The sequence below is a fragment of the Xenopus laevis genome, chromosome 3S, assembly GCF_017654675.1.
Source record: "Xenopus laevis strain J_2021 chromosome 3S, Xenopus_laevis_v10.1, whole genome shotgun sequence".
Classification (NCBI taxonomy): Eukaryota; Metazoa; Chordata; class Amphibia; order Anura; family Pipidae; genus Xenopus; species Xenopus laevis.
The window spans coordinates 70352113-70496291 of record NC_054376.1 but is presented as its reverse complement, the minus strand read 5'-3'; the positions used below and the strand labels follow the sequence as shown (position 1 = coordinate 70496291).

Below are 144179 nucleotides of genomic sequence, written 5' to 3'. Positions count from 1 at the left end.
CGTTATAGGAGACAAAACAATCCTGTTGGATTTATTTAATGTTTAAATGACTTTTTAGTAGATTTCAAGGTTTGGCGATCCAGATTACAGAAAGATCCCTTATCCAGAAACCCCAGGTCCCAAGCATAATGCATAACAGGTCCCATAACTGTATGTGTATATATATATATATATTATATATATATATATATATATATATATATATATATATATATATATATATATATATATATATATATATACATATATATACATATACATATATATATATATATATATATATATATATATATACCTAAAGATGCAAACAATTCAAGATGGTAACCACAAAGTATTTAGCAGAGAAAGGAAGATCACTACTGCTTTTCTGTAGTAACTGTTGTAACGCAGAGGCTAAACATATTGACAAAATATTGTAAAGAACAATGCATGGTCCTTTAACTTAAACTATATAAATGTACAATATAAATATTATTCCCTCAGAATCGACTGATCTGAATACTCTTGATAACAAGAGAGAGAGAGATTTCCAGGGTCAGACTGGGCCGGCAGGACAACGGGAAAAAACATGGTGGGCCCTGGCCCTCATGGGTCCTCGCTGCCCAGAAAAGAAAGTTAATGACGCGGTGTGTCTTATGCGCATGCACATTGCATCTTTTGCGTACGCTAATTTGCACAGCACATTCACAGAGGCTGTGCAGAAAATAGAGTTAACACAACGGCATGTCTTCTACGTGGCGTGTATTTTGCTCACGTTTGTGGCGGCGGGCAGAAGGGGTTCAGGAGGGGGCCCTCCAGTCTGACCCTGGAGATTTCAATAGAATACATTTCAATAAAAGTTGAATATTTGTAAGCAGGAGACAATGGCAGTAGCAAGTACTTCTTAGGCATGGGCCCCCCTTCATTTACAATATAGAAAAAAACATTAACTGCCTCTGCAGTGGGGCCAGAGACATGACTTCACTTACATTTAAATACGGAGAAAATACATTGTGCTGGGCCTAACCAAAATATACAAAGACCCACCTTGTGCAAATTTTGTATGTTTTCCTATTAAAAGTTAAATGTTGATAAGCATATATGTCATAGACCCCACACCAATAGTTTCTGAGCCCAGTGTACCATTGTACACTTTATGTCAAATGAATAATTATACTGTTTTTGTTATATTAATGGTTTTGTTTGGGGTTTAGAAGCCATACTGTAAAATCCTTGGTAAAATAAAGAAAATATAATTTTCTGGGTTGAACTGTGCACAGGGATTTGCTATTGACTTTTATAGGCCACAGTTTAACACATTAACTATGAAAATCATGTATTTGTATGTGTAGTTATCTAAAAACCCCAACAACATCTACTCAATAAATACCAGACAGAAATAAAAATATCAGAAGTAAGCTGGCATCACAATTTTCTACTTTCTTTTGCAAACTCATCTGTAAAAATGCAGCACCTTTAATCCAAAAGAGATGCACACTGCTGCCAACAGATTTGTCCTGCTCACTGATATATGATTCCCATACTTTTGTTTCAGATGTCTGGCTGTTGAAGAATCAGAGAATACAAAATACTTGAAGACTGCAATGGAGTAAATACAAATGAGGAGTTTGCGGGCTGAAAAGGAACATGATTTTTTTTTGCTATAATTTAGTTAAATAAAACATTTAAAAAGTATATACTTCATTTTATTGTTCAAATAAATAGACTATTTGGAAGGAGCTGTTTATTGTTTTATACAGTAGCTCAAATAAAGAGAACATTTGAACATCCGTTCTCACTGATTCATGTAAATGAGAACTGTCATTTTGGTTCTTTGAATTCAAATTGTTAGGAATGTCTCTTCTACAAATAAAGATTATTATTTATTTTACTGTCCTGTATAATGATTATTGCATGTCATAGTAAAAGTGTCTGACAGTTTATATATACAATTCTAGTGTAAGGCAGGGGTTATTCTCTGTACCGATATTTAGGATCAGGAGACTGAATGGATTGTGCTCCCTGTGGAGGAAGTAAAATAGTACTAAGCTAGAACACAATTTACTTTACTCTTCACTCTGGGTTTCACCAGCATGAACTTTTGAAAACCGAGCAAAAGGGAAGGAGACTGTGTCAAGTTATCAATCAGAGTTCATATTATTAGTGGCGGTAGAACACGCCAATAGTGATGAGCTACAACTATTCTTCATAAAAAAATTAGTCCGTCTAGCTATCCTTTCTCTCAGGTGCCACAGACATTTTCCAAATCAGATTGACCAAAAACCCCCTCTTAATTTCCCATTATGTATACATTGTAGTGAATGTAGCTGACTATCCAGAGCAAGGCCATAATCAGAATTTGCGGGGCCCTATACAATAAAATGTTCTAGGCCCTCCCACAAGTAACCCGGCCCCCCACTGGTGGCCAAGCCCCTCCCCCACAAGTAAAAAAAAACATCTGTGGTCAAGGCCCCCTTAATAAGTAAAACATTTGGATGTATAACAATACATTGCATTAAACAACTCATATGTAAATAAACCATTTTCATGATAATATACTTTTTGTTGTATGTGCTATTGGGTAATCTTGAATAGAAAATTGTCATTTTAAGAAACGCTGCCTCCTGGGATTTTAATTCACAGGGCACACAGGGCCAAACAAATCATACATGTTAGGTGACATAAAACAATTAACAGACAATGTTCTGTATTTTGCTTCCACATGTCTTCCTTTACAGTGAGAGTTGTAGTATTCTGTTGCTTAAGTATTCATTTGGGGTATAGTTTTCCTTTAATGAGTTACTCAAATACAGTTTTATGGAGATCCTCTCACAATCCCTCAGACATTCTCACACAGGGTGTTTCCTGAAGCCTCCAGGACCCCTATCATGCAGAAGTGCACTGCAGAGTGCCATTAGCTGTTAAATGGGGCCTCCTCTCCCAATGCCTCTTCCTCTCTGTAGTGCCTACATACAGTTTCACGCATTATCCAGACTACTGGCCACAATGGTCCCACTAGTCTGCCACTAACTAGACCCTACATCATTTCTTCTGGAAACCTTGTACATAATAATTTCTGTGCTATAATACCACCTCTGGCAGATGAGGTATAAAATGACAAACAAATAACTATTGAATGGGTTGTAAATATTATTTTAAGAGAGATAATTATTTATTGAAACAAATGATAGGGGAAAATCAAATGCAAATTAAACTCTGTTGCAAAATGTAACTGTTTCTTTCTAACTAAAGCTTTCTGTTTGCTTTGATATTACTGTAATTTAAAGTTATTTTGTTTTCTGTAATGTTTTATTATTCTTTAATAAAATCGCTATTTAATCTCTTCTAGCACACTTCTAGAACGAGCTACTACGAGCTAGTAACTTCCACAACCTAACTATTTATCCCTAGCAAGTATTAGGTATCCACCTGGTCTGGCCCTGTATTGTCTGTCTCTCCCCTGGATGAATTTATGGTACTGTAAATAGGAATTGCACAACTACTGCACTTCATTATTTAGGCTCCTGTGGGGGAAAATGTAATACTGGTCAATAGGGATGGGCGAATTTTTTCGCCTTGTTTTGTCGCAAAAATGACGCCCATAGACTTGTATGGCGGCGTGCATCACAAAAAAAAAGACACGCGTCAAAAAAAAAAGGGCGTTGGCATCATTTTGCCGGTGACGAATTTTTGGCGAAACGATACAGGTCAAATTCGCCCATCCCTACCGGTCAACCTTATGGGTTGCTGTGCTCTGCCGGTTGCTCTGAATACTGCCAGAACTTTTTACATTTATAACATAAAATATATTTTACCTCCTCAACACAGGTGTCAGAAGACAGTAGTGGATCAGCAGGGGAAAATTCGCTCATACAACGCTAATTTACTAAAATGCGAAGTTGCGTCCAGGGCGCCAAATGCTGGTGAATGTTCGCTAGCATTACTTTGGCAATCAAATGGAAGATGCGCTAGCGTTCAATTATGCCTAGTGCAACTTCATTAGAGGTCTTCGCTCAGGCTAATTTGCATATGGCGGGAAATTATAAAGTTGAATGGATGTATATGTTGCAGCAAATACATTACATTACACAAGTCTAGGGACCTTAATAAAGAAAATAGAGTTGTTATAATGCCCAACACATATGAGCCCATCTTGAGAAAGATATACAGTATGCACTCCAATGCACTTCACCTGGTCTGAGCAGGTGAAGGCAAGTCTGGCGAAAGTGGTAACGTTCAGTAAAATCGGCATCTTATTGAATTTGCTGTGTAACGTCCATTTACCAGAGCGAAAATTTGCCTGGCGATAGAGTGGGAATGACCACTAGCGTCTGTCTCTTTCGTTAGCAAAGTTATGCCTGCGCCCATTAGTAAATTGGCAAAGTGCCTGAAAGTAGTAACGCTGGTGAATAGTCGCCAGTGTTAGTCACTTCGCCCTTTAGTAAATCTGCCGCTTAGCATTTAACTTAAATATCTATTAATTGTGAATGAGTGTAGAGGTAAAAATTAAGATTGGATATAACAATTATAATAACTCAAATAAATTTTAAAAAATTGGATTATTGGAGCGTAGTGATGTCCAGTAGATGTTCCTGTGTTTCTGGGCCTTTTGGATTGAATTCTACTGCGTATTTCGTTCCAATATGCTTGTTTGTTACTTCTACGACTTATTTAAATATGGGTTCAAAAGATAACTCTACAACTTGCAACACGATCTAGACAAACTGGCAATCTGGGCAGCTAAATGGCATATGAGATTCAATTTTAGTAAATGAAAAGTCATGCCCCTGGGATGTAAAAATATCCAAGCCACTTATACCCTTAATGGGACTGCACTAGGTAAATCCATTATTGAAAGGTACCTTGGAGTCCTTGTAGATGATAAACTTGGCTGTAGCAAGCAATGCCAGTCAGCAGCATCAAGGGCAAATAAGGTCTTGAGCTGTATTAAAAGGGACATTGATTCACGGCAGGAAGGGGTCATTCTTCCACTGTATAGAGCACTTGTAAGGCCCCATCTACAATATGCCGTACAGTTTTGGTCTCCATCACTCAAACAGGACATTATTGTATTAGAGAGGGTATAGAGAAGGGCAACTAAGCTGGTAAAAGGTATGGAAAATCTTAGCTATGAGGAAAGACTGGCCAAATTGGAGATGTTCACGCTGGAGAAGAGGTGCTTAAGGGGAGATATGATAACTATGTATAAATATACAGTATAAGGGGTTCATATAATAATCTCTCTAATGCTTTATTTAGCAGTAGGTCTTTCCAGCTGACACAAGGTCACCTATTAGAAGAAAAGAGGTTCCGCCTAAATATTCGGAAGGGATTTTTTACAGTGAGAGCTGTGAAGATGTGGAATTCTCTCCCTGAATCAGTTGTACAGGCTGATACATTAGATAGCTTTAAGAAGGGGTTGGATTGCTTTTTAGCAAGTGAGGAAATACAGGGTTATGGAAGATAGCTCATAGTACAAGTTGATCCAGGGCATAGTACGATTGCCATTTTGGAGTCGGGAAGGAATTTTTTCCCCCTCTGAGGCAAATTGGAGAGGCTTCAGATGGGTTTTTTTTACTTCCTCTGGATCAACTAGCAGTTAGGCAGATTAAAAAAAAAACAAAAAGGTTGAACTTGATGGACGTGTGTCTTTTTTCAACCTTACTTACTATGTTACATGGAGTGACCTGTAAAATATTTCACTGAATTATTAGATATAAATAGAACAAACAGTGCAAAGGAAAAAATGCTATGTAGAACGACCATATTAAAAGTACATCCACTAATGCCTGGAAATAAGCATAAGTCTCTTTTTGTTTTACAACTGTTTATATTTGAATTAAAACCCTGCCATAAAAACGTTGTCCTTAAAATTTTATGACACTCTTGAATTAAGTAAGTAACTCTAAAACAACAGCTAGGAAAATTTCGCTTGCAATCTATCTAAATATAGAAGTTTACCTGCTATTGCACTCGGCTACAGAACACTTAAACGTTTCATATATTTATTGGCTTTCTCAAGGAAATATCCTGACGTTACTGGATCACAGTCAGAGTCATTAGCTGCTAGCAGGTGGCCTGCATTGGCTACATATTTTTTAACATGACCCCATTTCTGAGGTTGAGTACATTAACTAGTGAAAATGCATGTGTGCATTCAAAATCGTATGTGCATCATAAATTAAAGTGATCACCGGGGAGCAGTAAAGAAATCCTCTAGTCTAGTATATGAGCTCAGGCTACTTTATCAACTGTACATGCACAAAAGTATTACCTAGCCATTTAGGTATGTTACATTTTAACCTGTGGCATTTAAGTAATACAGATGATTAACAGTGTAGAAGTTATGACTTGCCCCAGCATCTGTGGGTGCCCCATGGGTTCAGTTAGAAATAAATCTTAGGAGCAAAGGGGTCATATGTAAGGCATGGATATTTGGCAAGTATGGCTACCTAGATACAGTCCTTTTCATAGTGATCCCTCCCTAATCTTACCTTGTTTTTTCTCTCTGTAATCTACTTTATCACTTTTTATCCTTGTTTTTTCAAATGACATATTGAATGTACCTAAGCCTGATGGCAGAGTATATATATAGGACTGCAATAAATAATGTAAAAGAGCTCAGAACTTGAAATAAAAATTATTAAAGATAAAAAAAACACTTGGGGTACCAGTTTGTTAGGCATCCCCAGCTGAAACTAATGTTGACCTGGCGCTCCACTACTTTAAAATATACACTGGTACAACAAGGTTATTTTATTAAATACTGTGCAGCCAACATCATTTGCCTGTTGTAGTCATCTCCTGTGCGGCTTGTTGTGGGCACATGTATAGTGCAGAAACTCAATGAATGATCTACTGGTGCTACTTTTGCAATGGAATGTATCTACTGTTGATGTGGACTAATTCCCTTAACTAAACCATTTATGCTCTCATGCCTTTCGAGGTGGCTTTGTATATTTCCCAGTGTTGCTGTTGTCTCTCATCTTCTGAATGTTGTAAGCTGATTCATGGAGACATCCTCCAATTATTATAAAGCAACATACTGTAATGCAAAATGGGCATATGCACTGCATAGAATAGATACTACATTTCTTATTGCATAGAACCAAATGTGACGCATGGATTCAATCCTGGTTTGGAACATCCCCTACTAGTATATTGCCCTCTATTTTATAAAGGAAGTTCCAGTGCCTGTAACTTGGATGAGGACAGCCCTTAATAATGTCAGGAAACAGGGACCCCAGGTATGAGGTATGTGGTTAGTGGTAGATGAGCTCCACAGTAGGAGTAATAGTTGGAGGTATCTCCCCCACTGGATGCTGCCTGTTTGTGTAGGGATTGTGTAGGGTTTCCAGTTAGAGGATTTCCCTGGAGGTTCCATCCCAAATGATCCAGGTTTGACATTTGTCTCCAAGAGAGTGTCAGTGTGTGAAATGCCCTGCACTTTACCTGAAGTTCAACATTGGTACTGCACAAGTACTGCTTTCAGTGTTTGACATATAAATATTTTGGTTTTGGTTCAAGAATCTCTGATGATCAAAATCCTGTTTGCACTGCTTAGTGGTGCAGTTTAGAAACACTGCTTACTTTCTCCACACACTAATGGAATGGCCCAGCTAAGAAATAGGGTCAAATGTAACCAATCCTTTCCATTAATGATGTGAAGATCTAATGTTAGGCTAAAATAGCTTACAGAAGCATCTGGCTATTTCTTGAGAATTGCCTCCTAATATGTATCTGCTCAGGCATTTGTTATGCCAAAGTATAATAATCTAAATTTTAAAGTGTAGTTAATTGTGTTTTCTTTCTCATATTAACATCTACCCACTGAAATTATATATCCTCCATCTATAAATCCCAATGCTTCTGAGTTCAGATGCAAAGGAGGATTAGTCATTATCAAACAGGAACTATGCCATTTAAATACATACTGTATGCACATGTATGCATCATAGACATAGTATTTTCATTATTTCAAATGTTTCCTGTCTGAGTCTGAAGACTTCCCAGGGCAAATGGCTGACAATAAATTATCAGAGAAAATGGGAGGAACTAATGTCAGTTTCCTTTTCTTTAATGAAATGAACACCTGCATCCTGCATGAAAGTTTGACAGATTTGTCAGAAGATGATAATCCAGTCAAAAACAGCCATCATATCAGCATAACTGGAAGCACTGAGTACATAAATGACAAATCGTTCTGTTTGTAGTTTCCTTGTCTTCATACTGTTAAAATAACAAGAAAGCTCTGAAGTCTAGATACTGTCAAAAATAAACATGGAAAAGAGTTTGCTCCTGCTTTTGCTATTCTTTCTTCTAAGCCATTTTTTTATATAAATTGTACTACAAAGAACTATACCAATTTATGCGTGCCAGTTCATGGATGTAGAGGTTTGTATTGATTGCATAATGTATTGATTGAATAATAATAAAATCAGGAGCTGACACAAAATCTATACCTAATATACAGTATCTGTTTCCAAAAAAGGGACCGGGAAATATAAAAAACTCTAACTGATTGCACCTGCTCTAGTAAGATACCAATTATATGCTTACTTTTAAACTGGTGACTACTATAGGGCAAATTTCTTATCCGAACCCATCCATGTTCAGGGCTTCCAACTGCAGAAAAACAAGTAATAGCCTGGATTCTCTTGGGCTTTCCACAATCAATTGCTGCAGAATCACATTTAAAAACATTTTTTTTCTTCAGGAGCTATTTTTTGGACAAAAATAAACAGCTTGACAGGTTTTAAGTGGAGAACTTTTTATTTTTGTCATTAACCCACTAAAGGAAAAAACACACTTTTTGGAATATTATTCTCCAAGATTTGAGTTCAAGAAATCACTAATTTTTAATAACTGAAAAGTAAACAGGTACTGTGCATTTTTTAATGGTGGACTAATGACAAAGAAAAACTGAATAATTTTGTCCCTTTTAGGCACCTATATAATTGCAAAGAGACTATATTATTTATTGGGGTGGTTTACGTTTATTAATTCTCATATAAACATATGGGTGCATGTGGTACTAAGATTTATAATACATTTATGTTTATATAAAAGAAATATGAAATATGACAGTTATCATATTGCCTTGTCTGCATAAGGAAAATGTATTCACTTTAAATGAACTTAAATTACAATGTAAAGTAGAATAGTACTAGAATAGTATAGCAGTATATTAGCTGTTTCTAAGACATACCTTTTACATCTTTTTGACCAGATCCGTCTAAAGAGCCTTGTTATCATTTAGCTGGTAACTATGAGACTGTGTCAGTGGAGTCACTGCCAGAAGAAAATCAGAGTATGATTTATTTAGGGCCCACACATAGAGAGTCATTGGGTGATTGACATTAAGCCAGCTGCTTAACAAGAATAACCGTTCAATGCCGAAAAATTTGTGAAACGGCAAAAAATTAGCGAAACACAAAGAAAGATAATGTGCATCAAAATAATTTTGACACGCAAAATTCGGAAAAATTTTGCAATTCCAAATGCATTAAAGTCAATGAGCATCCAATTCATTTTAACGCGCGACAATTTTTACACGCGGCCAAATTTTTTTGAACACGGCGAATTTTTTCGCTGGTGAATTCTCACCATAGTTTTGCGAAAACATTCACCTTCGGCAAATCCACGCCCATTGCTAATTGCAATTAGTCTTCATACCTAATATCAGCAGGAGCTATAACAGACAATGTGATTCATTTATAAACACTGGGTAAATTTGCACCTAGGCAGTAACCCATAGCAATCGATCAGTGATTAGTTTTTTCAGGCAGCTGCATGGTGAACACTGAAATAAATCATCTGATTGGTTGCTCTGGGTTACTGTGCAGGAGCAAATTTGCAAATTTTATAAATGAGCCCCAATGTGCCTTAAAATAAAACTGCCTTTCCCTGTAAGGGACATCATTTTTCATATGACATGCTTCTTTGAGGGCATTGACGAAGTGTGCTTGCAGGAGCGTAACTACAGAGGAAGCAGACCCTGCGGCTGCAGGGGGGCCCAGGAGGTATAGGGGCCCCATGAGGCCGTAATTCATATACAATTTCAATGAATATTAGTAAAACAGCTCAATCTCTAGACATTTTGCAGGCAGGTAAAATAGTTTGCTGTGGGGCCCAGAAATATCTAGTTATGCCACTGTGTGCTTGGGGTTCATTTGAAGGACTGCAATGATAATCTTAAGAAGGCTATATGACAGATAAAATCATACAAAATGGCATTTTAAATGGTTATCTGCGTGCATATGTGGGCCCACCAATCTCAGACAATATCAGTGTACTGCTAAGGATATATGTCAATTTGGGAATTGGGCAGGTTTGATAATGACATCTGCCAATGGGCCATGTTCATCTGCCGATTCCAATGTTACAAAGGTTCCTGATCTTTGCATGTAGCTTCATAACAATAGAAATCCATTTGGACTGTGGGCCAAGATTACAAGATCAGACTGTATGTGGCTGCCTTAATTGACTGTCTCTCAATTGGAATGGCAGGGGGTCGGTAATGCTTCTTTCATTGCCTTGCTGCTAGTGTATTTTATCCCACATGTGTTTTTACTTTTTTTCAGCCAGTTTTATTGTATTTATGCTTATTGGTGGCATATGCTCAATACAGACAGTTAAGTAACTTTTTTACATGGGGAGTGCTTAGTTTTCAAAATGAGAACTTAAAATAAAGTTGGGGGCCTATTTACTAACAATCAAATTTCATTTTTTTTCCCAATAGTAATGGTAAAATTTGTGAATTTACTATTTTCTAAAAAGCTCTACAAATTCAAGATTTAAGTGTTATAAAAACCATGAAAACCTCGAAGGCAAAACTTTGCCAAGTAAAAGTTGCTGAGGTCCTATAGAAGTCAATTGGAGCTGTGCTGATCCTATTGGACTACTTTAAAACAATACAGACTTTCAGAGGTTTTTGGGATTTTTTTGAGGTTTTCAAGATATTTGTATTTTTAGCATATTGTTCAGCTCTTTTTTTTTCCATCCGTACATTTTTTTATTTGGATATTTTAATAAATTCAATGACAATCATGGTTTTGGAGTTTGGGGGTTTAGTTATGGTTTCAAGAACATCTAAAACCACTAAAATTCAACCTTCAATAAATAAGCCAATAGGTTTTATTAATTGGGATGGGTTGGATCTTTTATTTCCTAATTGTGTGTGGTGGTGCAGTTACTTGTGTGGTATTTCTACTTTTTCTTTAGCTCCCCAGAAACAGCGGACCCTGAAGTCCATTTGTGTCTAAAGCCTATAGATAATATTGTGTGATGTGAATGAAATTTTGGGTGCTATGATTCTTGTTTAGAATGTGCCCTACCTCGAATAATTAATTTAAATGATATAGTAAAATCAGTTAAAAATAAATTACTTTGCATTAGGATTTTTACACATTTCATCTTAAGGTAAGGAGAAGTATATCTGATTTGGTACTTAGCTCTATAGGTGCCACACTCATTTACATTAAAAAGACTGATCCTGAAGTTTAACATTTGCCTAGAATAGTCTGGGAGAGCAAACTGGACTTCTTCGGTCACTGATGGTGCAATAATTAAAGGTGTACTCTGCAATATACCCGTTTTTCTGTAATTAACAAACAAAATAGGTTTGTCGGACAAGTGCCTATGCGAAGGGTTAAATTTTGCAGTATGCATAGCTGCCGGTAGAATTTATTGTTGCATTAATCCATAATGTGTTTATACCAGGTCAGGCCACTGAAAAAAAACTGTGCCTTATAGAAATCAGATTGAAAAGTACAAATCATGAATCCCAAATGGAGACCTAAGTACACATCAAACAACCAGCCATATGGACTGCATTATGGAATGGGAATGATCTTAGTTATGTAATAACATTTGGGAAGTAGAGCTGAATGACTTTGTTGTTGATGTTTTTATAGAAAAATTACATAAAAGAAAAAAAGATCCATGAGATTAAATTGTGTTGACCCTTTCACCTCAGGCAGCCATTACAGTGAAGAGAATGACTTTAGGGATTATAATCTTAATTATGGCATATGGACTGTAATGATACACATGGCTTGAACAATAAGAATCTTATCAGTTTTCTAAAATCAAAATATCTTAAACTGATGAATGCCAACCACCAATAGAATACCATTGAACATGTAGTTCAGCAAATTGCCAGTTATTGCAAAAATAGAAATCAAATGATTCCTTCAAAGGTTCATGAAAACATATGAAGCCAGCAGGAGTTCTTTGCTAATGAAATTGCAGTGTAGTTAAGTTTAGAAAACTCAGCAAAATTATTTTACTTGAGCTTCTTCTCTTCTGTATTTCTTTTTTTGCCACATCAGAGTAAAATAAACACTTTCATTAGTTGATTGATTCCGACATATTATATGACTTCAACTGTGCTACCAATAACTAGAAGTATCATTATGAATTTGGGAACATTGCCTTTGCACTTATTACATCTATTTTGAGGGCTTAAATATTATAAAAGAATCAAATAGAATCTGTGGCTGAGCATACAGTTGCTGATAGATATGTAGATGGTTGTTTGAGACTGCTCATTTTCTATCTTATTCCAAAGACAGATTCACTGACTTTGGATCTGGTGTAATGTTGGATCCTGAAGTAATAAAAATGTACATATTTACAATGTACAGGTCCTCATATCACTCACAATACAAACCTCAACACAGAACATATCAATACAAATCTCAACACACTCTATAGAAACAAACTTACCAAAAGCTCAGTAAACTTGAGTACCCATTTCAACAGAAAAATGTATTCAAATACAGGCATCATTGTAGCATCTTGTGATGTTAGGCATCCCAAAACCCAGAATTAACCCCAAGGTCCCAGTCACGGCTCCCTGTTCTGTCTTTAGCAACCGCCTTTCCCTTCGGGAGGAGTCCTCCACTACTCGGATGTTGCCAGGTCTAAAAGTGAGAGGACCAAGGAGAGAGTTCTGAGCGAGCAAGGGAACCATATGTGCAGCAGGAATGGACAATGGGAGCGTGGACAAGGACAGGCCAAGTCAATACCAAATGAGAATGCGCAGTACATAATCAAGAGGCAGGAGCCTAGTCGAGGTCACAGGCTAGGTCGGTACACAAGATAGCAGATTATAGATGGAATTTGAGAGAATGGTCAAGATACGGCATGAGTTGGGATGGACAGCAGACAAGGCTTGGTCAGGGTGCAGGGTCAAGAACTGGTCAGTACACTTAGAAAATTACAACCAGGAACTATAGTATATAAATAGACCTACGTTGGGCAATCAGTTACTGGACATGGGCTCTTTAAACATTCAAATTTCACTCCCTTGCACGGTGACATCACGGGTAGAAGCACACAAACCCAAAAGCACAAGAGGCATGCACCACTTTTAAACAGGACATGGAGGAGTGTGCATCAGCATGCAGGAAATTGATGAACATGGCGGATGTCCCCGACTTGGGTGCAACCCTGCTAGACCACCAGGTATTCTCGTCACACATCTCCTCACATGTTTCCTTCACTCTGAGGCAACTTTGAGCGACTATTGAAAACGCATCGCCGCGTGTGCATTAGCGCAGACGACTTTTCATTGCAACCTATGGGGAAAAACGCTGAGGCAGTTCGGGGAGTCGCTCAAAAGACGAGGCGATTAGTCGCCAGGCGACAAAATCTCCTCGTGTGGACTAGCCCTTAAGCACCTAATACAGAGGTTTTTATTAATCTGTTTAAGGATCATATTTCTTCTTAACTGTACATAAATGAAAAGCACAACATATGTGATGTTGAAATAATATTAGCACAGTGTGTGATTGTTGATGTATCAGAGGTACCAAGCATTTTTTTTACTTAAGATTAGGTTTCCTTCATAATTATTCAGTTACAAACATGACAGATTTATGATGCAGTGAGACAGATGGAGCTTATAGTAGTTTTATTGGAGAGCTGTAATAGCTTGTTTGTGTAATTAGTATGTATGTGTAGATTTTCAATAGGGGCCAGTCAAGACTAAAATTGCATTACACGAGTTTCGTATCATCAGACACCCCCTTCCCCCAAATGCAAATCTGTTTGATTGTTTTGAGCTTCTAGAACAAATGACAATGCTTAAATGAATGTATTAACTCACATACTGTACAAATATATTTATCATGTGCAGAGGTAAACATTAAATAAGGGCTCTTACTGAAAAGCATTTCTGCCTGTGTTCTCCTGCACTGGATCTTTCCTGTGTTTTCCATGTGGTGCCCAGTAACTTTTTGGAATGCTTGGCTGAATTGTATCTACACCATCTTCACACAGGGAACTTGTGGATCACAGGTTGTTGCAGATGAAATCAGAAACACTTTTTTTTTGTAATTTTTCTCTTTTACAGGAAAGGAAAAACAGTTATGAGTAGCCAAACGATGTATCAATAGTACATGCTTAATAAATTCGACAATAAAGCATAATATAAACAGTACTTCATTGGTTATTATCTTGTTTGTTTTTTTTGTTCACAATTTCCCCATCCAATACCATCAGAGCAGCATTACGATTCCAGATATGTAATAATAAACATTAACCCTGCCCATGATCCTGATTGAAATCAGAAACACTTTATTCACAGTCAGCTTCTTTGATGGTACTTGCCAAATAAATTCCCCAACTTTAAATACAAACAGAACCACATTTTACAGGCCATTGGGCCCCAACTTACTGCCTACTTCCTTGCCTCTTTCTTCATGCTGTGGACACTGAACACTCACATACTTTAGCACATAGGTTAGCCTTTGTTTTGAGGAACTAGACTCTTGTTTTGAGGAACTTAACCCAATCCTTTCTCCACTAGATCCCCATCTGGGTGAGGTATCGCTGGGGCACTGACCTCTCCATATTTCCTCATTAGAGTCAATATCTTTTAACTCTCACCATCTACAGTGAGCTCCATTCAGCTAACCTGGCATCTAATTGCTCACCTCAGTGCCTTGTTGTTGTGGTTAGCCTCAAGCTCCCTGTTGTCATTCACTTTGCCTTCTCAACGGCCAAAGATGAAGTGGCACACTCTTCTCTTCTTTAAAGAGCTTCTCCTGGCTTCCAACACCCAATAGCACCACCTGGTGACTGAACTAGAAATAACTATTTACATATAATTAATTCACATTCATTAAATGTGGCTGAATCCATTATTTAAAAGGGCACTATGGCAATTTAAATTTAGAATTGTCATTTGTCTTTTAGGGAATAATAATAAAAAGTGTTTGTACAATTACTTCTATGTTGTTACTTGCAGTGTTATCCTTTTCTGAGCTTTTTTTTTACCACAAATCTCCTTAGTGCATCCCATCACATTCCTGTTATGTTATAACCGATTTGCAAGATGGTAGAAAGGACAATGATCTAGCAGTCCAGGTATATAGTCAGGCTAACAGAACTGTAAATAGAGCTTTTCATTGAAACTCACTAGTAAATGTATATGTACACTGACCCTTTACATCACATGTTGAATACAATGTTGATCTTGCATAATTCAGTACAATTTGGATACTGCTGCAATGCTAATGATGCCCAATCACTGTGTATATAAGGCCAGGGAGGATCAATGGGTCAGTACGCCTACTCTTTTAAATTTTGTATTGAATAAATATTGATTTTTTATAATGAACTTAATATTTTTGGAGTATAATTTTTTGTAACTGCAATTTGGAAATTTTTTATTGTATTGTGTCTATTTTAATATTTCATAACACTCTAAATGCACTTAATTTACCTTCCAACCTCTCCCTTTAAATAGGTAGTCATTTATTATAAAAACAAAAAACTTTGGAAGATACGTATTTTATGTTATTGGTTTTTATCTTTTTCCCTCTGATGTTTTTTATATTGTACTAAAACAATTATAGCTTAAATACTGTACATTCTTTTGATAGCATAATTTAACCCAATCATTTAGTCTGCATGACTTATTCTTTGATCATTAGAGTATGTTTGCTCATGATTTTTTTTTTATGGGGAAATCAACCTTTGCAAATTTAGTAAATATTTGACACACAGGTAAGGAGTTAAAAGACAAGCAAAGTTTACTTTTGCATTTTGCTTAGAAAAGGCTGTTAATTCAAAAATCTTATATGAATTATGTAAACTTGTAAACAGATGTGTTGTGTGTTCTATTGGTTTCTTATGGGGATTGTGAAGTATTTCTCCTATTCATTAGTTCAAATGTCTTAATGCAAAGTTAAACAATATAACAAAGTGGATCTGGCACAGTGGATTTGCATAGTGAAGAAACATCACCTGGAAAGGAAACAGCACTAAAGCTTATGTACAGTAGAATATCAAAACATAATTAATTATGATAGATAGATGATAGATAGATAGATAGATAGATAGATAGATAGATAGATAGATAGATAGATAGATTTACCAAATTTACTTAAACTGGTGCATTTTTTTAGCAGTTATCTATTCCTTGATCTTAACTAGAAGGTGAAAGTAAAATAATGCATCTGTGGAACATTCCATCATAGCGCCAGGCTTCACTCTTCTTTAATCCTTTAAGCACCAGAGTTCTCTGTGCTCTAGTTTAAATATAGCTGCTTCCATTTTCTGTTATTAACAAGCTGTGATATGAAGGCCTACAGCACGTAATGTAAGTGTTTTAACAGAATGCTTAACTAGATGTCTGTCACCTCTAAGCTGAAAATGAATGCCACCAGTTTGCTGTATGCACTCTGATGAACACTGCATGTGCTTGACAATCTGCAAATATGAGCAGAGGAATGCAAGAGAAATGAAAGCCGTTTCCTATACAGTACTTCACAAGAAAGATATGAACTGCCCCTATATAGCAGCTGTATTCCAACATCTCAAAGGAATAAAATATTAACCATCAAGAGTAAAAACTATCTAGGGAGCATCTAGGATTAAGTTCATAGCAACTGCTGATGTTTGCACAACCCATAATTTCCCATTATTTCTGTAAGAAGGAGGTTAACAATGTTTCTTAATGTATGCTTACCAATAAATAATAAAAATATTACCATCAATGTCATCCCTGGCAAAATAACCAGATGGCAACACCACTATAGTACTTTTATCATAAAACTTTTCATACTGATGCGGAAAGCACAAGCAATCACAACAAAACGTACATCTCTGTGCATAGTATTTATCTGAAGCTCCTATGTCTGCTCCACCTATAGTTGAGATCCATCCATCCACATCAACCCTGGGCTTATTATTACAAGGGTTTAACAAATATTCTTTTAGCTCCACTGGCAATCACCACTGACATTGTCTTTTACCAATCAGTGACACTTGTTGTCTTTTCTAATCCATTCCAATGCAAAAAAGAACTTGTTAATTGTTGGAGATCAATGGTTCAATGCCACTAAACTCCCAGCATATCATACAACAGAGTTGTCTTCAACCATTAAAATCTTTAGAATTCACCATTTAGAATTTTGTTCTATTTGCTGTAAAAAGGCCAAAGCTAAGTATAGAGTGGTTGCTCTGGGTCACTGTTCTAGGCCAAATTTAGCAGGTAAAGAAGGACTGGTTTTTCCTAATTTATCTTAGTAAGAGTAAATTATATAGTGAATAAAGTACCCCCTTTTGTAAAATATAAGGATATTATAAGTTACCGAGAAGTTTCATGACCATATAAAAACACGAGGCCGAAGGCCAAGTGTTTTTATACAGGTCATGGAACTCAGAGGTAACTTCTAATATCCTCATATTTTACAACTGGGGGTACTTTATTTATTATAATACACAAATTTCAATGAGTCATGTGACTGAAATGACATCAGAACTCACCGTTTATAACTGATGACATCAGAACTCACCGTTTATAAGGATATAATTTACAGGATATTCATGGCTTTTGTGTATTATATTGTAATATTCACTTAGAAGTCTTCTATTTGCATTATTTTTATAAATAAATTCGCCCATCACTAGTATTGTATAGTAGATATCATGTTTTCAATGAATGTGTAGCTAAAAGATAGTTTAATCTACTCTTAAGATGGCCATAGATTTTTAAAAGATCTTTTTGTTATTGTGAGACCAAGATTATCTTGAAACTATCGTTTAAATGTACGATTTGTCCATCAACTAAAAAGACAATTTCAAGCGATATTGTCAAGTTGAAGCAAGGAAAATTGAGGGTAGCTGCCTGCTTGGCCCTGCAAACATAGATCGATTTCACTGTGACCAATGAAAATTTTTTAACCAGGCCGTCAGAAGTCGGACGAAAAATCGTAACATGAACGATCGTTCAATTCCCACTAACTTCACGATAATTTGACGAACTGGTTGGATTGCACTAAAATCAGTCATTCACCAAAGCAAAATCTTTGCGTCTATGGGGACCTTTAGGTTATTAACATACAATCTCCAGTGGACCTTTAAAAACCGTTATGCTGTAGTGTGACATAAGAAAAATGTACTGTATGTACAGAAAGATAAATATGAATCATACAACAGTAGAAAAGTTTTATGTATTAAATGTTGTATTTGCCATTATTTATCAAGGGTAGAAATTTATTAAAAAAATATAATTTTCTAATTCTAAGTTTTAAAAACTTGAATGTCAGGAAGGCTACAAACAACTCCAAATTGACAGGACATCTCCCATTGACTTAAACAGAACATGTTTTAGGTGGTGAATAGTCAAGTTCGAGTTCTTAAAGGGCCAGAGTATGATACATTTTGAAAAGCAAATTCAAATTTTAAAAAAAACTCGAATCGAATTTTAACAATTCCCTCGTTGAATTTGACAGTTTTAGCCATTTTCATTTCAACCCTTGATAAATCTGTGCCTAAATGTTTGTTTTTAGGATTGTCCCCCTTTAAGAATTATACTGTTTAGGGGTTTTACATACTTAACAATAAGATAAGAATGCCAGATTGGATTTGTTGCACTTTTTCTTTAAATAAATGACAAATAGTAATTGACAAGCAATTTATTTTGGCCTCCCCAAGCTCTTTAGAGTATTGGTTCATCCTGTTAGTATTGAGCTGGGTTAGAGTACAATGATTTACAATTTAAAATTGTATATTTTTTTACCTGTGTTCCTGTGAAAAAATATATTCTATCCTTTTACAATTATTAGTGACAAATTTCCTGTGCAAAACATGTGATGGCCACTAGAAGAATTTTTCGAGGAAGCCTAATATTTAGGAAAAAAAGAGTTGCACACAAAATAAACCCTAAGAAAAAATGTTAGTTTTTTGTATAAATTCTTAAATACTCAAAGTGTGTGAGAATCTCACTAGCAAATTAACCCCAATTGTATTTCTGATTTGTCAATAAAAATATCTATGGAACATATACATAAATTACTTGTGGTCTAAATAACATCAATCGAGCTTCAGTTTATAAACATAGACAAGAATCTTTTACCTCCTCTTAATACAACATAGATACCTAACTGCATGCAAATATAGCTTCTCTCATTGATGAATATATATTTTAAGACTTTACTGTCTTGACAATTATGTTACCATCGACAAATTTCACAGAAAGACCTTTAGTAATTTGCAGTAATTTTAAAGCAATCAATTATATTCAAAGCGTATGATAATACATATTAGGGAAAAGCTAATGACATCTCTTTACGGCATTATCAATATATAAAGAGATAAATCATCACAACAGTTTTTTCTAATAACTTGTACAACTACGCATTTTCAATTTATTTCAGTTTATTTCAGCACCTACACATTGTACATTTGACAAGGCATTGAAAAGTTCATTTTCTTAAAATAAATGAGACTTCTATGTCAATGTATTGTTATCCTTTATGCTAAATGCTTTCCACTTTTTTTTAAAAAACAAACATCCAATGCAAGAATATATTGTACTCAAATCTATATGCTAAATGTATCATTTATTATTTTATCACTACAGTATAAACAGTATTTGTTTTTTTTATTTTCGCTTATGCTGAGATTCCTAGTAGTAAACACCTATAATATTACTTAAATAATAAAAAAGTGAACAAAATTATTTAGCAATTGTAAAAAAAGGTAAGGATAATAAGACCGTAATATATGAAAAAGTGGCATCCTTTCATTTTGTTTGATGATTTGCAGAGATTTAGAGGACTAAATAAAATGGATTATATTCCCAACTTTTTGACAGGAGCTCATTCAATTGGCCTTATGTAGATAAGGTGCATAAACATTAACTGAACTTCCAGAAATAAAGTCCCAGAATCTTTCACTTCACAATGGAACAAGGTGGGAGAAAGGTTGCTTTACACCATGAGCCTAAATGGGATGGGAAATTGTTCCCTGCAAATAGAAACAGGCTATCTTAGTGCCCTATCAGTCTGTGGAATCAGATATGCTCAGAAAGGGGGATATATTTTCAGTTTAATGTTTTCGGTAAAAAAACAGGCTCCATCTTCTTTTCATAGGCAAATCAATATAAAGTTAACATTCTGCTCAAGGCAGATGGGCAGCCACTCAAAAATGTCCTCTTTAGTGTCACTATGGAAAGTCAGCACCACGTGTAACTTAAGCAGAACCTTTCTCAGATATTACTAGGGGAAGCAGTGATAGGTAGATTATTTTCACTACTGTGTGTTCCACCTGCTTAAAATTAAGGTCAGATTGTCCTATGTGCCAAAGACTCAAGGGAACATTAATTCTCCCCACTGTAACTTCTGTAATACTGTGCTTTTGGCTCTAGAAAATGAAAAAACTGGGATTGTTATCTGAAGCATCCTTGAATACATCTCTGAATGTATTTTTGTACAGCTACAAACTGAAACTTCAATTTTTTAAAATATAAACCTGTAGCAAACAAACTACTGAATTGTGTCATGTTCCAAGAATCTGAATAAATACAAATTCTTTTTTTTAATTAATGAAGTGTCATGCAGACAAATAGTAACAGTGGAAATATAATTGCAAAGATATACCCATGACATATTTTAGTTTAAATTGAAGATTAACTTGTCAAGAAAACAGTTTGTATGCAGCAGGAGATTAGAAAAAAAGACTTAGAGGAACTTATGTAACCTGCCAATTATTTTGTACATTTTGTATTTAGATCATTTTCACTAAAGTTTTCAGCCTACTTTATCTTTTGTGTTACTCTGAGATGCTTTTTCAGGTACATATTTAAGAATAATAAAGAAAAAGCAAGCATATTTGTTAAAGACATATATTTGTTAAAGGGTACATAGAAAGATCAGGCAGATAGTTTGATAATATATAGACTACTAGGGCACTAGCTTTGATTCAAGCCAGGGCAATCTCTAAGAACAAAGTCAGGCCTGGTGTATGACCCCCTTTAAATTAGAAGTTATAACCACTTAGCCTCCATAGCCTTAGGCCAAACCTAGACCTGGTGTGCAGTTTATGTTTCTCTGTTTGCATTTTTTAGGCAGGCGGAGAGATGCATGATGCGGGCAGAGAGAAGCATATCCATTCTTATCTGCAGCTATATGTGGCTGCAGCTTCGGCCTGAGTGTAGATACAGTACATGAAGGAGGTACATGGAGAGAAAATGCCTGCTTTTGTATTTTCCAGCCACTCTGCTCTATGAAAAGGACTTGTGCTGAACATACTTTTTTACTGTTTTTTTAATGATGAAATATTTATGTTTTTTGTTATTTATTCAGCTAAACAGGGCAAACAGGTAAATATGAAGCCACTCCATGATTGGTCCTTGTTAGATTACACTGCCATATACAACCCCTCCCTTCCCCCCCTTTGTCGTGACTGTTTATTAGAAAAAAAGTTCATTTTGCAGTGAGATTATACTGTATGGGCAATGATCTTTCCAAAAAATAAAAACAGATGTTTTATGATCAAAACAGAAAGTATATTTAGCACAATATTTATTCATTGAATTCATGCTGAACAAGGGGGGGAAGGGGGGGTATTAACCCTTTAACTAGGAGAAGTAACACAGAAGGACCTATTAGAACTTGTGGGTTTACTGTAAGTTGAGAGACATAAAAAGCACCAGACCTCATTATTTAAACAAGCTCTGGAATGGTTTACAAGTGGATCACAACCTGTGTATGATTTTATTTATGCATGATTTTGCTAGAGCAATCTTTCAGTGAAAGATTACTAATCCTCAGATGTATTGGCCACGACTTTCTTTCAGGGTTGGAAAAAACCTTAACATTTCATTTCAATGGATGGTTTTAAACTGAAGACAATGAAAGTATAGTAATGACCAGCAGTACATTAGCCTATCAATATGTTTTGGAAGGTAAAAAACCAACACCCAGATAAAACCCTGTATAAGCACAGGGACAACATATAAGGACTCATTTACTATGGGGGCAAAATTCAAAGTGTAAAACAAACACAAAGCAGAATATGTTGTGCCTACAATGCAACTGATGTTTCTCCCTTTCCCATCACATATTAATTTGTGTACCTCCAAAATCAGAAGAAACGATTTGTACCTAATATAAGAAGATAAACCAAGAAAAGTCCTTGAATCTTTTTAGAAGTTTATTCATTTAATTAAATTAATAATCATTGACCCAATATACATGACAAGAACTAACAAAACCAAATAGAGCAAAATATTTTTAGCACAAAATTAACTTGTAATTTTCGATTTAAAAAATGCTCTTAAAAAATGTTTAATGTTGTAAATTCTTCACAGAATTTCTGTGCTCTGCAGAAGGCACATATCAGTGGGTAGGACTAGTGGAGACAAGGGAAGTTGAAAGCATTCAGAAGGGAAAATCTCCTTGCATACACAAAGTTAGAATGTAAAATGAAATGCTTTGGTTTACTTACTGTTAGTGGGGTGTTTATTAACATGTTATTAATGGGATGTTTATATTAAGAAACACATTTTTGCCTTACACAGACATACAATAATGAAACAGCATTACCTTTATAATCCACAGCATCCTTGTCAGAGAGAAATGTGCCTTGCAATGCCAATTAATTTGAAAAGACTGTTCCCTAATCCTAGAAAGTGTTCTATGGGAAATCAAATCTATGAAAACACAGTTATGTGAATTCTACATAACACGATTAGTGTGCAAAATAAGACACCATATTGTGCATATAAAATGTTTCTTCTTTTTATTTAAGTGGTTACACTAACCATTAACTAATTCAATTTAGAGGCAAATTAAGCATCCCAGATGCTATCGAGATAAGCAATGGATGTGTAACTTTTTGTGTGGGGACAGCTGACTGACTAATTGGATTTGCTTTCCCTTTACAGAGACACATGCAGAATCTAATTTAATGGAAGGGTCTTGATTTTATATCTCACAATTTTCCTGTTTTATAATCTCCTAATAAAAGATAGTCAGATAACCTAATGCTTTTCTAAACATATAAACATCAAGAACTGATAAAAAAGGAAACCCCCATGCTGTTAAATGGGCATTATCAGAGCAAATGCTAATTGAACTTCATTCATTTACTTAAATGTTCAGGTCAATAAAACTAATTGAGCTAAAAGCATATCTTCAGTAACTTCACAATGATCAGGATCATATTTGATTAATATTAATACTTGACTTTCATTTATGAGCACTAATTCACTAAATGAGATGAGAACAATCAGCACAATACATATAACTAACAAGGGCAATTTACAATTGGTGGAATAATTCTAGTTACTTGCCTTTGACAGAAATACAAAATATTTGTAAAGGTTTAAAAGGATAAAATAATTTACCAAAATGGTTCTTATAGTATGTCTGAACCCAAACAGAAGCACTGACTAGAACATCATTTTTGTTTGCTGATAGTTGTAAATCTCGACCTGCATAATAATCATGAAATACCTGAAATTACACTAAAAGCTCTGGGGTGGGTTTGAAAAGAATTGTATAACTTGGCATCTATAGCTTGGCACTGACCCAACTGCAGTAAGTCAATCTAGTAAGACATACAGTATCAACTTTGGCAATGTTGCTAAATTATATTAATCTTCAAAGTTCCTGAGAATTTAAATGGAAACAATCAGCAGTTAAAAGTCTCATATTAGCAAGATCATGCTCTAAAATTGTTGAAATAAACAAAAAAACAGAAACACAATGGAAAGCATTGGGGAAATTGTTTACTGGGCAGGCCTATGAGTAAGTGCCCCAGCAGGCACAAAACACATTAATTCTTGTTTCTTATGTCCTAATACATTTTTAAATTTTTTAACTGATTGACTCATTATTGTTGGAGGTACTCACATCTCTCTTTTGAAACAGGTCTGTGATGAGCCAAAAAAGGAGACACATATGGTTGCAATTGGCTTACAATTGCAATTAATCAACAATTAAAGTCACCCAAATATAGCATTGTTGCAGTGCTTTAATTACTTTCCATATGTACTCAGCATGGGTTGCATTATGGTACAATGCCTAGCTTTGCTGTCTTGCAGTTCTGTTCAATTCCAGCTGTACCTCCTGGTGCTTTGGTTTCCTCCAAATAGAAACAGGTTAACTGGCTCCTGATGCAACTGACCATAGTATGTATAAATGTAATAGAGACCTTAAACTATAAGCTCCACTGGGACATGGACTGATGTGAATGATGTATAAACTCTGTAAAGTACTGTGGAATACGCCGGCACTATATAAATATGTCTTAAGTGAGAATCTCTTAACAAAGCATCATTGACTACTCAGGTGAACCTCATTCAACCACTATAAAAACATTGTCCATTTATCCAGTAACTACTAAGGATGCTCAGAGCAGGCAAATATAACAGGGCAGCTAGCTCTTCATTGGTGGCTGGATTTGCACCAAGAGTACCATACTATTGCAATGTTGTCACTTATCATAGAGATGAAGTACCTCTGTACTGGTATAGCAGCTTTAAATCTTATGGTAAATTTTACATCAGTTAGTCTTTAATACAACAAATTCAAAAAAGAGGCAATAAACAAAGGCTGTTGGAAAAATTAGGCTCAAGGCCCTGTTTTTCTATTCAACATTTATTCAAGACCACTTTACATTCAAAAAAGCTTATAACCAAATAGAGTAAAGTGGATAATTTTGGAATAACTAAAGATTCAAGCAAATCATGGTGTTTCTCATAATATGGTGTTTCTCCAGGACAAAAGGAATAGAGATAGGGGAGCTTTGACCAAGTTAGACCGGCTTAGGGATGAAGGGGTTAAATAATGTGCAAGGGTATGTGGAATGGTAATTGAGTGAGGGAAGGGAAGTGCTTAGCTGGAAATCCCGCCAGTCTGTTTGGAAGCGCTGTAATGACTAATGAAACACTAACAGCTCAGGGTGCAAAAATCTTCTGTCCTCCTCACTCCTCTTCTGGTACAGGATCTCCTGTGCAAAGGGAATCAGTTTACACAGTCCTTAGCAGGAGGCAAGGTATGGCGATGTTCAGGGTGCAGTAACATGTGGAAATGTATAGTTTTTCTGGGTGGGTGACCTGTTGACTTGGGGGGTTCTATAGGCAAGCATTCTGGTTCATGAGTTTTGTTGGCAATTGTAAATAGTTTGTGTTCATGATAACATTGTCAATAAAGCTGCACCCCTTTCAAACCCACCTCATAGCTTTTAATGTCATTTCAGGTATATTAAACAACTAAAAGATTCAAGTACAGGAAGGGCAACCAGGTCAAATCTTTCCTATGTTTAGGGAAATACCCTTCAATGTATATATATATGGTATATGTATATATTTATATACTGTATATATAATGTACATATATAGCCTATTAAAAAGTCACTTACTGAAACCAGAGACCCCCAAAAAAACTTCAAATTGGTCTTACTGTACCATTTTCAGCAGCAAGAGGGCTTCTGGGCAAATTTTAAAAAAAGACATTACATTTACTAGCAAGCAAATTAAGCTTCAGGGGCACACTCCTTAAAAGACAACCCTGTAATAGGTCAGAAACCTTGGGTCAAGATGCCAAGGACACAGGAGGTGGTAAAGGAAGGGCAAATATTCCTCATCCCAAATCTCTGGGTGAAGAAGTAATCTGGGGTCAAATTTAACTTTACCCCATATGTACACACATACACTCACACTAAAGATATTTTTTAGTGGACAGAGAAATCAAATATAATCAAGCCTTAAAATTATGCATGATTCTTTTCCCTTGGATCTTGAATCCAAGTTTCATTTAAAATGAATACATTAAAATTGGTTTGATGCCCCTCCCCCACATCATTTAATAAACAAAATCATTTGCATTTTTTGTGCTATGGTGTCTGTAGACAAGAAAGCAAAAGAACATTCAAGGGTACTTAAAGATTTATTTTTATAAATGGTGGAAGTAATTGAGCAGCTTCATTCTGCATCTCTGATTTATTGTTCAGTGTTGCAGATACATTTTTCACAGTTCAAAAGAAAAATGACAGAACATAAATTAATGCCTGTTATATTTTTCTAAATATTATATGCAACATTTCTAATCCGTTATCAGTTTAATAAAAACAGAGATGCATATGTTTAATATTTCATCTAGGAAATAAATTTTATAAAACTGGATAGTGGTATGTGGTATAAGTCTTTCAGCTGGAACCTTAGCAAAACAGCATTATATCATTCTGAGGATTGGAAAGTTAGATTTTATTTTGCTTTATTCAATGAACCAGAAAGAACAGAACAAATAGAACTGAGATGAGAACTTTCTTATACTTTGAGAAAACGGATGTAACGGATGTGTATGTTGTTAACCATCCTTGTTCCACGTTATTCTACAATATACATTAGTGATGGACAAAGTAATGGAAACACCTATGAGTTCAACATAGTAGTGTTCACTAACCTTGTGTTGTTTTTTTGTTTTAAAACTGACCACAACAGATGAATTGTATTCCAGCCTGGTGTCTATGCCAAAACCAAAGTTAATACGACTGCATCTCAGCATAGGGCAATATTATCCTGAGCATTTGTGTCATTGAATACAGATGGTAAACATAGTTAATTGTACCATGTAGAATGGATGTAGAATAGTAACAGAACATATGGTTGTACCATTATATTTCTGTCCAAACTGTATATTTTAAAAGGACATCTGTTACATTATGCGTTCATTAGCTCTAAAAATATACATGTTCATGATTTTGCTAGAGTTGCAGCCTTTTTCTGTGACTCCTAGCCTAGTCTAGCCTAACACTGTATACTGTATATAATCTATATTTCTAGATGTCATTGTGCATGCTTAGTCTTTTCAGCATAAGCTGCAAACTATCAAAAATATTTTGCTGGTTTCCTTTCCCATAGTTTTTTTCTGGGCATCAGATTAGATCACCATTAAAAGCCTTCAGATACATTCAATGTAAAAATATCCTTGGGGTCTCAAAAATAGACAGAATCAATTTTATAGAGGACATTCTGATGCAATTTGGAGTGAGTTCAAATCAATTTCACCATGTAAAGAAATATATTATCGTTGATTTGCATATTAAGATTTTTCGATTTCTTGAGCAAACTCATAGACTGTGACATATTGTAACATCAACTAAAAGAAATGAAACTTTTGAATGAATAGTTCATTTTCAGATAAAGGATAACAGGGAAAAGATTGTTGAACTCAAAATGAATTATTAATATATAAATTATTGAAAGCCCATGAATACTAAATGACAATGTTATCTCCATTCTTGAATGGCGCAGTTTAAAGCTACTAGCTACTAAGTTAGAGTAAAAAAACAGACAATTTAGAAATATAATTGTGTTCCTCTTCACTTAAATGCTGTCATCTGAAATGCATGTCATTATTTTTTTTAAAGCATTTAAAAAATATGTTAATTTGTTTGATTTTAATTCACTAGCACAAACACATGATTCGTTATCAATGCTCACGCTTCTGTCTATAACAGCCACTTTTAACGTCGGGAGGAGCCTGTTGCTACTTGGATGCTATCAGGCCAGTGAGAGAACCAAGGTGATGGGGTTTTGGGCAAGCATGGGAACCGTAATGTGTTACAGCAAGTACAGGGAAAGATAAATTGTAGTCGTGGGATAGGCCAGAGTCAAAACAGTCAGTCAGCTCCTAGCCTTAACAGGAAACTGTTGTTCCACATTTTCAATACAGCGGCTACTTTAATAGCGAAATCTTGGAAACAAAAGGAGACGCCTAATATACAGCACCTACTCCAACAACTGGAATTCAGGGAACATATGGAGAGAATGACTGCAGGAACACTAGAGTCCAAACTCAATTGTAGCCGAATTTGGGACCCTTCACACCCTCTATGACTCTCGTGATGTTACAGATGAAGCCACTTGGATTTGTGAGTTAAATGCGTCATGACTCAGGGTTAATTGAATAAACTGTGTTATCTAAAGTCATCTTAACTCATTTAATGCATTTAACCTTTTCATTAGCATACCAAAGCACCATTGTTCACAATGGTGAATGCTTTGATTAGGTGGGATGTTGTGACGCAGTTTTCTGTGTTAAATGAGATAAATGGGATATCTGTGTTTAGTTATTCTGTGTCAAACAGATAAACCAAAGTGGCTGCATCTGTATGTCCTCTGCCATTATTACTACTACTAGTGGTTACTGGAGATATGAGTAATGGGTTGCCTACCCTGAAACCTTACATATTATGCCATATATGCCATATACTACTTATTATTATTTTTTTTATTATTATTATTCCATGATGCCTTTATATTGTTTTATCTTATCTTCCTTTTTTTTCATTTTTCTATTTTGTACCAAACAGACTGAATACTGTTTATGTGTATATGTGCTTTAATTAAGTACACTTAAGTCAAATGTATATTTTGAACCAGTTTATTACATAATAAACATACAAGTTTCAAAAAAAAAAAAAACAGTCAGTCAGCGCAGTACAGATTTAGGAACCAGAAGGGTAGTCAAGGACACAGGCCAGGGTCAAAGCAATCGGTAAAGGCAGTACAAAGTCAGGATCCGGAAGAATAGTCAATAGCAGGCAAAGGTCATGAATCAGGCAGTGAAAGGCAAGGGTCAAGAATAGGAAAACCAGACAATAAGAGCACCCAAAAAGGATCTGACAATAGGCCTACATTTGGCAATGAGCAAAAGGACGAGGCACCTTTAACTATTCGAATTTTGCGCCAAGTGTGATGACTTCAGACATAGTTACATAGTTACATAGTTAAATTGGGTTGAAAAAAGACAAAGTCCATCAAGTTCAACCCCTCCAAATGAAAACCCAGCATCCATACACACACCCCTCCCTACTTTTAATTAAAATTCTATATACCCATACCTATACTAACTATAGAGTTTAGTATCACAATAGCCTTTGATATTATGTCTGTCCAAAAAATCATCCAAGCCATTCTTAAAGGCATTAACTGAATCAGCCATCACAACATCACCCGGCAATGCATTCCACAACCTTACTGTCCTGACTGTGAAGAACCCTCTACGTTGCTTCAAATGAAAGTTCTTTTCTTCTAGTCTAAAGGGGTGGCCTCTGGTACGGTGATCCACTTTATGGGTAAAAAGGTCCCCTGCCATTTGTCTATAATGTCCTCTAATGTACTTGTAAAGTGTAATCATGTCCCCTCGCAAGCGCCTTTTTTCCAGAGAAAACAACCCCAACCTTGACAGTCTACCCTCATAATTTAAGTCTTCCGTTCCTCTAACCAATTTAGTTGCACGTCTCTGCACTCTCTCCAGCTCATTTATATCCCTCTTAAGGACTGGAGTCCAAAACTGCACTGCGTACTCCAGATGAGGCCTTACCAGGGACCTATAAAGAGGCATAATTATGTTTTCATCCCTTGAGTTAATGCCCTTTTTTATGCAAGACAGAACTTTATTTGCTTTAGTAGTCACAGAATGACACTGCCCAGAATTAGACAACGTGTTATCTACAAAGACCCCTAGATCCTTTTAATTTAAGGAAACTCCCAAAACATTGCCATTTAGTGTATAACTTGCATTTATATTATTTTTGCCAAAGTGCAAAACCTTGCATTTATCAACATTGAACCTCATTTTCCAGTTTGCTGCCCAGTTTTCCAGTTTAGACAGATCACTTTGCAAAGTGGCAGCATCCTGCATGGAACCTATAGTTCTGCACAATTTAGTATCATCTGCAAAAATAGAAACAGTACTTTCAATGCCCACCTCCAGGTCATTAATAAACAAGTTGAAAAGCAAGGGACCTAGTACAGAGCCCTGCGGTACTCCACTAACAACACTGATCCAATTAGAAAATGTTCCATTTACCACCACTCTTTGTAGTCTATCTTTTAGCCAGTTCTCTATCCAGGTACAAATACTATGTTCCAGGCCAACATTCCTTAATTTAACCAGTAACCTTTTGTGTGGCACTGCATCAAATGCTTTAGCAAAGTCTAAGTAAATCATATCCACTGCCATCCCAGAATCGAGGTCTCTACTTACATTCTCGTAAAAGGAAATTAAGTTAGTCTGGCAAGATCTATTACGCTAAGAAAAAATAATTGAGCTCAATTTAGTAACTGTGTTCCACTACACTGCAAGCTTGTAACACACATGTGAACTCAAAATCAAACCAAAGAATCATGGTAAATGGCTGGACACCAATAGTATTAAGTGACCTTTCATTTGCCACAAAGCAAGCCAGTTCAGGAAGTGGTAACACTCCAAGTAACAACATATAATTTAAAACGTAACTTTTACTGTTATATTGTTAAAAAACACGCTCTCTGAAGTACACACCCACTAGCCAACCAATCCGTCGGCAGTGCTGGACAATCTCCATAAAATATAATTAAAAATAGATTAAGCGTAAGGTGGAACGGTGAGGTCTACACGAGACTTCACTGGTTGTTATAAACGCATATTTTTTTACACACTCCCATGTACAAGGAGGCCACAACCGCCCGCTCCCTCCCTTCCAAGCAGAGTGTACGCGTTTCGCCGATACACTCGGCTTCGTCAGGGGCATGCCCCTGACGAAGCCGAGTGTATCGGCGAAACGCGTAGGGCGGGCATAGGTGGACGGTGGAGTGCTTAGCTCCCACGCAGTCCCAACGTAGATAGGCAGGTTTTCTGGCACGGGGGAGTCTGCTTGGAAGGGAGGGAGCGGGCGGTTGTGGCCTCCTTGTACATGGGAGTGTGTAAATTAGCAATTAGCAGTCTCTCGGCACTATGCCAGATCTCAATGAATCCTGAAAAATTAAGTTAAGAGGTTTGGCAATCACAGAGCTAAGCTCGCTAATTACCCTGGGATGAATACCATCTGGCCCTGGACCTTTGTTAATCTTAACATGTTCAAGTCTCTTTTGAATTTCTTCATGTGTGAACCATGCATCATTAGTTGTATTACTAGAATTGGGAGTGTTAAGAAGGAAACCTTCACTTACTGGTTCTTCATTTGTGTAGACAGATGAAAAATACGAGTTCAGTATCTGCGCTTTTATTTTGTTTTCATCAACCAGCTGACCCCCCTCTGATAGTAAGGGTCCAACCCCTTCCTGCTTCATTTTTTTACTATTGACATATTTAAAAAATAATTTTGGATTTTTTTTACTGCTTGCTGCAATATCCTTTTCTATAGCAATTTTAGCTTGCCTTATAGCTTCTTTGCATGATTTATTAGCCTCCTTGTACCTTATAAATGTTTTGGCTGTACCAGCTAACTTGAAAGCCTTAAAAGCACGTCTTTTCTTACCCACCTCAACACCAACGCTTCTATTGAACCAAAAAGGTTTTGCTTTGCAACGACGTTCCTTGCTTACAAGTGGAATATACTGACAAGTATATTTATTAAGCAGCATTTTAAAGACTTCCCATTTTTGTTCTGTGTTTAACCCTGTGAAAAGCATTTCCCACTTAATATGTTGCATAGATGCCCTTATACTGTCAAAGTTTGCACGTCTGAAATGTAATGTTTTAGTTACTCCCTTATAGAATTGCTTCTGCAACAGAATCTCAAAGGAGACCATGTTATGATCACTATTCCCTAAATGCTCACCCACACAAATGTTAGAGATGAGTTCAGTATTGTTAGTTATTACAAGGTCCAAAAGAGAGTTATTCCTAGTAGGTTCTTGAACGAGCTGGAATAAAAAGTTGTCATTCAGCATATTTACAAACCTACTAGCTTTTTCTGTCTTAGCAACCCCATTACCCCAGTCAATGTCTGGATAATTGAAGTCACCCATAGCAACAACTTGACCCAGCTGTGAAGCCGCTTGTATCTGCAAGAGTAGCTTGGCTTCATACTCGACACTTATACGAGGTGGTTTATAGCATACACCAATGATAATTCTTTTTGATACCTTTTGCCCAGTCGAAATCTCTACCCAGAGTGATTCTACACCCTCACCAGAGCCAGCTATTTTTATTTCTTTAGCGCATGGCTTTAATTCAGGCTTTACATACAAACACACTCCTGACGTGCTGAATAAAAAGAAGTATGCATCAAACATGAAGAATGCATTTGCAACCTAAGAAGAAAGATATGGGCATTCCCACCACCACACTAGACAACCAGGTACCCTTACAATCATTTGCAAAGGAGCATACGTTACTAGTGATGAATAAAATGCAGACATTTTGCCAAATGCATTGCTGTTAAGGCATTTTTTAGCTCTGCAATAGCATATACATTGCCCTACCTTATTAGAGAAGACCATGACAGCAACCTAGACAAGAGATGGGCTGGGAAGGGCTCTGATCCAATTGGCAAATAGGATGAATTTGACAGATGAGTTTTGTTTTCAACCTCATTTACTGCAACATATGTTTCTATGTAAGTATAAGTATCAACCATATAATACTGTAGGCAAAAGATTACAGCTGACCAAATTTGGTATGGTAAAACCACAGTGTGAAAATTTGTTATGAATGTAGATTGCAAAGTTGCATAAAATTTCAGTTTCATACATTACATTATGCAAAATGGTCTGGAAATCCTCTTTAAATAAAGAACTAAGAGTGCAGCACAGAATATAATGCTATATACAGTTACTGACATATCAATAATCTGTAGTTACTGAATAGCTTCTTCTTGCTCAAATACATTTTGGCATCTTTCCTAGTTCAGTAAAAATATACCGGTACTCTTTCTCCAATAGCTCTTCTTTTAGACAACTACATTGGCTTCACAGCTGCTCTCCATGCACAAGTATTTAAAACCTCAATAAATTAACTGTGTTCCATATCATAAAAAAAACCTTTGTGGTCTTGCAGCTTTATTTTTTAGTATTGATATTACATATATTGAAATATACTAAACCTTCCTTGACAGTAATCTGGTTTAAGGGATTCGAGAAAAAAAATGATTCTTTTTCACTGAATAAACCATATATATATATACTGTATGGCACAGCAAAAGAACAAAACACAGTCAACCAAACTCCCTTTTGTTAAATAACAACACTAAACTAAAATGTAAAGATTTCCTGTAGACCCCATTCTATCCAGGACATTTCAAGGTCATCAGCATTGACTAGAAATCTTGGTGCAATATTGGTGCTCCAGCAGAGATATTAATATAAAAGATAAGACACATTTTCTGTGATATCTACATATTTATGTCTATTCCTGATCCTGACATAAGATGACAATTGAAAATGTATATGTTCCGGAAGTAAAAATATTATACCTTATGAGTTATCTTTATATATTATAGACTGTGTGTGTTGTTTTTATTTAAATTAATTCCTTTATTTAAATGAAGGTAAAGCTAATACTGTCCTATATTTGAACTGATTGGATCCAAGGACGTACATATGTTGGCCACATACATTTTATTGTGGGAAAGTAGAAATAAAAGTGTGTCTAATGCTGCCTCTGTGATTATTTTTGTATGGGACAGAACACTTTGACCTTCAACCCCTGAAGCAGATATGCAAGTCATCTGTACAATGATCCATGAGAAGAAGAGTTGTCTATGAAAACGTTACTAAAGAATGAGTTATAATATAATATATTTTATTCAGCTGTTTTGTTTGACTTTCTCTGTGAACATTCATTTTGTCATGTACTGTAATTTATCTGGAAATGTGGTTATTATTAAAGAGAGACAGTGTTCCAAGCTCACAGTTTATGCAATAGCTACACTCATCATGGTGCTTTCCTGTGTTTTCTTGCACAGAGTATGTTTTAATATTGTACCCTGTAAATAATTTAATATACAGAATTTTCTATGTGCTGAGAAGGGATACCTGTGGCCAAACAGTTTCTTTGAATTGGAGAAATGACCATCTGTCTATTGTTCTTTCCAGTTTCTGATGTTATCTGTTTATGTGTAATAGAATGTCTTGAAGTATTTATCCATGTGGCAATATAACCTCTTATAGAAAAAATAATATATATTTTCTCAAGACAAAGATATCATAGAGCAGTTTTAGCAGTTAAAAAAGAGACATGTTACTTCTGGAAAATGCTACACTATTTTATTTGAAAAGTAGCCTTGAAATAAAATGTCTTGCTCTGGATTGTAACATGCTGTACCAACATGAAGGCTCATAACTACTGCCAATGTATGATTTTGGAAGATTTCAAATATCAGAGTTTATAATACCACTATGAATGAAACCTCTAGTGGAAATGGAAGATTTAAATCAAAAGCAATGGGTAACAAAGTCTTGAGTGGTGATGTCATATAAGTTTGTATATCCTGCTTTAAGAAGTTTTAAAATTTTAAGTATCCCTTAAACACTGTTAGATACTCTCATTGGCATAAAAATAAACATAAATTATTTTAGATGAGCTGTATTGTGGTGCAGCATTATTAAGCACTTTAGGATGTGTCTATTCTCCACCTAAACTTCTGGGATCTCTTCGGGTCATGCATGTATTGAAAGTTACCCTCACCAGACCACCACAACTACTTCGGCACTTCCCTAAGTAACTGATAAGTCTGCTCTGTTTTATCGATGTACCCTTAGTGGGTTATTTATCAAAGTCCGAATTTATCTCAATATGTTCTGCTACAAACTCCGATAAAATCTGCTCTGTTTTTTTACGCTTATTTATTATTACATTTTCCCGAAAATTTGCCTTACGGGAAAAAATCTGATTTTCACAATTTTTTGGATTTTTTCATCCGATTTTCATGATATTTTTGGAATTTTCACCTGCAAACTTTGGGGAATTGCACAAAACACAGCGCACATCAAAAAATCATTGGGGCTTCTCCCATTGACTTATATGCAACCTTGGCAGGTCTGAGATGCAGGATTTTAAGATTTGAACTTTTCCATCCTCGGGGTGGAAGTCCGATTTTATTAAAAAAAATATTTTTTTTGTGATTTTTGCATTTGGAGTTTGATAAATAGCCCCCTTAGTGTTTCCTCAGGGAGACTTGCTTGTGTTGGATCTTTATTATATGTAATATAGTATATTCTATATTTACATTGTGATGTGTATTTGAGAATGTTGTGTCATTTACATATTAGATGGTTTCAGGACATAACAAAGGCAAACTTCAAAGACACCCTATTTAGCACAAAGTTGTTAAATCCCCTCCCCTTTGACAAAGGGCAGTTGAGAATTAAAAACTTCATGTCTCCATGCTGCTTTCCCACATTCCATTGTCTTGATTCTTGAATGGACTGCCTCAGGAATCCATGCCCAATTTATTTAGATTAATTTAATGGTTAGTGACCAATTAGAACCTAACACATGTACCTATGGTCGGTCTCTATGTTAAAACAATAGTTTAAGTTAGTCAGAGAGTTCCTTGAGTTTGGGCAGTGAGGACACAGATGCTGGACACAATGGAAGGATTTGTATCAGGGAGGCAGTGGATTTAGACAGGGTCGGACTGGAGTAATGGGGGCCCACTGGGACTGCCACATGAAGGCCCGTCCAGGCAGTCACTGGGGGCCCCCTCCTGGCTTACCTCTGCGCGCCTCCCTCTCGGGCCTCTCATTCTCCCTCTGCGTGCTCCTGCGCAAATGCTGTTGCGGTGTGCACCTGCACGAATGCCTGTGCAGTGCACGCCTGTGCGAACGCCATTGCACTGTGTGCCTGCGCTGCGTGGAAGCGCAGCAGAGACTTTTTTAAGGGGGAGCCCGATCGGGGAACATGGCTGGGCTGGCGGGGGCCCATGAGGGCCAGGGCCCACCGGGTTTTTTCCCGGTGTCCCGCCGGCCCAGTCCGACACTGGATTTAGATCCAACATATTCATATTTGTAGTTTTCTTTGTAAATATTCTTTATACATTCTATCTAGTGTAACTTGTTTTGTATGTGTATTATTTCTGTAGATATGTGTATAGCTTTTGTACATAAATATATACTTTGATTGAACCTTCTCTTTCATTAAAGAACCCTTATAATGAGGAAAACGTATGTACATGTGTATATGAGAATAAATATACATATTTACATAAATATATACTTAATCGACACTTTCAAACCACTATACTGTACCTGCAGCTGTAAAGTTAACAAAGTCAGTAACTCTATTTCTGTCAGAAAAAACATTTAAGGAACTGGGCTTATTGTGCTTGATTCCACATCAAATAAGTCTGATACTGTATATTATTATGGTTGCATTGCTGGCAAGAGCATAAATATACCAATTTCCATCAAGGAAAAAGTCTGATTTCCTAAAGGGGAAATCATTTTTCATTTTGCAAAAACATTGAAATATTGATTCAGAAAAAGCATTGTACTTTTGTTTCCTAGAAATTGCACCTCATCAAAACTGTATTCTAAGTGAGCATTTTTTCATATCATATTATATTTGAAGAAATTGTAACTGAAATTAGAAATATTGAAATATGATTTTTTTCTATTCTGTTAGATAATGAGCTTTCATCACATTTGATAAACCCAGTAGAAAAGATCTGGTGTATGCTATCATCAGACCCACCTTCTAAAATGGAAATCTACCAAGTTTTCATTTGCACAAATCACATACAGATTTATCAAACTGTGGCCCTGCTTTTGCAATTTATGCTTCATAATAAAAATAAATGTTATACAAGCAAATAGTTTAATAGTGTTGTCATTGTATAAAATGAACAAAACCTCAATTCTGTTTGACTATGTAATTAATTTTAAAATGTGCTGATGTAAGGAAAATATATCAAATGTAAAATATACTGCTATGAATAATATTATGATACCCTAGCCTTTATTCTAATCAAGAAATAGATTCTTTGGAGGAATCCTTTTCATAATACTTGCAAAGAACTTTCTATTAGCTAACTTTCTGTTAGCAAAGCAAACAAACATAGAATGTAATACCATTTTTCATCCAGTATGTGGGGGTGGGGAAAGTCCTTGACCTCCAATATATTTTGACAAATCAACAAGTATGACATCTATAACACCCACCCAAAATATAGGTTTTTCTACAATGCCCTTAACTATTGATAAATCCCCAGGGAAGTTGACCCATGAGATAAGACATTTGGGGGCAGATTTTCTATTTTTTTTATGGTCAAAACTGTCAAATTCGACTAGGGAGATATCCAAATTTGATTCAAGTTTTTTAAAAAAATGTAATTTGATTTTTGAGATTTATCATACTCTGGCCCTTTAAGAATTCAAATTCAACTATTCACCATTTAAAACCTGCCGAATTGCTGTTTAAGTCAATGGGAGAGGTCTGGGGATCAATTAGGGGATGTTTGCAGCCTTCCTGACATTCAAGTTTTTTTCGGAGAAAAAACTCAAATTGAGTTTGATCGAATTCAAGTTTTCATCCGAGTTGGAAAAAATTACACTTTATTACTAAATTTCGACTAGTTGAATTTCCCAGGGACTGATGCCTGGAATCCCTCAAAACAAATTCATATCGTTGAGAGACAAGAGTGCCTGAGGAGTATGGCAAGTGGTCTATGACCAGTTTTGCAGTTTGGACACCCACTAGTCTATTTAGTTGTGTAGGACAGCAACACAAGGCTGTGTCATGAATGGCACCCTAAATCCAGAACCCAAGCTAAGCTCCCTGGTCTCGGCTCTCACTTTTGCCTATAACGCCGCCTTTCACCTGGGGAGGAGCCCTTGGTTAATTGGATGCCGTCATGTCTTATTTGAGAAAGGAGCAAAGCTAACGGTTCTGGACGAGAAAAGGGGCACAATTGTCTCACCAGGATACTGGAAGGAAGAACACCACTCAGAAACACGCAGGCCGGGCCAGCACAAGCAGAGAGTAGTCAGACAGGCCAGAATCAGGATTGGAGAGCGTAGAATAGTCAGTGGACAGGCAAATGGTCAGGAAAGGAGAAATCAGAGTAGTCACAAGCAGGCAAGGCAAAACACAGAAGATCAATAGAATAGAATAGATCACGAAGAATATAACACCCAGGAACAAGCTAATTGAACCTAACAACGGGCAATTTTACAAATACGGATATCCCTTTAAATAGTTTGAATCTCGCGCCCTTGCACAATGACGTCATCACGCCGGCGTATAAAACCCGGATGTGCACCCCGCGCGCCCCATAGGGAAGCCGGCACAGGAGGAATAAAGCAGCATGCGGCGGGCGTCCCCGTGACACAGCGGGGGACCCTGCTGCCTGCTAGACCACCAGGGTTAGTCCTTACAGGCTGTTTATTCAAGCTTAGGGTATTTTGGTAGTTATTTAGGTGGAATACATTTTTTATTGTAATATCTATCTACATAACTTTCCATACCTGCCTAATGCAATAACCAACATGACTATTACAACTGAACCTACTGTACACATTTGTTGCAAGTATAGTAACTTGGTGGCTAGTGGCTAGAGAGTGAAGTAGTGATGTTACAGAGAGTTAAGACTGCTAAATGTTTCCTACACAATTTACCAGTTGGCAATTTATTGTTGAAAATTGTGTTTTTTTACATAAAATATAGTCAGTTGCTGATAAGGAGGAAAGTGGTGACAGATGCAACACTGAGGTGTCCTTTTTACATTCTGCAAAAGAATTAAGTTAATAACAAATGCCATACCTATGGTTGCCACCTGCCTGGTTTTAACCTAGACAGCCACGTTTTCAGAAGGAATTTCTATGTGTAAGCTGTCTGCCTGGATTTTCAAATTAGGCCATTGATATCACCACTAAAACACCACTGCCCCACTCTCAGTATTGCCCATCCCACCCCCTGCTCAAACCTTTCTGCCCCAAAAGGTGGCAACTTTAGAAATACCTGCTACAAACGTCCTTTGCAGGTGCTACACGTGCTTACTAATTAATACTGGCACAACACTCATGATACAACATTTTTCCCCAAGATTCTAGCATAAATGAATACAGAAACTGGAAGAGCAATGATAATGTTGTTTGATCAGCCCATTTGTAGAGTCCCCTAATGGGCTTTCCTGATCGATATCTGGCCGAAAGGCGGTCAGATGCCGATCAGGCAGGTTAGAAAATCCCGTCGGATCATGGACGCATTTTATTCGTTGATGTGGTCACCCATTTGGCCTCTGTTCTGATAGGGCCCACGATCGAATCAGCCTGATATCGCCCACTTCAACGTGGGCATATCGGGGAGAGATTTGCTTGTTTCGCGATATCGCCAAATGAGCAAATCTATGTCTATGGCCATCTTTACTTTTGTAGCATCTGATTTATAAGTATATTATGACTACACAGACATTGCTAGATTTTCCCTGACATAATATTCCATATTTAAGGGCAATCTCTCTATATTGGATTGATTTTGATCAGGGCCAGGTGGGACACATTTCTGATGTGGCTGTAGATGCCTGGTATTTATAATTATTTTTTAAAATCAACTTTTATTGTTTGTGCTTCCTTTTGTAAGTGTACATTGTTGGGGTTGTGATTATATCTATTTAATGGAACACTATATTGTGTACAGTGGAGTATTATTTCTTTTTTTGACACATTATTGTGAATACCTTGTTGCACCTTGTCCTAACTGGTTTATTGATTATGATTATCTCTACTAGGTGAATGGGGACACAGTGACTCCTGATAAAGCCCATTGTAGGTGATTTGCATGGAGTAATAGCTTTTGTAAGTTTTTTTGGCAAGCTCATCCTGCTTTTAAAAAGACGAGATAGTGAAAATCCAAGTCTTGCTTTGTAAGGGTTAGGTAAATGCAGAAATATTTTCATATGGAAAAATATGAAAACATATAAATATGAGAAAAACCACATAAAATGTTACAACCATGTTAAAACCTGTTTCTGTTGATAAACACTGTAAAATATTTACCACTCCAAAAAAATGTATACTTTATCTAGAAATAATAGTGTGGTCTTCCTCTGCCTGTGTCTGGATGTCCAAATGATGCTGACTTCTCTGGTTATGGAAATGTGCCTACTCTCCAACTAAGAGAACCCTAGTAACCTTTTGACAGTCTTGACGTTGAGACATGATGGTTTTAATGAGCATAAGCAAATAGATGATGTCATTTTGATTTTCTATGAAACAGAGTAGTCTGCTTTATCTTTGTATTACCATTATTATTAGCCTATTTACTGGTCTGGCAATGAAATCCCAAAATCCCACTCAGCTAGGCCTGCGAATTTATGGGCTACATAAATATATACACATTATTTATTTAGAGCCAAGCAGATGTTTTGCTGTCAAAAATATGAATTTCATGAAATCAACTCAAACTCAATACTGCACACACATATACAGTTTATATTTACAGTACATTAATTTCCATTTTTTTTACAAACTATTATCAAAGATGAAATTAAGAAATGTGAAATGATAAAATGAAAGTAAAGTGCTTTTACTAAATTAAGCACAGTAAAAAAAAATCATTGAAGAGTGTGCTGGACAATAAGCCACATAAATAGTTAAAATGAGACATGGAAAGAAAAAAGAAGAGAAAGCAGGCATTATTCGTCTCAAGACTAAGTATGCTGGACATCTGAGATCTTCTCCAGGGACTTCTGAAAGCATGGAGAAAACATCAGCCTTCCAATATGGGTCCTCTGCTAAACTTCAAAAGATATTTTAAGCAGTCGAGTATTTCCAGAAACGTAATGTATCTGTGCTTTATTTTTTGGTTATGAAATTCAACTGTGAACTGTCAGGTGACAGTCAACAGCAACTGCAGAGTGTTTCATTATGGCAATGCTGGTCTGTGACAAGCAGCTCCTTAAATCAGTAATACTGGTTAACTATAAAGAGATCTTTCTCATTACTATCACATGTATTTCATAATATGTCAATACTCCATGAAAAATGTACTTTATTTACTTGACTCAGTTTGCTGTAAGCTTAATTGCATTTGTTAAACTTTCTCTTTACATTTAGAACTAGCAAGAAATTACATATATACAATATGAACAAAATGCCTGGAGCAGACAGCAAGGAAGCCAAGAAATGTCCACCTCTGTACAAAGATCACAAGCAATCCTTCTGATTGTATGCATTTTATATAACTACCAGCATACAATGCATTTTCATATGTTATTATCGTTTCTTTTAATCATGGTTTATTAGTATAATGATTTCCATTAAAAACTGAATGCTGGCTCTCGTGAAGTCAGTATGTTTTGCTTCCAGGTTTGCTTCCAAATTTTTTTTTCAAACCATCTGCCTCATTTACCATTTTTCTTTAGCGCAAATTAGAGCAAACATGGGAGCAAAGAGCAAAAAACACCCAGATACAATGCTCCCTGTTGTACTTGGCATCTTGCACATGGCTATGAGCTTCACCTTGCTCCAGATGCAGTACTGCCTTCAGGGCTTGTGGCAGGTAGTTATTATTATTATCAACATATAGTTTTAGAGTGCCAACATACTTGCAGTGTTGTAAAATAAATGTGTTGATACAAAGAACATATAGAATTACATACATAGTGAAGCACCTGTACAAAAGAGCTTACATTCTAAAAGGGGAAGGTATTGATATAATAAGTGACTGGATATGAGGAGTGAAGGACAGGACAGAATCTAGGATAACCCCAATACACTGGTCCTTGAAATGCCTTCTAACTTGCATGTCATTTACATTTTGAGACAAGGGGGTGAATCAGGGCCTCAAGGTACATGAGAGCTGATTGCACTGTCAATCCACTAGGCAAAAGTGCTGCAAGCATAGTCCATAAAGGGATAGTCCATAAAGGGATAGTGTAAAACATTTTGACACCAGCACAAACAATTACCTTTATTTGTGTGGTCCCCAGTGGTGTTCCCCTCTCAGTGACATTTGGGGGATACATGTTAAATTTCTGCTTCTGCTTAGGAGTCTCTGCCTGTACCTGGTTTATTGGTTCTGACTTCTGAAGTGAGTAGGTTCTCTTCCAATTCCTTCAGTGAAAGTTCCAGGACTCTTAGGGGTCTATTTATTAAGGGTCGGATTTCGAATTGTTTTGAAAAGTTTTTTTTGGACAAATAGGTCAGTTTTCGATCAAATAGGTCTGTATTCGTCCAAATTCAAATTGTATGAATCTAAGAAATAGGACATTTTATCGAATTTGATTAGAAGTTTTTCCCTAAAACACCTTTGATTTTTCACCAATTCACTCCAAATAGATTCTAGGAGGTCCCCTGTAGGCTAAAACAGCAATTTGGCAGGTTTTAGATGGTGAATGGTCTAAGTTGAATATTTAAAGAGACAGTACATGATACATTTCGATATTCTCATTTTTTCAAATTCAAAAACGAATTTGGACAATTCCCTAGTCGAAGTACACAAAAAATAGCTCGAAATTTGAATTTTTTTAATTTGAAAATTCACCTCGACCTTTGATAAATCTGCCCCTTAAAGAAGTTTATTAAGACCAGTGATGTCATAGATTCCACTGCTTCACAAAAGAGTATGACTGAACCATATTTCCAGTCAGGGTTCACTAACATGCAGAACATTATAACCTGGGATTGATAAATGAGACCCTGGTTGTAAAGCCAAATGGCAAAATGAACAGTGACTAAAACTGTATGCTTTATCCCATGTTTAGCAAATGAGGTCACCTGTGTCTCACTGTTTTGTGTATTTGTAATTTATGAATATAAAAAATATGCATATAATGTGTGTCTATAAAGATTTTTATTCATCAGGGTCATGATATACAGTATCTAGTAGAATTAAGTCAACTATCTACTGTACATCTACAGCTTATCTACATTTAAAGGAAAAGGGGTGCTCCTTTAAGTACTGCAATGTGCTTATTTTGGACAAAGAAGACAGATGGTTTAAAAGAAGCTTGAAGGGACCACTTATGCCAAACTGGAAAAAAATTCTTGAACAGAGAAGGGTCTGCAACACCACTTGTCATCAACATACAAGACAGCTTTGACACCCATACCTTGAGGCTTTACAACAATTCACACTTCCAGTCATTTACGTTGAAAGATTAACGAATGAAAGTCATGGTACCATTGTGACTGGATCACACATTCACACATCTGTGAGTTTCAGCTAACACTTACCTGAATAAGCTCAACTGAACCATTGTGATTGGATGTCTGTGACTTTACGAACCTTAAGGATTTAAATGCCTGTGAATTTCACTACCACTCAGTTGGACTGAAGAAATGAGCATTTCAGATGAGTGATGAAATGGTTTTCAAAAAAAAAGTCCACTAGCTTTAGACTTAATTCTACTAGATACTGCATAGAATTTGCATATTCCTTAAAAACAAGCAAAGCTCCCCAACATCATGGTGTCCATGCCCCGTACATACAGCTTGTGACAGTAACTCATGCCAACATTTTGAGCAGGCACTCACAGATCAATAAATAGGAGTATAGAAAACATAAATGTATCACTTTACTAAGAATACTGATGAGCAAAACTACCCCGTTTTGCTTTTCTGAAAACGATGCGAATGGGCAGATTTTTTGCTGTGGTTTTTCTAGCATCCAAAAGCATTGGTATCAAAAGGCGTTTATTATCACACCAAATATATTGAATTCAAATAGTGGTTTTTTTTTCACTCCAAATGCATGAAGACAAAGGACAAGTTTGTTTCTTACTCTAGTGGGTGTTTTTCTTGCACCAAGTTCATATTTTCTCTCCAGGAGTACACATGGTGAGTTTGTAGCATAGATTCGCGAAATTTTTTACCACTCAAGCAAATGTTGATGCAAATCTGTACCATCTTAAAAAATGTGCTTATCTCTAATTATGAAAACAAGATTACAGGTGACCTCAAGGTATTCATGCACAGATGAACTTAATCGTAGGCTATCTGTATGTCCCATGCAAAAGACTCAGTCCTTTTTTTTAGGTTGAACAGCAGTACCTTTCTTCATTAGTAGATATCTTTGTCCCATTGCTTTCCTTGTATTTAAATTTAACACAGCTGTTTTATTTGTGGCATTCTAGGCATCTTATGCTTTGAACGACTGTATGTTACCTAAATCTTTAGCACTGCTCCTTGATTGATGCTGAAAGTTTAAACATTTCCTACATTACCTCCACTGGAGGCAAAAGCTGGGGTGAATTAATATACTGTAGCTCAATAAACTCTACCTAGCAATAACACAATATACTGTATTTTCCACTTGGCAATGGTTGGAAAATAATTATCCAAAAAGTAAAAGTGATTTATGGTGTGTTGTGCAGTAACCCAGAATGTTCTATGAGACAGAATATGTAGAGCTGTGTAGTGATGGGCAAACCTGCGAAAAATTCACCAAATGCATTAAAGTCAATGGGCTGTTTTTCATTAGACAATATTTCAAACCATGCAACAATTTTTCTCCATGCAATATTTATTTTTACTATTCATTAGCGTCTATGGGTATTTTTCTCTTGGTGAAACATGGCAAAATATTTCACTCATTCCTAAAGCTGTGTTCACTCAAGCTGAAAAGCCAGTACAGGAGTTGTAAAAGAGTTGGGCTAGGGGTAAGTACTGTGTCCAGAAAGGAGAAAATGAAGTAGTGAAATTGGGAAAGCTGGCAGGGAAAAGCAAAATGTCTGTGATTGAATTCATGAATCAAGTGGCAAGAGCAAGTCTCCTAAGTATTTAGACTTACAGTGAAACAGTCAGTTCTGCTGCTAGAAAAGTTCATTTTAATTTGTTTGTATGTTGTGTGTGAAATTAACTCCATAGACTCCAATGGGAGAAAAAAATGTTAAGCATCAAAAAAAATTTGACCCGCAAAACTTAAGTTTTTTTTTGCATTGGAAAACTCAATTCAAATTCAGTTAGAATTTGAGTTTTCAGGTAGGGACTATTCAATCGAATTTTACACGTAACAAATAAATAACATACCATTCTAATTGTGAATATAATCTAATTTCCATATAATAATTCATATCACTCTAAAATGTTACCTTTGATAAATAATCCCCTTGAAGTTATACTCTGTGTCATTGTTGCTTCCTTTAAAAAGGCATTGCCACTTGAATTCTCAATTGCTGAAATCAAGGATTAAAGGGAATTCATACTAGAATGAGAATCTGTCAGGCATGGCTGCAGGTGAGTGGCTTGCAGGTAGGAGCCTAGGTGCTTGGTAACATGATGTCTCCATATTTGGTGTAAGAAGAACCAGAAATACAAAATGAAAGAAGTACATTTAATAAGAAACTTAAACAGATGACAATGATGGAAATATAACCTGGAGATGTGTCCGTAACAAGCCAGAGGTTGGGGCAGGCTGCAAGCTGAGGCAAGTCCATGTAAACAGGTGAGAGGTCTTTGGCAGGTGGCCGGCAATAGGCAAGTCCATGTAAACATCTTTGGCAGGCGACAGGCAAAAAAAAGTCAGTGGAACAGGCCAGGGGTCAAAACCAGGAGATCAGAATAAAGGTTAGGTAGCAGGAATAAGGAATTAACAGGGCCGAGAGACAAGCAGGAACAAGAAGGCAAATCTGAAGCGGGGAACAAGGCAATAAGGAACTCTTACACAACGGGGGCTAGTTAATGATCCAGCAATAGCTGGGATGCAGGCACTGGCTTATATAGGGACATACTGGCAAGATTGTTAGCACCTGGCCTTAAAAAGATTATAAGTGGAGACTGAGAAAACAGAGAGAGGGTATGGTCACTTAGACAATTATCAGCATTAAGTACCAAAAGCCTCTGGTGGCTCAATGCGAAAGTGCACTGTCCAATTACCATTCAGGCCAGGGATTGAATCCCCAAGAGTCCTGACAGAATCATTGCTGACTGAAAAATAATTGGAGCAGAGTATTGGACATCTTTAGCTCTTATTTGTGGCTTATGAGGCATGCTTTCCCATAATATTAAAGATGAGCAAATAACATCAAGTTTCTATTTACATTAAGATCACAGTTTTGTTACTCAACAAGAAATTTGCAGTAGAAAATATTTTGACCAGAGATTTTATAAATGTTGAGTGAAATGGTGCAGACGATGCCAAAGGCTTATAAGAATGCAGGCATTTATCATGCTGCAAAATTTAATTTTTCCTTTCTTTCTGCACCATTTGCTTTTATACACTGGTGAGTGATGTGGGATTATACATTTTAAGGGAGTATGGGATGTAAAATGTATCCCTTTGAACAAATATTCTCAAGAAAGTTTGGCAGTAACACCAAATGGTCCTTGCCCCATCTTTCAGTGATGGCACTGAGTGGTTATATGGTCTTCTCTATAGTGTTTGAGAGTGATTTATAGATCCTAAACATGGGGGCAGGGACTGTTTGATGGAAAAGGTTTAATGTAACTATATATCATACTGTGTAATACAGATAATCTGAGCAGTGGTTAGAAGACATAACTAAAAGGATATATAATAAAAGTTGCAAAGTTGCACTAGCTCTAGTAACCGCTAGCACTATAACTATAATTTGTTTCTATGTGTTTCTAGACATCTGCACTTTTTTATGTAGACTTTTTCACACTGTGAATAGTTTTCCATTACTGACTTTTATTACATTCCCCCCATATATGTTGAACATTGATATTTTTAAAAATATTAAATATTCACAAAAGGATGTTTCTCTTCTCTATTAAGTGTGAAAGAAGTCTGAAAGTAACCAAGAGATCAACAGCTAAAAAATGTATCAGTAAGGTGACTGATTAAAAAATACATTGATCTGTCTGTCTGTTGGGGAGAAAAATGCAATATCTGCCATGTCTGAACATGGAACATTATACATATTGTGGCTCATTTATAAACAGTGGGGAAATCTGCACCTGGGCAGTAACCCATAGCAACCAATCAGTGATTAGCTTTTTTCAGCCAGCTGCAGGTTGAACACTGAAAGCAATCATCTGATTGGTTGCCATGTGTTACTGCCCAGGTGCAGATTTGCCCAGTGTTTATAAATAACCCCCATTATGTTTAGTTGCCCTAAAAAATTAAAATATATTGCTTTTATTATTCAATGTATGCACAAAGCTTTAAAAGTGTATTAATAGTGTAAAATAAAGAGCTGGATTAAGACCAAATGGGGTCCTAGACAGGGTCATTATTTCTGCCCTCCTTTCAGTGACAATGCAGTTGCTCAATTAAAAGTAAATAGCTTTTTCCCTTACTACCAGTGATGAGTGAATAGTTTCGTCAGGCATTGATTTGCAGCAAAATTGCAATTTTTGTTTGCGAAACTGCAGCAAAAATTTGCTGCAGAACAATTTGCTGCAACAAAAAAGTTGCCATAAGAGAAAATGCCCAGTTGACTTTAATGCATTTGGAGTGAGAAAAAACTTGAGAATAAATGCCCATTGATTGAAATGCATTTGGAGAAAAAGTTGTTGAGACAAACAAGTTGCCACAAGAAAAAACATTGTTTTGCCATCCATTGACAATGCGTTTCACAATTTTTTTGCCATTTCGTGAAATTTTTTAGCAGGTTCGCAAATTATACTGAAAAGCGAAACAGGACAGATTCACTCATCACTGCTTACTACTGTTTTAAGAGTACTGCAAAATCATACTAAAGCTGTATGCAACACACATTTTTCTTGTTGCATGACAAAATCTTCAGTCTCTGGTGAGACCCATAATGATTGGTCCATAGACATGTGCCTTGGATGCCTTGTTCATAATCCGGTCCTCTGTAAAATTAAAAAAATGTTTATCTGGTTTAAAAGTGGATGAACAGATTTCTTGCTGAAATTTTTAAACTGTTCAGTGTTCCTTTGAATATTCCGAATACCAAGCATAAGCTTTGGTGCCTTATCTGAGATGATTTTTACAGTGACATTAATGGTAAATTTGTGACTTTCCAGTGGTTAACAGTAGCTGGAAAACCACATAAAAAAGCAAAACAGAGAACTTTGTTTCAACCATTAGCTGGTTGAAACAAAGTTCTCTGTGAAAATACCCTTTTTCCCTGAGACTGCAACTAAAGCTATGTGGCTCCTGACATACTGTAGCTATTTAGATTAATGACAGTGATTCTGAGATTTCAGCAAAGAAGTTCCAGGAGCTGATCTGTCTGGTTGTCACCAGCCATATTTCCTACTGGGGTACAAATCAAAGGCATCACTTGTTCCTTATTGGAATAAGCAGCTGATGATAATATAACCGATGTGACCCTTGAGAAAAGTATATTTAAAAAAAAAAGGGAAAGTTCTTATGTTACAAAAGAAAAGCTATCTGTTTAATATTGATTGCATGTTTAATGATACGTTTGGTTTTGTTTGCTGTGATAAGCTTTAAAATGTTAAAAAGTCATTGTAAAGGATGTTTTTGTAAACAATTCTTGCTTCATTATTGTGCAGGATATTGAAGATGCTGAAGATAGATAAAAATATAGATTATTTTATTGTGCAATGCAAAAAACTTGTGCAAGATTGTAAAAATGCTCTATGCTCAGTTAAGTCTCAGTGTATTAAGAAACTACTGAACAATATAACAATATAAATATGACACTTCTTTACTTTAACTTATGCCTCTAGTGTTGATTGCTAGTGAAGAGAGACATTTTTTGCCAGGTTTCACAGTGAAAAAGATGCTCATAGACTCCAATGGGTGAAAAAAATGTTGTGCATAAAAAAACAGTTTAGCGCCCATTACTATTGGGTGCTGGATGCTTCAAGTAAATCTGTTGCATCTGTATAGAAGAAGTCATTGCTTTGGGTCTTTGGCACATGAGGTATTTTTAACTTAGAGAAGCAGCAAATAAGACGCTCTTTATACCATAAGGATTAGGCTATAGGTTACTGTGCTCACATTAATCACACTGATTGAATGAAATCAATTACTAAGATAAGAGATATATAAACACAACACGTTTGTAGAAACCAACAAGAAATAAAGAAAGGTTTTATTAAAAAAAATGAAGGAATGAGAAGTATCCTTTAGAAATCTGTTAAAATAGCTTTGCTCTAAATGTAAAACATTAATATCACAATATGTTTTGAACAGCATCAACACCTAACATTCCCTATGCATTCACGATGGCACATATACTGTACAAAGGAATAATATGTTATATGCTTCTATAAATATCTAACTAGTCTTAAAATTTGCTAAACTATAATTTGCTTTGTAAAAAATATAATCCCTGTAATATATCTAGCAATCAGTGGTTGGTGTCTTTGATTACATGCTGCAATGGGTTGTACAATCATAATTATATAATCCAAATAATATTAATTCCAGATACAATATGTGGAAGGTGCTACAAAGGGCTTGTTTACAAACATTGGTGCTGCACTGCACAAGTACACATGTCCATAGCAGCCAATCCATAATGTTTTGATCTATCAGTAAGAAAATGAAAGCAATAATCTGATTGGCTGCTAAGGGCAGCTGCACTGCAGCACTGGTGTAATTTAGCCCTGAAGCCTTTAGCCTATATTGCATCTAGAATACATACAGTATTAAAGGTTTATAAGTACAGATCCAAACCTTGGCTTTGTTTACACCAAATCTAAATCAGTACTAAAGATGCTTAACATGAGTTTTTATAGATGCATTTGTAGAGGCAAAAATAAGTAATATACTGATATTTCAACATTTGCAGTTAAAGCATTATATACGATTACAACAACAAAACAAAACCATTATTAAGTTGGTGGGAAAATTGCTACTCCATACAAAACGGAAGAGTTACTTTTAAACTTCTAAACATTAATTTATCATTTACAAAAAGCAAGAGAGAACAACATCTAAATAACATAGTTCAATAAATAAAATCCAGAATACCCCATTTTAACTTAACCCACATTTTGAGAGAAAAAATAAAAAACAAAAATAATACCACACAAAAAATACCACACAGAAATCCTGATCTAAAAGGGAGCATTGTTCTTAGTAACACCCCACCTGCTTAATATGACTGATATATAATACTAGGCAGAAATTCAGGCCAGAATATTAGTTATATTAGTCCAACTCCCTTTTTTATATAACAATATTAAATACAAATAAGGGTTGGTGGGGTGACAGGATCCTCCTACATCAATTACATTTTCTAAGGTTTTAAATGTTCATAGGAGTATAGCTGTTTAAAGTATTGAATTCCATTCTGTTTTATTAGTGCTGTAATGCAACACAGGATGTTAAGTATCTTCCCCTCCTGTGATTACAAAAATACCAGGATGTCTTGCATCAGTCCCATCATCCTAAAGTAGAGGAATATCATTGTAAGACATATACACAAAGGAGAAATGAATTCAGATGTCCTTACTAATAAAAAGATCAGTCTATGCTGATAAAATTCTAGCCCACATGATGTCTCCTGTTTCTGTTTTTTTTAATCTCCTGGACGTGTTTCCATTTAGCGCCACCTTTATTTCGTTGCCTCTTCTTCTCTTTGTGCCACATCTGCTCGCAGTACTCATCCAGACTAAAGCTTGGACTGCTCAGGAGCTGTAAATAATCTTTGTACCTCAGTCTTGGTTCTGTTATTAAATCGCGGCTCCTTCCCTCATCATCCTCCAACTTCTGTGTGTTTTCCATCTGTTCATTCTCTATTATTTTTACATTGAGCTTTGTGATAGTGTGTATAAACGTGTGCTCTTGAGCTTTGCAGTAGTACATTCCCGAGTCTTTTTTCTGTAAACTGCGAATCAGAAGCCCGTAGTCTGTTTTAATGATTCTTTCATCAGATGTTAGCTGAAAGCAATAAAAAACAATTGAACATGAATTCAAATAAATAATGAAAAGTTTATTGTTGTATAAAGTTCAATGCATTTCAGCTTCTGAATGTACCTAGCATTTTTGTTATTTTCATATGCCCTTAAGAGATTTTATTTGAAGGTCTTCCAAGAAAACTTACATTTGTATTTCATTAAACAGAATACAGTAGTGCCATTTGTTCGTATATAACTATATAATTTATTACATTTGGAACTGTCAATCACAGATGGACTCCTAGGGGCAAATTCACTAACCGGTGAAAATTCGCCAGCGCAGGCTTGCACACATCTCAACATTTTGCCAGGCGTAAATTCGCCTGGACAGCGCTAGTTCACAAAGATCCGAAGTTGCACACAGGCCCGGATTTGTGGAAAGGCCACCTAGGCCCGGGCCTAGGGCGGCAGGATTTTAGGGGGGCAGCATTCTGCCCAACCACACCCACATTGGTTCAAAAACACTGGAGATGTGCTGGAGATACGATAATTTTTTAAATTTCCCACGCACCAATCCCCGTTGCTCCTGTCCCCCTGGAGGGGACAGGGGCGACGAACAGTAGTGGGCCTCGGGGTGCCCACTATGTAAATCCGGCCCTGGTTGCACACAGGGTATCAAATGCTGGCGAAATTAAGCCAGCGAAATTACGCTCAGCAGTTCGAAGTTACGCTAGCGTTGGCTAATTAGCATTCACTTCACAAGGCCAGGGAACCTTAATAAAATGATATAAAGTTATTATAATGCCCTACACATGTGCCCACAGTATAGTTTAGGTGCCATATGTTAGGAAATTTAGGGGGGAAGGAGGTTACCCCCAAAAAAAGTTTTACAAACTTTTTCAGTCTATCACCCTTTAAATAGGAAAAAAACGCCAGCGTTTTTTGAGACTTAGAAAAATTTTCAACTTTTTTTTGAGGAACTCCTATCTACTCTATTGAGGTGGTGAAGGCAAGTCTGGCGATATAGGTAACGGTCAGTAAAATCAGTCAGTCAGTAATGCTCTTTCGCCAGACCAAAAATTCACCTGGCGTTAGAGTCTATCTCCTTGGCGAAATTATGCCAGCAAATTTACGTCAGCGAAAGGGCCGAAATGATGTCACACTGGCGAATTTTCACCAGCGTTAGCCACTTCACCCTTTGGTAAATTTCCCCCCTAGGTATTGTATAGAATATGTGCTAGGGATTTTTATATATAGACTTTACATTATGCTTTGAGAGTTCAAATCTGTTTTTGCTTTGATTATTATTGTAAAGAACTGTTGCAAAGAAGCTACTGAACAAATGTAGAAGACATATTTTACAATTAAAGCTTACATATTGGTACTTGTTTAAATGACAAAGTGTGAAAATTGACAAAATTCTAGAAGCCCAGAGTTCTATAAGCTGATGAGCCAAACACCCCATTTACAGTATCAGTAAAAAAAAACTTCCAGAATAGCTTTAATAGGAAAAAATAGAAAATTAGTAACAATATTAGAAATAGCAAATCGCAATACTGATCAAACAAGCACTCTGTTAATGTTTACATAACTTGTCCCCTTAAGATGGCTAAAAGGGAAATATTAAGTGACAATGTTAACTCTTTAGTAAGACTACATTTGTCAACAGCACACCATTTTTTACGGAAAAATTATGTTTCTTTAATATGATATTGACCCTTCAAAAAGGCTAATTCCATCTACGTAGAACTGTACTAAGAAAATAAAAAACAAAACCAGAGAAGAAAGGAGTTGAACTACATCACTTCAAGAGCTGGAAGTCATTAAACAGATGATAACAACTGTATAACCTTTTATTTTAGAGACCACCCTGGATAATATTTGCAAACCTGATGCTAAACATATTAAAAGAGATGAAATATGAATTTTGCACTGTCAAGTGAGGTTTAACACGATGATAAATCAGGTGGAAAATGAATCCCCGATTACACAGAAAGTTGCCCTGTATTTTTACAATGTCCTGAAGACATGGAACTGCTTTATAGATTGTCTCTTTGTGGTGCATTGTCTCTGACACCTATGAGATGTCAGGCCCTCTTGCAGGAGAACAGGAATCGATGTGGTGCATTCATCTTTGATTGAACTTCTGTTCACAGTCAAGATTTTCTTCACTGGCAGAATGCAGTTGGCACATGAATTTATCTCTGAATTTATCTCTGTATTGTTGGGAATACTGCTCATCTGATGGCATCCTAACATTCACTTTTGATCCTCATAGCATCAGATGATACATGGGCTACTGAACTGTGGAAAACATGTGGTTGCAATTTGTAGGTTTATAACCCAAAAGATGAAAAGCTAAGAGTTATTTTATATATTTGGTTGCAGTATGAACCCCTAAAGCTATTTGCTAAAGTCATTCATCATGCTGTAGCTTCATAAATAATGTATGGTCAAATAATTAGATCAACATTCTGTTTTCAGTTATCACTTGCTTTTAAGTAAATGTAAAAAAAAAATCTATACAAACAAGTTATGGACAGTGTTTATAGTAGTGGAGGAAAAATGCCATACTGTATATTAAAATGTTGATATGTATATGATATTTGTAAACAACACAACAGAAACATAGATTTGAAATATGGAATAGTAAATGTTAATAACCAGCACCGTCATTAACAATTTTTTATACATTAGGGGACACAGTTATCAAGGGTCGAATTTCGAATTCATGTGTTTTTTTAACTCATGAATATATGACACATGAATTAGATTTTACTCGAAATTCAAATATTTGACTGTTTATTAATTTCTATCGAATATGTCAAGCTCGGACGAATTTGACTGATTTGAAAACTTGTATCGAGTTTGGTTGAATTCAATTCAAGTTTTTTCTCCAAAAAAAAACTTGCGTATGAGGAAGGCTACAAACTACTCCAAATTGGTCACTGCACCTTTCCCAGTGACTTATACAGTAATTCAGCAATTTTTAGGTGGTGAATAGTCGAATTTAAGTTCTTAAAGGGCCAGAGAATGATACATCTCGAAATTCTAATTCAAATCTGAATTAAAACTCGCATCGAGTTTGGATAATGCACAATTCGAATTTGAGAGTTTGGACCATAAAATAAATTTGAAAATTCAAATTCAAATTTTCAATTTGACCCTTAATAAATCTGCCTCTAAGGATGCATTCACTAAATCATTGGCCTTTTATTATTTATTCTTATGACCTACCCCATGGAGACATTCACCACATCATTTCTGCTTTTCTTAAGAAAGTTTTGAGCTTACTTTACTTTTCCACAATTTTTTTGCTAAACTCATCCCCATGCTCAGCTGATTTTTAGCCATCTTTGTATTTTACTTCATGAATGGGTCTTTCCCATATACCTCTCCATATACACCAAGTTTGCCCGCTAAGGCTTTACCATGTATGTCCTCCCCCATAGCTATTTGACAGATAACTATTTTTTAACTACAATTCCCATCATCCTCTAACTTTTAAAAATGTGTTGATGGGATACTGTGTATATTAACACATTTGACACTTTAACCAAAAACTGTCTTTTATTATATTGGGTGTATTAAAGAACTGGTGACTTTAACCAAAAACTTACTTTTATTATAGCAGTTCTGTAAAGTGTAGGTCAGCCTGTGTTTACATTCACATATATATTTATTCATTTTAAGAGCATCAGGTATTCCTCTTAATCATAGGAATTTGGGTACTGCTAAACTATTTGGAATTCATGCTAAATAATATAGGTTGCTATCACTTGCACACATCTGTTAGCATTTAATCTCATGGGATAGTTTTGTGCAATTACTGTATGAATTTAAGATAAACCTAGACTACATGATATGTGTCATATGCCAGAAAATATATAAACACTTCATGTGAGATTGAACATTTGGATCATAAATCATGCTCAGTATACCTTTGAACTATGTCCCTTTTATAAATGAATAAAAAAACTTATTGTTAAAGACAACGTCTTTACATTAACATTTGATAAAATGTTTTCTTAAATATATACATAAACATTAATAATCTTAGTCATGAATGTAACAATTAATCTACACATTTTAAACATATAGTCAGAGAAGTGTGCAGAGGGAATGCAAGCCATCATTTCAGACAAGACCACTAGTTCTGAATATTTATTTTTTGTTCAAATATTGATAACATCTTGCTACAAAGACTCTAAAGCAAAGGCAACCAGGTGATTTAAGACATATTTTTCTGGGTCAAGTTGACCAATTGAAACTTACAAGGCATGTTGCAATCCAGGAACCATACCACCCATGTGGGTCTCAGTCTGGCCACCAGTATGTACTTCTACCATAACCCACCATACCCCTCCTCCAAACACTGCTATGTACTCCTTTCCCCCAGCTGCAGGCAGACAGAAAGAGCAACTCATTATACAGAGGACTTTCATTGGACTGGAAATTTGTTTGGACTCTTCGTATATTTGACTCTTCTTATATGGACAGGAAGTACATGGTGACTTTACTTTCAATTTCTTCAGGTGGAGAGAAAGAGGGAGAATCTATAATTCAGATTACACATAAATGGGGGGCTTTAATTACGTAATTGAATAATGGTGACTTAAAGATAGTATTTTAAAGTGTAATTACCAGATAATCCAGAATAAAATAAGTAATGTGGGACTCACTTTAGGATGAAGACACACAAAGCTACTAGTAGAAGTTAGTTGTCATGGCTACAAAGTAGACAATAGCATTTGGCTTTATTAAGACAATACATGCGTTTAAGCAGAGGCAACTCTCAGTATTGTAACCCTTAAGTAACCCTACTAAATACAAATACACAATTAAAACAGGGACTACCTGAGAGCAAACAGAACCTTATTATGCCTTATTTTGTAACACATGCACCTGGGCAGTAACACATGGCAACCAATCAGAATTTTGCTTTAATTATTCTACCTGCAGCTTGTTAAAAAGCTAATCACTGTCTGGTTGCTGTATGTTACAGTCCAGGTGCAAATTTACCCAGTGTTGATAAATCACCCATTAGGAGAAGGCTAACATTGTTATGCAGCAAGGGCTGTACATGTGTTATGTATAATTGTATGCCTAAGGATATAGTCTAAGCAATGCCACACATATAGGGACATATTGTCAGCAGAATGTGCTTATTGTGGATTAATGTTTTCTTTATTTGACTGCTGTACAGTGTGGAGCACAGAAACATTTGAGTGGAGTACAATCTTAACACACATAAATTTAGCAGCTCAAACTTAAAAATAAGATAGGAGCACGCTTGCTGTAATCCTCTATTAAAATGCGCATAACTATGGACATGGTCCCCCCAGCATTTATAAATAACTTGAGCCTGCAGGGGTATAGTAATAAAATATTTCTTGTGACAGGTCTCAGATTGTTGACCAGTTCAAGACTTGTCAAACCCTTTCTGATGTTGCTATGAGTTATCAAAAATGAAGGAAACATTGCCCATATAGTGTTACACCTCAAGATAATTGTTCTGCCAGGCTTAAATTTTTTGTTACATGTATAACCAACATCAAAAAAGAATTTGGTCTGTATAATGACGAAACAAAAATAATAGTATGGTTTTCTGGTTACAGCATATTTTCATTTAAAAAGGGTTTCAAAATATATGCAGTAAAATGCAATGGAAACCACAATTTGATGGGTCAGCAGTAGGTTTTGATAACTGAGTCTTTAAAATGAGGAAATCTTCATATCTTAAATAGTAAAGCTTTCTTTGGGGGAGGTAATATGCAAACTTCAAAGCATACATTTGATTGTAATGCAACATTAAGAAAAACAAATTCCAGAATGACTGATTGTCTTTCCAGGAACTGAAAGCCTTTTTGCATGACAATAAGAAACTCTGAGAATTATGCTGCATATTACATTTTTCGTTTGCAAATTGCATTGTTCAGATCTGCTGATTTTATATTCAGTCATTATTCTATATAACATATATATAAGTATGCTGGCAATCATTTCATAAACAAATAATAAAAACTCTCTCATTTCTCATTTTCACTATAACTATTACTATGATAATGAGAAATACAAATTTACGAATTTAATGATTTGCTTGCCAATAAGTAAACAGAGCATTGCAAACATGCTGGCAAGTTTTATTACCCAAGTTTAAGAATAATTTCAATTTCTGGCTCCCCGATGAAGTCTGTTGGTATGTGTATTAATGCATTCCAGCTTCAGTTTGTGCTACAGCAGCAAAGCAGTCGTAAAGACTTAACAAAATATTTTTAGGCTGAACACATGTAACACAAACCTAAGAATAAGCATAGATTTGTCATATATGATAACACTGTCCCCTTTATTAACTGACCATCAGTATTACACATAAAGCTTAACTGATTCAGCTGGCACACAAAGCCACACCCTTTTCCAACAGTCAGGCTATTACTTGCATTTTTGCATATAATCTATGGCTTCAACATATACACACTCTTTTATTGCACCATGGTGCAGAATATGTTTTATATAGAAATATTGACAAGTACAATTGGAATACAACTAATACAATTCAGAGACAAGGAATGCTGTGGTTTGTATTAAGATTATCATAGGCAAAGTACAAGTCCTCTACTAGGTGGTAGTGGGAGCAGGACAAATCACCATATTAACATATTGCCAGGGGGCCTCTGAACAATCGCTGAACACTAAAATAATGTTTACATTTTTAATAGAGACAGAACTGGCAAAAGTCCTATGATATGACGCACACAATCTTTATATACGGTAGATGGATATCGGACACTCCTATGGGAAAATGCTTACACCCAGTCTGACAAATGACCTAGTGACAAATCCAGTACAACAAATTATCCTGGCAGCCCTTCTGACTGTCATGTGGAAAACACTGTAAAAACTTTTGCCATCAAAGTGAAGAAAGTTGACATCCTGCAAATGGAAAAATGATCAATCTTTCCTATTACTGCGGCTTATCGTCCCTGCAGGAAGTCCTTTTGCATTTTATCCTTTTTTATTATAGGTAAAATAGTTCTTTGAAAATCTTTTAGAAAAAAATACCACATAATTGGGCACTGAGTTTATATATTCTCAGATTTCAATAGACAATAAAACAGTTTCTTCTTAATTTACATTGCATATTTAAAATTGAATTCTGAAAACATTAACTGTTGGAAAGTCCATGGTGGATCCAATACATCCACCCCCATATGTAAAAAAGGGTACTTAGTTTTCCCATGTGCAATAACCCTTGGTAACCATAAAGATTTGCTTTTAAACATGTGACCAGTAAATTAGTAAAAGCTGCCTGCTGAGTGCACCTGGGAAAAATTTGTGTCTAGGCCTAAAAAAAATGTATAGACTAAATAAATATTGTGCTCATATTTTAAAACTGATCTTTCTGGGTTCTCAACAGGGCCTCCCTGCAGCCTGCAACCCTATGGTCTGCACCACTTTTGTTGTACAGGTATAGGATCCCTTATCTGGAAACCCAATATCCAGAAAGCTTACGGAATGGCTGTCTCCCATAGACTCCATTTTATACAAATAATCCAAATTTTTAAAAATGATTTCCTTTTTCTCTGTAATAATAAAACAGTAGCTTGTACTTGATCCCAACTAAGATATAATTAATCCTGATTGGAAGCAAAACCAGCCTATTGGGTTTATTTAATGTTTAAATTAATTTCAAGCAGAGTTAAGGCATGAAGACCCATATTACGGAAATATCTGTTATCCGGAAAACCCCAGGTCCCGAGCATTCTGGATAACCGGTCCCATACCTGTACTACAAAGTTATAGCGTGAGTACTACAGAGTTTAGTGTTTAAGACATTTTTTTCAATCTTTTGATATTTGATTTAGTGAGGTGACTATATTTGTATATGAAACCTATGTGAAGTAGTGAAGATCGCAACCCTGATATTTATATAAATATACAATATTTTTTTAACATTTATTGTACATAATAATTTGTTCTGGTACAGCAAAGACATGGCAGTTGAAGTTCAATGTAGGTAAATGTAAATTACGCACCTAGGTATTGCTATAGGTTTTATACCCTTGTCCTTTCTAAAGAAAAAATACAACAGAAGCCGAGTGTTCTTTCCAGCTGAATTGATTAAGAAATTCACATGCTTACCTCTTCCTGTCGCTCTTCCCCTGTGTGCTGAATAAACCACCTGATTGATGCTTGTTGGGATTTAGGCATACATTCTAGAAAAGTAGAGTTGTTTTCAATGCCAAATATTACTTTTTCCTCTGCAGGTTCTTGATTTGTATCTACAAAACACAAGACACAATAAAACAAGTGATTGTATCATTGCTTGCTAGAGCTTAAAAATACTGGAATCAAAGTAATCATTAATGCCTATAACAGCAATGTCTAGCACTTTCATGTAGAATATTAGATGAATATGACAAGATTATGTAGGGACCTATAGGATCTATTAGGCTCCTATAGAGTTAATCCCCTACCTTTGCTTAAGTTCTCTTTTCCTTTGTTATTGGGCCTAGCCTTTCTAACTGGTAAAATGTAACAACCACACCTATTGGACAAAGAGTGTAATGACACTCCCCTGCCACACTGCTATATAGTGCTGTGTTGGGAGTGGCCTCTTCCTCTTTGGCTCCTGGTGTCTGTGCTGCTAGGTGTTTCCCATTGAGCCTGGGATCACCAAGGCCCCAGTAAAGCCATTTACCCCAAAGGGACCTGTACCTTTGGTGCTGAAGTCGGGAACCAGGCAATCCCGTGAATGAGGATTAGCTATCATTAGGGCAGATCTGTAATAGTCTCTCTAGGAGAGAGAGATAGCCAGATTAAGGTAGCATGAGCAGTTCTGTGCTCCAACAAGGAGAATAGCAGGGAGTAGCCTCCCAAAGGCTTTTAAGGTGCCTTTAGTGTAAGGAACTCAGTGATAGGGAATTCAGTTAGCAGAGCACTGCCTGACCCCTACTTGATCGATCCTGTTTCACTTTGGTCGCTGGTCTTTGGGAGTGAGATATTCTTCCTACTGTTTGACTTGAGGAGTGACATCTGTACATGCTGCATCATCATCAATGCTATCCTTTCTCCTCTGTGATGTGCTAACTCCTACTGCAACTCCTGCGTGAGTAAACCTGTGGTCAATTGCTTGCATATTGTTGTGCTAAATAAACCATCTCACTTGTTTCCACTATCTAAAGAACCTCCTGGCGTCCATTATTCTATCTTTTACACTAATTAGCCTGTGGGTTGTAGTTTTACACCATCTTAAAGGGGAAGCTTCCATTTAGCGAAAGCTCCGCCCTGAGTGTAGTTTCACAGTGTAACCCATGCTCATACACTAGCTGGACACCCTTAACCCCTAATTGGCGGGATAGGCCAAGAAAGCGTTACATTTTGGCGCCCAACGTGGGGCCCCGCCCCCAATCCAGGCTAAATTTGTGTTTTTACAATTTTTGTGAAATTGTGCACTGTATCTTTAAATTTTGCTGACAGGCTGCCGGACCCGTTAGGCAAAAGGCAGTCCTGCACGCACTTGCTATTTTTGGTGTGCGCATAGTAAGGCCGTGGGTTCGGGCTTGGTGGTTCTTCCCGTTCCCCTTATTCGCCTGCGCCACTAAAGTCCCGCCAGGCGCATATTCGCTGGCATTTTTGTTTTGCACTGTGAGTCTTCACTGGCGCCATTTTAGCCCTCGCGAGATTTTCAGGCGCCATCTTGTCCCGCGCAGATACTGTTTGGCGCGCTTGGGCAAGGAGGCGGTCTATGACAATACGTCACCGCCGCCATTTTGTAGAGTGTTTTCACGAGGAAGGACGTGTACTAGCACAGCTCCCGCCTTGGCCTGCCCTACAAACCTAGCGACTGCTACGGAGAGTATTGTAAGGTACTTATACTCCACTCTACCAGCGGATAGTTACTTAGCTATTTCCGCTCCTCACTGCGGATACCCAGACGGTTATACCAACTTGTCAAGGTCTTCAGTGCCGCACCTTTACCGGTCCACGGCTGTGGCCGGATCCTGTGGGAGTTCACACCGGCTTTGTCCATTACCCTGCGGCTGCGGGTACACCATTTGCCAACCATCTTTAGCCACGTGGCGAGCGGCTGATTTAAAGATGGCGGATCATGGATGGGACGGCTGGCCTGATCCGGAAGCCGGTTCTGCTTCCAATAACTTCACCCTGAAAGACCCACTACCTGAAACAAGCAATAAGAGGTATGTGTGGAACGGCACTTTTGGGGAAAAATACGTAACTGCCGAATGTAAGGTGATTGTGGCGTATTGTGGGCGCTGCGGCGCTGAAGGGGATAGAGCTTTCCGAAGAATTAGCTCTTCGTGCCATGTGTGTGGGTTTGGTTGCTGGATGGGGCCCCTAGCTGTTGTAGAGGAGTCCCCAGGGCCAATGATCATGTCCCCAGCACCTCCCGCACCAGAAGAGATTGTCCCCAGGGTGCCTGATGTCGCAGCTGTGACTGGCAATGAGCCTGCACCCCCTGCCTGTCCATCACCAATGCTACGCTGTTCTAGTCCCACGGCTGTGGGTGAAGAACAAGCCTCTGTTGCTATGGGGGGCATTTCCCTAGATCCCCCCGTTAAAGATGCAACACCAGCCACACGTGGTAGGGGCCGCGGCCGCACTTCCTCCACGCTTCCAAGGAGCACAGCTTCCACTAAGGGGAATGCTAATGTTTCCCAACCCAGTTCCTCTGCGGAGAGCAGCTTTCTCTCTATAGCATCTCCAGAGCCAGACTGGGCCGAAATGGATTTTGGACCTCTGCCAACTCCATCTTCGTCTTCTGATACTAAGTTCTTCTGTTATGAGCCACTGCCTCCTAAGAGCCCTGAAGTCGACAATTCCTTTTGGGTCTCCCCTGGGTGTGCTGACCCTAAGAAGCAGCGCACCGTCTCAAGGATCCAGAGGATCATCAATATCAAGGTGTATGACCAGTGGGGCTATTACATGCCGTATGCCCCCGAATGGGTGTATGATGAGATGGAAAAGCACCTTGATGAATGGATCTACGGGGAGCTCCTCAGGAAGGAGGGAATTGGTTCTGGAGGCCTCTTCCACAGTGACGCTACCAAGAGGGAGCGTGACCTGAACTTCCTCAGCAACGTGGTTCACGAGTGGTGGTACGGGCGTACCATCCTGAAGCACTATGTAAAAAGCTGCGGAAAGTTCCAGGAAGAGAAGCATTTTGGGCTTAGTGAGCTTATATCCAATGGGGGCTGCGTTGACAAGCCGCACCCCAACTACTACCTTTCCTATGAGGAAAAGCTTTCTCTCTGGTAGGGGTAGGGGCCGCGGCCGCACTTCCTCCACGCTTCCAAGGAGCACAGCTTCCACTAAGGGGAATGCTAATGTTTCCCAACCCAGTTCCTCTGCGGAGAGCAGCTTTCTCTCTATAGCATCTCCAGAGCCAGACTGGGCCGAAATGGATTTTGGACCTCTGCCAACTCCATCTTCGTCTTCTGATACTAAGTTCTTCTGTTATGAGCCACTGCCTCCTAAGAGCCCTGAAGTCGACAATTCCTTTTGGGTCTCCCCTGGGCGTGCTGACCCTAAGAAGCAGCGCACCGTCTCAAGGATCCAGAGGATCATCAATATCAAGGTGTATGACCAGTGGGGCTATTACATGCCGTATGCCCCCGAATGGGTGTATGATGAGATGGAAAAGCACCTTGATGAATGGATCTACGGGGAGCTCCTCAGGAAGGAGGGAATTGGTTCTGGAGGCCTCTTCCACAGTGACGCTACCAAGAGGGAGCGTGACCTGAACTTCCTCAGCAACGTGGTTCACGAGTGGTGGTACGGGCGTACCATCCTGAAGCACTATGTAAAAAGCTGCGGAAAGTTCCAGGAAGAGAAGCATTTTGGGCTTAGTGAGCTTATATCCAATGGGGGCCGCGTTGACAAGCCGCACCCCAACTACTACCTTTCCTATGAGGACACACGGGCCAGATCATGCCTTGGGAGAGGGATCGACAAGCCTTCCTTAATTTTTCTTTTCAGCCAAGCCTGTGCCTGGACCTCCTGATACACTATGGATGGTTCACGTATCGTAAGTTAAGTGCCTGAGTGTCCTTAGGGGTTCTCATGAAATTGTAATAAAGTTATGTAACTGATGTTATTTGCACTGAAACTTACCCAATACAGTATTGCACTTTTGCTCTTTACTGTTCTTTTCTCCACAGTACCCATTGTTACCAGGTATTCCTCCGGAGAGGATACCAGAAGAGTGATGTTCAATGGTATTGTTGGTTTGCACTTATATATTCACTTTGTTACTATTGTGTCTATATCATTTCACCATTGTCGGGACGAAATGGATTTTTCCCCCGGGTGTATGTAGGGACCTATAGGATCTATTAGGCTCCTATAGAGTTAATCCCCTACCTTTGCTTAAGTTCTCTTTTCCTTTGTTATTGGGCCTAGCCTTTCTAACTGGTAAAGTGTAACAACCACACCTATTGGACAAAGAGTGTAATGACACTCCCCTGCCACACTGCTATATAGTGCTGTGTAGGGAGTGGCCTCTTCCTCTTTGGCTCCTGGTGTCTGTGCTGCTAGGTGTTTCCCATTGAGCCTGGGATCACCAAGGCCCCAGTAAAGCCATTTACCCCAAAGGGACCTGTACCTTTGGTGCTGAAGTCGGGAACCAGGCAATCCCGTGAATGAGGATTAGCTATCATTAGGGCAGATCTGTAATAGTCTCTCTAGGAGAGAGAGATAGCCAGATTAAGGTAGCATGAGCAGTTCTGTGCTCCAACAAGGAGAATAGCAGGGAGTAGCCTCCCAAAGGCTTTTAAGGTGCCTTTAGTGTAAGGAACTCAGTGATAGGGAATTCAGTTAGCAGAGCACTGCCTGACCCCTACTTGATCGATCCTGTTTCACTTTGGTCGCTGGTCTTTGGGAGTGAGATATTCTTCCTACTGTTTGACTTGAGGAGTGACATCTGTACATGCTGCATCATCATCAATGCTATCCTTTCTCCTCTGTGATGTGCTAACTCCTACTGCAACTCCTGCGTGAGTAAACCTGTGGTCAATTGCTTGCATATTGTTGTGCTAAATAAACCATCTCACTTGTTTCCACTATCTAAAGAACCTCCTGGCGTCCATTATTCTATCTTTTACACTAATTAGCCTGTGGGTTGTAGTTTTACACCATCTTAAAGGGGAAGCTTCCATTTAGCGAAAGCTCCGCCCTGAGTGTAGTTTCACAGTGTAACCCATGCTCATACACTAGCTGGACACCCTTAACCCCTAATTGGCGGGATAGGCCAAGAAAGCGTTACAATTATATCAAATTGAAACACCGCAGTCTATGGACCTCATAGGCCTGCAGGACCAAAGGGCCACCAATTATCGAGACTTGCCCTTGACTATAATATTTCACCTGCCAGTGTATATTATAAATTGGAGCCTAAATATGATAAAGGACCATCGAAAAGTATATTTTTAATCATAATAAGTGAATTAAAGTTATTTTAATTTGTATCAGATCTAAACAAATGAAGAAAGCCACTGAGATGAGATGAAATGGTTTATAGTGTATTATCACATGACCTTTAGAAGTTATTAACATGAGGATTTCAGATTACATACACTTACTATCTTCAACATCCCAGCACTGAGTTAGAGGATCTCCATTTTTCACATCTTGTCTTCTTGCACGTCTGTGGAAAACAAAACACAATAAGTACCATTAAGCATAATAACATACCATTACCATAATGTACATACACATACTTAACATATAAAGTTAAGTCTCTAGTTTCCTTAGAAGGGTTAAAAAACCTTTTTAACTATAAAACAGCAAGCAAATATTTCATATTTAACGAACCTTTTGATATTTCTCTCCATAGCATTGTCCAAGAAAAAAATTTGCTGCGACAAATAAGTTGCGTGTATAAAAATTTATGCGTGTTAAAATAATTTTGACACCCATCCCATTTAGATAAAAGAGTCATGCATGTAAAAATTGGCGCGTGCATAAAAATTGGTGCCCTTCAAAATAATTTTGACACCCATGAATCTAACTGTTCAAGTTTCTGATAAATACAGAGAAATCAAATAGGCTAGTTTTACTAAATTTGTATGTTATGTTCAAGTACACCAAAGGGGTTATAGCAACCAATCAGCATGTAGTATGTACCTGTTTAAAAGCAGGCCTCTCATTGGTTGCTATTGGTTACTGCATCTGAGCAAACTTTTCCCTTTTTTACATATAGTGCTAGAGTGCTAAAAGTTACTACTCTATAATTTAAATATGATGTATAATGTAATATCTGAATAAATAGGAGAATTTGCCTTCTATCAACAAGAATAACACAAACAGGCACTAGCCTACTATACCAATGAAGAAAACACAATATATACATCCTGACGACGGCTCCAGGTGAGCCGAAACGCGTTGATACACCATGCACCAATAAATAATGTTCTGATACACGCTGGATGGCGTTCGATGTGAGTGCTTTCATGGACTGTGAATAATATATATATATATATATATATATATATATATATATATATATATATATATATATATATATATACTGTATAAATACATATATATATTATTATTTTTTTGTGAGTATCTTAGTCCCAGCCAATGACAACTATGCAAAGTAAGATTTGTTTCATGATGTAGGGGGGGGGTACAGAAAGGAAGGAAATGTAGTGGACAGGGATATAGAGGAAAGAAACGAAAGACTAAATGGAGAGAACATTTCCTGTGCCAGACCTCTGATTGAGATTTTTCAAACATCTCATATCAGCTTGGAAAGTAAGTCTAACAAAAACAAGGATATACTGGTTCTGGCAGCCCCACCAAATAAAAACATAATTTTAGTGATATCCATATGTCTTAACCCATAGCTTGCCAAACAATCTGTGCTAAAAAATGGAGAAAGATTTGAAATCTTCAAGGGGCAGACATGGCAATATGACAGCAGCAATGTTACCTTTTGGATGTTGGCATGTATCGAGAACAAGAGTTTCCATCCCAGGCACAGTAGGGGTCTCTTGCTAAGCAGCAGTCTGTACAAGCCTTTCCATAAGTGTCACACCTGTGCAGTGACAGTTGAACTAACCCATCTTTGGATGTAATGTATAATTGTTGCTGAAAAAAAAAAATTTGTAAATTAGGGCTGCTAGCAAGCACACACAGTACATATTTATAAATGATGAACAGTTGAAAATGCTTTATTATTTTTTCATACACTTGGAGTATTTCATACCCAACATTATGGGGCCTGATTTAACATTGATCCTGCTTTTCGGCTTGAGCAATCTTTAAGGAAATCCAGAATGAGTTTCCTAACTGATGCAGGATTTCAGCTGGAAATAGCTTGGTAATTTCCATAAGATCAACTGGGTTTACTTAAAGATTGTTCAAGCCGAAAAGGAATCTTTACTCAAGCCCTGAATGTGAAGTTGGATTTCAGATATAATTTTATTATGTTATAGATTGGGCTTTTCTTAACTGTGTTTCAAACTGCTGTTTATGATTTTCAAACTATTAGTATTTGTAACTAAGTAACCAAAAAACATTTATATTTTTATCTTTATTTCTATTGTTTCATTTTCTATTCAGACCATCTGCTATTCATCTCTCATTCTGAATTTGAAACTGCAGGTTGGCTGATAGGGAAGAGCAAGTCTCAACATCAAAGGGTAACTATCGCAAAAATGTAAATTTAATATGAGCTTCAGCATACTAAAATAAGAAACTTTCTAAATACAATCAGTTGAATATTCTGTACTGTTTCTGAAATAATCAAGTTCATCTTCACTATTCCTCTCTCAGCATCTGTTTCTCTTCATTTTCTCTTCATGCAGCAGTTGGGTGTCAGATAATCATTGACATTTAGATCTAATATATCTTATAGGGGGCTCATTTTGCCAGGAAGATGTATTAGAGCTCCCTCTATTAAAATCACCAGACATCATGTCTCTCTACATGCAGAATTTATGCAAAAGCCAGTTATTTTGTTAGATTTTGTTTGTACTGGAATCAGTTATATGAATGAGCTCTAATACATCTGCTAGGAAAGGAAGCCCCCTATAAGATATATTGGATCTAACTGTCAATGACTATCTGACACCCAACTGCTGCAAGAAGACAGAATGAAGAGAAACAGATGCTGAGAGAGGGATAGTGATTATTTCAGAAATTATGCTGAATATTAAATTTTTTTTCCAAATCTCTGTTTATTATTTTCAAGAAGGGGGAGGGATACAGAATGAAAAAAGGGAGGGAGGGAGAGGGGGACAAGTAGTTACAAATATTCATATCAAAATACAAAACCACAGGGTTCGAATATTTAATTTATTGTATTTACAAGTTTCTTATTCCAGTTTGATGAAGCTTATATTAAATTTTCATTTTCGTGATAGTTTCCCTTTGGTTTTCAAGAAGTTTCTTAAAGTTATAAATATGTTATGAGAATGACTCAGGGAAAAAAGATTATTTATATGAAAGATGTGCGAATAAGATTTGATATAATTTCACGGGTATAAAGAGTTTCTTTTCTAATTAACACATTTTCTACTTTTCCATCGCTTCTTACCTGTTTGAGTGATAGTTCTATGTTTGTGATAGCTTCAGGTTGCTGAAAATAAAAGACACATTCTGTTGCATTACAAACTTTTTTTTTTATAAATGTTAAATTAAATAACTGATTCAAGTAGAGTAGCAAGCTAACTTGCTTTGTGCCTCAGAATAAGCAGGGCCCCTTAGGGCTTAGGGTCTCACACTTTGGGCCTGGCTCCTCTATGGGGAAAAATTATAACCTGGGGTGCAGTTTGATGTTTTTTTGTAAAGGGAGTTGTGTCCAATCTTGTTTTATTTGCAATTTTACTTTTGCTAACTTTTTTTGCTTATGTTACTAGAACATGAAATGAAACCTTGAGTTTCTTCAGAAACATGCACACATGGTTTAAAACACAGGAAGAAAGAGTAGATTAGGGAAAATGGAGGAGATGAAGAGTATCATACGCTCTTCTGGTATATATGGTTGTTAACTATCAGCCTAGGTAGCTAACTTGGGTTACTTTATCATTATTACAACTTGGTAGGTAAGAAAGAGTCAGGAGTCAGGTACTGATGGCTTCATATAACTCTCTAGTGCACAGGAAGGAGTATCAGCACAACACAATGATCCCGTTCCACACGCGGGTTCCTGGTCACTCCCACTCGGCATCAGCAGTTCAACACAAACATTTACTTGTAGCCATGGATCAACCGCAGTAGTTGTAAAAATATCTCCTCTTTATTTTCATCCGGGCCCCTTAGCATCAATGCTCTGAGGAAGTGACCCTTTGAGGTTACGAAACGCGTCAGCAACGTGTTTTAATTTAAGCACTGCACTGTTTGCCATTATGTAATGGTTTATAACGGATGAAAATAAAGAGGAGCTATTTTTACAACTACTCTGGTTGATCCATGGCTACAAGTAAATGTATGTGTTGAACTGATGGCTTCATATCCCTGTGAATTCATACTCAGTTGACTTTACTATCTAGTTGCAGTAAATATATAGGGGCTTCTAGGCAACCAAGCTAGATGATAATAAAATGTACAAATGTAGATAAATTGAAACCCATTAACTTCTGAAATAACAGTGGATTAGTCAAGAATGAAGACCTGTGATGTGAGGTGTCAGGGGAAGAAGTCTGGAATGGAATATCTGTTTATATATATTTCAGATTTTATCCCTCATTGTTTTACAAACAAGTAGTGATGGGCGAATTTATTTGGCAGGCGCGAATTTGAGCGATTTGCCGTCTGCATCAAAAACAGACGCCGGCATTGAAAAAACGGACGCCGGCGTCAAAAATGAGACGCCGGCGCAGTTTCGCCCATCACTACAGACATGGGGTACTTGGGTGTAGTTTTTTTGCTAGGAGGGTTAATTTCTTACTTTGGTGCACCATGCACGATTAAGGCTAAAACAAATTGTACTGCATCAATGTAAATTAATGCTAGCTTGGTTACCATGAGGTACAAGGTCAGCTTTTTATTACAGGGAAAATTCAAATCAGTAAAAAAAAAAAATTAAGTTTTTACATAACTGAGTCTCTGATAAATGTCATGCATGCATTTCTGAGCTTTCTGGAAAATGAACTTTTCCCATACTTCTACTTTCTCTGGGATATGGTAAGGGAGAGCTTCAATGACATTAGCCCCATGAAGGCTACAAAACCAGAACTAAGAAATAGGATAGTGGTTAATCAGTATAAATAGAAATCCCCTGTTTGTTTGCCTTTACCTTGAATATCTGCATTTCCTCCAACAGAACTTCTTCCATGGTCCATATGTCCTTTGCCACACTAATAACTTTGAGAACTGTACCAACATCTGAAAATAAAACAGCACTTTCAACAATTTCAAAGTACATTTGGCTGCAACACCAAATTGCTGCATTTGTATTCCCCTCTGCGCATACAATTTGCTATGCACTTTATTATATAGAGTATATAGGAAACAAGGTAATACCAGAGCAAAAATATGTGTAAAGGCAATTTTAATAAACAGTATTTCCATGAGGTGTGAATAATACAATACTTAAAGAATTACAAGTCATCTGAAGCATTCAAATTGAATATGTAACTTAATATCTTGTAGAGTTTTTACAGTTTATTACTGAAAGTTATTTAAAACCTCCTATGAGCGCAAATTTTAGTGAAATGCCAGCCAACAGATGCACAAACCAATATAAAATATAAAATTAAATATTTATAGCACCAGTTTGATTTAAAAGGGATTTCAATGTATTTGCCATAAATATAATATATAGAAATCTTGCTGCTATAGTTGAAACCTATACTAAAGGATATATCTCCCCCTGCTGTTTAAGTACGTATTGATGATACGGACTACACTAAGCAAATATATAACTAGAGTCTTCCTCGAATCAAAATCACATGGCTGCAATCAAGGACAGAATTAAGTTATGTTTGTAAATAATTACTCTGAATTCAAGTAAAAAACATGATATATAACGGATACTGTTTAACACAGGGGTGCCCAAACTTTTTGCAACGAGGGCCAGATTTGGTGAGGTGAAAATGTGTGGGGGCCGACCATTCAGCCGGACATTCTTTGAACCATTAACATTAAATTACAGGAATCGAGTAATCGTAGCAGTAATATTTGGGCACATTAGTGAAATGATCTGCCACTTGGTCTATACTGCTGCCTGTGTGCTGAAGGTGTTAGCAATAGACACGTACTGAAGCCATACTTCTTTAGTTTACAGTACTGCCAAGTCAGTATGTCTATTGACACCTTCAGCCCTAAAGAAGTATGTGAAAACAGCGCGTCACTACGTGCCAGTACGCAGCAGCGATCCTAGAGGGGGCGGGCCCTGGTGCGTGACGCGCAGCCGGGCCCCGCCCCCTCCGTACGGCCGCATTTGGCCGCATTTTCAGTGGCGAATGGACTGCCGGGGGGCCCTGAGGGGGTGAGGGCCCTGGCCTGCTCGCACCCCCTGCTCCCCCGGTAGTTCCGCCACTGCCAGTACGTGTCTATTGCTAACACCTCCAGAACACAGGCAGCAGTATAGACCAAGTGCCAGATCATTTCACTAATGTGCCTTAATATTACGGCTACGTGATTCCTGATTGCACTGTGCTGGCGGGCCACATTATTATTAATTTCATGATGGAGCTTGAGGGCCAGTGTAAATTTGAAAACGGACCGCACTTTGGACATGCCTTGTTTAACATGCAAGTATGTTACTTTCCTACATCCTTAAAGTCATGTTCCACTGAAAGAAAGTAAAGTATGAGTGCACAGCTAACTGCATACACAGAGCAGTAAGTGCCCCTACAGACATGAAATGCGTTGGGCTACTTTTTATGCTTTAATAAAACTTTCCCTAACTACTGCTTATCTACTTATTTGAGAGGCCCACATTACTTTTTTCATGTGATTTGATATACCCTATTTCTGGGGTAATAGCCTATATGGGAGAAATCTCTTCTGGACTGTTCTTTTATTTTCAGTAATACTATTCCCTATTTTGGAGCAATATACACCACAAATCTGTTTTGCTGAGCCATACCTGTGCCAAGAAACATGACATCATATTGCCCATCCTCTGCTACAACGTGATCCACAGCAATTTGGGTCAGTTTATAGTCCACATTAAGTCTGGTGAACACAGGCTTGCCATGGAGAGGATATATAGCCTTGTACATGAGTGGGTGATTTTTTGAAAAACTTATAACATCATCTGGGAAATCTTTTGTTGATTTGATGGTGGGGTCATACGTTTTGCTTGGACACTGAAAAGTTAAAGAAAAAAATAATTACTTTCCAATTTGTATCCCCAATTATTTGCAGAAAATGAAAAATAGCGGCCCAAGTCATTTATCGCTTAGAGCTTCTATTTCACTTTTTAGTCTTTTTCTAGTCTGGGAACATACAGAGATAGAATAAATTCAGGGGGTTATCAATAGAAACAATTTAAGAAAATGTTGATGTGGGCCAAGACACAAGAGATGTCTGGAGTGGGGCACAGTATTAATATAAAGAATGTGCTGAAACACAGAGTTTCTTGAATGTTTTTTGGGGGGGGCAGAATTATATTGTATCTTAGCTGTAGATACACCAAAGAATAGAATAATGTAAAAATAAATATTTGTGCTATCCCTTTCCTTGCAAATTTGGTTTACGGATATAAATATAATGTTATTATTTCACATATGTAGTTTATATTCGAATATTGCAGCATTAAAATAACAATATCAATACAGACTGAACTTAAACAGAGCACAATAATAGGGCATGCTTTCAATTAATGTGGCTATGTTGCCATCTAGTGGTAAAAGACCAAGTTACAATCCAATATTGTATTTTATTTTTTTGAAAAGGCTTTGGTTTGTGAAAAATGCATTGCATTCATTTGCATCATTGATAAAAATAAAAAAAATATACAAATATTTAAGAATAATCTGGCCTCCTGTTGCAAATGGCCTGATGCATACTGGAAGCACACCGATTGAAGTAGAGAGATGTTAGAGTGCAGCTACCACTGCTGCTCGAAGGAGGCAGTAGCCTTTTATTGCATATGGGGCATAAGTGCTCAAAATTGTGTCCCACAATTTCCTACTCGTACCCACCCAATTGTTCATAAATTACCCTTACAATACACAAGTTTGTTTGAAAAACCTTTCAACTACTAATTAAGGTAAAGATTGATGCCTAGATAATGTAATATGATATACATAGAGGCATATTTGCACTACTTTACCAGCCGAAGTATCTTTGCCCCATGAATTTATGGCAGGTGTAGTGTGGTGTAAGATACCATGTCATTTTAGGTGTCTGTCTGGTATAAACAGGGTCAGACTGGGGGGCATGCTTTAACACAGTTTTTTAGCTAACAGGATTTACACACAATTCTAAATTCATATAGCACTCTACAGGATATTTCAAATTAAGGAAAGACCCTGAAATGGCTTATATAAATATACCACTTTTATACAAAAACAAGGCTCTCTGTCCTTTATAAGTCATGAAATGTATTATAACATTCGCTTTTTCTGATGAACAATATGAGTTTGACATTCTGAAGGCAGACAATGGGGCTAATTTATCAACACTGGGCACATTTGCCCATGGGCAGTTACCTATAGCAACCAATCAGTGATTAGCTTTTTTTAAGCCAGATGCAAGTAGAACAATTAATGCAGCAATTTGGTTTCCACGGGTTACTGCCCATGGGCAAATTTGCCCATTGTTGATAAATGACCCCCAATGAGTCCTAAACATCACTCCACCACTGTTATTACACCGACATAGTAAGAACAATTTGATTTCTCATTTGGCTGACAGCACACAAACGATTCAATTGTGAAAAATGTAGTAGCATGAGTCAAGTATTGGTGGGGTGGTAAATGCTAATTACCCCTTATGAAGTGACCCTTCAACCAGTAACATTATTGAGGACATTAATGAGGAAGATCCCCTCTGGTGTATCAATGTACATTAGAAGGAAGGAGGAGCAATTAAGCTTCTGGAGTTTGCCACCAGAGGCTTTAAAGGTCCCCAGGAAGCAACAGCCCCTGCTAAACTTGGCTAGAAAAAGATGCCTGGAGTTCCTATGCAAAGCCAATAATTCCACTGCCTGCCAAGATGTAAGATTTTGAGGAAGTGACCAACATCACTAGTGACAATGCCAAAACTGCGGAGCTGATTGATCTTCAGTAAGTCAGCTGTGGAGAACACAGTGAGAAGTTGACATGGGGAACTGTACTGTTAAATGTGACTGCTCTTTTAGTCAACCAGCTAGGCCTCAAGTGTCTCATGTGCAGTTGTTGTCCTGATGTGTTAGATGGCCTGTTTAAGCATAAGGTGGAGTCAATTTTTAATTTGACTCCAGCTTATGTGCAAAAATAAAACATTAATAACTCCAAAAAAAATTACATTCTTCAATGTCATTCCAAATGTTTAAAAGTGGGATCCTGTAACAACATTTTAACTCCAAAGTGTACATAAATGCCTTACCCATGGAAAGAGAGTAAGGCTTTTGTGAATATGATATTCTTTTTAAGACCTTTCCCTTGATTTGATTTACTAAATCAAGGTGAACTTTGCAGCATCTAACTAACAAGTACAAGAGCCCTTTAAGCCAACCAGGGCAAATCCTGATCCAAACACATCACAGCACAACACAGGATTAGAATCACAACCAACATTCTTAGTTTTAGGGGGTATAGACTAAGTGGCTGCTGGGATATTACTTTAATGATAACACATTTAAACACGTTTATATGAAACAAATCTGTGCTTCAAAATGAAAAACTGAATCTGATAAGACAGTCTGCAGTGAATACATTTGATTAATTACAACATCGCAAACACTCATGAAACAAGAGAAAGCGCATCTTAACTTCTGCCAAGCATTTTCATCCACAGTAAATATAAAATCCACAAATGTATTCAGCATTCCAAAGTGTTTATCATGGATGAACTTTATAGGATGTCTTCTCTGCCACAAACACATCACTGACCTTAGTTTACTCCTTCTAAATCATTTGTTCCTAAATAACTGTTGTTACGTTTTACTAATGCATATGCTTTTCACAAGGACTAAAGTAATAGTCGTCTCTGTAACAGCTAAAGGAAGACCAAAATAACATTGATTTCAAAGAAGTTTGTCTCTTGGACATTGAATTAGCTTTTTATTTGTTGTTTTATGGAACATCTGTGTGTATTTAAATGATTTGTACATGCAACGTATGGTTTCTTTAAGCAGCTGAATGGCTAATACTGTATACGGTTAGCCAGGAAGGCAATGGTTGTGACTGTGAATGCAGGTTACACATAATGCATGATTACAAAGACCAAATCTCAGCCAATGGGACATATTTAAGTGAAGGTCAAAGAGAGCTTACCACAGTCCATCAGGGTGAAATTATGCAGCTCTCTATTCACATGCATATTTATCAGAAGGTGGATTTTCAATTTCCCTTTCTCATAAACATGTCCCTTAAAATTCATAAATATGACCAGAAGAATTTCATCTCATGGCAAGCATTTCTTTCACTAAAGCTATGATAAATGTTTCCCAGTGTAAGATGGTGAAGGGGTCCACAGTAAGACACAAGACAAGAAAAAATTAATTTGGAATATATGCATTCTTATTTGAAAGACAGTTATCTGCTTTCCAGACATGTTTCCTTAAAGGGATCCTGTCATCAGAAAACATGTTTTTTCAAAACGTATTTACCTGTATTTAAATGTATTTACCTATACAATAATATAGCACAAACATAGCTGGAATTAAAGGGATACTGGCATGGGGGGAAAAAAAATCAAAATGAATCAGTTAATAGAGCTACTCCAGCAGAATTATGCACTGAAATCCATTTCTCAAAAGAGCAAACAGATTTTTTTATATTCAATTTTGAAATCTGACATTGGGCTAGACATTTTGTCAATTTCCCAGCTGCCCCTGGTCATGTGACTTGTGCCTGCACTTTAGGAGAGAAATGCTTTCTGGCAGGCTGCTGTTTTTCCTTCTCAATGTAACTGAATGTGTCTCAGTGGGACATGGGTTTTTACTATTGAGTGTTGTTCTTAGATCTACCAGGCAGCTGTTATCTTGTGTTAGGGAGCTGCTATCTGGTTACCTTCCCATTGTTCTGTTGTTAGGTTGCTGGGGGGGAAGGGAGGGGGGTGATATCACTCCAACTTGCAGTACAGCAGTAAAGAGTGATTGAAGTTTATCAGAGCACAAGTCACATGACTTGGGGCAACTGGGAAATTGACAATATGTCTAGCCCCATGTCAGATTTCAAAATTGAATATAAAAAAATCTGTTTGCTCTTTTGAGAAATGGATTTCAGTGCAGAATTCTGCTGGAGCAGCACTATTAACTGATTCATTTTGATTTTTTTTCCCCCCATGCCAGTATCCCTTTAATTCCAGCTATGTTTGTGCTATATTATTGTATAGGTAAATACATTGGTCAAAACCGTACTTTCCTACTATTTGTTTATGTCTAATATTGATTTGTATATCTAATACTGATTTGTATATTCCTCTTACAGTTTTACTCCTTTCCAAAAACACAATCATTATAAGATTGGTAGAGTAACTCTTTATTTAAGACTTTTAGTATATTTAGGGATATTGTAGCTATAATTTTTTTCAGAATTAGCAGGCAACCACTCCTTCCTTGATGAATTTTAATATCCATACTTGCACAAAATGAATACACTGATGGAATTTTAAAGAACATAATTATCATACAAACTTTAAGATTATTTTACAGTGATCTTATCAGAGAAAATTGCACAAATACAACTTTCAAAATCGTAGCGTATTGGTTATTGTTTGTGTGGGAAGCGCACTGCTTTTGGCATATGGTTTTATGAATTGGTATTGTTTCTATTTTGTTTCTTCCAGCCTGCAATTGCTTGTTGTTGAGTCACTAGATTAAGCAATCAAAACTCATTACATAAGGCATCAATATAATTATTCTTATGTTTTATTGCTTTTATTTCTCTTCAGACTCACTCCTATTTAGGGATGGGTGAATTTTTTCGCCTTGTTCCGCTGCAAAAAATGACGCCCATAGACTTGTATGGCGGCGTGCATCAAAAAAAAATCCTTTTAAGTTGCTCTGTTTCATGATGACATATTGCTCCTTTTATCTTCATCATGAACCAGCACATCCTATCGTGAGTGAAGCTGTCATATCTCTAAAAATATCTCTTAGGAACAGCTGTGTTCATACAAGGACTGTTTGGAAAATATATTATGTAATCACATTTATATATTTATATTTAATGATAAAATCTTTTGCACAAATGTAAATGCATGATCTTTAGTGGAAAATGTGCTTTATTTTTAAGCGAATGCAGAAAAAAAAGCAAGAAAACCAAAGACTCTTAACCTACCCCTGGTGCACTTTAACCCCATAAAGATTTGCACACTAAAAAAAGTTTGAGACAATGGCAAAAATATGTATTAAAACAGTGTCCAATTTACTTCCAAAAAATGAAAAAAAAAATTCAGCAGGTCCTTCAAGCCACCGATGCCACTTATTATATTACATTACAGGCAAATCTTGTAATAAAAAAAAAACTAGGTGATTGGGTGTACGACTATCCTTAACTTGCTGCTTGAATAGTCCCTAAATAAGGATGGTGTTTAGATTGAATAATTATTTAGTATTGAAAAATCTTGGTCACGAGAAAAATGCAGTATCTAAGGCTGGAACTACATGGTGCACATTAAGTTAAAAAAATCCTTTTTACTCAGTTATGAACACAAGCACACATGCAAAGCATACAGTCATGAACACTGAAATGCATTAATACACAAAGTATTTTGTAGGCATCTATAATAATGCTAAAATTCTAAGTAAAACTACATTGTGTGTAAACATTCAATGTTTCAGTACTTTTTTGCATCTGGACCATTACACTTGAATTCAATAATTAGCCCTTATGTCTAAATTTTGCAAAAAGTAATCCATAACCCCAGCTCCTCCTTTTCCACATTCATTTTTAATGAGTTTTCTTGAAGTAATTCCTCGGCTACATTGATAAAGGCAACATATTATCACCACAGCTGATTTATTTCCCAATCAGGTCCATCTGAAAGGGAATGGGATAAAACTACAGCTTGTCATTTCCTTGCACAGGTATAAAGCAGTGCAGACCATGAGGCACTTGGTGCTTTCTGCTGCAGGACATACCAACAACAAATGCAACAAAAAGATCCATTAAGACCAATCCTTTCCTATGATTTCTGATCTCCAAACCCATAACAAGTCACATTAGATTGCGTGTGCCATCTAATATTTCACCACCTAAGCTACTAAGTTTGGAACATTAAAATTTGAACACCCCCATCTGCTCAATTACTCACTGGCCTACTCAGTTATACTGCCCAACTGCAGCACCACCAGTATTTTCCTTTGGAAAAGAGGGCTACCCTAAAACAACATCTGCCATATAGTTCATCCCTAAGATGGTTTCATAATTGCTACTTTAATAAAAACTATTTTCTGATGTTTTCAGGTTACCATACATTTAATTTCTATACTGCAATTAGGTGACAGCTATCAACCATGACAGTTTGAAAAGTAATAATTTTCCTGAATTTTTTCAGTTCAATTGTGAGTTTGCAGACAGACATGTAAAACCAGACTTGGCACAGATGTATAAAAAGCTAAAAGGTCTAATACCATTATGTATATTATAGGTCTGTGCAGCTCACTCTGTTCCTCAGTATGCTTATTCTGTAAAAAAAAATCCTCATAAACTGGTCTGCTTTACATAATTTCCGCAAACAGGTTTAAGTGCATTTGCAAATAATTATACAATTCATATTTCTTTCATGGTTTCGGTCAGTGAGGTATATTTTTATGGTTAGGTTTACACTTCACTTGCCACACTATCCCAGAGCCATAATATAAACTATTAAACTACTGTAACTTTAGCAGCTAAATAAGTGAAATTTGATACCTGGAAAATGTCCCATGTAAGGCAACTGTGGAAAACTGAAATAAGTTTGAGCATTTCACAAGACTTTAGTATGATTTAAGGAAAAACAGACTGCATCTTTATTAGCTCCTGCTCACTTAATTTAAAAAAAATATGCTCAAGGGGTACTTTTTAGCACTGCTTTGTTTGTCTTAGTAAAATGTATAAGTTACTAGAATCATTCGAATACACTGAAATGTACAGTACCCCAATGCTGATAAAACTAAACTGCATCTGTCAGTTTATGACCTCACTCATTAAACCAACATCCCAATAATGAAATAAGTAATTGTATCTGTCAGTTTATCAGTTTTCCCCCTACTACAACCCACACCACAGTCCCAGCATATCAGAATTTAAAAGCTTAATATTGTAGTAAATACACACAGTTATCTTCTCTCTTTACAGGATCCATTTTTTCTATGAATGTCTGCTGTCATTCCAGGGCACTACTTGTGTCTATCCTATGACCAAGCAATAGCTTTTACTTTTAAAACCTGACATGCTATGAGCAGTAGATGGCAACCTCATCCACAGGATCAGGATCACAGACCGGATTCTGCTCAGGACCATACCAAACAAACTTTAGGCAACAAATGTTTAAAGTAAAATAATTTGCTTCATATTTTAGCTCTCTCATCTTCTAGCTTAATCGGCAGAGCTTACCATAGATACACAGGCAAAACCTCTCTGGCAAGCTCTTATTTAAGGACTATGATGGTATTTGGCATCTCTAAAATTGGCAACCTTCTTCAGTGAAAAGGAAACTGAAAGTGCCTGTGTTTGTGAATAACAATGACTGCATTCATTTTTAATTAATTGGGATACATTTAGATTTGCATGTACCTTACAATTTTATTATATCTGTGAAAGGAAGGTCATATTCAATACTGCTGAATTTAATATAAAGTAAATATATGTACATCATATGTATATAAGGTGTCACCTCAACCCACAACCTATCAAAATAAAGCTACCCAGCAAATGCCTTGATTTTGCAGACATTTAGAAACTAATTTAGGCTCTGCAAAGCTACTCAGTGTAGGATCCTGGAGGGCCAATTTGAATATTCAGGCTGGTTAATGTATTGCTAACTATATCCAAGCTGGACAGAGAGGAACAAGAAAGCACTGCATATCTTGACAGCGCTATATAAATAAATGATGATGATGATTGTCTCACATTTGTAGGAGTAGGAGGACCTTTTAAACATTTCTTGTTAAAATGTTATTGCCAAGGCAAGCTGTATATATGATCACTCCTGAAAGGTCTCTGTCCACTTTTTGGTACACAAGACCAATACTCTATATATGTTTGAAGTGTCTGAACATCGAGAGGCATGTGAACATATTTGTACTGGCATATTAAATGAGTCTTTGCTTCGTAAACTGGTCCTTGATCCTCGTCAAGGATCTGCCTGCCATTACTTGGATGAGCTATTTCTCTAAAACAATTCACTTTAGTTCCTTCAAGCTACTACCACAACTTACATGCATTTTGCTACTGCTTTGGACTGTGGAGTTTGTAAATATGGTTACCATGACAAACATTCAGGGGTTTTGGCTTTTTTTCAGGTTCAGGTCTGCTTCTTGCAATTTTTGAAGGAGTAATGTATTGCAAAAGAAACTGTTTCCTGATTTGCACACCAAACTTCATTAAGAGCATAGTCATGTCTGTATACAATAAACTGCAAAAAGATACATACTGTGCCAGGCCGAGGATAGGGGATTCTTCCATCGTACTGTACCCATCTGTGGTCTGGACTTTCCTTGTGGGCATATGGGCCATTAAATACACCTCTTATATCAGCCATACTATACACACAAACAGCAGATGCCTTAAATATAGAACTGCAATAAGAAACAAAATATTAATGTTCTTGAGGTATTGGACTATAAGTGTAAAAATAAACAAGCAGGTTCCTGGTCACTAAACAATTATAGAAGTTCTTAATGACAAAATATATAAACTCTAATATTATGAGGAGAGAAATCTTATAAATTAAGTCAGTTTAATAGCACGGTAGGAAGGTCACCAGGAACAGAGGGGGAAAATACTGATAGATTAAATCTTTTTATAGGGATGTTATTAAACTGCAACTCCCAAAATCCCAGCAACAGTTCAAGGCTGTAACAGCCGTGAATGCCAATTGAACCCTGTTGTTTATCTCTTTTTTAAATACTAAGCCTTTAGCTCATCTGTTATCTGCATCTCAAATGTAAGCCATTCTGGAACTTGAATGGCCATCCACATAATATATAGCATCTTTTTAATACAATATGTATGTTACAACTTCAGAAGCAAATGCACACAATTTACTAGTAATATCACATACTAGTAAAACATTTTAATCAAATGCATCTAAACCATTTCTTTGTGCAAGTATATTACTCTGAAATTATGAAATAAATGTATATTTTCCCGTAGTTCAACGCAATACCTTAGTGTAAATATGGCAGCCAATTTACTATTTACATTGTAAAAATCCATTTTATTGTGCATGGATTAACTTGCCCACCTTGCTTGCAGGCTTGTTAAATCTATCTTTCATTCTCCTATTGAATGGAATCAGACCAAGGACTGTTCTAACATTAGTGACAATGCACAGCAGGTTGTTTTCATATAGAAGCAGAAAGATTAGGAAAAAGAAACACCACCTAAGTGTTAGGCACACAGACATGTCATTGTCAAGCTCAGCTGCCTAGCAGATGTGCTTTACCCAAAACAAATGCTTGTTGTTATTATTGTATTGAACTATATTCAATTAAACAGAAAGGCTACCTTGTAGTAGTGAATATTCCATACACGACTGGATTTCTTTCGTCCTTTGTTGGAAGCAAGAAAATATCTTCTAAAAAAAAAAAGAGGGAAAAGGGTAATGTAAATGCACTGAAGCAATATATATTTCATTTATAAGATATAGCAGTTACTTTATTCTGGAAAAACAAGTGGTTTAGAGTATGTAGTAAACATAGATAAATGCAGTAAATTAATATAGCTATTACCTGTTACTTGTGTGAATTCCACACAAACATAACTTAAGCTTTTTGAAAAGTAAACATAATTTCAAGCAACTTTGCAGACTTTTCTGAGCTGGCTGACTACTGTTACTTTGTATCAGCAGCCATCTGTCCTTAGCCTGCATCCTCCAAACCCTACAATTCAATGCACACGTAATTTAAATAAGGAACAGAACATCACAGTGCAATGCATTGTGGGCTATGTAGTTCCTGGATATATTAGGGGTTTCTGTGTTATGTGGGCCTCTGTATTAAATTTTGGTTTGGAAGCCGGAGTTCCCCTTTAAGATATGAAGACCCAAATTACAGAAAGATCCATTATCCGGATAACCTCAGGTCAGCTCTCATAACTGTACTATGTAAGTAATAAATAGTCAGTTCAATACGTATTTCCTTTCAAGTTCTGAACTCCATCAATTCCATGCATTTTATCACATGTAACTTTCAGTAACAATTAATACATGTTTACAGGGAAACACTGAGGTCAACTGAAAGGATTTTTCCTCTAGCGTTAAGCAATGTTTTATCACCTACAGCTGAAAAAGCAGTCTAATGGAATCCAGTATGTTTTACATATTTTTCAAAAACATGTTTGCTACAGGAAAAAAAAAAAAAGATTAAAATCAGCTTACGTAGTTCATCAAAATATGTATCCCCTCCATCTTGTCCAGGAATTGAACAAACTAATCGAGCTTTCAGAAATGTTGTCCATTTATTTATCAGACTGCGCTGACCTCCAATGTCATTCTATAAAGAAAAAAATATTGAGGTTCGTCATATAGAAAAATAATTTGATACACATTTATTATTTAACATTGACATATATGTTGCCATTTTATAGTGTCCAATATGGTGCATTCATGATGGTAAATGCATTTAGAAATCAATAATAATGTATATTATAACAATCAGCGAGCATTAACTAACATTTTGAAATACAAGACAGTTTTCTGGTTAATTTAAAGGTTGATGGGAAAACAAAACTGTAGTTTTGCATAAAGTGGAATTTCAAGATGGCAGCAATAACAGCACTGAGCGGTGGCCTAAATGGGCTATTTTGTTTATCTTTTGCCCTTGCTCATATACACTGCAGAACACCTAAGATCAAGTTTTCACTGAACAACAAATAAAAGCATTGATGTTTTATTAAAATATGTCGTGTGAATACAGACATTGGCACTTTTATTCTGGGCAGAATGTTTACACAGACATGGTGACTGCTGAAAAGAGCATACAGTTGTTTTCGTAACCCATAAGACTTAACTGCACTCAAATAATTAGAATAAAAATAATATTAAGTCATTTTTACCAAGATTCATCCAAGATCATTAGTTAAATAGTTATTCAGAAGCAGAACCTTTCCTAACGATTTCAAGAAGACTGTATTTAAAGTTTCAGAAACTCCTGCAACTTATTTCTTAGACACACAAGTGCCATTGTTGATCTGTGGAAAATGTAGCTCCCTCGGTGTATGCATTTTTTCCCAAAGCAACATGGGCACAGTGAAACAGAAAACTTGGCAATCTCCTCAGCTTAGCTAAGCTATGCATACAATTTAAGCTTCACATTACACAGACATTACTTCAGACTCTAACTAACAAAACAAACTACTATACTAAAGACAACACGTTTCATTTTAAGACTTGGACCATAAAGTGCAACCCAGGGCAATATGCTTCTCTGTGGTATATACCTGGCAAGAAGTAAAAGGTTCTATTATATATATTTTAAATGATTAAAACTTGGCCATTGGAATATTTTGACTATTTAGCCAGTGGTAATAACCTATGGAGTCACCAAAATGTAAAAAAAATGAACTATACAATGGAGCAGAACCAGATGATTTCTTTCAAACCATCAGACCATTCTAAGGAAACCACTAAATGTGCAAGTGATAAAAGAATATGTGTTAATGGATATGGAGTTTGTCAGTCAAGTTAGGTTTCAACTTTTTATAACAAATATATATTTATTATTTTCAATGATAGTAAAACACTACCAGCTTTAGGAAATGGAACAAGATCACCATATATTTGAGAGTTCATTCTTCACCCAAGACCACAGTAGGGTGCCACTTAGTGATTATTCTAGGGATACTGGCAACCCCCGGCTGGATGTTGCAGTTTGTACTGGCTGGCTGAAAAATCTGGCAATATGTGCACAGTGCAGATTATTAGAGGGTCGAATTTCGAATTCATGTGAGTTTTTCAAAACTCCCATAAACTCCCATGAACTTGAAATTTGACCAATTGAAATTTATTATATAAAAAAAGTGATCCCTGGACGTCTCGCATTGACTTAAACAGCAACTTGACAGGTTTTAGGTGGTTTAGGTGGATAGGTATGATAAATCTCGAAAATCAAATTAGAAGTTTTTGAAAAACTTGAATGTAATATGACAGTTTTGACTATAAAAAAAACTTGAAAATTTGAATTTTCAATTAGAATTTTCAATTCAGCCCTGTCTGAACTGCCTGCCCTAAGGCACGAGTAAGTAAGGATATCACTAAGGGGTGCAAGGGCATGCCCCTTATTGTTCATTCTAAGAGCACGTGTGCCCCTTTACTGAGTGCTGGATAAATATCTAGTGCTCAGGACAAATGCAAAAAGCCAGTGTCAGTACAGCCCTGTTCTTACTACCTTCCCAAAGGCACAAGTTAGTAAGGACTGGGCCCCGATGCAGACAAAAAGTTTTGACTCAAATATTTCTGCCTGGTCCTACCAATATACAATATATATCCTGTATCCACACATGGCCCAATAGACTGCTGGCTTGTTTGTCTCCTGCCAATGCCTACCTGTATATTTTGCTAATGAAGCACAACATATGAATTCACCATTGCTCCTCGAGTAAGGTTGAACATGATTCAAATAAATTAAACATGGGCTGTTATATATACCAAAGAAAAAAAACAACTATGTGAGGAAACCCTTTTCTAAGACCCACTTTTTTCAACTTCCACATTATACTGAAGGATAAACACCATATATTCTAGAACTAAACCCTCAGCTTTACAGTCTAACAATAAACATAAATCTGAGAGGCTCGGTTTAAATAAGAATGTTTGGATTTTTGTGACATGCTGCTATAATTCCCAGAGCTCATGACTGCACAATTTTAAACAAAAAATAAAAGAGCGAGAGCGATAGGTTTCCAGCAGAGACTTAGACAGCTATTAAACAATACAGAAATATGTACAGTGACTTGCTTATCTGGCTTCAAAACACACTAAAAATATTCTTAACTGATCTGAAAAAAATCTGTTAACACTGCCATTTGGCTGCACACTGCATTTCTCTTATCGGTTATCACAAGTGTACAAAAGTATTAGCTTTCCCTGCTACACACAGAGAAGAACCCTCAGTAAAACAGTTTAGGTTTACTGAAAGTAACATATGCAGAATCATATACATAGATAAAATCTATATTTTTAGTTTGCCGCATACAGAAATGTGAGGTTTGTTTTGCCTAACTTCAGATTTAAAATAAAACTGATACAGGCAGATATACAACTAAAACTGAAGCAGATATAGCTACTTACCAGACTTTATATTCAGAAAAATTAGATTTAAGACTTTATGAAAAAATCTAAAAGAATTTGAATATGTTTATTTTCTCAGTGCAACTTCTTGGAATTGATGAACCCATTCTAAAAGCTAGCTCTGCCACGAGTACACACAGTGCTTCTAATCATCAGCACTTGTAAAGCATTACACAAGAGAAAGATTATCAATAAGTCCCAGCAGATGTGGAAGACATATTTTTTCTGAGAGATTCCTAAGTAGGGAGCCCCTGCACAAGTGGGAAAACTAACAGCAGCATGAAAACAGAGAAAATATCTCCAGTATTAATATCTGAAAAATGACCATGGGTTACACAAATGTACATTCCATGTGAGTCTACAAATTGTTTGTATTAACTATGAACTGTATAATCATTGAAATGCCTAATTTCTAGACATCAAATCCTTTTTTTATTTAAAGTAATAGTGAACATTTTCAAAAATATATGTTTGTTTTTAAATAGGGACTTAAGTATCAACATTTTCACAAAGGACTGTTGTGCATCTTTTTTTATGCAACAACCCAATGTCACTTTATATACAGTATAACTTACCTTCTGAGATCCACTGTTACATTTCCAGGTATTTTGGAGCAAAGTTCTTGTACTTGAAACTTTCCCAAAATTAAGAGTAACAGTGAATATGCACATTAAAAAATCTGCACCCCAGGTGGAACAACAAGATAACTAGGTTAAGTTCTTGATAAAAGAAAGGCCCTGTTACCAATACCTAGATGTAAGTTAATGATACACTCGGGCACTATCTGAAGTGGCAGAAGGCTACTGTGATATCTCTGACAGCCCATGCTATTAATTTAACCATTGTAGTGGACAATTTGAAATGGAGAAACTGACTGCAACAAACTGGACAAGTGAATCTCATCAATGCTCACTAAAACTCACCTGTCCACAACTCCTTAGTGTAGCAATAAAATCTTTGTGCAGAAGCAACTGAAATGTCAACAGCCTGGCAGCCAAAAAAGTTTTTATGGGGATCTTTTTATATACAGTACCTAATTAAAAGTAAGTGGGCCAGGGAATAAGGATTAAATGGGAAATAAGTGCATGAACTCAATTCAGGTCACACACATCATATAAAACACCCTGCAGTCTGCAAATAAATTTATATATTTTACTATTCCACACTGAGATAGCATTGGTAAAGTAGGGGTTCCAATTAACTCTGTGGTAGAGCTCTCACTCCACACCAATTCACATCACTATATGATGATACCATAGTTATAATGACTTGTTCTCCCTTTATTTTCTGTACATTTTATTATCATTATTTATAATGGTGGACAGTCAAGGCCAACAACCCTGTAAAATGTTACCATTTTTAACTGGCAAAGACATAACAATGCAGTAAATGCCAAACACAGAATTTGTCAGTTACTTTAACTAAAGAATATATAACTTTTTTAAGAAGATAGCGTTTTTCAAAACAGGAAGCAACAGATGTTTGATTCTGGACAAATTATTTAATTTAACATTTCCCTAGGCCTAAAACCTAAAAAAACAAACTACTCTTTGCAGCAACTGTCCCCCAAGGGCAAATATCAGAGAGACCTATAATCTACTTCATAAACACTGGTAGAGGAACATTCATAATATTGCTGCCTTCATAATAAACCTAAGATCATTTATTTGCAGTGCATTGAAATACAAGTTGATCTCTGGCATATGTCATTGTCACAAAGCCAAACTTTAAAGAGATAGGTTAAGAAATAATAAAAAGCAATTGATGGAACAATGAGCACTGGATAAAAGTTAATGCCAGGGAAGGAGTGAGAAATATGCATGACAGCATCCTTAGATAAAAGATAGTAAGGTGAAAAATTCCTAATGCTGCAATATGAGGAAGGGCATAGAAAGAGTTTTATTTTTATAACTCCTATAGTATATTTATAATATGTTAAATATATAGAGCTTTTTAAAATGGATTCTGCCTTTAGGTTTCATTCTCAGAAACACATTTTCTATCATGACTTTATTTAACAGTAAACATACATAAAACAAGAGATTCCATTTGTGAGTAGATGGGAATAACCTAGTTTCATCTGTCTCTCAGTTAATTTTGTAAAATTATTCCTGCCTGATTTACAATGCCCATTTAAGTATGTTTAATCTGTTTTTTGCAATGTTGATTGTAGCTGCTTGTAGCTGGTTAAAATGGGGGTTCTGCCATTTCTGGGGATGTTTTGTTTGAAAAAAGATTACTGTCAAATCTCATTGTCTTATCAACAGTACAGAAAAGTTATTGTATTTGGTGCCTTTTCTTAACTTAGTAGAAAAGTGGTAGTGTTATTTGGAACCTATTTTTCCATAATTTTTACTATAGCACTAAGGGATGTAGGCACCTTTTCATTAAATTACAGTAAACCACTAATGTTAACCAACTTACAGAGCTCTATAGTGTACCCTACTGAAAAAGGCTAATATTCTTTTCAAAGGGCCATACAATCCTTAAAAGGGATTCGTCATGATGGTCATTTATGGTATTGTTTTTATTAGTTTTTATTAGTCATTTATTATTCATTCTGCCATTTTAAATTTTATTCTTGAATTAATAATGATGTATTTTTTTTAGTTTTGATATTGGTGTGTAGGCAGCCATCTTAGGCCATTTTACCTGGTCATGTGCTTTCAGAAAGAGCCAGCACTTCACACTGGAAATGCTTTCAGATAGGCTGTTTCTCCTACTCAGTGTAAACTGAAGGAGTTTCAGCTTGGATTAGATGCACTTGTAATTTTACTATTGAGTGCTGTTCTCATATCTACCACTAAGTAAGGGCATGGGAGCATTTTTATCAATACAGGTGTCAGGGAATTGTTACCTGGTCTCCTCATTGTTCTGCTGATAGGCTGCTGGGGGCGGAGGGGGGTGATATCACTCCAACTTGCAGTGCAGCAGTAAACTGCGACTTAAGTTTATCAAAGCACAAGTCACATGACTGGGGAACCAGGGAAATGGACAACATGTCTAATCCCATCTCAGATTTCAAAATTAAACACAAAAATTATGTTTGCTCTTTTTAAAAATGGATTTCAATGCAGGATCTTGCCGGAGGAGCTCTTTTAATTAATTTAAAATTATTGTAAAAAAAAAACATACTTTTTCATGACATCCCTTTAAGTAACATGATATATCCAATAACATATATATATATATATATATATATATATATATATATATATATATATATATATATATATATATATATATATATATATATATATATATATATATATATATATCTATCTCACGGCAGCTCTAACTTTGGCTAAAGTTTTTACCTTGCAAACTCTTCCTACACGAGAAAATACAGATTTTTCTGAAAAGCTGCCTTCTGGATGTGCTTCACGAAAGAAAAAGTAGATCTTGTCATCATCTGGATTATACGTATCTGGTATTGCATATGTACCAAAAAACTTTGCTCCTGAAACGAAAAATATATACACCTTCAGTAAATGATGTTTTAACCATAGCTCATCTAACTGTAGGTATGGAAAATAATTTGCTATTTCACACTTCAGCCAGGAGAGCTACTTTTAGGGGAAGGGTTGGTCAAGTCTCTAAGTGCAAGAGACACCTTTTTTTTTTTTGCCCACAAATCACCTTGCCCGCTGGACAACAAAGAGTTCTATCTATCTCTGTGTGCAACTCTGGATTTGCATACTGGATTCCAAAGGAGTCCTGTGATCTCTTGGATATCTAGCTACAATTATCTTGCTAAAACCTCCAACCAGCATATAGTTTACGTTTGTTATAATTTGCATTTTTCATGTCATGCTTGATCTCTCTGGTTTGGAAAAGTGTCTTAGAGAACATACTCTTACAACATCAATGTTTCATTACGTATAGTAGAAATGGAAACAGGCTGGCACACAAGAATCTTGCATGCTTGAGAAAGGGGCGTGGCTTCCGAAACGTTGCACCGCACTTACGCATTAAATATTTGTGCATGGTTTAACAAGCAACAAGATTCTTGTGTGCCAGCGTGTTTCCATTTCTACAATTCACTGGAGGTTGCCGTTGCCTCTATCGCTGGGCACCAAGTTACCTGTTTCTCTGTTGGCACGGGCGTGCGAGTACTCTTCCTTTTTCATTAATTTAGTAACATATTTGGTGTGAGTCTGCATCTCATAGCCCATATTGGTCTCAGTGACACCCAGGCATAACTGGGGAAGCCCATGATGAAGCCCATATTGCAGTTCTTAACTCGTGTGACAATACCAACAAAATGGTATTTTGTAGCTACCGTTTAAGGTGGGTCTCAATGAGCCCTTTACTAATTGTGTTCTTACCATTAAGCCAATAATGATCATCTGTATCAGTTTTGATGAAATGATGGTCAGGTGTCGGTCCCATGGAACGTGTAAATGTTGTTTCTTTTCCCAAGAAATCTGATGCTGTACCAGCAAAGAGGTATTCATCTGAAAAAAGAGAAACCAATATTAATCACACAAGTTTTGAAAACTGTTCTTTTCTTGTTTTCTATACTCTTAAAGCTAAATATGCCTATCAATATTAGAAGGGATGTTTTGTCATCTGCACATAATGTGACCTTTCTTTATCCTTTTTATTTCTGACTCTTGTAGGGTAAGAAATGGTTGAAAAGAACCACCTGCGCAGTGCATGGAAAAAACACAATTTCCTAGATTTTAAGGATTCAGATTTAGTTTGACCAGGCACTTAGATTCAGGGTTAGCTTTTATTTCAGACTTTGATATATATGGCCCTATGATTTTGCTTGCTTTAACTTCTTATATCGTACTTTTACATTATTGATATTGCGTTGTTGTATTGCATATGGTGTACTGGAATTTTAATGTGCAGCAGAGTGCACAATTGTATGTACAGACATTCACTGGGTAAAATGGCTTGCATATCCGGGCAGTGCCTTATTTTTGCATGGCAGGTTATTGAAATTTAAGTCAGTCGAATTGGGTTTTGGCACAAAAATGAAGGAGGTGGCAATTTCATGCAATATTACAAGGAACAGTTAAAGGTATCATCATTTTATTAACACAAAAAAGGCAGTTCAACAAATGACAATACAATTTTCAGTATTCAAGGTCTAAATAATACCCACTTTACATTAGTTATCCCTTATCTTCCCTTATCAACATATATTATCTGAAACTTCCTTCCTTCAAACAATAATGACTCCATCCAAGAAGTATCAATTACTCAGTTACAAAAGTAAATGTCACCATGAAGAATTGGCAATGTTTGTGACAACTCAGAACTAAGCCCTTACGGCCAGAGATCTATCATTGGCTAACAGTTCTTGACATGGAGTTTTCAGTGCAACAATGTACAACACTGACACAATGATGCATCTGTGTCTCTTCTGAGAAGATCTTTTTAAAGGCACTATTATCTACAGTTTCTTTCATCTGCATTTTTTTTAAAGCCAGGCTTCAGTTATAGCATAAAAGCCAACATCATTCATGTCTATAAAATTACACTAAAAAGAAATATATGGAAAAATGGTCCCCCGCCCAGTTATCCTTCTACTGAATTATGTAATCAATGTATGCCTATGAATATATATATATATATATATATATATATATATATATATATATATATATATATATATATATATATATATTTATTTTTCATTTCAAAGTTGATTTGTCTATTTTACTAGGCTTCTGTATAATATCATTTAAAAACCAGGCACAGTAATAGAGCAATGGAATTGCAACTGTAATTTAAACAGGATAATTGAACACACTTACAGAAACATGCCTGAGGAAGAGAAGAAGCACAATTAAAGTATGTAAATGGTAGGCATTTTCCATTACTAGTCAGCACTGAGTGCAACGGACACGGAAGCAATAATAAATAAGCTGTGGTGAGTCTGGATAACAATTTTCTCCATCAATCATTGTAAATGAATAAAAGCACTTTTTTAAAAAAAAATGAAAAAAGAAAACTCTAACTAAATCATACCAATACGAATATGTTCTTTGCATTTTTGGCATAGTCTCTCTTAATAGTTTACTGCATATTGAGAATAAAGTGCTGCCCCAGCACTGCACGCATATATATATGTTTATCTATGAAATCTAAAACAGGGCTATCGATTCCTGTTTTGTGTCGACCTACACCTCCCAGTAAAAGATGGAAGCAGGTTGGAATTCCCTGGTGTACAGTGTGGTGCGGCACGAGGATCAGTAACAAAGATGTTCATTTATAATACAATGATACAGTTATTGTCCCATCTGACCTTGAGAACATATTGGGTTTGAATTATGGTTGAATATTATTTGACTGAAATTCAGACACCACTCATTTTCAAGAAACATAACAGATGACCAGCACTTCCTGAGTCTTTATCCTAGTTTAATGACAGGAGCCCTGCACTGTAACATCCTCCAAGGCACAGGAGGCAAGCAATTACATTTTTCACTAACAAAAATAATTTCAATCAAAATGATAAGGTGAAGATGGAAAAGTCAAATTTTCCAAGAATTTATACAATGAAGATCATTTACTCTGCTAAAAACATTTTTTTTATGATCAACTTTACTTGATCATTCTACATTTTGGAAAAAATGCAATGGTGCATCCCCCGCAAAAATGAGTCACAAATGTTTTGTTAACAATGAACACATAGTGGAAGTTCTGGTCTATTTCTTATTTTATTACATATTTTACCAGGCCTTCATCCATTTATCTTTAAATCTGGCTTTCAAATTACTAAGGCCAGAATCCATAATAATCGTATATGCAAATAAAACAATTTCAATGCAATTCTCCTTTATGCATGATTTTATAAAGATTTCTATTAAGAAGCAAGGAAGAAGTCTGCTGATCATGTAGGAAAGCACACCCATGAGTTCAACATAATGTGGTGGATCTCTGTTGTTTGTCCTGAGGCTTGATTCTGAACCAACTTTAGGTGGAGATATGGACAGAATGTTCCTAAGAGGCAATGATCAGTGGATTTCTAATCTAACACTATGATCTAACGGTCTTAACGTCAATAATGGCATCCTGTTTTCCTGAGGTCTTTTAGGATTGATTTTATCTGACCATGAATGTAAATCTGGATGCCACTAATCTGCTTTTAAACTTTAAATGCTTATGTATGCATGTATGTGTATATTTATTTATATATTATCAATGGGTATCAAAGTGCTGTACTTTATTTTCCTACCACTTACAATGATGCAATCCAGCGTACTTGGTGTGCGTGGATATAATCACAAGACCCTCATTAGAATTTAAAAGGGTGTTTGTCATTTTGCATTTAAAGGGAATAAGTATACATTAGTATACATTACACATCATTAATTTAACACAATGCTACACCATGTTCAATCATGTGTATTTATAAAGCTGTGTAATTAATGTGTAGCGTTAAAATTCAGCTTGTACAATAAATGTGTAAAAATCAGTAAAGTTGCACCACTTTTTTTTACCAACTGTTTATGCAAGGATTTTTTCACTTCCTAATCTTGTCAAACTAATTTAAATGGGTTACACTAACTGGGAGTAGTGTAAAATAATGGTGGAAATTTATGGAGTAAATCAAAATACACAGCTTTACAAATTACACCACTTTAAACATTGTAATGGATTCAGCCTGCTAATTTCAGAAATGGTGATGGACAGCATAAAATTAGGAATAAGGAGTTTTACACATTTTTTTGGCATAAAACATTTCTTATGCACCTTTATAAATATGTCCAGTTCAGCCATCAGGGTGGGACAGGGGGGAGAGTTGTAGGGGGCCCCGAGGGTAAGGGGGGCCCGGCCATGCCACACTTACTTGATTAGCTGGGCCCCCCATCTTTCTGAGAGCTGCTGACTTCGGGAAGGCATGGACGTTTAACGGGCCCTGGCCACCAATTTTCTCATAATGTGGGGGGGCCCCTGGCTACCAATAATTTTTTTCTCATGTGGGGTCCTAGCCACCAATATTTTTTAATGGGGGGCCCTGGCCACAAATGTTTTTTTATGGGGGGCCCTGACCACCAATATCTTTTTATTATTTATTAACATGTGGTGGGGGGCGGACCTGTGGGGATGGGGGTGGGGGGCTTGCAGTGGGTGCAGCCCAGGGGGCCCAGGAAATGTTGTCGTATGGGGCCCTGCGATTTCTGATGGCGGTCCTGAATATGTCCCTCTGTGTGCCAGTGATTATTTGTAATTATATGTATATGAAAAAGGGGTTAACTTATATGGTGGCTTGAAAGGACTGTGTTCATAAATTCAGTAATAAATGGTATCATGATTGTAGGCAAGATATATGCATTTACTAGCTGATTATGTGAAAGCATGTAAAATTGATTTTTACAGTATTATGGATTTCTTTTTATATATTACAGCAGAAACAAAAACAAACATTATGTAGACATTGATTAAGCATATGCTTCTAGTTAAAACATAGCTGTGTTTAGTCTATTTATCTGTCTAGTTCTATCGTGTTTGTTTTTTTTTTCCTGTACATAATAAGTTGAGCATTTCTACAGGAGCCACACATAAATTGCTGTATAAACAAATGGAAAATCATATTTTACTGAAATAACTGCACTATAAGACACCGCAAATCCTTATTTTACAATGAGGTTTTTCATGGAGTTTAATTGCATACACAGGTTTATTTGAAATGTACTCTTTCCATATTATAAAAAGCTTTGTGACATACATGTTACATGTAGGATGTTGGTTTATTAAAGAAATCCATGTATGAGACATAAATAACATTGATGGAAGTCTACTTGGAAGTTATGACTGCAAAAATCATTATTTTTGGAAATTTTGATAGGGCAGTTTTTTTTTAAATATTTTTTCCAGTTCCATATGTAATAACTTAAGCTGAATAAATGTCTTGGCATGCAAATAAAGATGAGTGAATTTGCCAAATTCTTTTGCCTGATTTTGGATGGCATTAATATTATCCATACCATATTATATATTAACTTCTGTGTCCTGTTTCAGATTTTGTGATTAGAGGACTTCCTTTGGCTTCAAAATGTTATTCAAATGTAGAGATATGTGATCATATTAAAATTTTCCAACACCTAAATTATGTTGTATTCATTATGCCAGATTATTATATTTCTATGCAATATAATTAGGACATAATCTCTGCTGATATTCCTCTTTTGTGATATGATTTTTGTGATATGACTAAGGATGATCAAATCTGTCCGTTTCACCAAAAAATTTGCGAAAATCTGAAAAAAATTGCGAAATAGCGAAAAATTTGCAAAACACATTGAAGTCAATGAACCTAAATTTTTTTACAATCGCCAATTTTTTACGCGCATGACAATTTTTTCTCACTCCAAATACAAGTCAATGGACGTTTTTTTCTTATGACGACTTTTTTGTCTCTGCAATAATTTTGTTGTGGTGAAATTTAAGTTTACAAAAAAATTTACAATTGCCAAAGTGCAAAATTTCTTCACAAATCCATGTCTGGCGAAAAATGCGCTCATCACTAGATATGACATATTAAATAATCATTTTGTACTGTTATTTGCACATCTGAAATTTAGACTACTACATAAGCAAATTAAAAAGGTGTGATATTTAAAATAACACAATATGGTATAACGTAAAGTATATGTAAGAAAAATACCTGTGCGGCGGGGTCGCCCGCCGCATGGTCCTTAGCGCCGGCGCCATGTTGTCTCCTAAGGCGCGAGTGGTGCGCCTGCACGCCTCTTAAAGGCGCACGTTTGGCGCGAATTTTGAAAGGTATTTAAGGGCCATTCAGTGTACAGCCCTTTGCCCGTGATAGAACTTGTTTCTAGTGGTTTCCTGAGCCTTGTGCATCTGATCTGAATCTTGTCTGTTTGATTACCCGTGTTTGACCCAGCCTGTTCCTGACTATTCTGCATTCTGTATCCTGACCCTTGCCTGCCTACGACAACTCTTCCTGCTTAACCCCTTGATTGACAACCCGGTTTGACCCTTGCCTGCCTGACGATTCTGATATCTGCCTGCCTCGACCCAGCCTGTCTGACAATTCTCTTGCCTACTCCATTTGTACCGTGACCTTCGGCCCAAAAGACTCTGCTACCAGCCGTGCCCCTTTGCCAGCCAGAATATCTCGCCTTGTACCTCTCTTTAAGTCCAGGTGGCACCCAAGTAAGCTGAGGGCTCCTCCCGAAGCCCAACGGTGGTCACACTACTGGTGAAGCCGAGACCAGGGTGCTTGGCACTTGTTCTGGTATTGGGTGCCGGTCGTGACAGTATATATTTGTCATTGTAAATGATATTATTTAAGCCCCCAATTTCCTTTAATCAACAATTTGGCATGATGGGCATCTTTTCTACTGCAATAAAGCAATACTTTCCTGTACTATCTTTCAGTATTCTGAATATTATATTAAGAATAGCAACATAGAACTGCAATTTAAGAGAAGATATGTACAAATGATAACTATTTTCTAAATAGTGTATTAATTCTTGCTTCAATATATAATACCTGCAAATATAAAACTTTTGAACTAGTTCTGTGTAACCCTTTCCCTTCTTAAAATTATATAACTGCAGAGAGAATTTTAACTTTCTTAAGGAATGGTTATCCAATAGTCTGTAACTTGAAAAAAAATTCCCATTCCATAGTATAGGTTATAGGTTTTCTGTCACGCGCAACAACATAATAAGCTAAGGCAAAATGTTATTACAAAGAGAAATTATACCCAGGAAAGTTGTAAAATGTAATACACTAAAATCCCATTAATCATTTTTCTGCTTCCCCACCTCCCACATAGAGCTCTACTGTATTTAATCCAACCACTTTTCAATAAGGCAGAGAAATCCTTATGCACATTCTGTATAGTTAAAGTGTGCTTATTCTAGCTGAATAGTTCTTCACAAATATTTCATCTGCAGATTTACACATTTGCAAAGTGTGACTGATCGAATTATTGATAGTAACACATTTTCTTTGAGCCTAGTATGCTGCATAGTTGTGGCATTGCTGTATGGGGTACTGCAGAGTTCATTTAAAGGGGCAGTATCCTCCTTGTTCAACTTGAGTTCAAAGACCAAGCATTGTGCTAAACATACTTTTTGTCGATTAGTTAATCACAAAACAAAAATATATGTTATGTCTTGAGCTAAAGATAATTAGATTACATATACAAACTCTGTCAGAAATGGTAAGGTATGCCTAGATATAAAAAAATCATTGATTAATGCATGCCGCTTGCTGGTATTAACTTAATCAGCCAAGATAATGTGAGATATTATAACAGAAATTAGGTCTCATAATAAACATAAGGTTGGAGAAATTAGCATCTGATGTGAAATAATGGCTAATATACATTGGCAAAAACAAGGAAGGCTCCACCAAGATTAACCTAGTGAGTAATGATGTTGAAAGTTGTATAATAACACTTGTTCTTGATTATATGAATGATATCAATTAGATATTGTGATCTACAGTGACTCAAATAATAAGGATTATAATGATATGATAATGATGTGTACTCTGCACCATAAAAAGTAGTTAAGGGAGAGCTCTCCTGCCTGCTTTGTATTCTGCACATTATATCACAATCAAATAAAGCTTTCTTTCTGATGAAATAACTTTACAAGAACTGTGACTGCAGTGATTTGAAGGTGGTGACCCCATTATAATCCAATACCTCCTCCCTTCACCCTCTATTGATACTGTTTTATTATTAGAAGCTTTGTTAAACTGATCAAGCTTATATCCCCAACTATATAACTACCTATTATGGGAGAGGCAAGTTAAGGAAGTTTAAACAGATATAATAAGTATACAGTGCGCATGAAATATGATTTATTTCCCTAGACAGTTATGACATAATGGGGCAGATTTATTAAGGTTCATAAATTTGAATTTTCAATATTTTTCAAGTGTCAAATTCGAATTTTTAAAGCACCAACTCGATTAAAATTGGAATGTGAGATATATCACACCTCGACCATAGAATCAGTTCAGTTCTAATTCAAATATTTGCCACCTAGAACAAATCAATGGCAGAGGTCCATTGACCCATGTTGAAGATGTTAATAGCCTTCATGACATTCAAGATTTTTTCACGAAAATTCAAATATAATTCGTATTAGATTTGAATAATATTCAAATTTCCAGGTCCTTCATATTCGATCACATTTAAGACGTTCATTTTTTTCATTGATAACCTCACATTTGAGTACATTCAAATTTATTAGAGTAAAATAAAATTTACATCAATTCGAAATTGGACCTTCGATAAACAACCCCAACATGTATAGATCTCATGTTCTTAGTAGTGATGGGCGAATTTGGGGAGTTTCACTACGCTGAAAAATTTGCGGATTTCCGGCAAAATCCAGTGCTGGCGTCGGTTTTTTTGCTTACAAAAATGCGCCGGCGAATTTGCGCCTGGCGAATAAATTCGCCCATCACTACTCCTTAGCTACTTACACATTTCTAAGATTAGAACTCAACTATAAGACACTCTGTATTGTGAAATAATGGAAAATACCCTTCGTGCAAAACTTGACTTTGAGAATTTCACTAGTGATGGGCAAATTTGGGCTGTTTCGCTTCGCCATGAATTTCATGAAAAGGCGCCGGCGTCTCGTTTTTGACGCCAGCAAATTTTCGCTGACGAATTTTCACGGTGAATCACGGGAATTCACCACGAATTTGCACCTGCCGAATAATGTGTTGGTATATTTCTGCAGCTTTTCTTGACTGAAAACCACACCTTGTGAATAAAAAATGTTTAACTAAAAGATTGATTTTGTCTAATCTCAGGATTTCTTACCTGTCATTATAGATGCAAATGGCGGTTGAGGATCAAAGGGACATTTCAGTCTCCCAGACTCCAAATTTTGTGTATCTAATTGGAATACAACTTCCTGCATGGAAATATACAAATAGTTATTTATGACATATTATTGTTTCCACCTGAAAGATTAATCTAAACTCTATTAGCACCATTTTTACTTGGTAGAGAGTGACTTTGATGTAGTACCTTATCTTACACTTTGTGTAAATCTGTGTTCAAAGGTGCAGAGAGGTGCTGAGATTAAAAAAAAAAAAAAAGTTTCCAAAAAGGAGCTATTTCTAAAAATGAACTACATTGATTAATGTGTTGATTTGACAGAATGTGTTTCTTTGCTTGGAACAGTCAAACTCTATTTTATATAAAGGGGCATTGCATCTCAGCATCATGGAATGGTACATTTACAAAGCATGTTCTGCTCTGGCAAATGTGCCATTTATCAGAAATGATTAAACTGCTTTATGGGACAGCAATGGACTATAACACTCTAACAAAGCAAAAACTCACTAAATAAATATGGGCACTGGAATAATTTTATCGGTGAGTTTTCTATTTTAAATGGAAGAAGAGTGGAAATAAATGTGTAAATAAATATGAAGCTATCTATATTTTTATGTGTTTTAGGAAAGATACTTGTAAAGTGCAACATTACAAGGTGCAGGACATGCCTGTCTTTACCACTTGCCTGATGTCCTCTCCTACTCCATAATTTACGCATCTAAATGACATGAAATTTAGGGATATGGGGAGAGGGTAGGTGCCTTCATTCGGAGTTTAATTCAGGTTATGTGTTGAATCATTACAAAATCAGAGATTGTAACATGCAATTGGTATTATACCATGTTTTGCAGCAGATATAATTACCTCTTTGGGAGTTCCAAGTTCAATATAGCCACACACAGGATGAAATGCTCCAGTGCCACACGTATATGCATGGGTTTTATTATAATGATGAAGGACTTTGATGAAATTTGCACATTCCAGCTACAATTGAGAAATGGGAAATGTTTTCAACATTGTTGTAAATGGTTACATTACAAGCCTGATCTGTACCTACTGTTCATTTCATGATGTCCATGTTGTAAGTGTTGGCATGTTAATTACTCTGTTTTCTTTAACTCTGTTCTAAAAACCCAGGGGTGCTTCGCCAATGAGGCGAGTTGAGGCTGTCGCCTCAGGCGGCAGCGCCCCACTAGGTACCAGGGGCAGCAAAAATGCTGCTCCTGGTACTTTAAGAGCGAATTTCTGGGGGAGGGGGGGCAGCAGCAACTGCTGCTGCCTCAGGCGGCAGAGGGGCCAGGATCGCCCCTGTAAAAACCCCTGCTGACAAATCCCTTCCAACAAAATATTTTCATGTTGGAAATAACTTTTTCCAGCTTGAATTCTGTTAAAGGTCAGAAACAGTTCATGCATTTGAAGCAATGAGGAGCATTATCACAGTCTTTAGAGACCAACACATATAAAAACACTGGTTACTGTATTAGTTACTGTTACTTTTAAGAGTCATGTGTATGTCTTACACATGATTTACATTATATGTAAGATTCTTAATTTATATTTAAGGTATTTTCTTAATCCAATGAAAGCATTAGTAAGATTTCTGTAAGAGTCTAAATGTATGTCTGCAGTGAGCAGTAGCATCACAGGAATAAGCATTTTGCTGGCAGAATGACTTTTCTGTAAAAAAAAACCTTAGCTATTTCAAGCCAAAGGCATGAAGCTAAAACAAAGAGTAACCTGTCCATGGCTTAAAGCGTGGTTGGGTGGATACATAATAACTGGTTAAGAAATGTATGCAGAAATTGATATTGCAGAAGTACATACATTGTTGTCTTTACCAGCTCTTTTGCAGAACTCAATTTTTTCCTTTGCTGCAGGCCAGTGAATCTGAAAATATGAAAAGAATTGTGATCTTTAAATGTATTCCCCATTATTATACAATGTCATTCATATCGAAAATATATAAATAAAAAATCCATAAATAAGTTCCTGTCGCATAACAATGGCCTACTGTCACAATGTATAGACAATTTAAAATTTGGATGGAATACATTTTGGCCTCAGCATTATTAATTGACATGCAAGCAGAAAACTTTCATTAAGAAATCAAAATACAACAATAACCATACGTTAAATTAAATAACACATAAGAACTCATTATAAACATACACATTTAAATGGCTAATCCTCATGTCTCTGGCAATGGTTGCACAAACAGTAGTCCCAGTATCTCCACCTTTAAGAAACCCTTTGATCTTACAAAGGAACTTTGAACAAACTGACAGAATGCTGAATCAACCTACTTCCCACATTTCCAAGGACTATTACAATTGCCAGGGTTAGCTCAGAGACTGCAGCGGGTGCTTCTTAAGATTTCTAGGAAATATCTGGCTCAAGCGGGTGAGGTGGTCGACTGTCCATTTTAGTTATAAAGGGTGCCAAGAATTTTGCTGGCACCATAGATATGCTGCTTTGAATTGGATCACAGATTAGTAAGTGATCAGTGTAGGCCTGGTTGTAATCAGAAACACATGCATTATGTTATTATTTTCACATGCATTTAATTTCAGCTTTGTTCAAAAACTAGTTACTCAGTGATATTCTTTTGCCATGCCACAGCTACTTTTTGGTAAAGAATATAATTATCTACCATGCAAGGCTGAAATAACCAGATCCTTGAATATCATTTATATAAATAAGCTGTTATGTGACGGTCGGGCAGGAAGACATTTAAACTGATTGAAGGCAATTGTTTAGACAGCAAACGTAAACCATGTTTAGGATGCAGTGATATTAATATTTCACCAGGGACCTAGACAGGTTTAACATAATGTATAGCTCTCAGGCTAGCATTTTGCAGTAGTGTTTGATTATAAACTAGAAGGGCACCTGTGAGTTGAGAATCATTATTCAATGTTTAGGAAATATCTTACTTTTTTTATTTGTTATGAAAGAGATCTGATTAACCTTATTGTTGATTATTAATGACATAATGGCACCATCATAACATTGTCTTTACATGCTATTTAAAAATTTTTAAAAGTATTTGTCCAGTGCTTTTACATAAACCATCTGATCCCCCCTTATACTTCTATGAGGAGGCTTCCATATTTATGCAGCAGTAGTCCATTAGCATTAGAAATCCTAACAGGTTGAGAAAAGACATCTTGAAAAACAAGGTTAAGGAAATTCAAGTAACAATTACTTACTAAAGCAGACCTATCAGGGAAGCAATGTGACCTATACTTGACTTTTAATCATATGCATTCATATTTTGAAGAGAAGTGTCAGTATCACTTTAAAAAATAATATTGTGGAAGTTATTTCTCCTGTTCAACATTGAACATGTTTATTGAATTTATTGAATTTGCTGATGTCATTCTATAGTGTTAATTGAACAATATGTTATTTGATTTTCTAGCAATATGTTATGAACATCTGTTTTTATGAACTTTTTGCACCAGTACAAGATTATCAATCCAAAGACACCATTATTAAAATGTAATTCATCTTTATGATACATTTTAGACTAGTTCAGGTTTATTTTTCTAAAATCTGCATGGAAAATGCTTATAATAGAAACAAAACAAAGGATGTTTAACTGGGTCACAAAAGTTCAGTCCAATTTGTAGTCTGCCAGACTCAGAAAGACCCAGCATTATATTTTAAAAGTTACAGAAAATTTACAGGAAGGACAAAATGTTCACTTATATTTAAGGATCACAATTCAGGTATCAAGATTTCCCTGCAGTAAGAAAATGCTTTGCTTTAATTGGGCCCTCTAAATTGCCACCAAAGCAAACAACTTTAATATAATGAAAGACAATGTAGTTTTAAACAACTTATATATATATATATATATATAAAACTTGAAATAGGTTTCAAGTTATTTGTAAATGTAATGCAAACAATGCTGTTCTGATGAGGGTGAAGAGACTGTTCTCTAGTAAGGATTTTTTCTCCTTTAACAACACAAGTGTTGCATTCTCATTCAAGTTAATGTTAGTGGCCACCAAAAAAGTAAGATGTGTTTTCTTTTAGGATAGTCACAAAAATGTCCTCTGTGCTTTTGGCCTTAAGGTGGTCATGGATGCACCAATAATATACAAACAAAACTTTGTTTCGTACGATATTCGGTGTGTCTATGTGGGGAGATGTGGCAACCAATATCAGCAGAAGACTTGGATATCGGTCAGCTCATTGACCGGGCTGGCCAGATAATTTTGAATGGGAATTGTTTTATTGATTCTAAGAAACGTATAATGCAGGTGCCGAAATCTTCATAGAATATTTTATCCTATCAGTTGTATCCATAATTATTTTGCTATGCATTGAAGGGCAGTATAACCGTATTGCAAAAACAAAATTTTACTCTTGTGTTTGTAAATTTCTTGGGGCATGCAAGGTACTTTCACAAAGTTGATTTAAACTCTTTCAGACCATAAAATCACATCCTTAAGGTTTTAGCATGGAAATATGTAATTGCAAGGAAAATGGCAGTGCGCCAACATAAATCACACTGCTCTAAATTATTTAATTAGAAAGGTGCTATATTTTGTTACTATAGAAAGACTATAGACAGTGACCTCTTTAAAGGCTGAGTTATGATTACCTAAACAGACATGTTATGCTATGTTATGGTATAATCTGACAAACTATACTTAAATTTAAGACTGAGAAACAATCCAGACACAACGTTAGCTCTTCTACTCTAAACATAGTTATAAGTGACTGTGTAAAAAGGGTTTAAAGAATTTTGTAAATGAAAAAATATATATATATATATATATACCAAAATATAGCACTTAACACTTATTTGTCACTAAAGAGCTTATTTATCAAAGTTTTAAGTTTTTGATTTCAGATTTTTTTTAAGATGAGCAAACTCAAAAAGATACCAAATGTGTGCTTATTTATGAAAAAAATGGGGTCAAATGCAGCATGAGAAAAAAAAACGCATCATTTTCAGTGGGTCTAAAAATCTAATTTGAGACAAAATTAATACCTGGGTGCCAGCATGGGAAATAAGCAGTGAAAAAGGATTGCGGCACTCACAGGGTTTTAGTGAAAAAACAAAAAAATGTTTTATTATTAAGCCTCAACGTTTCGATCCCCCACAGGGATCTTCGTCAGGAGCTCCTGAAGAAGATCCCTGTGGGGGATCGAAACGTTGAGGCTTAATAATAAAACATTTTTTTGTTTTTTCACTAAAACCCTGTGAGTGACGCAATCCTTTTTCACTATATATATATATATATATATATATATATATATATATATATATATATATATATATATATATATTATTTTTTTCTTTTACTAAAATATTCAATCTTTGGTCCTTGCACATTAGATAATTAGATTACCAGTTAAACAAAAATCCCAATGCATACTGGACTTCTGCTGACATTCTCAGACAGCAGCAGCTTGAATAATCAAAGTCAAACCTGTGATTGCTTACCATGGGTTACTAGCGAAAATTGTCCAGGCCTAAACGACTATGAAATTGAGTTTGTCAGTGTGTCACAGTACATTCATGTGACAATATTATAGTGCTACATGGGCTCTCCATGGCTGCACTACAACTATCAAGAGCCATCTGTTAGGGGTCTAAACCAAAATAGGAAATTCTGTAGACTGGGCCAACATAGTGGCATCCTCTCCTTCACTAGCTGAATCAAAAAAATGCTTCAAGAGCGGATACAAAAACAAAAATATCTGTCAGTGAATGCCCCGAAGGAAAGAAGCTATAACTCAGTTATCACTTTCTGAAAAATATGACATGTTTGTTAAACATACAGTTAAAAAATATGTATAATCCCTAAGCATTTTACAAGTCTTGTCATGCACATGCTGCGAAATAGCCAACATTTATAGAAAAAGTCTTTAACTGGCAAGAACTGTGCTGTTATCCAATAAATGTAATTCCTAATCTGGTGTTAGGTCAGGCAGTTTCCATAACAAACAAGGTGGCATTTAAAATAAACAAACCTTTCTTAGATTTTTGTTTAAATCTACCAAATCAAGCAGATAGATGTGATCTTTAGCTCCAAGAAGGAGCTTGCCCCTCTCTTCATCCAGCAGTAGGGTTTGAAATTCTCGGCCTTCTGTCACTGGATGCAGGAATGGAACACAGCTGTTGGAGTGAAGCAGGTCTGTGGGAAAACAGAGACAGGTTTTAGAATGGAAATGTTTATGTCTAAGTCACATGTTTCTTTTAGTTATATGTTAAGCCAGCAGCAAGGGTGTAGCAAAGATACATACAATTTATAGTTTCACTGTATCTTGTAGTTACATAGTTAGATTGGGTTGAAAAAAGACCAAAATCCATCAAGTTCAACCCCTCCAAAGGAAACACTCACAAACTCTCTCTCTCTCTCTCTATATATATATGAAGCAATGGTGCACTCCGTAGACTCAGATACTACCTGGGTGCCAGCACTGGTTATTTGCAATAGAAAGAAAGCTTGCGGAACTCACAGGGTTTATGTTGCAAAAAACAAAAAAGGTTTATTTAGCCTCAATGCTTCGATCCCCCACAGGGATCTTCGTCAGGAGCAGTATAAAGACAAACAAACAGACCCACCTATCACCCCACTGGTAATAAAGGCATAAAATGACGCAGTGATATACATAGTCACATGCCCGTGTGGCTTGTACTACGTGGGAAAAACCACTACCTCACTACATGACAGAATAGGCAACCACAGAACTGCCATAAGCAAAGCTTTAAAAGAACAGTAACGTTCTAAACTAATGAAAATATAATGCAGTGTAGCCCTGCACTGGTAAAACTAATGTGTTTGCTTAAGAAACACTACTATTGTTTATATAAATAAGCTGCTGTGTAGCAATGGGGGCAGCCATTCAAAGAAGAAAAGGCTCAGGTTATACAGCAGATAGCAAATAAGCTCTGTCTGTCTAATTGTGTTATCTGTTATCCATTAGTTAACCTGTGCCATATAGCCGTATTTCAATTTCCGCCATTGCTCCACAGCAGCTTGTTTATATGGAGTATTGTAGTGTTTCTGAAGCAAACAGATCAGTTTTACCAGTGCAGGGCCACAATACATTATATTTTCATTACTTTAAAACACTTACATTTTTTGGTAACCGGTGGCTAGACATTTTTTACAGTTGGACCATGGTTTGCCCACCTTTTGCTGCATGGCAATCAATTTCCAACCTCAGCTACCAAAGGGTGGGAACAGAGACCTAGCCCTGCTCAGAGTGAATCCAGATGGATATATCTCCTAGATACTGTAGCCCAGCCCCGGACTGGCAATCTGTGGGTTCTGGCAAATGCCAGAGGGGCTGCTGTATGGTTCCATAGAAAGTTACCATGGAGTGGGTTGGTTGGGGGCTGTTTGGGCCTCTGCGTACTTGGAATGGCAGGGCCTATTTTGACTCCCAGTCCAGGCCTGCTGTAGCCCCCAGGGGGTTGAACGAAACCATCCCTTTGGGCTGCTTTATATGAACTCTTATGTGGAAAGATGAGGACATATAAAATTTACTGTTCCACGGACCTAAAATTTGAGCCCTTACCTTATTCTCATGTGAACAATTGTCAATGTTGATTTTTTTTGTTGCATTTATTAGCTACTCCGTAGCACAGTTTGTTGGTACATGTGCAATTAACTAGTAAACGCAATTGTATCTCTTTGTGAGAGCACATTTTTAGCCACTTATAAGCCCTCTGTTATCGTTATCCTTATCTTTATGTTTGTGACCTTTTTCCTTATCTTTGCTATAACTTCTGCATGCACCGAATAGACCAGATGCCACCAGATTCCGTTGGTGTTTAAGCTCGATGAGCCCCAAATGCACAGTATTATGTGGGTTGTGATCGAAGTAGCTGTGTGATTAAGTCTCTTGCGATAGACGTTCTCCCGGTGGATTAGAAACCATGATTATGTGGGGCACACAATCTGTATTTCGATTTAACTCTGGCACCATGGCCAGACTATGAGTATACAGTATACTCAACAGGTAAGCTAAGGATCGCTGCAATAGCGACTAAGACTGTGGCTCCTTACGAAAATGGGCACACCATGGCCAAAGGGCTGGTTGTTTCCTACTAAAATAATACAATATGTGTGTTGCTATGGATCGATGCGATAGCGACCTAGATGTGGCTCCTGATATGGAAGGGCGCACTCTGCACGACAGCCTTATGGGGATCCGGTGTTCCTCTGGACACACCCACCAATGTGCTGTGATAGGTCGGGAAACCCGTCTATATTATCTCCTGTCAGTTACTGGAGGAGTAGGGGGAGTGGCTTTACTACTGGGACGGTGCTCTGCTGATCATTGCTCTAATGTTCTTTAACTCTTAAAAAAAAAATCTGTCCTTCTTTGTTTCTTCGGCATGCTAGTACCAGTGTCGTGATGGGTGGGTCTGTTTGTTTGTCTGTATACTGCTCTGAACGAAGATCCCTGTGGGGGATGGAAACTTTGGGGCTAAATAAACCTTTTTTGTTTTTTACAACATACACACTGTGAGTGCCGCAAGCTTTCTATCTATTATATATACTCATACACTAACTATAGATTTTAGTATCAAAATAATATTGTATGTTTTGCTTGTCCAAGAAATCATCCAAGCCCTCTTAAAGGCATTAGGGATGTAGCGAACCGCCGAGTATGTGTTCGCGAACGCCGTTCGCGAACACCGGCAAAAAATGCGAACAGTTCGCGAACTGTTCGCGAACTTCGAACATCCGAAAATCGTTCGATTCGAACGATCGAAGGATTTTAATCGTTCGATTGAACGATTTTCGTTCGAATCGAACGAAAATCGTTCGATTTTAGCGATCGAATGGTCGAATGGTCGAACGATTTTGACGCGAACGCCTATTGGCGAACGTCGCGCGACGTTCGCGAACTTGCGGCGGACGTGAACAGTCGAAGTTCGCGCGAACTAGTTCGCCGGCGAACAGTTCGCTACATCCCTAAAAGGCATTAACTGAATCAGCCATATCACCCGGCAGTGCATTCCACAATAGGGATGTCGCGGACTGTTCGCCGGCGAACTTGTTCGCGCGAACATCGGCTGTTCGCGTCCGCCGCAAGTTCGCGAACGTCGCGCGACGTTCGCCAATAGGCGTTCGCGTCAAAATCGTTCGACCATTCGATCGCTAAAATCGAAGGATTTTCGTTCGAATCGAAGGATTTTCGTTCGAATCGAACGATCGAAGCCATTGGATTGAATGAAATCATTCGATCGAATGGCTTCGATCGTTCGATTCGAACGAAAATCGTTCGATCGAACGATTAAAATCCTTCGATCGTTCGAATCGAACAATTTTCGGATGTTCGAAGTTCGCGAACTGTTCGCGAACTGTCCGCATTTTTTGCCGGTGTTCGCGAACGGCGTTCGCGAACACATTATCGGCGGTTCGCTACATCCCTATTCCACAACCTCACTGTCCTGACTGTGAAGAACCCCCTACGTTGCTTCAAATGAAAGTTCTTTTCTTCTAGTCTAAAGGGGTGGCCTCTGGTACGGTGATCCACTTTATGGCACCAGCAGTTCGCCTGATCGGGGAAAAAGGTCTGGGCCGGCAAGGGCCCATTAAAAGAGAAGGAAAGTCTTCTTCCACTTGGAGGTGCCAAATGTTAGGCACCCCCAAGTGATTGTATATACTGACCTGAAACCCCGGGCCAGTGCTCCTATCAGCAGAAAACTGCACCGGCCTGGGCTTCTTCCAACAAGCACCACGAAAACGCTGTGTTTTCATCCGACAGTCGGATAAATGTAGTTTTTACCTGCGATTTCTCCTTCACTTCCGCTTTCTTTAGAACATCCATCACGTTGCATGCGTTTTGTCGCATTGCTACGTGTTTGCTCCTATCACGTCGTGAAGTCCTACCCTAAAGTGTAGTATGAATAAGGAAAGACAGCTCAAAATTCATAAAAATAGTTATGAACTATTGAGTTCTGTCCCCACTAATTAGGTAACTGATCCAGGTGGTCCTGAAACCACCCATTTGCAAACACATTCTGAATTTTATAACAATGCAATGAGACAACTGGAAATGATAAACCTTTTACATGACTAAACAAAACAAGACAAAAATATAAACTGTATAAACTTTTGATGCTAAATAGGCTTTTTAATTGCAGGTCCCCTTGCAAACACAATATTCAGGCTGATTTGAGAAACATTTCATCTTTGGTTTTAATGCAAATCAATCTTTTTTGTAGGATATGAATCAAAGCTCAATTGCATTCCAAAACTACTGTATTTTATCTTTATATGCAGTATGCTGTATTTTAGTTCATAGTACTAGTGATGGGCAAATAAATTTGGCAGGCGTGAATTAGTGAAACCGCAAGAGAAAATTTGCCGGTAAAAAATACACCGCTGGAAAAAGTTGCCCATCACTACATAGTACCGAAAAGGCAACTGATATATGGCTCTTACAAAATACCCAGAATGAAAGGTCCCTTTTTTATCTGGAGGCTATGTGGTATGGGGACCACATAAATAAAAGCTATTGTAAACTAGTATTTCAACCTGGGCCAACAACTATGACTGGAATAAATGATCCCACTTCCATAATATTTGTATGGATGGGTGAAGAATCAAGGCTGCCTCTCATTGCTCAGCACACATTTTCTTAGTAGCACTTAACGGAAACTGCATCTTTAGGTACCTCAACAACCATCCTCACTTTTTTAGAGACCTGCTCAAATTGTTACATATAACCTTAACAATGATACTGTACTGATTAGGAACCACACCTGTATAAATACCCAATATATATTTTGCATAAGACTTACATTGCCATTTTTTTTATTATTACAGAAGAGAACCCATTCACACATTGTAATTTGCTAATCAGTAACTTTTATTACATAGCCCCTTAAGTGTAAAAGGAAAATAATGTTCTTGTAGTGTAACAAAAAAAAGATAAAAAAATGCATTAGTTAAATGTATATGTAGAATATATTTTCAGTAAGTTCTATTTACAACCCCATGTTAACGGTGTATATTGTCCATTAAACTTTGAAAAAACAAACTAACTATACAACATATTTTAAAAAAATTGTAGGCTTGCATAAGGTATATCATTCTTGAATCTCATTTAATATATTTTGACTATTTTCCCTACATTTTTAAAAAACAACATTCTTTCTTGCTATCATTACAAAACTACAAAATACAAATAGAAAAGGACCTTCTATATTCGGAAAAATAATACCAGATGGGAACCTACAGGAGTTCCCTGTGCTGATTACTGCATCATCTGCAAGTTATTTACTTGCAACCGGGATACACCAAATCCTACTAAGTATATAAGCTTTGGCAGCAACAATCAACTCTTTATGAAAATGCATTCTCTTTTATTGTGCGTAATATAATCTTTCATTCAGAAAAAAAACCACCATATACTTGTTGGGAAGTCCTATGCCACTTAGAGTGTATCGTTTTTTGAAACACTATAAGTAGTTAAGGGCGAATTTATTCGGCAGCAGTGGATTTGTGGCAAAATACAGAATTTCACCATGTGGGTATTTTTTCGCAAAACTGCAGCGAAAATTTGCCGCAGAATAATTTGCAGAGAGAAAATGCCCATAAGAAAAACAGCCCATTAACTTTAATGCATTAGGAAAGAAAAGTCGCCATAAGAAAAAACACCCATTGACTTTAATGCATTAGGGGGAAAAAGTCGCCATAAGAAAAAACACCCATTGACTTTAATGCATTAGGAAAAAAAAGTCGCCATAAAAAAAGCCCATTGACTTCAATGCGTTTTGCGAATTTTTCGCCGTTTAGCACATTTTTTCACAGATTCATTCATCGCTTACTATAAGGTTAGATCTCCAGAAATGAATATAGGTATGCAGAAAAATAAAATATGCATAAGTTAACATGAAAGATAATGAGCAAATTGTATAAAGCAAGTTGTACACCTATTAAATACAGAGTTACTCTTTTTATATAAAACCAAGTAAGTTTCAAGCCACATCATTTTATGTTGTAAAAAAATAGACCACACAGTTCCTGTCAGTGCATATAAAGGAAGGAGTGGATCGGCTATTTCTCCGCCTGCGTTTATTCACGGAACAACACAAGGCTGAAAAACTTGTGTGGCAGTGCATTGAAGCATATGGCATAAATGTAGTCTCCACTAAGGATTTTCAGGCGGCAGAGAAGAGTCCAAATGAAGCTGTGCAGCCTGACAGTTGCTTGAATGGAATATGCATGTCCCTACTAATGACAAGAAGATACACATTTTGTCACTTTGAAATATGCCTGTCACAGTTAATGTAGCCTTACACAGACAGATTAAAGTCGCCAATATGGCACTTTCAGAATATTTGGCAGCTTATCTGCCCTTGTGTTGTCACCCTCTGACAGGTCTACCCAAGATCGAATAGATATTTTTTGAACAAGTTTGTTTTTCTTGCCAAGAGGAAACTTCGGGTGACTTCGGAAAACCAAAGTGATACGTATGCCATCCCGGGAGATAAGTCGCCAGCAGCAGAGAAGATTTGTTGCTTGATGACTAATCTCCCCATGTGCCACAACCCTTACTTGTCTAAAGCCCCAACTCAAAAAACCCAGTGAGGTTTTGTTTAGACAACAGTTAAAAAAAGAGCTAAACACCATTTGAGCTTATGTACCTGCAGGTTCTTCCTCAGAAAAGATCGATTTCTGCACTATATAACTATATGGCTCACCAGACTGCCATTAGAGATTTACCATTTGTTCGCCGCTGGGAAAGGGACCTGAAGGTCTGCTACGGTGATGAAACATGGTCTGACATTATCTCGGCCTCTGCACATTGTTCCATTAATGTTCTGATTCAAGAGACTTCCCAAAAAGTGCTTCATCAGTGGTATCTGGTTCCCACCACCTTATCTAAATGGTACCCGTCTTCATCGCCTCTTTGCTGCAAAGCAGATAATTGCTAAAAATTGGAAATCCCCTTTCCTAGATGTTCAAATGGTAAAAGTTAAATTGGACTCTGTCCTTGTACTTGAACACTTAACCAGCTGTCGCACGGGTAAGCTGAAGCGCCATAATAAGGTCTGGAATCCTTGGCTAGCCTACAGAGGTATCCACAACGAACTATTTTTTTTATTTATTTTTTTTATTGTTTTTTATATTTTCGGGCGTATCTCCTAATGTCTTTGTATGCCTGGAGGGTTCAACCGTACTCTCCGCCACAGCTCACCCATACTTTCTCTTTTTTTTCCTTATTCCTTGCTTCAGACAGCATTTTTTTTGTTTTATTTTATTTCTTTCTTTATTGTTGTTGCTTGTTTTATATTATGTAATGTGTATCACATCTTTCATTCTCTCATAGCACTTCACATTGCTTGTCAATGTGTTTTGCTACAATGAAAAGAATTTTTTTCCGGATTTCATGTTATACTCAGGAATACTTGTTTATTTACATCTGAATATGCATTGCGGACTGGGATGTCCAGTAACCGCTTTTTCCATGAATAGTTCTCCATCAGGTCCGAGCTAATTAGTTTTTCATTATTACCATTATTCGGAAAAGGTATCATAGTTCATGGGTGCCCAAGGCATGTCACATCACAACTAACTTCAAGGGCTGGCAAAGCACCACAGCTTTTTACATGTACTTAACTGATAAAATTCTGTAATGAAAGAATTCCAGTGAGGACATGTTTAATAACATATATTTTAAAGTGAGACGGTATCAATAAAATATTTACAATACAAAATGAAAGCCTGGCCAGCTGAAGACCGCAGAAAAAGTGAACGCAGCACAGATTAATGCCAAATCAATAAAGATTGTAATATGGCAAGTTCTACAAAGCCAGTAAAGTTGATTTTATTCTCTCCCTTTGCGTTTCATCTGCTACAAAATATTACAGATTAAATGATGATCAAAGGTTTGCATAAATATAAGCCAAGGCTATATCATGGATGTATAAAGATGCATATTTTATAACAGATTTTATTTTGGCCTTTGAAGTATTTAATTCAAGTTGTTGTGCATATAATTGGTATTGCAGACTTCAGAAAATGATGTAGCAGCTCTTGCCAAGTCACAGTTGTATTTAACAAAAGGAAAACATAGTAAGAAATCTGAGATTTGCAAGGAAGACATCTTCATATATCAAAAAAATGTATTTTGGTTATTCTAATTTCTAGCTCTATGTACAATACACTCCTCTGTATTTATCACAATACCATTCACTGTAGGTGGCATAATTACACATATGCAAGACACAGACAAACCATACTTTCTTAAATTTCAAATAATTATCTTTTAATTTGAAAAGCTACGTTGCCATAGCGCCCATGTTAGGGTGTGACAGACAAGCAAGATCCCTCATTAAAGCATCATGCCTCCCACTCCTCCAGGTATGCCATATTCTTTTTCCTTTGCACGCACACACAAACCCCACTATCAACAGAACACCAGTAGGTGTTAAAGTCTGAAAACCTTCACTGTTAAAAACACATTTTTTTACATTTTATTATTATTTATTACTAAACATTTTAAAGGAAAGTAACACCAAAAAATAATAGTAATTAAAATATAATGTACTGTTGCCTTACACTGGCACATCTAGTGTGTTTGCAACAAGCTGCTGTGTAGCCATCGGAGTTATGTAAACCTGTGCCTTTTCTCCTTTTTTCTGCCCCATTAGCTACAGAGCAGCATTTTTATAGAAAGTATAGTAGTCTTTTTGAAGCACGGACAACACATTTACCAGCACAGGGTAAGAATACATTAAAATGTAATTATTTTACTGTCCTGTTACTGTTTTATTTAATGTTCTGCTATATGAAATTAATCTTGCAATTGTTTTTGCCCTGTAAATAATCCAGATTGATGCCAAACTGAAATCCAAATGAAAAGCTTACCAGTAGTGATGAGAACGTTTTCTTGCCAGGTTTCACCGCTTTTTGTGTGGTATGGAAAAAGTTGCTGTGACTTTTTGCCATTTAGCAAATTTTTCAGCAAAGCTTAAAGGGACAGATTAGCTCATCACTACTTACCAATCTAATTAATAGTGAAGTGGTAACTTTATGGTAAATACCCTTTAAGAAATAAGAAACCTAATAGCTATCCCTATCTCGGGTGAAATTTCACTGCAGTATAGGCAGTATAGGCTGGCAGTAGTGATACACTGGCCAGTACAAGTGATGAGCAAATTTTTTCACCATGTATGGTTTCACATCGTATTTCTGGAACCCGTCATAAACTCACCATGATGTTTCTCTGGAGACAAAAATGTTGCAGTAGACAAAAAAGACTCCCACAAACTCGAAGGTATTGTGCTACAAAAAAGTTGCCACAACAAAAATGTTACCATGACAAAAATGCTGCCCATAGACTGGAATGCGTTAAGCTAATTTCTCAAATGTTTTGCAAATTTTCCTGTGAAACAAGATTCGTTCATGGGCGTTTTTGCAGCGAAATTTGCAGAAACATTTTTGCTCATCACTACTAAGCTTCCAGCGTGTTTTTTTAGCCACATGTAAATTGAGATGATAAGAATATATATATGTACCTTTACTATAAACATGAGAAATCCAAAACCCAGTGAATAATTTGAATTCTGACTGTACCAAAGTTAATACATTAATGGAGGACATGTTCATTAATTCACTCATCAAGCTAAAACATTATGACTCACTAAGTTCTATAAAAAATTTGTTTCTATAAATATTTATTAAAGCCAAGTCAGATTTTTGCTATGGTTTTTTAAATAAATACTTCAAAAATAAAGTTATACAAAAATTAAAACGGTATAATTTCACTAGATTACTAGAACTACATAACACAAGAAGAAACAAGTCAACATGTAGAAGCTTACCTACTACCCGATGACATTACCGTTGCAGATATTATGTGGGCATTTAACACTGTGGTTTCATTTACATATAAATTATATTTTTTGTTACAGAAATTGAAGTTTTACTTTCCCTTTTTTACCAGAGCCAAGGGTGACTTTGGTCGTTTGGCCGCCAAAGGCAATAGGGCTGGTGTGCCTCCAAACCTCCCACTGGATTCAATGATGTCTCATAAGAAATCATTATTCACAAGAGTATTGAAGAGCACAACCCATAGCTACCTGGTATACATCATGTCTGATGAAGAAATTTATTTTTTTCTCAAAAGCTTGCAGCAATAATTATATTCCAGTGTAAAGTTGGGCACTCTTATCCTGGCACACGTGCATTACTTACTTTTACTGCACCAGAATAATGCACATACAGTATACTTGCTCTGAGCCAGTAGCAGTATGTAATATAAATGTGTCTAGTTGAGGGTGTTTTAAAGAACAGTATCAGGGCAGATACAAGAAAAAACATACCAGCCCACGATTTCTGGTTACAAACTGGGCTCTCCCCTCCAAGTTTATTCCATATAATAAAGACTTTACTTACTAAAAACAACTTAAATGAAGAGAGAACTGCCTATTTATACACAATATTTTAGCTTACAATGTTTTGCTATAAATGTTGAATATATATGTGTAATAAATAAACCCATAATCCTGATAGGTCAATTTCTTTCGAGACCCCGGTGGTATTTTATGACAACTTTCCCTCAAGGGGTGCTGCTGCCATGAGACAAGTTGAGAAACTCTCCTCTAGCAGCAGCAACTTAGCAGGGGTGGCAAAAAGCCGCTCCTGGTAACTTTAGTAGCCAAAATTCCAATTTTTAAATCACAATTTTGGCTCTGCCAGTGCAGAAAGAGTAATTTAACAAGTACGAGAATGGGTAAAATTAGTTGAGCCAGTCATATAATATAACTCTATTTAACATAGTGATACATCACAGAATCAGTAGTTGCCCATATGTAAATTGGTTGCAATTACGCTTTAAGCTTTCTGACATCCAATACCACCTTAACAAACAAGGGAAAGTTGTGCTCACCACTAATTTTTAAAACCATTGGGGGGGTGCAATGAGACTGTGACCACAAAATACATATAGACAAATACAAGAGTCCTCTGCACTCAACCCATTATCAATATATTTAAGACAGAGACATTTTGTGCATACTAAATTTTTTGTTACTAAAAAATGTCTTACCCTTTAAACAAAACAGTTTTGTTTTGTTTAAAGGGTAAGGCATGTCTCAGTAGCAGTATGCACAAAATGTCTCTGTCTTAAATATATTGATAATGGGTTGAGTGCAGAGGACTCTTGTATTTATCCAATACCACCTTGCCTAAGTGGTATGACCCACAAGATGTTCCATTATAAACCAATATGACTGACTGTTTCCAGATTTCAAATGGGCCCATCTAAAAACAAATGCTCTGTAAGGCTACAGATTTATAGTTATTGCTACTTTTTATTACTCATCTTTCTATTAAGGGCCTTTCCTATTCATATTCCAGTCACTTATTCATATCAATGTGTGTGGTAATATGGACCCTGAAATTGCAAGCTGAATAAAAAGTTAACTTAAACCACAAATAACCACAAATAACACAAATGAAAACCAATTGCTAATTGACTCAGAATATCACTCTATACATCATACTAAAAGTTAATGTAAAGGTGAACAACCCTATTAAGCAAGCAGTAGCTTTGTTAGAGTTAATCGGAAAATTGAAACTGAACTGAACAAAAGACATTCCATTAAGTTTACATTCTTCAATTCTTATTTCAACACATTTTATTAATTATTTAGCTATATGTCATTTTTAAGCAACACACTGGATATGTTTATTTTTCAATTCAGCCTCTCCAGAGTATCTGAAAAAAACATGCTTTTTGTCTACACATTAAAACTGAGCAGGTGAATGTAACAAATGATATTCTCCCTAGCTTTTGCCATCTCAGAATGTTCATGTAGCACTTGAATTGTATGAAGCTATGATGGAGGTTCTTCTTAATTAGCCAGGAAACTAAAGAAGTCAAGCTACTCATCAATTACATGTTTCCTGAATCCATGGCATGCATTGTTGTTTTCAGGCTGTGTATATATACACAACATGCATTTGGAAAGGTAAATATGCCATGACATATGTACTTAGCCTTAGGAAAAACTACAATTAGTAAATATATGAAAAGAAGCAATAGTAGGAAAGCAATGGCTTTAGCCTGTGGAGACATACAGTCCCTCATTTTATTAAACAAAGTTCTTATTTGCTTTCTTTGATGATGAAACATAGAATTTATACAACTACTTTAACTACTAGTTAAAATCTTCAGGCTTAAAATTTCCTTTTTCTGAATTTTTTTGCATATGACTCAGAGACTACCGGACAAAACAATTCACAGTTGTATGGGTGTAACATTCTTATGTTTATTCACCTACATATTTCTTACTTTCTTTTTTTCCACAGTATGCTATAAAATGTTGGCTTGAGTCCCAAGAATGCTTAAACCACCTCATCATGCATTTAAAAAATCAATTTCTGGGAATAAACACAATGCTTGCATATTTGGTACTGCACAAAGGGCCTAATTTTGAAATATAAACATTTTTTTGATTTTTCTTACAATAAAAATACTTTTAGTGGAGCACAGTGGAGCTCAAGGGATACCTTTGCTAAAGGACCACAGACACTGAACTTTTTCATGCATGTGAGGTTGGAGACAGTTTGGTATTTGCTCCTGCTGCACATGTGCTGGAAAGCCCAGTAAATCGCCAAAGGCAAGAAAAGGATCCGAAGAGCTGAGCTCTGCTGTGCTACTCCGCATAGAGAGGTTAGTGTGACATTCAGGGACAATTGTTTAAATAGTGGACTGTGGGAGGAAACAGAGAGGGAGATGAACAGGGGGGGGGTAGTAGATGGGGATTTTCTATTTAGGGGAGTTTAGTTCTCCTTTCTTCCAGTGCATATCACAATCTCTATATACATTAAAGTTTTTTTATAAGTTATAATATATATATATATATATATATATATATATATATATATATATATATATATATATATATATATATATATACTTGCATTAGTGCAGAATGTAGTCTCTGAGGGTAAAAAAATGTTTTTTCCCATTTATAAGGCTGTAGATGGTTGTAGAATGTGGCTCATTAAAACAAGTGAAAAATAGCTGACTATTATTACAGAGTGAACAGATTACTTACTGAGCACACATTGTATTCAGAACTATGGTTATACTACTCCTTATGCAAATGTCTGCAGTTTTCTGGTATGGATTGAAATTGCAGTTATTGTTCTGTTGTATTGCTCTTTAAAACAAGTAGATCAGTAGTAAATGAGTAGATCAGCTTTAGTTTTTAGTTTGACTTTGACATTCTGAGACGTCTTTTAAATCTTAGTGTGGGGGGGGTATTTACTGTTCGTTCAGCAGCTTTCCAGTTTGGCATTTCAGCAGCTATCATGTTGCTAGGGTCTAATTTACCCTAACACCCAAGCAGCGGGTTGAATGAGACACTGGAAATGAATAGAAGAGGGCCTGGTTACAAAGGAAAATAATAAAAAGTAACAAGAACAATAAAACTGTAGTCCCATGGAGCAATATTGTTTTTTTTGGTTTTTTTGGCTTCTGTGGTCAGTAACCCCCATTTGAAAACTGGAAAAAAGCAAAAGAGAAGACAAATTATTTTAAAAAATATTTAAAAAATGAAGACCAACTTGAAAGTTGCTAAGAACTGGACATTCTGTAATATAATAAAAGTTAACTTAAATGTGAAACACCCCCATCACCTTTGTATTTTCTTCAAAAAAAAAGAAACAAACAAAACAGAGGAAACACTGCTTTAAAACAGTCTATTATAAAATTTTAGTTGCAGTAGTTGCATCACAACTAATAATATCCTTTATTTTGGCTAAAGCTTGTTTTACTTCCTGTTACAACTTTATCTTGATTCTGTCTTCAATGACTTTACTATGCTTCCATCTCTCAACTTCCTCCTGGTCCTGTCAGTTTTGCTGGCTATATTCAGATTTAGTATACAAGGCCTGGCCAAGTATCATATGGTATAATCTGCAAGATAAGCAGGCTGTCAGATATAAAGAACACACACATAGTGCAAGGGAACAGAACCAACAATGTTTAGACAGACAAGGGAAGTAATTTTCATAATTCTATAAGTTTATATTCATCGTATCAGTTATAAATATTCAGTAACAGGAGAAATGATCTGTACCTCTCTAGCAAACTACTGAATATGAAAAAAGATAAGAAGTTTTGATGGTTTATTTTATTGATCTACATCTGCAAAGAAATGACTATCAATATACTACAGAAAAGTAGCATATTGCCATGAGATGAAAAGACTGCAGACATCATGATGAATAGATTTACAACTTGTTCAAAAGCAGAACACAAAGTCATATCTTTAATTTAATCAGAATCAATGTTACAAAAATAATCATATACAGGTATGGGATCTGTTATCCAGAACCCCATTATCCAGAAAGCTCCGAATTATGGAAAGGTTGTCCCCCATAGACTCCAGTATAAACAAATAATCCAGATTTTTAAAATTGATTTCCTTTTTCACTATAGTAATAAAATAGTACCTTGTACTTGATCTAAACTAAGATATAATTAATCCTTATTGTATAGTACCCCGGGGAGCGTCAGACTCGGACGGCAGGACACCGGAAAAAACCTGGCCCAGCCCTCCCCCGATCTCTGGGCCCCCGCTGGGCCAGCCCCCCCATCTCCCCCAAATTTAATGAATCATGGAGCGCCAATGTTTGCACACATGTGCCGCGTATGTGTGCTGGCAGTTTGCACATATGCGGGGAGGGGGCCCCAGTAGTTAGTAACTCAGTGGGCCCCCCCATGTCCAGTCCGGCCCTGCCTGCGGAATGAGGGGAGGATTTTCAGGTGCGGGTATAGATGCAGGTCTGCGGGTCGTGGGTTTTGGTTGCGCGTCTCATCTAAATTTCTTATCTTTAGTAATATTGTCTATACAGTATTTTACTCCTTTTAAAGTTTTACAAAACTTGTTTCTGTCCTGACCACTTTTGATGACGTCACTTCCGGTTTGCAGCACCATCACTTGATGATGGTGGTCAGCGGGTTGCGGGTCTTAGAAATTGGTTCCGCGCAGGACTCTACCTTATTCTAAGCAAAACCAGTCTATTGGGTTTATTTAATGTTTACATCATTTTCTGGTATACTTAGGGGCATATTTATCAAAGGTCAAAGTTTGACGTTAAAAACAGAACTTCGGCAGCTTTTAGGTGGTGAATGGTTGAAGTTTTAAAGAGATAGTACTTCAAAAAAATTCAACCTTCGAATTTCAACGTTTTTTCAACTTTGAATCGAAGTATGACTATTCCCTATTCGAAGTACACAAAAAATAGCTCGAAATTCGAAGTTTTTCACTTTGAAACTTCACCTCGACCTTTGATAAAACTGCCCCTTAATGTATGAAGATCCAAATTGTGGAAAGATCCATTATCTGAAATACCCCAGGTCCCAAGCATTCTGGATAACAGGTCCCATACCTGTACAAAGTTAAATAATCAGTTCACTAGCCTACTAAATGCAAAAATACACTATAGCAAAGTATGCAAACATAGCTCCAGGCTAAAAACAGCAAAAATGCTACTTTACATTGAGGATGTGTTAAAGAGTTAGAGGTTCTTTTCATATAAATGTTGGTTCAAATATTACTGTCAATACAGCTGTGAATGCTGCCTTACTCAAGTGTATCAAATATTGTAAATGCTTACATTTATTGCTATATAAGCAAAGTATGTGGCACGCAGGTCTCTTTTTCTCAGGTTACCACACCTGCCTTTTTCAGCAGCTACACAGAACACAAACAGTGCCAGAGACAACAATACTGTTATATAAACAAGCACTATATATTAAATGCTTCATTCATGTAGGGCAGAAAAGTAGCACTAAATTCATTTGTAAGTTATTCCAGAAAGGAAGAACATCTTCTGAGTAGCAGCTCACACTGAAAGAATAGAATGGCTAAGGATACATCAAGACTGAGAGCATACATCATAGTGCATAATGCAGCTGTGTACTAGGTCCAGGTTTGGACCATTCAGTTAAGCATAGGGCTCTACAAAACTCTACAAGTGAGAATCAATGTGCCCTTTTGTGACCTGCCAACTGATCCTGTGATAGAAAGGTAGCAGAGACATAGAAGATAGACAAGTAAAATGTTGTTAAAAGGATGCCTCTGAGATACTATCAGGCACATAGTTACATTTAAGTTCAACACTATAACAATATCATGTTACCTGCACCAGGTAAAACTTTAAACTTGTTTTTAAAAAACACCATCATGCTTTCTTGGTTACAACTTCATATTGTTTATATCAGTTTCTTGTCTTAGGAATTATTGTTGTGACCTTTTAATATAAATGTTCAACACAGCATTTGCCACTAATGTATTAACATACTATTGTTAGGTTTTGTGAATGGATTAATCAGCAGCTGTAGCACATATAGGAACAAACCAGCAAGTGATATAAATATCTCCAAGATGGAAAAGATATCATACCTTTGTAAGAAAGCTTGAGCCGAGGAATATTCTGTTTCAGGCTGTCGGTCACTGTCAGAAACATTAGTAAAACCACTGATAACATTGTAGAGGAATGCTGCGGTTTAAGCCATCTGCTGAGACATTTTTGATGCTTCTCTTTCATGATGTTCAGTGTGGCACCTCCTATCTAGAGACGCCAGGCTGCAGAATCATAAAGAAAAAAAAACGATTATAAGGACTCTTATAGGAAAGATGATAAAATGTGGTTAACAAGCATGAAAATGCTCTCTCTCTATAGGGTGCCCAGTGCCCACAATATTTCCAGTGCTTAGAAAAGTGCAAAACAGCATTGCAATGAAAATACACTGAAAATAAAATTGCACAGATAATAGTGGTAGTTTTATATAATATTAAATTGGGTTTGTGGCCTTAGGTCCTTAAGTAAATTTCCAACCAGTTAAAAGATTTAATAAAGAAATCCATTATATCTGAGCTATTGAAGCAGAATTTTAGAGCATGTATATTGTCTTCATAACATGTAATAATTAAATAATACAAACAACATCAAAGTTGTTTATTATTACTTTATAATTTGTTGTTAAATGTGGTCTATTCACAGTTTTGTTTTTGTAATGGTTTTATGCATAATTATTCAATATGACTGCTTCTTAGAGACCAGGAGGTACAAGGACAGTTCCAAAGCTATGTAATTTTATTCTGTCATGTATTTTGGGGCAATTATACACTGATTTTGGCATTGCATTTTTGTCTTGTGTTCTGGGGAAATATATATGAAATTTCCAATACATTCATCCTGCTCTGACAGGTTTTATATATGAAATTGACACAGCATTTCTGTTGTCATGTGTTCTGCGATACCATAAATATAAATGTCCTCTAAGATATTTGAGTAATTATGCCCCCTACCAGGTCCCAGAGAGAATGTATTAACGCCTTCAACTAACAGAAACCCCAACTGGTCTCTCTCCTTGAACATATTATTTACTCTATAAAGCTTTTCAAATCTGTTAAAGATCTTAAAGGTGCCATATTTTATCTGCTTTTTATGAAAATGGATTTATTCCACAGCAGGATGAATATATTGAAAGAAATTTACATAGCAAGCAGAGTTAATCTATTCTCTGTAAGTTAATGCCTACCATATTGTGCTTACTACTTGCCAGAATCATATTACCTGTTGAGACAGCAATAATACTTTTTAACTGCTCTTTAAAGCAAGAGGAGACTTAAAGATGTGTGGGTTTTTTTGTAATGGGGTTTATTAAATCATTGCCAACAATCGCAGCTATAATAGAATTATTATCATTTAATTTCAGTCATTTGGAGTGAAAAGCAAGGCCACATGAATCCTTGCTATAGCTGTATTTGAGAAGTATGTGTCATCAGTGTAATTTACATTCCCTTAAGAATAAAATTGTTCCTAAGACATGTTCAAAGCACACCTTTCAATTCAGTTTTCCGTGAAAACAAGAATTAGTTCTTTATACACAAGAGAATTCCGTTAACTGATGATGCAGCTTTCAGCATGTGTCTGAACTGCCACAGTTCCCAGCCTCTCATTTTTTGTCCACTTTCTCTTGGTCCATTAATAACAGAATCTGTCCCCAGGAATGTAAAGACCTGACATCAAACGTAGATGTATTAACATTGCTGTTCTCACTTACTCAAGGAATGGTTCTAATTATGTCTAATTATTTAATAATGGGTAACATTGGTATATAACCATGGCAACTAATGTAAACTACATTTTGCTCAAGTTGATGTTCATTTTAAAACACCTTTCTTAATGGAAACATTTAATTATGTTTAAATAAACATTTTTTGTAAAAGTTAATAGTAATAAAAGACAAGTTTCTATGATAAATAGTCATAATAATGGCCATGTCATTATAATGTGGGTATTTTCTAATTAGTTCCAGTCTATTGTAATATGTAGATGACAGATAATGTATCAGATAGTCCCACAAGAGCATGTTTCCGTCCTACAGTGAAAATATGTGTTTTTATGTCTGACAGTGCACTATAAATGAATTATATAAGCTAAAGTTGTGAAAGACTGAAAAACAGAATGTGCATGTGTTGTAAGAATGTCTCTTGATTGTGTGGCCTTTAAAACATGATATCCCTATTGCAACACAGATGTGCATAAAGCTAACACATGGCAGACACATACTATTAGTGACGGCATTACAATTGTTGTAACTGTTTAAAATACATATCTTATTAAATACAAGTGTTGCATACCTTATTATTTAAAAGCTACTATAATTAGTGATGGGCGAATCTGACCCGTTTCGCTTTGCTAAAATTTTGCAAAACGGTGAAAATTCACCGAAATGCACTAAAGTCAAAATTCTTTTGAGGCGCATTAAAAAAATGTTGACACTAAGGGGCCCATTTACTTAGCTCGAGTGAAGGATTAGAAGAAAAAATACTTTGAATTTCGAATGGTCGAATATGGCTACTTTGACCATCGAATAGGCTACTTCGACCTTCGACTACCACTTCGAATCGAACGATTCGAAGTAAAAATCGTTCGACTATTCGACCATTCGATAGTCTAAGTACTGTCTCTTTAAAGAATACTTCGACCCCCTAGTTCGCCACCTAAAACCTACCGAGGCCAATGTTAGCCTATGGGGAAGGTCCCCATATGCTTCCTAACAATTTTCTGATCGAAGGAAAATTCTTCGATCGATGGATTGAAATCCTTCGAATCGTTCGATTCGAAGGATTTAATCTTTTGATCGAACGATTATTCCTTCGATCATTCGATCGTAGGAATAGCGCTAAATCCTTCGACTTCGATATTCGAAGTTGAAGGATTTCAATTCGGCGGTCGAATATCGGGGGTTAATTAACCCTCGATATTCGACCCTATGTAAATCTGCCCCTAACTATAATGTAATAAAACTTGCATCACTTCTAGTAAACCATAGCAACCAATAAGATGTTGCTTTCAAACAGCTGACTGATGACTGGTAGTTATGAATAAATAGACCTAGTGCAAGCCATTATGACTTTAATTACATAACCCCCTATTATATATTATCCAATGTCTTAGTGGTAAGCACTATTATTTTGCAAGGCTGTGAGTTTAAACCCAACCTGAACATCTCCAAAGAGTCTTTAGGTTTGTTTGGATTTTCTCAGCAGTTTCCTCCCACACTAACAGTCATGTAAAATAGCCCCTAGTGTGTGTAATGCTGTGTAAAAGTTATAGGAACTTTAGATTGCAAGGTCAACCTGTGCAAGGACTGATTCAGATGATGAACAAATTTGGTATGGTGATACATGAAACCTGTCAGTATAAATATAAAGAATGAAACAAATTAAAATAAATGATGCGTGTATATGTATGGGATGCGTTATCCGGAAACCAGTTGTCCAAAAAGCTCAAAATTGCAGGATGGCCATTTCCCATAGACTCCATTTTAACAAAATAATTAAAAAATTGTTAAAAATGACTACTTTTTTCTGTAATAATAAAACAGTACCTTCTACTTGATCCCAACTAAGACATAATGAATCTTTACTGGAGGCAAAACAATAGTATTGGGTTTAGTTAATATTTAAAATCATTTTTTAGTAGGTTTAACATATGGAGATGCAAAGACTTATGGAAGGTCCTGGGCATTCTGGATAACAGGTCACATACCTGTATATAAAAACTGCAGTTACATTTCTGGTAAAGTCTTATACAAGGATGCACAGTTTGTGGGCATGTTATAAAAAAGCGTATCTGAGTTGGATATGGTCGCTAGGTGTCTGAAACACAAACAGACAATAACATGCAATTACTTGCTGCTTCAGCAAACACAATTCTGGCTGCTACTTGCAGGAGCTCAAAACTGGCTTTGTGCCTTAAGTATATAGTTCAGGTATTTCAACCACAGATGGTTTAGCCTAATTCCTGGCCCACCCTTGCACCTACCAAGCCATAAAAAGCAGCGCGGCTTACCACAATGGTTGCATGCGGCACAGGGACTGGCTACTTCCAGGTTTTATATGTAAACCACAGGGCTTGCCTGAAAATAAATTCTACGCTGCAAGATTTTTTAGGAAGGCAGAACACTACACTCCAGTCTTCAATGAGAGCCGTGACATATCAGTCATCATGAAATAACAGCTGGGAGACACAGTCAAAAAAAAACCTGCCACACCACAGGTTGGGAATTCCTGCTACAAACTGGAGCGATTTCTCCTAATTCCAAGATTTAGACACTATAATCCCAGTTAAACCCTACAGTAACAGTGACACATTTATACTAATGGCATTATCACATAAAATTAGAGCTAAGTTGATATTAGTTGGTAATAAAAAAAACTTTGAGAACAATCAGGATCTGTAAGTTTCATTCAAAGCAACACACTACTTGAACCAAGCTGGAATAGACTGCAATATTGCAGCTCCTAGATATGTGTAAGTATCTTCAATTACAGAAAATAATTTGTATTCTCTTTCACAGCTTTTTCATATAAACATAAGTTCCATAAGGCATGCACAAACAGGATAAAGCAAATATGCGAATCTGTAACATAATATTGCTGGTAGAACAAATACACAACTGCGACCCACCCTGACATAAAACATCTAGTCTTAAGTTTCAGCCATAAAGTTGTTGTGTTGAAAGTTTTGCTGAGTATTACATAGTGCCTGGAATAGTTGAAGCTTTATGAAGATACTTTATGGCATGTGGAATTTATTGTTAGCCTTGGGACACATTTGGCAACAACTATAACAATAAGAACATTTTGATTGGTTTACTAATCTACTTAATATCCTATTTTACTATAAAAGCAAAACTGTTCAGTTGGCACCATTCGTATAACTATTAGGCAGATGTAACATAAAAGAAAGCTTAGGAACATTGGCTCGATCGGGCATCTTTGTCAATCGACAAACAGACAGATGTCTTGGGTGCAGAAGTGTAATCTACAGCATTTGCACTCTCAGATGTGCCTACTATTCGCTGTATATAAATTGTAGACATATTTAGTGTCCTGGACATCAGTGAGATGAGTAAAAAATATTACGTTATATTAATTCTGTACAACAGAGCAGACAAACTTCCCCCACCAATTTATACTGTAAAGCTTTGCTACAAAAGATCTTCTTTATGATCATAAGGCAGATTGATAAGCACAAAAGTAGGCCCAGAATCACATCAATCAGTTAGCAGACAAGCTGCTTGTATGTATGCTATAGAAAATAGGCGGAAACAAGTCAATTACATAGTAATATAAGACATTACATCTGAAGACCTGACCATGCCTCTCCCCTGTGCAATTAAAACATTCGCAGGAATATCTATGCTTGTACTAAATGCAAGTGACAGGGGTACCTGGATTTATGGTAAATTTTGAGGCTGATTTGGGCTGATTTTTCCATATAGACATTTGAAAGGTCACCTGCCCTCAGGTGGCTATATAGAAAATACACCCTGTAAGTAATTTACACCCTTCTCAAGTAGACTAATTCCAAGGTTTTCTTTGCATTTTGGACGTATGGGTGCTCTACTTGTTCTAGCTGAAATGCTTGCAAATTATATTACTTACGGCATCCGCTCAGAAATATTTACATGAACACCAATACTTTATTCATGGTATGGGTACAAAAATGGCCATGCAGATTTGAAAGGGAGCAAAGTTAAGTTGAAAGACTGGATAAAAACTTTGCATTGTGGTTAAAATACAAGATAACTTGTACAGATATTTTGAAGTATGCACATGGTACCATTTAGGAACTAAGCTCTGTAGTGTTTGAGGTAATGAGGAATATGTCATTATTGTCTTAAAATGTCAACACCAAACAGTAATGCAATTAACACTTTGTTTAAAAAAAGAATGGCCAGTTTCTTTGCTGGAATTACATGAAGTACAACATTGATCCTTTCTTCCAGACTCAGATAGACTTTTTTTTTGCTTCTACATCTGGATCAACTAAAAACAAAGTAGGAAGCATTTCAGCAGAAAGCTAAAATTAGTGAATGTTTGTCATTTTTTAGTCTTAACTTCTACAAAACTTTGTGTCCTTTTTAACCTCACCCACCACACAGCAATGTAAAGACAACAAATGAACCTATTATCTCGGGATACAGTTTTCTCCAGTTGAGCCACAAAATAATAACAGATTTTAGTGGAGTTTTACTAGTAACACAAAAGGTCATTTACGACTGCAAGCACAATAGAGTCAGCAATCAGTTGTTTAAAAGACCCCATTTATTAAAAGTACTTGTGTCAACATCCGCTACTAGCAATTCCTTATAGGTGTGCTCAGCACCACGGTCTTCTTCCTGCATCCTATTCCAAATCGTGCACCGCTGTGCCAGTTCACGCAGGGAAACCTTGGAGACATAGCCACCTCCAAACCAGGTGGGTGCTCCAGTGTTCCGACTGTGACCTGCATCAATAGGTGCAACCCAGATGAGGCAAAAGAATCTAACAAATATGCTGCTCTCACACTGACTGCTGGAAACCATATTATCTAGACACAGAAAATATTTCACACTACGTCTTCAGTGAGTAATGATTCCGATGACATTACTTTTGCACCAAGACATTTGGTAACTGTAAAACCACACATGAAAGTTAAAGAATATGATAAAACGCATTAAAAGTCATACAGGATGGTGGCTCAGTATGTAGATATTCTACCTTGCAGTGCTTTTGATTCCAAACTGGGCATTTTCTGAACAGAAAATAAATCAAAATAAATTCCAAATTAGAAGGGAATTTATCACATTTATCACTTGCACATGCTCCAAACATTTTTTGACATATTCTTTGAAAAATGTCAGGCTGGCACAAACTGAACCACAGCAGAAATTAATGTTGCGTAAAAGTTTCTATTTACAAGTACTGTATCTACATTCTTACATAGCACAATAGTGCTAAATAGCCTTGTGCATTTTGGGCCATACAGGGGTAATCATTGGCTCATTTGATTAGAACATGCATAAGCGTCTTTTGAGATTTTGAAGCTGTTTTGGCAGTGGGTGCAGGCATTTACTCTTAAAAAGGAAAAACGGCACAGGTTAATTAGTGGATAGCAGATATGATTTGTAAAATACAATGGGTTTAGATTCCTGTATTCTAAGGTTCAGGGCACTCACTCAGATTCGGGGAGATTAGACACCCGGCGACAAATCTCCTCTTCTTCGGGGGAACTAATCTCCCGAACTGACACTCACCGGCTAGAATGTAAATCGCCAGCGGGACGGCCCTCGGAGCAATTCGTTTTCTGAAGTCACCCGAAGTGAACTTCAACTTCTCAAAACGAAGCACTCTGAGTGCCATCCCGCCGGCGATTTACATTCTAGCCACTGTTTCCCTAAAATACCTGCTTATCCTAAATTGTTACAATTACTTCTTTGATTACCTTAAAGGAGAATTCAACCATTTAAAAAAAAAACTCCTACCCCACCCCGCGTATACCCCCCTTCCCTCCTCCCCCCCAGCAACGGAAGAAGACACGAAGACCCGGAGGATGGCTGCATGGAACTTCGATGCCTGAATCTGCGCTGAGGGGTAAATATAAAGTTAGGGGCATTTCCATGGGGGCAGCTAGGCTGGGGGGGAGGAGGGTCCACGTGGGGTGGGGGTAGTTTTTTTTTTTTTGAAAACTGAAATCCACGAGGCGTTCAGGACCAATTTGTCACCAGGTGATGACACGCATGCAACGTGTTGGAAGTACAGAATTTAATGAGACTGATCGAGAAATTGCAGGTACAAACTACATTTATCCGACTATTGGATGAAGATGCAGCGTGCTGGTCCTAATCGCCTTGTGGAGTTCAGCCCTAAATTGTTACAAAAGTATCCAAGTGCACCTGGTGGCTGTTCTGGGCTCTCTGCCAAGCGGCAATTAATTTAGAAACTTTGTATCTTTTTCTGGCTGTTCAAAGCAGGAGACCAAAGAAAAAACATTTCAGTAACAAGCCGGGACTGGGGGTTGAGCTGTCAAAATCAGGACAGTCCCGATCAAAACGAGACAGTTGGGAGGTATGTGGCTGCCCCCATGACTACACAGCAGATAATTTATATAAACTACGGTATTGTTTCTGATGCAAATGCACCAGTGTACCAGTCCGGGGCAACAGTACATTATATTTTAATATTTTAATAACTTTAAAACACTTGATGTTACCAAAAAATATTTTATAGGTGATTTTTTTTCTTTTAATATAATTTTAACATCACAGGAAAGAGACATGAAAATAATCTAACAAGATAGGTAAATATAAGGTTCCTAAATCAAGGGGATTAATCTAATATTTACATACAATTGGCCATTTCACATGTGATTATACTGATGCCTTTTAAAGCCCATTCATCAGAATTCTACAAGTAAGAGAATAGAGAGGATGTTAGTAGTGGAAATGACTTATAATCCCTCACTTTTCAAATGTAAATATGTTTCTAAAGGTGGCCATACACGGGCCGATAAAAGCTGCCGACAGTTCGAGTCGGCAGCTTATTGGCCTGTGTGGGGCCCTTCGACTGACTTTTTTGATCAATATCTGGTCAAAGTCGACCAAATGTCAATCAGGCAGGTGTAAAAATCCTGTCGGACCGTGGACTGCATCTGTTTGTTGATGTTGTCCCACTATCTGACTGCCAGTATTCCTTTCATTATGATCGTTGGGCCCGAGGGACATCCGCTCCTTTGGCGAAATCGCTATATGTGTATGGCTACCTTTAATAGTTTGACAGTTCATTGGATTGGTTGCCAGTCTCTGGACATACTGAAGCTAGTTTAAACGGTTATTTATGCACAGTATGCATCTGTGTTGAAACCATCAATTATTTAACACTCCTATAATTGACAGTTTTAGTTATTAAAAAATGTCAGAACAATCTAATAGGAAAGGTTGTAATCTGGATGGAATCGTTCTCTCTAGTACAAAAGCATTATTGCTAGACAATATATTAAAAGTACAATCCAAATTCCATCCCATAGTTCAAAGCAAACAACAGACTAACATCTTCCAAACCACGAGTCCTCCCCCAGCTTGCTTTTTTCATTAGTTCTGCTATATAATAATAATCAAATATATATATATATATATATATACATACATATTGTAACGTTCACGTCAATCAGGAACCTTTTAGAAGATAGTGGGTACACTCAGACACACTAGGATTTCTGATTTTCAAAGACGCCCTTTTGGGCCCCGGGCTTTCTGCTTCTGAACCACAAAGGAAATGTGTGTTTAGGTAACAACAAGTCCAAAATGAGGTACCAGCAAGGATAAGGAAAAAACATAGTCGAAGGTCAGGCAAAGGGATCAAGGCAGGTGGCAGGAATCTAAGTCAAATAGTCAGGCAGAAGTCAAAAACCAGGAATTCAAACAGAGTATTAATGCTTCGGCAGGATCAGTAAACTGAAGCCAGCTTGGGCACTATCAGAATGGAGGACTGGGCTTTTAAAGATGACTTGGCGACAAGAATTCAAATTCAGCACCAATTCGGGACGTCAAGATGCTTGAAGTCGTGACGTGAGCATCAAGACGCCCGGCGTCAAGCGCCAGCGCTAGGATCCAAACCTGGAAGTGCGCGTCTACACACCCGCAGAGGGAGGTAATAACCGGGAGGTAATAACCGAGGAGAATCTCCCGGCACGTCTTACACATATACAGTATCTGGGTGTATTTCACATTTTGCAGTGCAAGGAAATATCTATCAATTTAATCAAAGTATTTAAGTTGGTTTTAGTTATTCTTATTACTAAGGGGGGGGGGGTTATTTATCAAAATCCGAAAAGTTCTCACTATTTTCTGAAAACAACTCCGACCAAATCCGCACAGACTTTTCCCCCCTACTTATGAATACATTTTTCCAAAAAACTTTAATAAAATTGTGAAAAAATCTGAACCGTGCAAATTTTTCAGATTTGTTGCCAAAAACTGCAACTTTTTCAGATTTGATGCCTGAAACCTCAGACTTTTTCGTATTTGACATCTGAAAACCACAAAATATTAGGATTATTGAAGACAACCCACCCCAGATCAGGATATCAACGGGACATCTGCCATTGACTTCTACATGAACGCTGCAGGTCTGAGTTGGAGTACTTTTTTATTCTAACTTTTTAACACCATTGGAGTTTAATAAATCTCAAAAAATTCAAGTTTTTTTCTTTGAAAAAAATCTCGTTTTTCCCCTTTATTTAATTATTTTATGGTCAAACTTTTAAATAACCCCCTAAGACTAGAGGCTTACTGGTTTTAGAGGTTATAAAACCACAATTGTAATTGAATTTATTAAAAGATCCAAATATAAAAAGTCCAAAGTAATTTAAAATGGTCCAATAGGATAAGCACAGCTCCCTCTGACTTCTACAGCACCTCAACAACTTTTACGTGGCAAAGTTTTGCATAAGAGATATTTGTGCTTTTTACACTTAATAAATATCACATTTTTAGAGCTTTTTAGAAACATAGGCAAATCACAAATTTTTCAAGATTCAGAAAACAAATCACAATTCGATTCTTAGTAAATGGGCTCCTTATACATATTTATAAAGCTCCACTACATTCCACAGCACTAATAAATGGCTTTATACACTGAATACAAAGATTAAATATAAAAACAGGGTTGGATTGGATTGTAACTTTATATTCATTCTCCTTTCTTAAAAGATTGCAAAAAGTGGGAATTTTGAAAGTTTTAGTGGATATGCATGCTGATCCTTTTCAATTTACTGCTCATCACCAATGCCAATCCACATGGATAGTTAGACAGGAAATACTGAGAGAGAAAAACAGATTTAGAAAATCAAGTGCAGGGATGCAAAATTCTGTGATGCATTGTTCCAGAAATGACATGAATCATGCATAGTCACGCAAGCTGTTTGGCATTGAATATACACAGGAACCAGGTCAGGCACTCTCCATTGCCCATGGAAAACATGTGAATATATCAGTATATGGATGAGATCTTTTACTGAGAGACCTGGGAATACAGATACAGTGGCCACCATAATGTTTGGGACAAAGACACAGTTTCTTTGATCTACATAAACAGATGTGATCAACATAAGGCCATTAGATCAACCTTGTCCTAGACATGCATTCACTACATTCACAATTTACATGCACTAAACAATTCAGAACAGTGAAATTTAAACAAAGCTGGTTTTAGACATGACCCCAACTCCTTGGTTCTTCAGAAAAATGGTGGAAAGAGGGGGATATGTTAATAAAATGATGTACTTCTACTCTATAAGTCTAAGAAACAGGGACAATTAAAGTGGCTTTTAAATAAGGGTCTTCTAAGGAATGGTGGTGGATATAGTAAGGTTAAAATCAATCAATCATAATTAGCACTTAAGTATGGGCAAAACAAGCTGGACATGTGTATACATTGTCCCTTTAAACCATAAAAAAAAAAAAAAAAATATATATATATATATATATATATATATATATATATATATATATATATATATATATATATATATATATATATTGTATATTAGATAAGATTCTTTATTTGTCAGATGCATAGTTATACAAGTACAGCATGCAGTGAAATGCATCCTGATCCACTTTTTTAGACTGTACTAAGTTAAAAAATACTAGTTAAATACTACAACTAAGTACAAAAAAAAATTACATTAAAAAAAAATCAAATTTTTTAAAATTAAGTATAGCAGCAGAGCATATGTAGTACAAGATGAACCATGTTATTTACATAAGGATGATAAAGCCCCCAAAGCGGGCCGAACCGTTGAAGATACTGTGACACTACAATAAATTATTGATTTTTGGAAACAGAGTGCTGGTCCTCTTCATAATTATCTATCTATATCTATATATATAGATAGATAGATAGATAGATAGATAGATAGATAGATAGATAGATAGATAGATAGATAGATAGATAGATAGATAGATAGATAGATAGTATAAAAATCAAGATTCCCATGAGGATAAGGAATTCCATGTCCTGATGTCATGTGCCTGAACTCAGGCACATGAATCCATTTATGGGGAGATGAAGAAAATCCTTCCTGTGAAGGACTTTTTTGTGCAGAAAATAAAGATGTCCAATATATATTTCATATCTACATACCTCCCAATATTAGAAAAATGTAAAGAGGGACAAATATATCAGGCACTGAAATATTTCGACCACACTCATTTTGTGGCCATACCTCCTATTACCAAAAATGGCAGGTTATGAAAGTTTGAACAAATTTCTGAGAGTTTTAGGGCCATGTTTTATTTGTTATAACAGTTTTGCTAATGAAGCTGACATTTTCCTATAAGCTGTGAGTCTCAGTTCTCCCAAGACACCTGCTTATCTTAAATAACTACAATTGTAACTTTGCAGTGCAACTGAACAGTGTTCTTGGCTCTCTGCCAAAAAGCCTCTTATTTTCTGGCAACAGTGTAGGAGATCAAAGATAAACTCTGGACATTTCAGTAAGAAACCAGTGACTGTGGACTGAGCTGTCAAAATCAGGACTGTCACACAGAAAACGGGACAATTGGGAGGTATGTATCTAGTCCTAGCCTTCCTTCTTTCAATTCTAAGTGAAATAGTCAGTATTGTTACTACAAGGCTTGATCATTAGTACAGCCGATACTGTTCTGTTGTAAAACCCTTATATTTAGTGCCACAACACACCAGCCAAATTTAATCAACTCACGTAATTTACACTAGATTTTACATTCTCCTGCCAAACAATCTGAGTTTGAACCCATGTACTACCACACAAAGTAATACTAGGCAATATGTGACATATGTTTTGATTTTCTCATTTGAGAGTAACCACAGAAGTATAAAAAGGTGTGTTTTGTTTTGTTTTTAATTTCTTCATGGTGGGAGATGTTTGCTGTCTGGCCCTGGAAGCTAAAGGGGCAAATTTACTAAAGGGGCGAAGTGGCTAATGCTAGTGAAAATTTGCCAGCATGACGTCATTTTGCCACTTCACCGATTTACTAATGGGGTGCTGGTGTAAATTCACTAGCGAAGTAGTCCTACTCTAGCGATACTTCGCACCCTTACGCCAGGCGAAGTTGCGCTCTGGCGAAGGGACGTAACTACACCAATTCGCTAAGTTGCGGATTTTCATGAACGTTACCTCTTGCACCAGATTTTACTTCACCACCTCAGACCAGGCGAAGTGCAATAGAGTACATAGTGATTGCTCCAAAAAAAATTGAAATTTACTTCTGACTGGTTACTGGACTTGTGTCTTTCACCAAATCCCATGTTACCCAGCACAAAGGTTCAAGCTTGTCACTCCAAAACCAGTATGGCCTGACAATAAAATCTGAACAAATCACAACTATTAAATCATATATAAAAAAATACATATTGCATTCTCACAAATTTAGGTAATTACGTGATGACAGTGTGCATCAAATCTCTGCATTATTAGCATGCTTTTAAAAATATTTTAAAATTATATTTTCAGACACACATTCTCAAATGATTGAGCAGCTAATGAAATGTGAAGCATTTTAAAATGTGCCATTTTTGACATTTGACAGGTGATTATACAATCTTCTAAACCAAATAAACAACTGCATATTTTTGACATTGCATATTAATTTTACCAAACTGATTTGTCTACAGGCAATCACAATTGACTCAATAACGTATCTGCCTTAGGCTGGCCATATGTGCCCAGATTTGGTCAAACAGTTTGGCTTATCATGACCATACAAATACAATACCAAACACTACAATGTTGCAATGTTATATATGGCAAATCAAGTAGCATTAAACAGATAATCCGCTATCATAACATGATCTAGTATCAGCCCCAATTAAATTTTCCAGTGGTCGGCTGAAAGGTAGTGAAGATGAGCTGCATCTGTTTTTCTACCAAGGCAATGGCTCTGGGTGTAGACACAAGTGGTTGATGTGAGCATTGGGACTGATTCTTGGCTTGCATTTATCCACAGGCACAATGTCAGTTTCATTTAACTTTAACTCAAGTTCACCAAAATTGCACATGGGGTAAACACTGAAATCTTGCAACACTATATGCATTTATACTTAGGTCATTGCTAATAATTAGATTGCATCAAACAGTAATGTGGTATTTGGGTGAAATACTGTACAAAACACTGTATGGAATGCCTGTAATTCCCGAAAACCCATATGCACACAAATCTTGATGTTTAGCTGGAGTCGCCCACACTGATTTTATAATAGACTAAATGAGTCAGTGTAAATTATTGCCTGATATTTTCTTAGTTGGAAATTTGCAGCTCAAAAGACAAACCACAATTCAACATGAGGGGTGGAGTACACGACTATATAAATGATGTAATTACAAATTACAGGAATGACTATATAAATCTGTTGAAAAATCTCAAAAGACAACCGAGCTAGGCTGACATCTTTACCATCATCGACCCCATATATATATATATATATATATATATATATATATATATATATATATATATATATATATATATATATATATATATATATATATATATATATATATATATATATATATATATACTGTATATATATATATATATATATATATATATATATATATCCTCTATATAATACATGTGTGTGTGTTGCATCTCAAAGTCACCAACAACAGAATATTGGCACAAGAAGGCTAGGATTGCCGCCTTTTCAGGAAAAAATACTTGCTTTCAGGGCTGGATTTCCTGGGCGGGCGACCCTAGGCCGCACCCCCCCTCCCCATTCGCCGCAGGTGAATAAATTCGTGAAATTGCCACCGGCAACAATTATAGACGCCCTTGACTTTAATGGCCGTCAGAATTGTCACCAGCATCAGAATTGTCGCCGGCGTCGGAATAGTCGCTGGCATCAAAATTCGCATTTTGCGAATTTTGTGGGAAATTCTCGAATTTTTCAGCGAAACGGGAGAAATTCACCCATCACTAAACCCCCAATTCACCCCCCATTATGCAGCCATTTATATTGATCCATATATCTCAATTTCTGCTCTTGATCCCCCAAGACCTTCATGCTGCAGTTAGTTTGTTTATTTTTCTATTCTGATGAATTGACAGTTCTAATTTTTTTGTACTCATAGGTCCTCTCAGGTCCCAAGGCAGGGCTTGTTAAAAACTCTTACATCCCATGTAGAGACAGCCCTAGAATTCATTTTTGCAGAGGTCAGCATCCTATTATATAATACAAGACCCTAAACATTACTTTGTATATTCCGGTGTTCTCGGCATACAGAGAAACTATAACAATAAGCCAGAAAGCTTATCAAGCAACTACCATAGAAAAATATATGCTAATAGGAGGGAATCTTTTCAATATGCAATTAATAACAATATTAAGTCATTTGAAAGGCTTTCTTTTGCATTTCCACATGAATGCAATTACCAACATTAATGTAGAATGCACTTTGTCAATGCCCAGCTCCACTTTTTAAAATATAGTTTGACCTCATTTCCCCTCCATCACAAATGTTGTTGTAGAACTTCAAAAGATTAGTTTCCTAACATGTGCAAAACTAATGAGCAAGCAACACACCGTAAAAAAACTTCAAGGATTCCAGCAAAACACCAAGGCAGTGTCTGACTCCTGTTTGGCGAAGACTGAACAAGTGCTGCACAGAGATAAGGGAGTGCAGAATAAGGAGTTGTACTTGTAAATATGTCATTCGATGACCTGGAACTAGTGAAAGCATGTTACACATATTTCACCACATACCATGAATGTATACTAGTAAATACTATGACCACCAAAACATCAGTTTAAGAATACAGCTGATATAAGACTTAGGCAATACTTTTCGAAAAGCTACATAACCAGGATCTTTACTGTATATGTAACTGGGTATCACCCATATCTACAAGTATCACATTGCATTGGAAAAAAGCAACACAATGTATCTATATTTTAGCCTGCCTCCTTCAAAGTGATTAAGCATAAACCATCACTGTTCTTACAATGGTAAAGCAATGGTGCTTACACTAGTACACTTGTCTTTCAAGTATCAAGCAATGAGAAGCAGAAAGAACAACATAGCAAGAATTTGAGAGCCCTAAAAACAGCAATATCTTGTCTGAACACCACACACAGTGGTAAAATGAATGTTGGATAAAAGAGCACAGTAGTGTCATGAGTACCTCTTGGGGCTATACTGGATAAAATATAATACAACATCTCAAGTATTCTCACACATTATTACAGTGTAATGTGAAATGGTACATGGCAATGAAAATATATACTAAAACACTAGTACTTGTAATCAAAGAAACAGTATAACAGTTAAAATAGCTATTCTTTATCAAAAGAATTCTGCAAAACTGTTTTTATACTTTGGATTGTGAACACTAATAAAATAAGCACTGGGCTTAGTTATCCCCTATTTGCCCTGCAGAACTATAATGGCAATTCAGCTCAGTGTGACTTGTCAAATCAGAGTGTACACCAATGAAATATTCTTTTAATTAGGAATGTAGTTACAGATTACCATTCGTCTTTGAAGTGAGCAAGATACCCCCCCCCCACACACACAAATCATCCTGTGTGCCAAGTCTCCATGTCTGTGGGCACCTGCATCAGGGAGTTTTTTTTTGAGGTGTATGCCAGCTCAGACAATATTAGCCAATATTTCAGGAAAAAATAGTTTTCCCTACTGCAGCTTTAGGGCCCTTACTCAATGGCGTTCTGACCTGCACTCCCCTGCGTTCTGTTTTTTGGCGTTCAGCCGCAGGGGAGCGCAGGAATAGACGCATGTCATTATTTCAAATGGGGCTGTACTCACTCAGGCGCGTGTAGGCGCCTAACGCAGGAAAAATGCAGCATGTTGCGTCTCAACCTGCGTTCGGCGCCTACACGCGCCTGAGTGAGTACAGCCCCATTTGAAATAATGACATGCGTCTATTCCTGCGCTCCCCTGCGGCTGAACGCCAAAAAACGGAACACAGGGGAGCGCAGGTCAGAACGCCAATGAGTAAGGGCCCTTAAAGGGATCAATTGGTAATTCTCAATGCCATATAAGTGTGTTTTGGAATAAAGTGACTATAGAAGGAATGTCTGGCACAGCTGATGAAGAATGCTATTAAAATGTGTTAGCTATTTAATATCTAAGTGAGTCACCCCGGCGCCTTGTTGTTTTCTGTTTGTGTGACTGGCTGTAGTGTCATTATATCCCTAAAGCTAGAATACCATGAACCTGTGACAGGCAGCTGTGCTGTTTGTCCATTGAAAAGCCCATGAATTCTGTCCATTAGATTAACTGTCAACAGATTGTGAAGCAAACACAGTGCAGTATATTTAAACGGGAACTATCGCAAAACTGAAAATTTAATATCAGATTCAGAATACTGAAATAAGAAGTTTTCTAAATACAATCAATTAAAAATGCTGTGCTGTTTCTGAAATAATCAAGTTTATCTTCACCATCCTTTTCACTTTCTCTTCATTCTGTCTTCATGCTGGAGTTGGGTGTCAGATATTCATTGATAGTTAGATCCAATATATCTTATAGGGGGGCTCCTTTTGCCTAGTAGATGTATTAGAGCTCACTCTGTTAAAATCACCGGTCATCATGACTCTCTACATGCAGAATTTGTGCAAAAGGCAGTTATTTTGTTTATACTGGGATCAATTATTTGAGTGAGCTCTAACGGAACTAGCACACGGGCAGATTCAGGGAGATTTAGTTGTCTGGAGACTAATCTCCTTGAACTGCACTCGCGGCGCTTCGATTTCCGACGTTCCCCGATGCTTCGGAAATCAAAGCGCCGTGAGTGCATTGGCGCTGGCGTTTACTCATTATAGCAGGAGGAAGGCAGTTTGGGGAGTTTGTCACCCCGAAGAAGAGGCGATTAGTCACCAGGCGACTAAAACCCCCCCGAATCTGTCCGTGTGCTAACTCCCTAATACATATGATAGGAAAGGAAGCCCCCCCCCATAAGATATATTGTCTCTAACTGTCAATGAATATCTGACACCCAACTGCTGCAAGAAGACAGAATGAAGAGAAACAGATGCTGAGAGAGGAATAGTAAAGATAAACTTGATTATTTCAGAAACAATGCGGAATTTTTAACTGTATAAAGTTTCTTATTTCAGTATGATAAAGCTTATATTAATTTTTCATTTTCGCGATAGTTCCCCATTAACAAAAGCCTTAGTATGTGAATGAAAAGTCTAGCCTCAGAAACAACTTCTTGCCATTGTCATTATCAGTATAGGCACCAATAAACCCACTGCTGCTGCTGCTGATGGATAGAAAGAGAGAATGCACTTTACCTATTATTATCTGTGCGGGAAAATGAGGAGTCCAGGAGAGATAAAAGTTGCCTCGGGAATAGGTGAGGAGGAGGCGGCAGTTCAGCTGCCAGGCAGGGATGATAATAAACCGGTCACTACAGCATGAGAGCGACTAATAAATCCGCTCCAGCGATTAGGAGCACTAAAATCTCGCTGAGGTTGGTAATTAGCTTCCCGCTGCACTGAGCGTCTCCTGAGCTCTCTGAGGGCTGTGGATAATGTCAGCGATGGGGCTGGAGTTCATCCACTCATTCATCCACTAATAGTCAACAAACCGTGGTGCGACTGTTCTGTACGCGAGCGACTCTACAGACTGTGCGGTGGGGCGGGAGGGGCGAGGCAGCAGGAAACTGACACACGCAGCCCTCCAGCATGTTCTGCAATCAGACACTTGCCGCTCATCTCCCGGCCGTTCCCCTGTACAACTCAATGTGCAGCCCACAGATCCAGATAGCAACGGATAAACTCGCCAGAAAGCCAGCACAGCTCATTCCCTGGCCGGTTCATTATCTCTGCTATTAATAATAATCCATTAGAGAGAGCAACCAAGCTCCCTGCCAAGATTTCATGAAGCAGAAAATTGAATCTAAACTGGACCTCCAGGCAGAGAGACACTAGCCACTTACTATAGATCTCACTAACCAGAACTGTATAAACCCTGCACATTTCTCCTATAATAGCAACTGTATGTTGACCAGTTAGTTAGGTTGAAAAAAGACACACCTCCATCAAGTTCAACCTTTTAACTTTTTTTAACCTGCCTAACTGCCAGTTGATCCAGAGGAAGGCAAAAAAAAAACCCCATCTGTTCAGCCACAGTTGCCATGGGCGTAACTATAGAGGAAGCACCATGGTGACAGAATTGGGATATTTATTATTTATGGGGGGGGGAGCAATAAAAGTGGCAAAGAGAAAAACAATTTGACTAAAAATTCACATTTCACAATGTTCTTCCTTAGACTGCGTTGCAAATGTAATGGCATATTGCAGACTTTTAAGAAGTGATTGAAGGTGTCGTAATCTTTTGGAGCAAACAATTTTTTCATTAAGAAGTTTTGTTACATACACAGCACACTGGCGCAAACGTTAACATTCGCAATCTTTCTTCCACTATCAGAATTGGTCACTAAAGAAAATTCTTTACCGACTTTTATTACATTCCCTCAGTGGTTCTGTAAACCTGTTTCAGTTTCTAAAGCAATTCATATCTTTTAAGTAGAAGGAAAGGCCTATTTAATTGGGGGTGCCAAAAGTTAGGCACCCCCAAGTGATTATATATACTTACCCCACACCCTGGGCCGGTGATCCTATCTTCAGAAATCTGCACTGGTTCGGGGGTTCTTTCAGCGAGCACCTCTACTTTTTTTCTTCAAATTTCCCAGGGCAGACGCATGTAGAACACAGTAGAATGAAATAGCCAATTTCTTTGTTAAAGATCATCTTTTTGCACTACTGCGCATGCGCACCCACGAACGTTTTCACTTAAAAATCGAGCAATTAGAAACGTTTTCACAAAAAACCTGGGAGATTCGTGAATTTTTTCGCTGGCGGCTAAATGCGAAAATTCACTGCAAATTCGTGCCAGGTGAATTTATTAGCCCATCACTAATAATCACTTGGGGCTCCCTAACTTTTAGCACCCCCAAGTAAATAAAGCCTTTCCTTCTCCTATAAGCTGTTAAATGGCAATGAGACAGCATCGCACTGGGTGGTCTGTGGTCAGGGCCCATTCACTGCCCCCTTTGGGACCCCCGCCCCAGCAGTGAAGTCCTCCTGGCTCCGGAACTCCCTTCCACTCCCACCCACAGCGAGTACCTTGGTCTCTTGGCCGTGATTAGGACCAGAGTGTAGCACCCAGGGCTTCAGTGGGAGTGGGTCTGGGTTGATGGGTCCCACGGAGGCCAGAGCCAACCAGATTTTTTACTGGTGCCCTATCAGCCCAGTACAACTCTGCAATGAGGTTGGCAATATCTGGTTGATCTGATTGTTTGCCTCCCAGCACAATAATGAAATCATAATTTCCACTAGGCAGAGAGCTGGGATTAGTTACAAATGACCAGATGCCGTCCTCAATCCAATGACAAAATCAAAGCTGCCCAATTAATATCTGGCTGCTTATTAGTCTGGCACCATACATTGACCAATAAGCTGCCGACTCAGCCCCCTTCAAGAATCTTTTGTGCACAGAAAGTGTGTAGTGCTGTATAACCATGTATACATAAAAAATACTCACTTATTTCCTAACGTCTTGTCAGAATGGTGCAGGTTATATACAGGCCATTCAAACAGCCCATGACGAGTAAATGAATATACAGTGAAAGCCCTAGTTCAGAATAAGAAAATGGATTTAAAAATGTTACTATTAAAAGGCTTCGGGGAGTTTTATTTACAAATTTTCATCATTCATATAAAAGGGAAAGTAAAACCAACAGCAACAATAGTAAAGACTACTGCAATAAAGAGGTGCTACTATGCATGCCTTCTGCCTGGAAGAAAAGGGGAGGAATGCTGATTTGTAGGGATGTAGCGAACCGCCGAGTATGTGTTCGCGAACGCCGTTCGCGAACACCGGCAAAAAATTCGAACAGTTCGCGAACTATTCGCGAACTTCGAACATCCGAAAATCGTTCGATTCGAACGATCGAAGGATTTTAATCGTTCGATCGAACGATTTTCGTTCGATTTTAGCGATCGAATGGTCGAATGGTCGAACGATTTTGACGCGAACGCCTATTGGCGAACGTCGCGCGACGTTCGCGAACTTGCGGCGGACGCGAACAGTCGAAGTTCGCGCGAACTAGTTCGCCGGCGAACAGTTCGCTACATCCCTACTGATTTGGAGGAGACAGAAAAAAGGAATGATATAAGGGGCTCTAAATTAAGAGCCACACAGGTATGTATGCTGGCCATGCAAAGAGGAACAGCAAACCTGACACGTTAGCCTATTTTTTATTCTGGGCTTTATTTGTCATTTAATAATGTATCTAACTGTTTTAATATAACATGCCTACAGAAAACAATTTGTAGTTTTTCCTTATTCAGTGAGTCAATAAACAGTATCACTTGAATGCACAAAATGTTGCCTAAACTGCTCACGAGGCACAAAGTATTGCAAAAGAAATTGGCCTCCTGGGACAGAAGATGGTGTGGTGCAGACAGAAGCATGACAGGCCATGCTGCATCTGGATTTGAATCCTGAAGAGAAGCAGTTCTGGGGTCTGTAAATCAGCTTAAAGCTGCACTTTAAGGGCAGAGATTCGGGGAGATTAGCCGCCCGGCGACAAATCTCCTCTTCTTCGGAAAACGGAGCACTCTGAGCTAGTGCCATCCCGCCGGCGATATACATTATAGCCGGCGGGAAAGCAGTTTGAGGAGATTAGTCGCCCTGAAGAAGATGAGATTTGTCGCCAGGCGGGCGACTAGGGATGGGTGAATTTTTTTTTCGTAAAAAATTACGCCCATAGACTTGTATGGCAGCGTGCTTCAAAAAAAAAGACGCACGTCAAAACAATTTCCACCGCAGGCCAAATTTTTTTTGACGCCCATAAACTTTAATGAGCGTCTGCGCAATTTCGCTGGCGGCAAATTTTTTCTGAGCGTGTGTCTCTGGCCCTAAAAGAAAAAATATTTTCACTATGACTTCTGGAAGAGTTCCTTCGGTAACTTGACTTTTTTTTACCTCAACAGTCAACACCAGCAGGGGTGCTGTGTGACCTCAGCTTGCCACTTTTGTGTCCTAGCCATGATCCAATTTATACACAGAGCTCTTAGTGAGAGAAGCTGAACTTTCCCATTTGCTGTTAGATCAAATACACAGTTTATACATTGTTTTGATGTGTATTTAACTGTATATAGCTGGTCGTTTGTCATTTTGTGGGTCATATGGTAAGAAAAACACTTTGATTTATTACTAGCTTGTGTAACAGAGTAAGAGAAATCCATATACCAGGCAGTTTTAATTTTTTGGCTGCAGCTGACTCAAAGAATGTGAGGAGTAGCTCATTATTAACTTCTCCGTGCCATCCACACTCAGCCCTCTTGTCTAAATAAATAAAGGTAAAGACCTGTACGTGTCTTCTGCTTCTACTAAATTTACTCAGCCATCTAAACAAGGGCCATAGGGTGTGATCAGAGTTAAACTGTACAGGCCTGGACTGGGAGTCAAAATAGGCCCTGCCATTCCAAGTACACAGAGGCCCAAACAGCCTCCTACCAGCCCACTATATGGTAACTTTCTATGGAACCATACAGCAGCCCCTCTGGCATTTGCCAGAACCCACAGATTGCCAGTCCGGGCCTGAAACTGTATCACATAATAGATTCACACAAAGCTACACTGGAACATCCTTCATTCTTGTTGCTGCTGATGTCCTGTTGATATTCACTAATTTCCGTGAGCAGAACCTTTCTTTTTATTTTATCACTGGGTGGGTAATTTACAAATCTTATTCACAAGATAAGTGAAATTATAAACACTGCATTATCTCCTTGGTGACAATGGCAAATCAATATACCACAAGCCATCTAAAAATGATCTGCCATTATAGTGAAATCACACGGTTAATTAGCTTTCCATCTTTGGATGAAGTGTAATTGCTGTATGCTTGGTGCCCTAGTTAATATCTTATTTTTAAATGAACTGGTCCAATATTCCAGCAATTCGGAGTCCCCATAGAGTACGAGTATGGCCCAATTTAACATTTTCCACACAGGGAGGATGTATTATGCTTGTCTCACAGCTCAGATCATTTACTGTATATGATAAAAAGAGAAGTATAATAGCATATTATTGAACTGTCATATACATATCAGTGTATGCAATGTGTATGTGCAAGTGCAAAAACGAAGCTCCTTCTTTCAGTGGGCCTACTCATCAGACTCAAACATTAAAATAAGGTGCCTTAATAACATCCACTGATAAAAGGGACTTCTGCAGAAGTTCTCAAGCTTACTTCTTTCTATTGTTAATTTCATTTTACTTGTGAAAGCCTCTTTTAAAATAAATAACATTTAAAAAACAATATATACTTCAAAACAATTATATTTTGTATGTATACTATAGGTAGCACTGCTCCCACAAATACATGTTTGATATATACAGTATATATATTTACACACAGTTAGATAATGGATATTTTTAGCCTGAAAATACTTTTTATTCAGAGTCTGTCAGCACAAATGAGATTTGCAATACTGTAGACATTCTAATGGAACCAGGAGCAGACTAATCATTGATTGGTTGCTATTATTAAATAAACTGGTGCAGTTTTACCAATATTTTTGTAAATGACCCCCCCTTACCTTTATAATGCATCATTACATTATTTGTACTGTAATTTGTCTTGTTTTGTGTGTTCTTCTTGGAAAAAGGAAACAAAGTAATAGAAGAAAGTTAAATTTGCACTGTACACATAAACAATGAAATTGAGAAGGGCAGTGCATTAGATGAGTGTGTGTCTTTGTGTTATTCTATTGTTTACTATATACTGTATTTATTTTTGCTATATCCAGATTACACTGAATGCTGACATTATATGTCTTTAGGACAGATATTTCCAGACAGTTCAGTGACACATATCAAGCGTTGTTTACTTATGAATAGCCCATGAACTGTGAGTAAGCTCCAGTTGGCTATGTGCAAAGTTTTAATGTCTGTGTTTATTCAGCACTCTGGTAAAAGGGTTTCTCAGTGCTGTGGTTTACTTGTTAGGTGTCTGTATGCACTAGCTTGTGAGTCCACATAGGACAACTGGAAGAGCTTGCCATAAGGTAGGGTCTAGAAAGGAAACTATCCATATCTGCAAATCTTAAACCTGTGCTTACCACAGAAAAAAAAACTATGCTAACCTATTCTTTTGGGAAAAAGAAGGATTCATTTTATGAGGCTAAATTGTAACCGGCTTGCTTGCTTGTTGCTTTTATGTTATCTTGAAAAGTGTAATTGGGAATCTGAACTTGATGGACCTGTGTCTTTTCACAGTTTGTAGACATAAAACTGTACCAGTAACAAGCCTTGGATGAAAGGATGGTACATTTACTCAATCTTATTTTAACCGGCCTTGTCAAATATTATGTGAAGTTTGGGTAACTGGCAGAACATTTGGCTTGTGGAGGTGTAAGTACTGTATGCTGTTAAACTGTGAACTAATTGTGGCATTCCCAGGTAGTGTTCAAATATTAAAGAGTTTGTTGTTTAGAAAGGATGGAATTTGGAAGCTGCATAGCCATAGCGTAAGTACCAACATTTACCTACTGATTTTACTTGGCTAGGATGGCAGAGATTTCATTCTCCCAATAAGAAAAGTTTATTAAGGCAGTCAAGTTATGGAATTTCCTCCTTTAATTGTGGTGACTGATTTAAATTTTTAGATTTTAGATTTTTTTGGCAAAAGGCATTTCTTTTTTATAGTTTTATAAAACTGATATTGATTCATGCAGATACTTGTTTGTTTGC

At 36.8% G+C, this 144179-nt stretch overlaps 1 protein-coding gene across 3 annotated transcripts; it reads right to left on the bottom strand.

Annotated features, from left to right (window-relative positions):
• Window positions 1-48911: 48911 nt before the first annotated feature.
• sema3d.S (semaphorin 3D S homeolog) lies at window positions 48912-138302 on the bottom strand. 3 transcript variants are annotated; one of them, NM_001094120.1, is given in 19 exon segments: window positions 48912-50660; window positions 50663-50726; window positions 58826-58965; window positions 64285-64349; window positions 65640-65797; window positions 67248-67289; window positions 68949-69037; window positions 70746-70968; window positions 79391-79535; window positions 80467-80536; window positions 81338-81452; window positions 87565-87707; window positions 88576-88704; window positions 97030-97123; window positions 97915-98034; window positions 98875-98937; window positions 103042-103205; window positions 119468-119650; window positions 137705-137918. In NM_001094120.1, coding segments are annotated over 18 exon segments (2055 nt in total). In that variant the 5' UTR covers window positions 119613-119650; window positions 137705-137918; the 3' UTR covers window positions 48912-50574.
• Window positions 138303-144179: the final 5877 nt, after the last annotated feature.

Bases quoted from the DNA above. Each gene is read 5' to 3' on its own strand.
- sema3d.S (XM_018254326.2), bottom strand. From the start codon at position 119,612: ATGAAAGAGAAGCATCAAAAATGTCTCAGCAGATGGCTTAAACCGCAG. The intron at 98,035-98,874 runs GTATGTACTTCT...TCTCAATTGTAG, and splicing joins GAGCTGGTAAAGACAACAAT to CTGGAATGTGCAAATTTCAT. The intron at 64,350-65,639 runs GTAACATTGCTG...TGTTTTCCACAG, and splicing joins TACATGCCAACATCCAAAAG to ACGTGCAAGAAGACAAGATG.